Source organism: Harmonia axyridis, chromosome 7, assembly GCF_914767665.1.
Source record: "Harmonia axyridis chromosome 7, icHarAxyr1.1, whole genome shotgun sequence".
Classification (NCBI taxonomy): domain Eukaryota; kingdom Metazoa; phylum Arthropoda; class Insecta; order Coleoptera; family Coccinellidae; genus Harmonia; species Harmonia axyridis.
The window spans coordinates 34,325,291-34,429,254 of NC_059507.1; the positions used below are offsets into that span (position 1 = coordinate 34,325,291).

Below are 103,964 nucleotides of genomic sequence, written 5' to 3' on the forward strand. Positions count from 1 at the left end.
GATCAGGTATGCTAAGTCCATCTAAGGAATAAATCATTTCAATAATTTCTTATGGCTTACTTCTAGAAGTATTGGAATAATATTACGCAAAGTTTTAAAATTTTTAATGCCACCCGAAGAACGCAGGTGCTGCCAACTAACGAGAAAAGCTTAAACTTTTGGGCATGCACGTGCTGCCATCTGGTTACGGGGGAAGTCTGAAAAATTCATTATTTCTTCAGCAGATTCGTGAAAACAAAAACTTAAAAAAAAAGAGGACAGCACACCCGCATTCGAGCGTTCAGTAATTTGTCGCTAGTTGGCAGCACATGCAAGTTAGAGTTTCCGATTTGTACCGCTAGAGTGTGCATATTTGCTAAAACTTCGTTTTGATTGCTTCAACTTATATCGCTTCTACAATTTACACTGATAAGATTTTGAAACATGATCGATACTTTTTTGTTGTTGTTCTACTTTTAATAAGTCTATTAGACATATATCTATTAGCTACATAAATAAAAAACAAGATGGTAGATTATAATGAAATAGTTATTTATAATTCAAGTGCAGAAGGCATTGATATTCTTCCACGAGTTCAAAATTCAAAAACGAGCCACGAAGTGGCGAGTTTTGGAATGAACGAGTGGTAGAATGAGCCTTCTGTACGAGTATTATACATTATTTTCTCTAATTCATTGCATTTTTATTGAAATTGATGAAATATTTCCATAAATATCATTTTGTGATTTTTGCATTGAAAAATGTTGGTTGGCAGAACTGATTTTTTTAATGCAAATTGATGAATTGACAGATAGAGCCGTGGCGGAAAGTTCGGAGAACCAACATATAATAATGAAATATAACCATGAAAACTGTGCGTTTCTGATATATTCTCGCACGATTTTGTTCTACAAGATGTGAAAGAATGAACGGAATAACCACAGAATTAGAGAAACATACCAACCATCCTCAAGGAGTTGGAATAAAATACTTTTGAATATACTATTGAAGATTTTGAGCTTTTCAATAAGACGATATGATCAATTTCGTGAGAATTAGCAACAAATATATATTCAGCATATCTTCAAGGAAAATTCAACTTCCTAATAAAAATCATGAATAATGCTCAATGATCTATTTCACAAGTTACAAAATGCCCTCTTAAAAAAATAGATTTGAAACAATAAACCTTATACTTGACCACATATTTCTATTTCTGCTCTACTATAGAAATAATGAACAAATATCAAAGATGAACTTTGGTTTTCGAATGACTGTAATTGAAATATCAGTTTACCAGGAAAAGGCACGTTAACAAGTGTTCAACATCTTTTCATTACATATAAGTTTTGACACACATCTTTACAATATGATCACAGGATATAGAAAGTTCTACAAGTTTGGAAATGAATTATGTAATGTTAAGTACTATAAGAATGATTTGATGTGAGATCTAGTACTGTAGATAATAGTTCTTGATTGCGAAAAAATATATGAAGTCATTCTAATCTATGTAAAATTTAATGTGAATTTGATAGCTATCGATATTATTTGATTTTTGCAGATATATCCAAGCTATGTCATTATACCTCTTTGATTTCAAGAGGATATTCTGTATTGAATTGGATTTAAATCAAAGATTTAATATTGAATAATACTCTAGTCACTTTGAAAATACATTAAGAGTAATCTTTCAAGAACAATTTGTGTTATGTGGAATATTTATCACATCAAATTAAATGTATATTTATTAAAAACCCAAAAATTAACTCCCAATATTTCTTCTCTTTAGTAATAACATTCATTAGTATATAAATATATTGGCTGTTTTATGCATAAATGAATAAATTTATTCAATAGGAAAATTTTTCGCTCTAGCAGATATTCTTTCAGATAATAATCATCTGAAATGTAAATATATTTCAAAAATAAAAATAACTTCACATAATATGCATTGACTAACATTGATTAAAAAAGGATGCTCCTTTTTTGTTACATTCAATAAAAAATTGATCACTTAATTATTCAACAGTTTTGTCTTATATGATAAGCCAACATTAATTTAAAAAAAAACAAATCGATTAATTATACAAGTAGAAACAATAGTATTGATGAAATTAAAACTATTTTCAAAACCAAAATTTACCTCTCATGCCATCTTCAGGTTTCTTCTGGTTTCGGCGTTGTTGTGTTGTAAGCTCTGATAACTTCTGCTTGGGATACAGCACCACCTTCTTCTTGAGAGAATGCGAAACCATCTAATAACAGAAGTCACTATTATTATTACATCTATAAGCATCAAAGTAAGCATCAAGAAGTAGACGTGTTCACATCTGCTCTGATGAAATATTTAGTGGAAAAAGTGCAAATCATTAAATTCAATTTCAGTCTGAGTATTCGTAACAAAATCAAAATATAAGATCAGTTGATTTCAGAATTATGTCGGGTCCTCTAGAGTCTTGAGGAAGTCTGCGGATTTCATAATCAAATCAAATGACGACTGGACAACATATTTATCTTTGATAACAATTATAAACCAATGGACAACAGAGAAACAAGAAATGAACATTTTCAAAAAATTATTTTATTATCTAGTGATGAAGAGAGAGAACCAATAATAGAAAATCCTTGGCAAATTGTGAAACCTTGAAAAACATTGATTTTAGTCACAGAACCTAAAGGGTCTTGAAACAAACAATGTAGTTGAAATTTTACCACCAGAAAAAGAAAAGAGTATGGAATCATTCTGAAAAAGCTTTATCACATAATAGGTAAAAAAGATATCAAAAAACAACTTATGGATAAAAGTCAACAAGCTGGAATCATCATAAAAGTTAAAAGTAGGATAACTAAAGAACCTCTTAACATGTTTTGTTGATCTAGGGTCTGCACAAAACATAGACATAGACATAAACATAGACATTATTACTTCATGATTGTTGAAATTGAACCATCAAGAGGAAACAAAAAAATAGTACAATAACTTATATTTCACCAAGTTAATTATTGAAATTATAAGATTGAAGTGTCTGTCAGAATACCGAAGAACTTGGATAGGCTACAAATCATTTCATTTCTACACTCCAAACAGCTTCTCAACTAACTACCATGGAAGAAAGACCCCAAAATGATTGCTTCAATTTTTCGATCTCAATAGCTGTTAAAAGAAAAGAAAAAGATGAAAGATCTGGGAAAAAAAACCTTTATATACAGAACAGTTATCAAATCCATAGGGGATTATGGCTTTGAACAATGGAGATACGCCAGCAAATAAAAAAAAAAGTATCATTCAAAGAGCTCGTTCAAAAAATTTTTTCGTCTTGACACTGTATGATGATCTGAATATGCTTTATGCTGAAGACGAGAAAAAAAAACAATGTGAGGATATAACTGGCTGGAATCACAAACAAATCTCTCATCCAGCCACTTTTGGAGCAATATTATTAGGTTCTTAATTTAATTTATTCAATCAGATCTCAATACAATCTTTCCTATAAATTAACAATATTTGTGAATCTCGCATGACCAGGCAGATGATGATAAAGAGGTCTTCTCATTGAACCAGTCCTCAACACAATAAATGGGGTGTATTGAAGTCCTTTGCCAACTAATAGTTTATAGAATACAATGTACTTTGATTGCTAATAAGTTTATAAAAAAATCTATAATTATTTCTACCTGATCCTTTTTTGATTTTAGAAAGGTTAGAGATGATCTAAATTGAAAATAAACTAAATAGAGTTAAAAAATGCACTTATTAGTAAAAATTCTGTTATTCTAACCAGTGAATAATAAAAGATACCCTAATAATGTTAGTTACTACTACAAAATTATGATACATAAGAGAAACTACATCTTATTGACGAATTTTCAGAAAAAAAACTTTGAAAGTTATATTTGTATTTTTAAACTTCAATAACGTTATATAATAGTTTATTATTATATACCAACTACTTCAATAAATTTAATTAACACATGATTTTAAAGGAATTCGATGTATATACATTTCATTGAACGATTAACATTTCAACTGCGAAGAAGCCTCTTGCGTGTTTCTTATTAGCCTTTATTGCTTAAAGCGTGTTGTGTTCATTCTTCCAAACAAGTGCCCTTGTGTAAGTAAGCACTATGATTAGTGATAATGATTTTTTACCGTTTGATCGTAGATCTTAGTATGCCATGTTTCGAACTATGGTAAAATGCTTGAGAAAGTTAGTATTAAAGCTTCGGTAGAACAGACTACGGATGATCACAATTCACTTCTACAAAGTTAGACCCTAACCTCATGGAATCAAGCTTCTTCTAGTTAGTTTTGTATCAAAGAGAACAATCTGTATACGACACCAGAATGGGGACAACTATGAAGAATGTATTTGTATCATTCAGTAGGTTCGTTTGTCTTTTTTAAATGATCTTGTTGAGTTTAAATATGAGCGTATGAACAGCTCACCAAATGTCTGTAATTTTTGAATTTTGAGCTGATAAAGATCTTAAACGATTGGGTTCGACTCACAGATGATGAATCCAAAATAAACCCTTGAACGTGACGTCCTAGAGATTTTAAAATTTCAGAACAATTTGAGTATCGAAATATCCTGTTTAAATTCCTTATTGGGCAAAATCTGAGCCATGCCTCTTGTGAGACTATTTTTTCTCCACAAAAAAACTTGGCGTGATGTTAATTGCGACATGGCCTACTAAGGTCTTGTAACAACGTGGATATCCCATACTCACGGCTAAGTTCCAGGTCGATATTGTCGGATCTAACAGATTTCCTGGTCAGCACATTCCTCAACAGACGGGCAGTCTCCGTAAGTCTGTAAACATCACTATCTCTCTCTGTCTAGCCTATATACAGCTTGTTCATGTTATTCAGAAAAAAAATCAGTCGTTTTAATCCTGAACAAGGTGCTTGGGGATGAGACACTGCCATGCGTTTGGGTAACGTGAAAACGGACATAAGAAGCACTACTACATTTATTATAAACAGGAAACACGGCCAAGATGCACACGAAATGGATAATTCGTATACTTACATGTTGCAATTTGCTCCAACGCATGCATTGTTCTTGCAAAACAAACAACACATTAATACAACATAAAAACATTTAACGCTCTAAGTGGATCAATAACCATTGGGTCATAACAAAACATATTTTTTTCCACCGAATAACAATATTATCGAAAAAACTTGAAACCCACAATATAGTCCAACTAAAGAAAAAGCATGAGAAATGATAAACCACACACCTTCAGAACTAATTTGAATGAATCAAGTAATTAAAATCTAAGCCTCTAATTGAATAAATAGAAGTATTAGATACAGATCTGGTCAAAGAGATAATTTATTTGTGATAACTTTGTGCGAAAAGAGAAGTATAAAATTTATAACAGATACAGGAAAACAACAGTAGTTGCTACTAACAGGCTATTTGACATGTGTGTAATTTGCATTTTTGTTCCTTTGCGTTTAATGTTATAATGAAAATTTCGACTATTTCTATAATAAATCATGTTGATTATTTTCATTCGAACAGATTCATTTTTCATAAAGCCCTTGATTATTCTTACTTCCAACTAACGTGACTGATGCCATGTTGCTTAAATTACACTTTAGCGGTCTTTTCAAATTTTACTTTTTTCATTGTGAAATTTTATGTGAATGGAAAATATCAACTTTTTATGTGCTGAATAAACATCACGCAACAATTTGAGAGGATTTGAAGCATTATGTCAAATAGTCTATTATAAGAAGTTTGAAGATTACACTTCAAATATAAATACAAAAGAATTGAAAAAATAGAAATGTTCTACAATGACCTACACCTAAAGGAATGTAAATTCATTTTAAAAAGAAGGATAACTAAAAGAGAATAATTCATAACTTGAAGAGGAATTAATAACCGAAATGAAATGAAAATAAATAATGTTAAGTTTATAAATTTATCTGTCAATATCTATCCTCTTTGCGTAGGTCTCTTAAAATGCTGAATTAACAAGTAATAACTAGGTATATTCTTTACAAAAATATCACTTTGCGCTTTCATAACAGAGTTTTCTATCTACAAGAAACACAGACCAAGAAGAGAACCATGATTAAAGTTCCAACGGAATCTGCTAATGTTCCTGTTTCCATTTTACCATGTGCGTTGGATTAGCTTGGAGTTACAGTGCTTTGCCACCGGAGTCCAATTACAGTACTGTTAGGAAATATAATGCATTGCAAATCTAGTATGATTGTTAGAAAGAACACCACTCCCATCTAACTAGGACACACCATCAAACCAAAAACCGCCTAAGAACCAATGCAGCTCTAAAGTCAGCACAAACACTAGGTATAGCATGCTTTCAACAATGCTGTGTACCACACTAGGGATATAGTTATAAATTCTTCCTTGAGTCCACCGTGTTTTTATCAGATCGAATACAGTTAGATACAATTTTCACCAAATCATCACCAACATCAACTAATAAGTTTTTAGATCTGTGAAATAACAAAATCGACCTATTTAAAAAAATCTATAGATATGAGATTTCAACAGCTGAAAATTGTTTCAAAAATTGTTAATTGCATATTTATACGGCTTTCAAATATTGTATCTACTGAATCAATCCAAGGGTTAAAGATAAGATTAAACACGACACATACTGTATTCTATTATTTTTTTTTCAAATATTAGTTAGTTCATTACTTAATAACCATTTTATCACAAACACATTAAATTTATCACATGTTTTTTTCAGATAAGCAAAAAGCACATGCAACATAAAACAGATACTTGAGAACTAAAGTTAGAAGAGTTTTTAAGATGAATGTAGGAAGAAGAGATCACAAACTACGTTAATTTTGTTGTCAAAAATTGAAAGGGGCTACCTGAACAATTAAGGTGATATAATCTGAAGAACATTCAGTGAACATCATTTCAGTATCAACTAATAAAGTTTTCAGATCATTTCAAAACTAAACATGAAAGTGAAATTGTTCGTGTGTAAACTCTTTGTGACCTCTATTCAAGCATTACAAAATTCAACGTTCTCATTACAGCCTGATATTGTTTTTTGTTGGTAACAAGTAATATCACGAAGCTTCCGAATTTACTTTTGTTCATGTGGAAATTACTCAAAAGTCTTATCTACAGGAACAAATTAGGTATGATTCGATTTGTAGAAATAAATATATAAATTAATTTAAATAAAGAAATAGGCTATTTGACACTTTAAGAAATTTGAAGTAAATATGCTTTTTGTGTCTGATACATTTTTTACTATAGAACGGTTATTGAAAACTTAGAGCATTCAAAACAACATTGAATTATAATTTTTACAATGCAATATTATTAATGAACAACAATGAAAACGACTTCGAATTAGATATTCAATTGTTTATACTTCCAAGTGACGTCACTGAACCCACATCGCGTAAAATTGTCTTTTAACAGCCTCTTTGAATTCTAATAATAATAATAACTTTATTTTCTGACCTTAAATCAGATTGATTTTTTTTGCGAAATATGTATGTGAATCAAAAAAATCTACTTTTCAACTACACTGATCAACAATTGCTAGGGATCACTTATGAACTTCTCTTCATTTGTCGCGTCGCGGCTCAATAGATCACTGAGAGTTGCAACAGGAGTTCTAATTTCGAACCAGACTGTAAGACGACGACTACATGTTCGTGGTTTGAGAGCACGTAGGAGGGTACAACATTTTGAATAGGGAACACCGGGTTCATCGACGGCAATGGGCTGAGGAGCACCGCAATTGGATACTTGAAGATTGGAGCCGATATATTCAACTATGTAGTGGCAAAGAGGACAGGGGAAATAAAAATCCTTAATGGGATGCCGACGTTTCGACCTTTATTTCTGGTCTTTTTCAAGGCTGGAAACAGAACGACATTGAAAATATGGGGCGTAACATAGTTGAATATTTAAAGTCAGGACACGAATACCAGTGATGATTGGAGCCGATGTTTATTTACGGATGAGTCTAGATTTCGTTTGGTCAACTCCGATGGACGTATTCTTGCTTGGAGGGAAAGAGGTCGAAGGTATGCAGAACAGTTTATGGTACCCACAACAGCTTTTGGCGGAGGTTCTATATGTGTATGGAGAGGCATTTGTTTGAACCAACGCACAGAGTTGGTTGTTCTGCAGAACACCACCATGACCAGCTAGAGATATCACGATATGATTATTGAACCCATAATTGTTCCGTTTGCGGCTGCCGTGGGCGAGAATTTCATTTTAATTGACGATAATGCCCGTCCACACCGTAGTCGTCTGCTTAATGAAGCGCTAGAAACTCATGCTATTGATAGGATGGACTGACCAGCTCGCTCTCCAGACATGAATTGCATCGAACATGTCTGGTCTGAGATGTCTAGACAATTTGCAACCTTAGAACAACCGATCAATGACCTGGAGGACCCTTCTAACGCTTTACGGGATATTTGGACGAATTTGCCCCAAAATTTTATAAATCGTTTGATCGAAAGTATGCCTCGTAGGGTAGAATGCTTGGTAGAATGAGTCCGTGGGGGACCAACTAGGTACTAGCTTAACCGAAACTTCAGCCTTCTTGTGGTTTCATCATAAAATTTTTATGTTATTCAAACACAGAATTTTGAGTGTTCCTAATGAAGTCTTTTTTTCTCTCCAACTTTCCATTTTTTCATTCTTTTCTCAAGTGAACCATATTATCAACTGAAAATACTCTGATATCTGACTAAATTTATAATCTTGGAGCGAATATTTCAGAAATAAATTTAGAACAAGTAAGTGATCCCTATCAATTGTTGAGCAGTGTATATCTACTTTTTCACTCAACATATACCACTGAATAATTTAGAAGGATTTGCAACATCTGTCGAATAGCCTATTTGGTGTTACCAATAAATATTCAATAACATGGATCATCCGAAGGCTTTTTAATTAAAGGTATGGCATAACGTTGAACCTTGAGAAAGATAGGCTTTTGAGAGTATTTCAACTTTTCATTTATTCATAATGAAAATTCAATATTATTTTGATATGTTATCCTTGAAGGACAAAAATGTATCTTCATTCAACTTGCATTCATCCTTAAAAAAACAAATATGAATCTTGTGGATGATCTCAAAAATGAATGAGCAAATAATCTCAAAAACTCATCGCGAAGAAACTTCAAAGATTATGAATCTAAAATCTAAAATTACTTACGATCCTTTGGGATCTGTTCGACTGAATGCTGAATGCTCGGAATGTCGAATATCCGTCTCTCTGACCTTATCGGTAAAGGACTTAAATATGGTGTTATCGATACTAAAAAAAAAACAATTCATTAAAAACGTGAATTATTTTTCGTTATAAAAATCTATTTACACAGGATGAACGAGTGTGTTTCGCTTAAAACAGGAAGGAACAATCTGGGATATTTCTGGAAGGTACGGAAGGTTGCAACGTTCCTGGAAAGTCCAAAACGATAAATGGGTAAGCTTGAAAATCATACATTAGGAACGCCGGAAATACTTACATTTTGACCAAGAAGTCAGGCAACATGGTAGCCGTTGGAACCAAGAATAGGGACAACCAAAATGTGGCGCTAGAGAACATCATCAGATACATGCCGGTCATAACGCATCCTACCGGTAACAGTGGCCAAAAATGGCTAAAAAGAAAACGATCAGTCTCTAGTTCAAAAATATCACAGTTTGGAGATTCAGTAACAGGCCAATTGAAAAGTCCCCGGTCTACCATAGTAAAAAACAGGAAAAAGTCGCTGGGGATCAGATCTGGCGAATAAGGTGGATGCAGAAGCAATTCGAAGCCCAATTCATGCATTTTGCCATTGTTTACATTGATTTGTTACACGGCGCATTGTCTTGATGAAACATCACCTTTTTATCTTCAAATGGGGCCGTTTTTCAACGATTTAATCCTTTAAACGATCCAATAACGCTATTTAATAATCGTTGTTGATGGTCTGGCCCTTTTGGAGGTAATCAATGAATATTATACCTTGCGCATCTTAGAATACTGATGCCATAACCTTGCCAGCTGACTGTTGTGTTTTCCTCGCTTTGATTCGGTTCATCGTGTAGTCCACTCAGCTGACTGTCGATAGGATTCTGGAGTGAAATGATGGAGCCATGTTTCATCCATCGTCACATATCGACGCAAAAATTCAGGTTTATTGCACTCAAACAGCTTCAAACACTGCTCAGAATCATTAATACGTTGTTGCTTTTGATCGGTTGTGAGCTCGAGCAGTACCCATTTTGCACACAGCTTTGTCATGTACAAATATTCGTGAATATTGAACATTGTGAAATAACTCACTCTGCTATCTCGATCAACTTCACTTTACGATCATTCAAAATTATTTTGTGAACTTTATTTTCGGTGACAACCTCTTTTGGGCGTCCACTAGATTCGCCGTCTTCGGTGCTCATTTTACCACGTTCAAACTTAGCATACCAATCAATGATGGTTGATTTTCCTGGTGCAGACCCCGGAAACTCTTCATCAAGCCAAGATTTTGCTACAACTGTATTTTTTCCCTTCAAAAAGCAATATTTTATCAGCACAGGAAGTTCTTTTTTTTCCACATTTTTTCAAATGACAAATGTAGCTATAGTCCGGGAGCCAGGTGCAAATTTGGTTGATAATTTCCTCTCGAGAGATACTTGGTGAGATGCATCAGATAATAGTAATAAAAAGCCTCGTGAACGTCAGCTACGACTCGGTTGGGGGGGAGAGCGGCGGCAGCCCCCCAAACACGAAGAAAAAAAAACATTCAGACATTTCCTCCCAACTGAAAATTTGTCAAATTGTAGCTAACCCAATATCTAGACGAAAAAATACAATCAGCTGGCTATAGCATGGTGGATTATACGTCAGCTGGTGCCTCAAACATGAAAAAAAAATTATATTTTCAATGACAGCTCTGACAGCGACTCTGATACTGAATCAGAGAGTGGAAGTAACTAAATATTATTGTGCAACATGTGGAGAAAGTCCTTTTCTCGCGAGTGTGGCACTCTCTGATTCATTATCAGAGTCGCTGTCAGAGCTGTCATTGAAAATTTTTTTTTTCCATGTTTGAGGCACCAGCTGAAGTATAATCCACCATGCTATAGCCAGCTGATTGTATTTTTTCGTCTAGATATTGGGTTAGCTACAATTTGACAAATTTTCAGTTGGGAGGCAATGACTGAATTTATTTATTTTTTTTTCGTGTTTGGGGGGCTGCCGCCGCTCTCCCCCCCGGCAGAGTCGCAGCTGACGTTCACGAGGCTTTTTATTACTATTACCTGATGCATTCTACTAATTACCGTTTGAGAGGAAATTGGTCATGTAACTCATGTATATCTGTTACTGGCTCCCGGACTACTACTCTCACATCGCAATATCCCACAAACTAATGGTCGGACTTCTGTCAAATTTTGACACGTATCGTTTGAAGGTTGGCACTATCTAAAAATTATATGGATTTAATACTAGCACCGCCATCTGTGCATCAGACCGGGGACTTTTCAATTGGCCTAATAGCATGGAAGGTAGAGATAAGAATAATAATCTCTTATGGTAGAACCACAGTAAAAGGAATGTATTCTTTATTAATTAATTTGGGGGAATTTGGGACACCCGATATAAGCTTTATATACCTGTATATAATAATGAACGTGAACCATAGGACAATCGAGCCCCAGATGGCAGCATGGGTTAACCACGTCCAAGCGTTGATCACAAGACTGGCTTTCAAACACACAGTAATTATCACAAACTGAAACCAAAAACCAATCTTAAGAAAGAACCGAGAGTAACATGCCACAAAGAACTCACCGTATACACGAAATTTCCGAACACAAGATATCCACCATCCTTTCCGTTCATCCACAGGATGTCCTGGCTACATATGAACATCGTGATCCAGAACAGCAGGGCGGAGTGCGCCAGACCGTTGAAAACCCAAACCCAGAAGACTCTGACGTTGAACAATTGGCCAAGCTGCGAAGGCCTGTACAGTTTGGGGTACAGCAGCATCTTGTCGTCATTGCAGGGTTTGTCGAACAGACCCATGGCCAGGGGTGGCAGCGCGGTGAATAACACATTGTACATACCTGAAGGTAGAAATTCAAAAGAGTATTTGTTATTCATTGTTAGTATTAACAATGTTACAGAAAGTTAAAGCAATTTCATATTCAAAATAGTATATTCTAAAACAAGTTGCAGAATGGGCTCCCATTCCAACACGAATGCGAAAATGCGAAATTCGAAAACGAGCGACGAAGGAGCGAGTTTTGGAATGCATGAGTGTTGGAATTTTATTTTTCAATAGGTAGCAAATTTTATTATCCCAGTTCTTTTAGTATTCACCTTCAATTCATAAAAAAATCTAAATATCTCAAAAACGGTAAGTTTCAACCATATGAAACTTTGTACAAACTTGGGTTCATTCATCCATGCAATCTGAAAATTCAATAAAAAAAAAGGTGTTTCATAAGTAAAAACATATGCTAGACCATTCACACATTTTTGGCATACTCTGGGTATTTCGAAACAATTTGAGAATGTAGCTCTAATGGAGACGAATGATACTGTGTCGAAAAAAAATCGAAAATTTTTTAATGGTGGATTTATGCACCGTACCTAAGAACTGAGGACTTAAGAACTATGAACTAAGAACTAAACCTAAGAATTCAGTGGCGTTTATGCACTCTCTTGTTAGTTCTTAGTTAAGGCATGCGCACGTGCTCGAACTACTTTCTATACTTTGATGTTTGACATTGATATTGATTGTGAAAAATTTAATTTAATTTTTTCAGATACACCTAATACTTTTCATCGATAAACACGAATAAAGAACATAAAATGATAGAAACTGGTTCTCGTTAATATTGAAATTCTATGCGGCGCACGTGCACTTCTATATTTTACTTGAGCCCTTAGTTCTTAGTTAACAGTTGGCCTGCTAGTGTTAGTTCTTAGGAAACGTGCATAAACGCCCTCATTGATTTGTTAGCGTTCAATTCTCAGGTCTTAGTTCTTAGGACTGGTGCATAAATCCGCCATAAGAGGTTTGTTAGGGTTAGAGGTTAAAATAATTGATATCTTAGGTTACCTATGGACCACTGCTCGAACAGTATCTGACCCGACCAGCCGGAATAGATGGCGTACCACAGTTCGATCACGTACAAACAGATGTTCTTGTAGAAACTGTACAGGATCAGTTTGCACATCCTCGAGTAGTTCCAGGAACCGTGGACCAGCAGTAGTCTCAGCAGGAATCGGAACTGCGCTATGCTGTAGTCCGACGCGCAGGCAGCCTGCAATCCTTCCATGCCCGAGATACCGACGCCCACGTGCGCCTTCTGGATCATGGCGACGTCGTTGGCGCCATCCCCTATCGCCAAGGTCACCGTGTTGGTGTACTTGGTGACGTACTCCACCACCTCGGCCTTCTGCATGGGCGACACCCTGCAGCAGATCACCACTTTGCAGTTGATGCACAGTTTCAGGAAGTCGTTGCGCAGTTCACAGCTCAGGGCGTACTTCAAGGTCTTTCCGTCGACTATAAGGGCAGTCTCTTGGTGTTTGCCTATCGGGTCCCCCAGGTCCATCAAGTGCTTCAGGATGGCCTCTCTGGTTGTCTAAAAGCAATAGCCAATATCAATATAATGAAGTGTTAAAGTCTGTAGGTTCAATATGTAATAGGTGTTTTTTTTTCGAGGTATATAACTTTGAGTTGGCATTACTGTTCAAGATGGCGACCGATTTAACAGCTGTCGAGTAATTTATTCTCAGTTTGGTTTGGCAATTCATCATGAATAGACTCACGCCTGAACAACGCTTGCAAACAGTGCAATTTTATTTCGAAAATAATGGTTCTGTGCGAAATACGTATCGCGCACTACGTCCATTTTATCGCCGACAAAATCGATGCGATGAAGCGCACTTCTGGTTGAATGGCTACGTCAACAAACAAAACTGCCGCATTTGGAGTGAAGCTAATCCTCAAGTGTATGTCGAAACACCGTTAAATCCAGAAAAACTGACTGTTTGGTGCGCTTTATGGACTGGTGGAATCATTGGTCCGTACTTCTTCAAAAACGATGATGGCCAGAACGTTACAGTCAATGGTGATCGGTATAGAGCCATGATTACTAATTTCTTCATTCCTGAATTGAACAACCATGATGTCCAGGAGCTGTGGTTCCAACAAGACGGCGCAACATGTCACACAGCTCGTGCCACAATCGATTTATTGAAAGGCACGTTTGGTGACCGCCTAATTTCACGTTTTGGACCTGTGAATAGGCCTCCAAGATCTTGTGATTTAACACCGCTAGACTACTTTCTGTGGGACTATGTATAGTCATTGGTCTATGCGGATAAGCCACAAATCCTTGACCATTTGGAAGAGAACATTCGCCGTTTTATTGCCGATATACGGCCACAAATGTTGGAAAAAGTCATCGAAAATTGGACGTCCAGATTGGACTACATCCGAGCCAGACGTGGCGGTCATATGCTAGAAATCTTATTTAAAATGTAATGTCACAAGATTATCTTGCGGATAAATAAAATTCATGTCAATCGAATAATCCATCGTTGTTTTATTGCAATTTAAAGTTCTATAGCTCTAAAAAAAAACCCCTTTATTAGGTATACAACTTTGCTTCCGTCATTTTGCAATAGATAGGCTGTAGCGGTAAGTTGTAGACGAAATAAATAGATCGTAGATGTCATACAATAAGCTTAGGTATTTGTAAACATAACATCATCGAAATATTAGTTGATTTGAGTCTGCATCATAAAATTATTCCCGATTAAATCTTAGCTTACGAGCCGAATTCATTTGCGGGAGTTTTAATTTTCTGCTTTAATATGAAGAAATCTTCGGCTGACGCTCATCGAATGATCTAATATACCTATGGTGAGGCCGTTATTAGTGAAAGAACGTGCCAAGAGTGGTTTCAACGCATCAAGAACGGTGATTTCGACGTCGAAGACCAGCATGGCGGTGGAAGTAAGACGGTTTTCGAAGATGCAGAATTGAAGGCATTACTTGATCAAGACTCGTGTAAAAAGCAAAAAGAATTGTAAGGATCATTGGGAGTAACGCAACAAGCCACTCCAAAACGCCTGAAAGTCATGGAAATGATTCAGAAACAAGGATATTGGGTGCCGTACGAGTTGAAGCTGAGAGATGTTGAACGGCGTTTGCATCGCATTGTGAATGAAGACGAAAAATGGTTTCGATACAGAAAATCTTGCGGCCCGGCTATGCTTTCACATCGACGGAAAAACCGAATATTCACGGTTCCAAGGTCATGTTCAGTATTTGGTGGGATCAGCCCGGCGTAGTGTATTATGAGTTATTAAAACCGACTGAAACAATCACAGGCGATCGTTATTGAACGCAATTAATGCGTTTGAGCCGAGCATTGAAAACAAACGTCCGCAATACAACGAAAGACATGATTTTACAGCATGACAATGCTCGACCCCATGTTGCGAAAGTGGTCAAGACATACTTGGAAACGTTGAAATGTGAAGTCCTACACCACCTGCCGTGTTCTCCAGACGTTGCTCGGACTTGTTTCTATCAATGGCACACGGCCTGGCTGACCAGCACTTCCGGTCTTATAAAGAAGTAAAAAATTTGATCAATTCATAAGATGACCAATGCGGGATTCGTACACTGCCCGAAAGAAGTGGCCAGCGATAGACAATACTTTTAATCATGAATGTATAATCAGTTTTTCACTCGAATTTCGGAAAAAAAACGGCGGAACCAAAGTTGTACGTCTAAGTAACACCTCTTTAATCCAAAAGTAGCAATTTATTTCAACGTCTGAAAGAATACTCACGTCTAGACTATCCTCATTCAAGATGATGTGGTGCATCGACTGGGACAGGAGACGGCAGGAATATCCGATATTGATAGCAGTTTCCTGCTTATCGCCCGTCAGTACCCAGATGTTTATATCGGCTTGCAGCAATGCAGCTATCGTTTCGGGTACGCCATCTTGCAGTTTGTCTTCTATAGCCGTAGCACCGATCAGTTTCAGTTTTGTCTCTATCAAATTGGCAGCCTCCTCCAATTTTTCTAAGGAAAACATTTTTTAACGTCTGGAAATACTTTTACTACCATATTATACAAAATACACAAAACTTTCTGCAATTCTTGTGTATGTCCACCCTTCTTCTCGCAAAACTACCGCTTGGGCACATTCCTCTTGGGTCAAATTGCGTGTTTCACGTTGCATAGAGATCGAGTGTAGAAAATCAAACGAAAGAAAAACTATTGATCACTAGAATTGATCGAGAACAACTGATTTCAGAATGGAGCCAATACATTCAAAACCTGATAATCTCATCTTTTTTTATTCCTGCTGGGAAAAAACATATGTATTGAAATAAAACGTTGAAAGTGGATAACATATGCATGCATAATTCTGATAAAAATAATTATCATTGAGAACACCTTCAGTTGTAGAATAAATTTGAGATTTCCATAATGTGCGTTAATTCTTTTGCGCAGTGTAGATAACAAAACGAGCCAATTTTTTTGGTCCAGAGTCGCTTTCCGAAAACAATGAATGTTGCAGAACTGTACTACTCACCTTCCCTGTGCTGCAGCGATATGGAAGCCTTGTGATAAAGCTCCTGCCACTCCTCGTAGTCCTGCTTCTTGAGCTCCGAAACGCCGTAGCACAAGGTCCTCAGACCTTCGGTCGCGAAGTGCTCCAGGTGCTTCAGCAGTATGTCGGCGTGCTCCTTGCCGTTGCCGTCCAGCCTCTCGTAGATCACCGTGTCCGCCCCCTTGCAGAACAGCTTGATCCTTCCCGCCGGGTCCTTCACTATCACCGACATCCTCTTCCTGGCCGAGGTGAACTCGAGCACCGTCAGGATCTGGTATCGCTCCACCGTGCCCATGGCGTTGATCTCCACGAAATCGGGCGTTCTGTCCTTGAACTCGTAGCCGAACTTGGAGGCGCCGTAGACCAGGGCTCGTTCGTCGGGGGAGGCTGCGTGGTACACTAGGGTGCCGTCGTTCATGGTCTCCGGTATGACGGTGTGACAGACGGACAGGATCACCAGCAGTTCTTTGATCAGTTCCGATTGGGCGTTGCCCTTTTGCAGGTCCTAGATAGGGGATTGGGTGGCGATTAGTTTGTGGGAGGGGTCTCGAGTGCGGCTATGACCGCCTGTAGCCTGACTTACTACAGGGTGTTTCGTTGGGAAACGGAAATACTTCACAGGTGTCTAGGTGGCACCAAGGCGGTTCTGGAGATACCCCATTTATTGGGTATTACTGTCTTCGTAGCCGAGCTACAGGGTGTTTTATGAATTCTGCCCGTTGTTTTCTGAGGCCATATCAAACGAACCACCCGGTATATTTTCTTCATTTTTAGCAAATATGTTCTTAATTGATAGCCCAAACGTATCATGCAATAACCGCCTTGAAAATCCAGGTCCGGGTTAACAAAAAATTATGAATCGTTGAATCCTCGTAACAACACCCTGTACATCGGAATTTTAAGAATCTGTTTTGATATTCGGAAACACCACTAAAAACTAAACTGAGACGTGACTTCAAATTTTCGCGCAGACAGTTTAACTGTACAAATTTTCAACGTAAAAGTGAAGTTTTTAAGAACTTGGATACCTGAAAGTGGTTCGAATTGACTTTTAACAATGAATTATCAAAAATATTGAATACATAGTTATTTCAACAATACTTTGTAATTGGGCATTTTGAATTATCGCAGCATTCCACTTGAAAACTGATAACTTAGCTTGCCAGGAGGTTCTTAAAATTTGAAACTCTGTGGTACTCAGAATAAGAGAGCTAGGACACACATATGTTATATATTCGAAATCAGGGGAAAAAGAGCTAGTCAAATATAGAGAAATATACAGGGTATTCCATTTGAAAAAATGAAGTTGCTATCGATATGTTGCCCACCCTGTATAAATTCCGTTTTGTGAAATCATTTTAAAAAACACTAGTCGATTTCGTGAAACTTTTTTAGAAAACTTTTTTTTTTTTGGATCTCTTTCAGTAACAAAGTTAAAGGAGGGGGTCAAATTATGGTGAAAACCCCGGTAGAAAAACTTGAAATTAGGCGCAACTTCTCACCTTGTAGAGGGTGGAATCCTCCAGAGTATCGGCGATCAGGTAAATCTCGGTGCCGACCGCGCATTTCTTGAACTCCATGATGTTTCTCGTCAAGGTGCCGGTCTTGTCGGAGAAAATGTATTTAACCTGTCCGAGTTCTTCGTTCAAATTGGAGGTTCTGGCCAGAGCTGGAGTGTCCGATTCTGGATCGTACATCTCTAGGTCTTGGTTGATGAAAATCGCCTAGAGATGTGCACAACCAAACTGGTTTAACGATTGTATTTCTAGGTTAGGTATGAAAGTTAGGTTAGACTGTTCCGGACTGGCGTGGTTGAGGATTGCAGAAACCTTGACCATTATTATTCGAACTGGGGTAGTTGTGGCTCAGTAAGCCTTCCGAGAATTGTGACCATGTAGATATTTTGTTCTCTAGCCAACTCATTCATGGAAACCCAAGGAGGTCGTCAATGGCGTTGATAAAACTGACAACCTCCTTAGGAGCATTGGCCGTTACCTCACGGGTATCCAGGACCGGCTTCCCCATATGAATGATTCTTAGGCCTACCAGCTCTGGACACTTGCATACCATGTGTTCAGCTGTTTCTGCTTCTGATCCACAGAGCCTGCAAATCTCATCTGCTGACTTTCCTATAGGGCACAAATGTTTGTACCGACAGTGCTCCGTCCGCAGTCCCACCACCACCCGAATCTCGGCTCGTGACAGCTACAAGAGCTTTCTGGCGTAGATAGGTGAAATCAATACGAATTTCTTGGTCTGAGTAAATCCAGGCGTGTTTGTCCAGTGGGTTATCCTGTTATTCAACTCCCATTGCCTTATATTGGTCTTTTCCTAGCCCACAGAAAGGCTCAGGTCCAACAGGTGTTAACCTTGATGCACTGTTTGCATGTTAATCTGCTTTTTCGTTTCCTTCAACACCACAGTGCCCTGGTACCCATAGAAGAGCCACTTTATTGCCTCTGGCCAGTTGCCTTATGGTGTTACGGTACTCCCAGGTCAACAGAGATCCCTGGCAGTACGATTACAGGGATCTCAGCGTGGTCTAGCTGTCCGTGGTGATGTAGACATGCGCCCCCTTGAGGTTCATTTTAAGACAATCCTGAGCGCATATGTAAACAGCCAGTTTCTCGTTCATTGAAACCAGTCCGGACCGGAGGCGTAGAACAAAAAAAAAGGGTACTCACCTGAATGAAACGGACCACTTCCAAAGTGACCTGAAGGGATATCGGAATCAGATTATTGAACAGAATCACAAAGGTTAGAAGGTTGTAGAAGAAGAGCTGTGTAATACCACCTGCAACAGACCAGATGCACTTTCTGAACATCATCGACGGGCAACTTTTCATTATACCTTCGAGACCGAGATACCAATCGGTCGTCAGGTGCTTGTTGGTCCACAGCACGTTGCAGATGGCGCAAAGCAGGCACATCGAGAGCAGGATGCAGAACAGCAGCAAGATCTGCACGTTGGTCAGCTTGTCGATGCTGGAGCGCTTCAGCGGCACCATGGTCGAGTTGCGCATCAGCTTGGTCTCGTGACCGGTGTAGATGACGATGCCGAAGATCCAGGAGGTGTTCCGCAGCATGGCGCCGCGCAGCAGGATCTGGTCTGGACCCAGGGGTTCGGCCCTAGGCAGTTTGGAGGTTAGGGTTACGTAAGGTTACAAATAATGCTCTTTGGCGGAAACTGAAGTGATACAGTTATAAATTTACAAATTAAATTGGCGCATCCACATACAGGGTGGGCAAATAAGCGAGGAAAGTGGCTATATCTCAGGATCCACTCATCGTAGAGACTTGCGGTAAAAAATTTTATCACTAAAGTTTACAAGAGAACACACTGGAAATTATTTTGAAGTTCATACCTCTACCGCTAGGGGGAGTTATAGCTACCGTCGAGTAGAAAATTGAAGAAAAAATATCATCACTGTAATCCTTGGAAAATTCTCTATCTTTTTGAATTGCCACTTTAGATTTTACGACATCAAATAAGGGTAGGTGAAAGGGAGAAATCTGACTGATTGACACGCCTGTAACTTCAGTTTGGCTCAACATTTTTGAGCAAATTAGATCTCGTCTGAAAGATAATATCTTGTTGATTGAGGACAAAATATAGTTATGATAAATTTGTTTTTGCTGCTTTCGATAGGGGCGCTAAGTCAGAAGTTCATTGTTTTGTTCATTTTACTCCGAAATTTCAAATGTAATGATAGGATTTTCTTAACAGAAACAGAAGTTCCATCAAATTTGCATGAAAAAACCTGAAGGTCGCAAAGCGATAATTTCAGGCGTTCTGAAGTTATGGCCGAAAGAAGATATTCTTCAACTGATGCACTACAAAAAACCAAATTGTGTCTTTAAGTTCTAACAGAAACAGAAATCCCATCAAATTTGTATGAAAAAACCAAAAGGTCGCAAAGCGATAGCTTCAGGCGTTCTGGAGTTATGGCCGAAAGAAGACAGAATTTAGTTTTTCAGTGCATCAGTTGAAGAATATATTTTTTCGTCCATAACACCAGAACGCCTGAAGCTATCGCTTTGCGATCTTTTGGTTTTTTCATACACATTTGATGGGATATCTGTTTCTGTCAGAACTTAAAACACAATTCGATTTTTCACAGTGCATCAGTTGAAAAATATATTCTTTCGGCCATAACTTCAGAACGCATGAAATTATCGCTTTGCGACCTTCAGGTGTTTTCATGCAAATTTGATGGAACTTCTGTTTCTGTTAAGAAAATCCTATCATTACATTTGAAATTTCGCAGTAAAATGAACAAAACAATGACTTAGCGCCCCCTATAGAAAGCAGCAAAAACAAATTTATCGTGACTATAATTTGTCCTCAATCAACAAGATATTATCTTTCTGACGAGATCTAATTTGCTCAAAAATGTTGAGCCAAACTGAAGTTACAGGCGTTTCAATCAGTCAGATTTCTCCCTTTCACCTACCCTTATTTGATGTCGTAAAATCGAAAGTGACAATTCAAAAAGATAGAGAAGGATTACAGTGATAATATTTTTTCTTCAACTTCATATGAAACATTTTCGAGTAAAATTCATTTTTCTACTCGACGGTAGCTATTACGCCCCCTAACGGTAGAGGTATGAACTTCAAAATAATTTCCAGTGTGTTCTCTTGTACACTTTAGTGGTAAATTTTTTCACCGCAAGTCTCTACGATGAGTGGATCCTGAGTTATAGCCGCTTACCTCGCTTATTTGCCCACCCTGTACAAATAGGACCACTCACTTCTTGTTGGTCTGCCTCAGCACCCCAGTAAACTCGTACATGTGTTTGTTGGGCGGCTCGCACTCTATGGTACCCGAAAGACTCCTCAGATCGGCTATGGTCGTCAACTTGTGGGTGCTCGGCAGCGCCTGCCTTATTTTGAGGTTAGTTTCGCCGTCCAAGTTAGCTGTTTCGATGAAACTGATACCTTGAGGCTCGCTGGAAGAAGTTTACGACAAAGTTTATGGAAATTTAAAACGGCTGGGGAGGTTTCTCACCTCGACGACAACAGGACCATGTCGGCGGGGAAGAATTTGTTGTTGGTGACCTTGACCAAGTCCCCCACCACCACGTCCTTCCATCTTATAGAGACCCAGCTGTTGTCTCTCAGGACGTCCACCTTGCTGTGGTTTGTGTCGTCATCTGCGCGATGTCTTTTCTGAAAGTAGGTAAATAAATTTGAAGGATCAGAGGGTTGTTCGTGAAGTAGTTTTTATTCCGATTTTGAATAGGAGGTTAACAATGTTAAGATACTCAATTACTAACGAAGAAATTCAGATTTAGGCAAAGCAGGAAAGCAAAGAAGTCCTTGCTCCAGTCCATCTCCTTTTGAACAGATTAGCTGGAATCTGAGTAATAGCAATACCAATACACACACTGAAGTTAACAATATAAGTAGACAATAATAAACCAGACCAAATGATAGTTTTGAAACTCTAATAACTGCACCCCTCTACTTAATTTTTTCAAATGGGAATATATGGGTTGTGATACATCAAATAAAAGGTAATTCGATTACCTATTCAGTGATGTGGCTAAAAGTAAAATTGGTTGTGCCGTTTTTCATTGAAAAATTAGGAAATAAATTACAATTTGTGATTAAAGAGTAACTGCAATCAGACCATTATTCTTTTACTAATTATTATTAAGAGAAATCCACGAATCTATTAGTTTTTAATTTGGTTCAAACAAGATGGTGCGCCTCCGCATTATGGAATTGAAGTGAGGAGGTATCTTGATGGCACATTTCTTGAGAAATGGATTGGTAGGTGCAGATCAGTTGTATGGCCAGCCCGATCTCCAGATTTGAACCCTCTCGACTATTTTCTGTGGGGCCATTTGAAGAGTACTGTTTACCAGAATATGCCAGATAATTTGGAAGATCTGCAACTTACAATTCACAGAGAAGTCGGAAGGATAATTGTTGCTGCTTTGAATAATTAATTGAGGAGTTTCGAAGAACGGCTTCAACATTGTCAAGCAGTCAACGGTGCTCAATTCAAACATTTAAGACATTAAGATTGTTTTCCATCCTTGAATAGGAAACTCATCGATTTTAAAAAGAGAGTAGCCATACCCAATTGATTATTTTCTAATTATTTTTTAATAAAAAAGACGACACAATCAATTTTCTTTTCATTCGCACCGTTGAGTACTTAATCAAATTGCCTTTCATTTGATGTATCACAAATCACAATCCATATATGATTTCCATTTGAAAAAATTAAGTAGAGCGGTGAGAAATATCAAATTCAAAAAAGCACAGGATAAATTGCTTTTGAAATTGAAAATCTACGGGTGCGAGGATTTTACTTAATAATTATCCCTACAAGAATTATTGACAATTATTTCGAATAGTTGATTAATTTAAATTATTTTTTAGTGAAATCAGACACAAAATTATGTTGGTTCGTATTACACTGCGCAAAAAAATTAAAGCACATTCTGAAAATCTCAATTTTAATGAAAGTTAACTCTACATTGACTTTATAACTTACATATTTTTTATGTTCTCTCGGGAAACAAGACACATTAAATGGAAGAAAAATTCAGGATTTCACCGAATCGTATGTGAAAGAAGAGAAGTAAACAATTTTCAAAATACTGGAATGCTGATAAGTGATTTAATACTTGGTATTTCCACCCCTTGCGTTAATTACAGCTCGGCAACGACGGTTCATACTCAAAATGAGTGATCTTGAAATGTTCTGATCTAATCCTTCCCAGATTTCTCTGAGTTGGATTCCTAAGTCATTGAGAGTAGCTGGATGATTTTCTGAACTTCTCAGCCTTCTATTGAGGTTGTCCCAAACCTGCTCAATCGGATTGAGATCTGGACTTCTTGCTGGCCATTCCATTCGAGAGACTTCAACCTCTTCAAGGTACTCCAGAACGATGCGCGCACGATGGGGTCTGGCATTATCGTCCATAAAAATGAAATTTTCACCAATGTATGGGGCAAATGGCACTACATGCTCTTCAAGAATGTTCCTTATATACCTATCAGCATTCATAGCTCCATTATCAACGACCTCTAGGTCTGTGCGAGCAGTCAAAGATATTCCACCCCATACCATAATCGATCCTCCCCCGAAACCAGTAGTATTCGGGAAATTGCACTGAGCATATCTTTTATGTGGACGTCTGTATACAAGGGAACGTCGATCACAATGGTAGAGGCAGAATCTAGACTCATCTGTGAAGAGAACTCTTTCCCAATCAGCCTCTTCACAACGGATATGCTCTCTCGCAAAATCCAAACGCGCCCTTCGATGGGCTGGGGTAAGAGCTGGGCCTCTTGCCGCGACACGAGGCCTTAAATCTCTGAGGCGATTTCTTATTGTCTGAGTGCTAATTTGCACCCCATGAGTTTGCTCAAGCTGATTTTGAAGGAGTCGAGCGGTTGCAAACCGTTGTCTCAACGATCCGCTTGGGCACATTCCTCTTGGGTCAAATTGCGTGTTTCGCGTTGCATAGCGATCGAGTGTAGAAAATCAAACGAAAGAAAAACTATTGATCACTAGAATTGATCGAGAACAACTGATTTCAGAATGGAGCCAATACATCAATAAACTCTGATAATCTCATCTTTTTTTATATCTGCTGGGAAAAAAACATCTGTATTGAAGAAAAACGTTGAAAGTGGATAACATATGCATGCATAATTCTGATAAAAATAATTATCATTGAGAACACCTTCAGTTGTAGAATAAATTTGAGATTTCCATAATGTGCGTTAATTTTTTGCGCAGTGTATTTTAAAACTTCAAATTATGGTTCCTATTGCGACAAATCACAATTGGAAGTGAAGGAATAAGAAGAAGAGCAGGTTTTATGTTAGGCGAGGTTCTGTCAAATATAACTTACTATATCTTCTACGATCTCTTTGAGAGCCGACACGGACAATATGAAGAGGAGGGGCACCAATGTGGTGTATCTCCCTGTTGGTGAAACGTCCGGTATCTGTTGCAGGAGGGCTATCATCAAAAAGAAGCAATTGGCCCATCTTCGGAACTGTTCGAACAGGAAAAGTGGAATGAATCTGAATATACTGCAACAAAAAATCACGTAAGTCCACAACATTCGGAAAATATCTCAAAGTTCCAACCTATATTTGGCTGTCGATATCCTATTGTTACAAAATTTGGGTACAGGCGGTTGGACCCGGTTGATAAATATCACCCTGTCTTCGCCGGGCGGCCTGATGTCATCTGTTTCCGTTTCCCTGTCCAGCGTTGAAGATACAGCACCGTCTGGTTCATCTGGAAACATCGAATAAGACATTAGGTTTGATCTACTGCTACACCCGTCCATTTTAAATCGTTCGAAATCTGTGGCGTGACCGAATATTAACTTGAAGCACAGACATTAGTCGAGTATGACAATCGCGATCACAAAGTATTTTGAAACACGATAATTGCACTTGAATATGAAGTCATTTCTGTGTTCTTCTACACAGATTGAATACATCTCGAAATTATCAACAAAATAGCAGTATCAGCTGCATAGACTCGCGTTATTTGCATAATTCCAGTAAATATAGATAACGAAAAAAAAGTATCAATCACAGGAAAACACACTATACTATATTATTATTTATCAATCTTAGGCTATCGATTTCGGAACATTCCTATTCCATCATCAGGCCAGCTGAAAGTACACGATTTTATAAAATTTCAATTTGCTATGATTAATTTATGTATTCGAAATGGAATATTTAGGGTTAAGTTAAGAGTATGCAACTTACTGTCGTATAGAAGTCAAAATTGATAAAAATGAACAAGAACATACTATGGAAGAATTTATAACTAATATAGATAACGAAATTATATTATGCGAAAAAGCTCTTCTGAAACGGCCGAATAGGATATTCGACACTAAGAAAGATAGGTATTGTGCTATTTATTGAAATCCTTACACAGGGTGCTCCTGTATTGGAAATATAAAATATAAACACAAATGGGAGAATCTTTGGGCGGTTTGTTTTCAAGATACAGGGATTTTCTTGTAGTATAACTTTTTATATGACTATTATAGAAGTTTATCGAATCTTCATGAATCATTGCTACATATCAAGAAAATGAGCACCATTAATTAAATTAATTCTTTCATCATAGGATTTTCCGGAAAATTTCGGTAGAGATACGAAGAAAAACAAGAAACCAAAAAGGGTAGTACTAGATTGAAGTCCTTTTTATATTATTTTTAAACCATCCATGGCCAACTAAATAAAGTTCTGGAGGAAAAGGCGAGCAATGTTCCAGAAAAAATATCAAAATTGGCATATCACTTGCTCTAGACTACTATACTATATTATTATTTATCAATCTTAGGCTATCGATTTCGGAACATTCCTATTCCATCATCAGGCCAGCTGAAAGTACACGATTTTATAAAATTTCAATTTGCTATGATTAATTTATGTATTCGAAATGGAATATTTAGGGTTAAGTTAAGAGTATGCAACTTACTGTCGTATAGAAGTCAAAATTGATAAAAATGAACAAGAACATACTATGGAAGAATTTATAACTAATATAGATAACGAAATTATATTATGCGAAAAAGCTCTTCTGAAACGGCCGAATAGGATATTCGACACTAAGAAAGATATTGTGCTATTTATTGAAATCCTTACACAGGGTGCTCCTGTATTGGAAATATAAAATATAAACACAAATGGGAGAATCTTTGGGCGGTTTGTTTTCAAGATACAGGGATTTTCTTGTAGTATAACTTTTTATATGACTATTATAGAAGTTTATCGAATCTTCATGAATCATTGCTACATATCAAGAAAATGAGCACCATTAATTAAATTAATTCTTTCATCATAGGATTTTCCGGAAAATTTCGGTAGAGATACGAAGAAAAACAAGAAACCAAAAAGGGTAGTACTAGATTGAAGTCCTTTTTATATTATTTTTAAACCATCCATGGCCAACTAAATAAAGTTCTGGAGGAAAAGGCGAGCAATGTTCCAGAAAAAATATCAAAATTGGCATATCACTTGCTCTAGACTCTAGAGTCTAAAATGGAATATCTGTACAAAATCTTGAATATCTTGTGAAGTGTAGGTAGATTATATGAGGAGAAAACTTGAAAATAAAAACAAACTTCCACTACGAAATATTGCGTTTGCGGGCCCATATTTATGGGGGGTGAAACAACCGATGACACTAGAAGAGCAAAAGTTGCCAAACCTTGGATTTCAGCAGGTAGATACAAAAAACAATAAATATTCTGCTTATTATAAATGCGACAATTAGGAAAAATTATTATTATTATTAATTTACGAAAAAAAGTCAGATGAGCTTTGTTGTTGAGAATGTTATTGCGAATCGAAATGCATGAAAAGATATAGGGTGTCCCATTGAAAAAAAATATCATTTTATGAAATACTATGACAACGCGACTGTCAATTTTGTTTTGTTTTCGGCACCGAGAAGACCACTAAAAATGCTACTAGTTTGCCCATTCAACCGACATCGTAGCATCAATAATAACGGAGTTAGCAATGGTGCCGACTTAATTTGAAACACCCTGTATAGAGAATAGAGAGTCGATCAACTGAATAATATCGTCCATGAATTCTTCTTAAACTTCTGTCAGTATTCTCAAATGACCACTGATTTTGATAAAACATTTTATCATACAAATTTCTGAACGTTGTTTGAGCGTGTATCATTCCATGATTGAATGTCATATTCTAAACACAAATGACATAAGAAATACCAGAAAATAATACACAGCGTTGCCTAATGAAATGAATTATAATTAATCATTTCAAATTGTATCATTCCTATTGGAAAACCCTACTACAAAATCTATCAATACAGACAATCAGAATAGAGCGTAGGTGACAAAACGAAGTCAATTTCATTATGATGAGAAATCAATAAATAGAAATATGTTTGTAGTGTGTCTCCACTTAGTATGACAGTAGATATGACACACTCGTTCAATAAAACAAATACAATTGCAATGAGTACCAAGATGGTCTATTAGGCTCTCATAATTTGAACAGTATATCTTTTTTATTGTTTACGGTAAGTGATTGGAGTGCCCCAAATTGAACAAGAAGATTGGTTTTCGTTTCCATTTAGTATTTAGTATAAAATAACGTCAAGCCTGTAATTGAAATCGTTGGCTTCCTCCAAGTGACTTTGGATAAACTATACCAGCAAGTGATAACTATCGACTATTAATTATACTTCATGTCTGTCAAAATTAATAATAATAACTAGGCAAATTTCATATTGATCGCTCAATAATAACAATTTGTTAATATAAATCTTCTTTAAAGTTGTATCTCCAGATTTTTATGAATTTCAAAACGTTTGAAAAAAAAATAGTATATTTTGCAACCAGTAGGGAAAGTCCAACTTTTCTCACGGGTGTGGAAATTTGTGGCACGAGCCTGCAAGGCGAGTGCAGCAACCAAGCGAGTGAGGAAAGGACTTTCTTCATATGTTTCACACTATACTTTTCCTAAAACTGCTATGAACATTTGCGTATTCTTCATAGCTTACTTAATTTCAAAACCACATATGTATTTCTCATACTGTGAGAAATATTATTCCTCACGGCACCTTGCCCACACTTCGCTTGATAGACCAATGAAATTGGGCTTTTGAAAAGTCGTTTCTATGGAGATGCAAGAAATGCATAGATACTGTCAACGAAGGCCATTTTGAATTGAATTTGGTATATTGTAGGAAGTTGTAGGAAGAGAATGGTGAGCAACATATAGAGAATCCTTTTTCTCATTCGTGTGTTTGCGGCACTCGCTTCACAGGCTCGTGCCACAAGTTGGACTTTCTCCACTTGTTGCTCAATATACTATTTCCAACAACTTCACAAATTTAAATAATACAATTTATGTATTCAATGCAGAATGGCCTTCGTTGATAGTATCTATGCATTTTTTGCGTTTCCACAGAAAAGACTTTTCAAAAGCCCAATTTCATTGGTCTATCCAGCTGGTGTGGGCAAAGTGGTGTGAGAAATAATATGTCTTCCTCTATGACCAATAATTAGAGTTGGAATTCAGTAAGCCATGAAGAAGACGCAACTTTTCATAGCAGTTGTAGGAACTAGAATATTCTAAAACAAGTTGCAGAAAGGGCTCCTATTCCAACACGAATGCGAATAAGTGTTGGAATTGCCTTCTGCAACCAGTATTAGACGATATTTTCCCTATTTCAGTCAAATTTTGTGGAATATTATCGAAATTCGACGAGAAATTCACATTATACATCCTATAGTGACTCTTGTATTGTATCTTGACAGTTTGTGTGACTGTTACAGAATTCGAAACGTACGTTTCGAATTTTGAAATAATTCATAATTACGCATTAAATTCGTGAAATATGTCAGACGAAATCGATTTAACACTACCAGAATTAAGAGAAATTGCGAATAATGATGCAAATCATTTCACTATATCCAAATTATATTATATTGACAATTGACGTGTATTGAAATTTGATAGTGTGGACCACAACACGAAAAATATAACTGAAAACAATGCTGTAATGAGTTCATTACAGCACACATTTCATGACTGGCTTTCGTTCGGCGGGTAAACAAAAGCTCATCATTAAAAGTGACACTTATCCACCTTATGAAGTAATATACTCAATATAATAAACTGAAAGAAGGTCCTGAGAAAGAAGTCGATCCGGTTAAACATGATGACCTATCAAACGCACTAATGCAATAAGTTCTAATTCAATATTTCAACCGCATCATACAGTAAATTGTTATACACTCTAGGAAGGCCAAGCCTCTTCGTTTATCCCAGCCTGACAGGCTTCAAACCTAATCGAATCGTCTTTCGATCGCAACAGGTGTTACCATTTTTTCCCATGCATTTTCCTCGTTGGAACACCTAGATACAGCAGATGGTGAATATCCGTCCTTAAAACGAACATATTTCCGGCAAAACGAATGAATTTATGGTCGTATGTACGCCCATGCAATGAGAAATCAATTGAGCCCGACGTGTACACCCGGAAAATGTAACTCTAAACCAGACAAGGCCGAAGGCGCCGTCCTTGAATGTGATAAACTGCGTTTTAACGCATGCCACGCCACTCGATGTGCATTTATGCAGCATCGAACAAAACAAACATCAAGTCAAGACTATACGGTAGAAATGTTGCCATTTACGCAGCGTTTTCAAGGAAGATAACCTCATGTTTTCACGATCATCATCAACAATCTTCGGCAAAATGGAAGGGATTGAAGCGCATGTTGCACACTTACAGTTTTTGCAGCAGAACCTCAGCCTCAGCTTGTAGAGCGACGAGTAAAACGTCATTGCGAAAATCACATAGTCTCTCACCCTTATGGCGACTTCATTTTCGCATTTTCGCGGCGCTTGGAAAAGCGTCCGTAGCCGGGAAAATCTGGCACACGGAGTGCCGCGGGCGATATCCGGCGCGATATCGATTTTCCGACGTCACGCGTTACCCGCGACGACCGTCGGTCGGCGTCGGTTTCGAAAGTTTTGGCGCGCTTTCGAGATTCGGCGGTTTTTTTTCGGGGAACGGGCGTTTAGCGCGCTTTACGCGAAGATGCGTTTGTCGCATTAAGGCTGGTTTTAGAGTCACGCTGACCGTCGGCGCTGACAGGCCAATATGTATGATTACTTATGAAGCGTTTTAGAATAACGCCGACGGCTCAGCGCCAGCGTGACCAGATTGAAATATGGTGAATCTACTAAACTTGCCGCAGAAATCTACTAAAAATCTACCAACACCGTTCAGAAATCTACTAAAAATCTACTAACATATTTTTGACAAAATTTCACAGATTCCGCTGCATTAGATTTAAAAATATTCAGAATACACTTTATTCTAATGTCTCTTTTTGTTAAATTTATCTTCATGAATAGGATAAACAGTACAGATGCGTACAGATTCGAAAATAAAACAAGATTTTATTTCAAAATTTAAACGACAAAAAAAAAGGATAAAAACCGAACAAAAACAAATAGGATCAAAATAGCAAATATAAACGAACAAATTTATATATTTAAATAAACAGAAGGATATAAATAGAAATAAAAACTAAAATCTTTCGGATAAAAATAACATTAAATAAAGAAATGAAATACTACAGTTGAACATAAAAAAAATAATTGAAAAATCAGTATCAATCTGCAGTCAAATCATCGTCTTTAGCATCCATATATAAATTTTCACTATCCATCGAATCGAGCATATTTTTTGTAGGTTGAAAACAACAACAATCACCTATCTCTTTAAGTCCTTCTTTAGCATTTTATAATAATGCTGTTTCTATTTTTTGTTTTTAGCCGAAAATATTCTCTTGCATTTGGCATTCGAAATCTGAAATATGCAGACACCCAAATTTGTCGATGAAATTCCAGTTAGACATTTTTTTCCACTAAATAGAATACCAAAGGTGAGATAATGGTATATTTTCAACGGAAGTTTACACACCATCTGTTTTTAATGAGACACCCTTCGTATATTCTATCATTCTTCGTATTTATTCTCAGCCGACAGCCACCAAAGAAGTTTTATGATTTATTATTTTTAAGTAGGTACGTTCTTCTAGAAACGAGTAGAACGTAGAACCTCAATGAGAATGAACAATGAATTGATCCATAGGAACAGTCTAGACATCCGAATTTCCATATTCCCAACCGTCTCGGTTATATTTTTTAAAACTACCAAAATCTACTAAAATCTACCAAAGGATTTTTTCCTACTAAAAACTCCATGAAAATGCGAAAAATCTACTAAAAAAGTAGATTTCTACTAAATCTGGTCACACTGCTCAGCGCTGATCACCGTCAGCGCTGAGGCATCGAGCACGACGCGCAACGAGTCGGCGCCGCTGACCATGCCGCGCCGACGCGCTACCGAGCTCAGTTATCGTTACTGTGTTACGTAAAACGCACGCGCTGACGGGGACAGTCAACGCAACAATGAATCGCGATATTGATACTGGTCGTGTGATTGAAGTTGTGGTTGGGCATGACTGTACCTCACGACGTTCAGCGTGATTCTGAAACGAGTTGCTAGTTGCTACGCGCGTAGGCTTCAGCGCTGACGGTCAGCGTGACTCTAAAACCAGCCTAAGCGCTGTTTGGTTAATGTCGATAAATCAGAGCGTTATTATCTGATACTAGTGGGCAACGGAAGTTGTTCTGCGAGAGATGCTTTCATTTCGATTGCAGAATTCTGATTCAGAATTTTGATATTGAAAAAACTCGTGTATTTTAAGATAAATCAATAGATTTTTATTTCATTGTAAAGACTATGTGCGCCATTATCGATGGAAAACTATAGTAGCCTAATGAGCGCTACTGCTACGGTTGTAGCACCGTATCCAGAGCCGTATCTAGATATATAGGGTGTTTTTTTCGAGGTAAGTTGGCATTACTGTTCAAGATGGCGACCGATTTAACAGCTGTCAAGTGATTTATTCTCAGTTTGGTTTGGCAATTCATCATGAATAGACTCAAGCCTGAACAACGCTTGCAAATAGTGCAATTTTATTTCGAAAATAATGGTTCTGTGCGGAATACGTATCGCACACTTCGTCCATTTTATTTTGTTTATGCGATGGAGCGCACTTCTGGTTGAATGGCTACGTCAACAAACAAAACTGCCACATTTTGAGTGAAGCTAATCCTCAAGTGTATGACAAAACACCGTTTCATCCAGAAAAACTGACTGTTTGGCGCGCTTTATGGGCTGGTGGAATCATTGGTCCGTACTTCTTTAAAAACGATGATGGCCAGAACGTTACAGTCAATGGTGATCGGTATAGAGCCATGATTACTAACTTTTTCATTCCTGAATTGAACAACCATAATGTCCAGGAGCTGTGGTTCTAACGAGACGGCGCAACATGTCACACAGCTCGTGCCACAATCGACTTATTGAAAGACACATTTGGTGACCACCTAATTTCACGTTTTGGACCTGTGAATTTGGCCTTCAAGATCTTGTGATTTAACACCGCTAGACTACTTTCTGTGGGGCTATGTAGAGTCATTGGTCTATGCGGATAAGCCACAAACCCTTGACCATTTGGAAGACAACATTCGCCGTGTTATTGCCGATATACGGCCACAAATGTTGGAAAAAGTAATCGAAAATTGGACGTCCAGATTGGACTACATCCCAGCCAGCCGTGGCGGTCATAAGCCAGAAATCATATTTAAAATGTAATGCCACAAGATTATCTTGCGGATAAATAAAATTCATGTCAATCGAATAATCCATCGTTGTTCTATAGCTCTAAAAAAACACCCTTTATTTACAAATCGACTCTTTCGATATATTATAGAGATATTTGGAAATAATTTGACGAATAAATTAAGTTAATCAATTAATTTGGTATCAAATGAAAAAAACAATAACGGAAACGATAATGTTCCATTCACATTGTCGCCTTGTTTAATATTCGGTCTGAAAAAAAACAGCAAATCTTGATAACCCCTTTCAGGAATGTCGGTTATGTCGAAGACCTTAGATTTGTACGCATTTCACGTTTTTTTTTAGCAATAACTAAGAATGGAAGGATGAATCTAAACTTGTTTCTGTTATCTAGCAATCTTTAATCTTGGAATTTCACAGGTTTTTTAGTTCACAAAACGACGATTAAGATGCATGTACGATAAAAAATGTTTTTTACTTTTTCTATTATTGAAACTAACAAATGGACTCATTAGATCAATTTTTTCAGCCTGAAAAAAGAACAATCGAATGTACTCTAATAGTGCGTACTGTCGATTCAATCAGCCGATGAAAATCTGAAAGGCCCTACACACGATACAATCGAATCGAATACCTGATGGTCATTTCACTACACAATTCTAAAAATGTCGCTTAATTAAAAATATCACTGCCGCAATAATGGCATAATAATTAATGAAAGAAAGAAAAAAACCTTGGGTTAACACTGGTTGTTCAAACAAGACTTATATCTCTAGGGGTAAATCTATGTCGAAAATAAATGTTTTCTTTTATGTAAACAAAAAATCTTCCTTGAAAAATTACACGCTTCCAAAAATGAAAACAAAAATTAAAATTTTTCTTCTTGAAATTGCTGAAGGGTTAAAGGAATGATATTTTGTCGTATGTTTTACCAATGAGGAGGCTACTCATGAATGTTTTAAAATTTTTTTGTAGTTTTTCTGAAGGGGTGAAACATTTTTCACCAGAACTTTTTAATGAAACATAATTACTCAATTTAAAAAGATGTGATATGTCCGTAAGAGCAATATTTTCCTAGTAAAAAAGACAATTCAACATTGTTCATGAATAGATCTTCTTTAAATGTTATCGAAAAAATCTAGAAGGTGGCTGCCATGTTTTAGTTTTTTTTTCGTAAAACATAATCACCAAATAAAAGAAAAAAAAATTCCAAGGAAAGGCCTAAGATCTTTGTTTACATGAAAAACTCCCTTTAGTTTTCGAGATCGATTCATCTCCTAAAAACTTTCGCACTTATTTGGTAACACCTATATTTCAATGAATATGTTATGAATTAGATTTTTTGTAGCTAGATCGCTCATTAAAAAAAAATCTGAGCATCTTGAAAGTTAGGACTGTCAATTAGATCGGACGATCATCATCCTTGGCGAACGTCAGATCCAGACTGAAGATCTCGACCTGACGATCGCCGGAACGTAAGGAAACACTTTTTAAGATAAATATTAAATATCAAACTATACATTTCGACAGCGATAATAGTCCGGGAGCCAGTAACAGATATACATGACCAAGTTCCTCTCAAACGGTAATTAGTAGAATGCATCGGGGAATAGTAATGAAAAGCCTCGTGAACGTCAGCTGCGACTCTGCTGGGGGGGGAGAGCGGCGGCAGCCCCCCAAACACGAAGAAAAAAAATACATTCAGTCATTACCTCCCAACTGAAAATTTGTCAAATTGTAGCTAACCCAATATCTAGACGAAAAAATACAATCAGCTGGCTATACCATGATGGATTATACGTCAGCTGGTGCCTCAAAGATGAAAAAAAAATTTTTTTCAATGACAGCTCTGACAGCGACTCTGATAATGAATCAGAGAGTGCCACACTCGCGAAAAAAGGACTTTCTCCACATGTTGCACAATAATATTTAGTTACTTCCACTCTCTGATTCAGTATCAGAGTCGCTGTCAGAGCTGTCATTGAAAATATAATTTTTTTTCCATGTTTGAGGCACCAGCTGACGTATAATCCACCATGCTATAGCCAGCTGATTGTATTTTTTCGTCTAGATATTGGGTTAGCTACAATTTGACAAATTTTCAGTTGGGAGGAAATGACTGAATGTATTTTTTTTTCTTCGTGTTTGGGGGGCTGCCGCCGCTCCCCCCCCAACCGAGTCGTAGCTGGCGTTCACGAGGCTTTTTATTACTATTATCTGATGCATCTCACCAAGTATCTCTCGAGAGGAAATAATCAACCAAATTTGCACCTGGCTCCCGGACTATAAGTAAGGTTCGTTAGTTCATTGAAAAAAAAAAAAGACAGGAGAGTTAACAAGCGGACAGACGAAGAAAGAGCATAGATTAAGGGCAAACCTTGAGGTCTGTTCGGTCCGTTAGCTTCTGGCCTCGAGGTGGATTTGGATAGCCGACCAAGTTCTATGTTGTGATCTGGCATTCGTCCTGTGGGCTTTCCTCAGCGAACACCCTGTGTGTGATAACGGAGAACGATTAGGTGCTGGTTTGATTGTTAAGCGTGGTTTTTTTACTTTCTAGGGATCGCATGACATTCCACCATGAAAACGGGTTATTTACAAAGCGTTTTTAAAAGAGTGTTTGAATCGATGTCTGGAAGCTCTAGGACATGCAGTGTAGGGTCACTAATCTTTTGATTTATTCATTTAACGATTCATTTGAATCGTTTGAGGAGGGAGGTTTTTACATATTAAACTATGGGAAATTTTAAAAATCTATAATTTTTTAGTCGATAATTGATATTTCTTAATATTTACCAGAAAATTGCAATTCTTATGGAAAAGAATAAAACATCTAAATAAAATGTTCCAAATTCGTTACCCCAAAAAAAAACGCGCAACATTGCAATGGTTTTTAAGACACAAAGTGTAATATACTACTATACTATTATACAGGGTGTCCCCTAAAGACCACGTCAAACTGAGGGCGAATGTAGATCGAAGGATAACCCACCGGCTATGACAAAATTCCCATTATAAAAGTCTTACCGTTTTCGAGATATTCCTTTTTTTTGAAAATAATTAATTTTTGCCCCTCTCAATAGTTTTGTCCTTACGGTTGGTACAATTTTACATCTTTTTGGTTAATTTTTTCAGTAAAATATTGCTGAAGAATGATTTTAACGTTTACATTAAAAACATCCTCCGAACATTTTAAAGGGGGGCTATGAGAAATATTTTTATTGGAAATTTTGGTAGTGGATTATTTTGTTCATGAAGTTTAGCCCATCGTAGTGGAAAAAAAAATGTACCGAGATACTGCTGCACATTACACCAATAAATTGTCTATTTTATAGTGATTTCAAAGAGGTATCACACAAGTGATTTGTTATTCAAAGAAAAAAGATATGGCTGTTTTTATCCAAATGGGTACGTTTCTGACAAAATCAAGTTTGTCAATTCTGTTAAGAAATCTTCGATATTGCATTACTTAGTGAACAATGGCAATTGTTTACGTGCGAAAATATTACTCGCATAATTATTCAACGAAATTCAAATTTGCCGGCAAATTTTGCGAAAACATCATGCAGATCCAGATTTTTTTAATAAGATCATTAGGAGCGACGAGTCTTCCTGTACCAAGGATGGATACTGCCAATACTACGTATTGGCAGTATCGAAAATAAAAAAGGTTTTTTCGAAAAAACTTTCTCTGTAGAAAAATTTAAAAAAATGTGAATCCTTATCGTCACCATTTTTTCTAAAAAGATTCCGTTAACTCATTAACCGATGACTTATCATCCAAGTTATGGCATATTGCTGAAGTATCATGAAATGAGCTATCTAATGATGCAATCATATACTGGGTGTGTCATTTGAATTAAGAAATTAGTATTCTGTTTCTGGAATAACCGGAAGTTGTAGAGGTCTGAAAATATTTTAGGGAAAAAGATCATTGTCTCAAACCCCAACAAGCAAATGTTCAGCACCAAATTATGATCAGTTTTCCATAAACGTCTAACAGACCATCGCGGTGAATCATCTTGTATACATATAATACTACAAAATGTGAGAGAAACTACTGAACAAAGATGCTATCTTACTATATAACTTTTATCAGAAATGAACATCTAGTTAATTTATATTATTCATTCAAAAATTGGACAACTTTATGTTGTTTACCCATTTTTCAGACAAAATCGAACGCCAAACAAAATTTTTGCAGCATATTCATATATTGAATTGTAAAACCTCTAAAATTATGTCTCAATCTGCTTGAATAAACTTTGCATCGTATTTGCAATCAAAATATTCCTCATACTTCTAGGTAAACAGGGAGATTCACGGATAACTATAGAGGCTTTTGACGTAAATGGATGGTTTTCTGGAGAGCCTGAATCGGTGTTCGGAAATGTCCTAATAGTCTGGGAGCCAGGTGCAAATTTGGTTGATTATTTCCTCTCGAGAGATACTTGGTGAGATGCATCAGATAATAGTAATAAAAAGCCTCGTGAACGTCAGCTACGACTCGGTTGGGGGGGAGAGCGGCGGCAGCCCCCCAAACACGAAGAAAAAAAATATACATTCAGTCATTTCCTCCCAACTGAAAATTTGTCAAATTGTAGCTAACCCAACATCTAGACGAAAAAATACAATCAGCTGGCTATAGCATGGTGGATTATACGTCAGCTGGTGCCTCAAACATAAAAAAAAAATATATTTTCAATGACAGCTCCGACAGCGACTCTGATACTGATCAGAGAGTGGAAGTAACTAAATATTATTGTGCAACATGTGGAGAAAGTCCTCTTCTCGCGAGTGTGGCACTCTCTGATTCATTATCAGAGTCGCTGTCAGAGCTGTCATTGAAAATTTTTTTTTGTTTCATGTTTGAGGCACCAGCTGACGTATAATCCACCATGCTATAGCCAGCTGATTGTATTTTTTCGTCTAGATATTGGGTTAGCTACAATTTGACAAATTTTCAGTTGGGAGGAAATTACTGAATGTATTTTTTTTTCTTCGTGTTTGGGGGGCTGCCGCCGCTCTCCCCCCCAGCAGAGTCGCAGCTGACGTTCACGAGGCTTTTTATTACTATCAGCTGATGCATTCTACTAATTACCATTTGAGAGGAACTTGGTCATGTATATCTGTTACTGGCTCCCGGACTATAAGTATATTTGTTCGAGAGAAACAGGTGGTTTTATTTATTATATCGAAAACTTTCAATCGTCATAATTATTAGGTGTACAACTTCGTTTCCGCCGTTTTGCATTAGATGGCTGTAGCAGAAAGTGGTTGTTGAAATAAATAGATCGTAGATGTCATACAATCAGCTTAGGTATTTGTAAACATAACGCCATCGAAATATTAGTTGACTTTTGTCTACATTTTCATAAAAATTTCAGGAAATGAGTGTAACACCGTGTGAAACATTCGTGAAACACCGTGTATTTGGATTCACTGTTGTATATGGTCATCCTGGATAGCAACTATTTTCTATGTCAAATTTCCACCTGCATCAATTCAGGCACAGTTTCCTAATTCACCGAAAAATTAATAAAAAAAAGTTTGAATATTTACTTGTTGTTCCTCTTCGGGTATGAAACATTTAAGTCAAACCACTTCACCGTTCAACTTCACCCCTCAACACTGAATCGACTAAAGCTTTTTTTTCAAGAATCGATAACTTTGGAATCGCCAAATTCATAACGTTAACCGAAGCTTTCCAGAGTTCGAAAACATTTCTCCCTATATCGCTCGAAATTCAATACCGAACTGCGTCAATTTGTTACAATCACAACAACAATGACATCGATTAACGGCACTCACATATACGTTAACGATGGTTTTACGGAAAAAATAAAAGGGTATAACAACATGGACATGCGACATTAAAAGTGAGTACACAGAAACTGAGTACACGTCACTGTAGGTTTTATTAGGTGTCCTAGGTACATAATACGTGTTGTTATCGCAGATATAAAACGAGGATATCGATACGTTTTCCAGCCATTTCTGACAAATTGTCGATAACGAGGAACCAAATACGGTGTAGGATGATTTACTCCCAATTGAAATACAATTTTCTATAATGCTATTTGATTTGATTTGGGGGCCAAGTCGAACGCAATTTCTTCGGTGGCATGTGGAAAATTTGCCACGAATTTGTAAGTTGTTTGCAATTCAATTTTAGAAATTACACGCCCTGTAATATCAATTTAGATATAAAGGGTTTTCCAACTGAAATGATACAATCTAAACTGGTTATAACGGCAACACTGTCTATCATTTTTTGGCACTTCTCATGTCATTTGTGTTCACTAGATTATTTAATTTAATCATGGAAAGGTACACTCTTCAACAATGTTTACAAATTGTTTCATCAAAATCAGTACTGAAAATGGTGAAAGTGGTCTGTGATGAATTTGGTTTTTGATCAAATGATAAATGTAAACAAACAGGATTTGCAAAATTTGGAGTGATTAAAATTCACACAAAACTGTTAGATATCATTGCATCCAGATAAAGACACTGTGTGGTATGCAATTCATGCTGAAAATGGTCGAAGAGCAACAGCAACGTTTAATGATTTTTTTTTGCTGTTGTTGAAAATAATGAAGAGGAATGATGTTTCAACAAGATAGTATCACCTGCCACACAGCCACCTCACGGTTTATTTAAAACAAAATTTTGTGATAAAATCATCTCAAGAAATGGTTCAGTTTATTATCCTCCCAGGTTGTGTGAATCAATATCTTATGTATTTTTTCTTTGGGAGTATGTCTCAACTTTATTTATCAAACAACATTTGTGCAATTAAAAATCAACATTGAATGTACTGTTAATGTGTAATGTAACCTTATAAATAAAAAAACCCCTTATTATTTTGAAGGTTGGTACATCGCAACACAGAATACCGCACACTTTATTAAAGGAAGTGACTTCCTGTCAAATTGGCTGAATTTTTGATTTGTTGTAAAGGGTGTTATTTTTTAGAGCTATATAACTTTAAATTGCAGTAAAACAACGATGGATTATTCGATTGACATGAATTTTATTTATCCGCAAGATAATCTTGAGGCATTACATTTAAAATATGATTTCTGGCATATGACCGCCACGGCTGGCTCGGATGTAGTCCAATCTGGACGTCCAATTTTCGATTACTTTTTCCAACATTTGTGGCCGTATATCGGCAATAACACGGCGAATGTTGTCTTCCAAATGGTCAAGGGTTTGTGGCTTATCTGCATAGACCAATGACTCTACATAGCCCCACAGAAAGTAGTCTAGCGGTGTTAAATCACAAGATCTTGGAGGCCAATTCGCAGGTCCAAAACGTGTCTTTCAATAAATCGATTGTGGCACGAGCTGTGTGACATGTTGCGCCGTCTTGTTGGAACCACAGCTCCTGGACATCATGGTTGTTCAATTCAGGAATGAAGAAGATAGTAATCATGGCTCTATACCGATCACCATTGACTGTAACGTTCTGGCCATCATCGTTTTTGAAGAAGTACGGACCAATGATTCCACCAGCCCATAAAGCGCACCAAACAGTCAGTTTTTCTGGATGTAACGGTGTTTCGACATACACTCGAGGATTAGCTTCACTCCAAATGCGGCAGTTTTGTTTGTTGACGTAGCCATTCAACCAGAAGTGCGCTTCATCGCTAAACAAAATAAAATGGACGTAGTGCGCGATACGTATTCCGCACAGAACCATTATTTTCGAAATAAAATTGCACTATTTGCGAGCGTTGTTCAGGCGTGAGTCTATTCATGATGAATTGCCAAACCAAACTGAGAATATATCACTTAACAGCTCGAAAACCTCGAAAAAAAGCACCCGTTATTTTTCATTTTTTATTAATTTTTTTTCTTAAAATATGGTATTTCGGATAGAAGAAAAAGATACAGCGAATGATGTATTAATGTAGGATCATCTGCAGAATTTTTATGAATTTTAAATTCTACTTGAAATTAAATAACCTTTGTCAATTATATAACATGTTATTATGTTTTTTCGTATGTCATATATCAATCCAATTCAGTCTCAAACGAAAATATAACAGTTACAACACTCAAATAAGACCCACTGAAGGTATACACCGTTTCTAATTGCTTGATTAAATTGACCCATTCAATATTTAATGGTCGAATCGAAATGAACAATGGAGAAAATCGATAAGCCAGTGTTCATTTCTAATTTGGTAGAGCCTGCCAGGAAAAAACTGTGATTTTAAGCAATATCATTAATAGAAAAAAAAAACACTGTCGATATTGTCAATTTGGTTTCTTATTCTTCGAACGATTCGAAAATAATAATGAGACTAGAAGACTGGAAATTAAATTTACTTTTGGATTTATGGAAAAGAATTAGGTAATATCTTCGCCTAAATTTTTTTTCTATCTGGTATATCTTTTTGATAAGCAGATATTCCCAACGGAAATTTGATCCCAATCCCAGAACTCAGAACAAAGAATTTACGAAGATTTTAAATAAACAGGTCAATAACTGTTTTTGTGTTGAGGAATTTTCATAATGATTTTGTTCTCAAAAATCCACAGGTTACATAAACCTCCAACATTTTTTGAATAGAGAAGATGTCGAGTGTTAGTTAGATTGAAAGCTATTTATGTTCTGTACACAACCCAGTCAGACTTTTCAAAATCGTTTTACACTTCACGAAATATTCTAATATTTAACTTACCCTCAAAAGGTGATGTTGAACAAATCTAAAACTCAACAGCCCAAACTTAAGACCACCTAAGAGTTTTGAAGAATCCAAAACTTATTTTCAAGTTTTGTATTAGGGAGAAAGAATTCCTGTTACAACATTGTTCCACAAAACCACCTGAAAGTGGCAACAACCACCAACATTTTTTGAATAGGAAGGAGATGTTGGATGTGGTTTAGTTGAAAAGTTTCAACTAGGATGTTTAGAGAACAAAAAAGGTTTTCAACTGAAACACATCCACCATCTCTTTCTATTAAAAAAAATTGAGGGTTATTTTTCCAGGAACAATATCATAGGAATTCTTGCTACCTAATACAGAACTTGAAAAGTATTTTTGATTCTTCAAAACTCTTAGGTTTTTGAGTTTGGGAGGTTCAACTGTCTGGTCAACATCACCTTTTGACGACAAGTTCAATACTCAGAGTAATAAACATAGATAGAGGGAGCATGTCATTTTCAGTAGGCAAATTTTGTCCCCAACATGAACTATCAAATTTGACATGAAGCGCGCGGAAATGAAAACATATCAGTGATACGATATTTCACTCAATTCACGAGTTTCTCCACAAAGAACGAACTTCTTATGTCCCATAGTGAATCAACGTTTCATATTAACACAAATTCTATTGAAATAAATACCTTAATATATCAGAAATTCAGAAAACAAACTCTAAGCGCGCCAAACGACGTGAAACAACCGATGACAATAGGCGAGCAAAAGTTGCCAAACCTTTGATTTCAGCAGGCAGATACAGAAAATATTCTGCTTATTATAAATTAGACAATTAGGAAAATTTTCGGGTTCCAAATATTCAAATTTGCATATTTAATCGGGAATCACTCAAATAAATATATTTCATTCAATATTACACCTATACATTCATAACGATATAGTAAAATTGTGGATTTGAAAATATATCACAATCCGAAAACGTAATCTAACCATGTTGAGGTAAAAATTGCGTATACTTCCTCTATCTAGGTTTATTATCCTTATATGTTTCAATATTACATTATATCGTGAATAGTGAACCATCTTGAAAATTTTAACTGGGTTGTGTGCAGAACATATATAACTTTTAAACTAACCAACATCGACAGTAGTTGACCTGTTTTTTTAATTTTTCGTTTTTGAATTCTGGGGGGAGGGGCAAATTTCGAATGACTCCCTATATACATTTTTGTCTAGGAATACAATTCCAACTGCTAAGATATTAAAACAAACCAAAAATAAATTGTCCAAAATTATACAATTGACTAAAGGTTAATGAATTGAATAACTGTATTTTCCTGATTAGAATTATAAAACAATGATGAAGAAAAATTGTTGAGAAAAATACAAAAATTTCGAAAAAAATACATCTGTCTTTAGCTTTAATTTATTTATACAATTTTTTAGCTGTTAAAATATTGTATACAGTTTTGGATATTCAATTTTTATTTGGTTTTAATATTTTGTCAATTGGAATTGTATTTTTAGACAAAAAAGAATATATCAGATAGTGAAGGAATTGCACAATGTTGTCATAATTTCGTTATTTACATCAACTTGCCTTCATCAAGTAGACTCATTTCACCTTTATGTATCAAAGAAAAACTAATTTCTTTATAAAATTTCAAAGAATTGAAAATTAGAATCCAAAACTACGAGACCGTGGAAAAGAGAATTATTATGAGGATATAATACAATTTTAACTTTATGAATAACCATTGTACAGGGTGGGCAAATTTCGATGTTTTAGCACAACTTTTAAACCAGAGGTGATAGACATAATCTGATGCCCTATTCTCAATCTCTTTTTCTGAGAAACTAACAAGGGTAGTATTCATTTTTGGCCACCTTCTTTTGTTTCGAGTTTTTCCAATTTTCGCTTATAACTCGAAAACAAAAGAAGATGGCCAAAAATGAATACTATTCTTGTTACTTTATCAAAAAAAGAGACCGAGAATGGGGTATCAGATTTTGTCTATGTCCTCTGGTTTAAAAGTTGTAGTGCTAAAACATCGAAATTTGCCAACCCTGTACTCCAAATTTCAAACTATAGTTAATTATTTTTTCGTAAACATCCCAAATATTAAAAAAGCGGTCAACACAAAATGAAATAAAAAAAATCGAAACACGGTGGATTCGGAGGTTAGAGCACTGACCTTCTGATGTAAATACGTGATCATGATCATGTATTGTTGAGTTTCCGAGAAATAATCACAATTTTCAATCTTATTTTCTTGATTTTTTGCCATCAAAATTCAAGAATTGAACACATGATCTTTGAATTTTAAAGGCAAAATATAAATTTCATGAAGGATCTTATTCATTCTCTTCAACGATCTATTGCAAAGAACAGACCAATTCTTGGGACGCAAAAAGTGAAGACAAAAAAAGCAGACATTCGTAACATGCAGACCTACAGTCATACATAAAGACGTACCGTCAATTTCGGTCAAAAACTCACATTCCAAGAGTTCGAATCTGGAAACGAACCTGGGGGAGAGAAAACGAAAGTCCGAAAAGGGAAAACTTGGTAAGCAGGTGCTAATTGGCGAGTACGCCGCCAACAACTGACTGTCGGTCGACACAAGACTCGAACCAGAAGGGGTGGTAGGGGTGAGACGTCAACAATATAATCAGTGGCGGATTGAGCTTTTTCGGCCGTTATCTAACAGATTGATCTTTTGATGGACGATCAGCGAAGCATTTTAGTTTAATCGGGTGATTTTCGACTTTTGTTGAACGTTTCAAGATTCAAGATAATTTTGATTGATTGTAGAGAAAGTTTCCTTACACAGGGTGGGCAAATTTCGATGTTTCAGCACTACAGTTCATTACAGTTCTAGAAGTGCTGTAATGAACTCATAACAGCATTGTTTTCGTAAGTAATTGCACAAGTGCATCAAAATTACCGATTATTTTCCATGCAGTTTTTCAAAGAAAACACGCTAGAATGCGAAATTATCCGGTTATTTTGATGCACGAGTGTAATTCGGGGAATATTTCCCGAATAAACTGTTAACTTGTCAAAGTGACATAGATTCGAACTGTGTAAGATTCATAGAAACTACGCATCTATGAACAGAACAATTATCGCAGTGCTATTTCGCTTCCTACAATGCAATTATCGCTGTAATTTTCGATAATTGTTCTCCAGATACATAGAATTTTTGACAGGAGGGAAATATTCATAAGTAATTGCACAAGTGCATCAAAATTACCGATAATTTTGCATGATAGCGTGTTGTCATAAAAACTGCATGAGTTCATTGCATTGTAGGAAGCGAAACAGCACTGCGATAATTGTTCTGTTCATAGATGCATAGTTTCTATGCATCTTACACAGTTCGAATCTATGGCTATTCCATTCTACATCAGTTTGACAAGTGATGTAACAGTTTATTCGGAAATATTCCCCCGAATTACACTCGTGCATCAAAATGACCGGATAATTTCGCATTCCAGCGTGTTTTCTTTGAAAAACTGCATTCGGTCATTTTCATTTTTGGAGAAAGAGCCCTTCACCTTCGGTATCGGGCTCTTTCTCCAAAAATGAAAATGAACTCATGCAGTTTTTATGACAACACGCTGTCATGCAAAATCATCGGTAATTTTGATGCACTTGTGCAATTACTAACGATAATTGCATTGTAGGAAGGAATGGGGCATATCATATTTTGTCCATCTCTTCTGATTTAAAAGTTGTAGTGCTCAAACATCTAAATTTCCCCACCCTGTAAAGGGTCCTACAGCAATGACAGTGTTATCAATATCTCTAGTTGGAGAAGAGATAGAAATCTAATTTTTTTACCCACTTCGTACCCACAACTTAAATAAAATATTTTCTGTTGCAGTTTAGCTTCTCCTGGATGGGTCCCATTTTTTTTAATGGGAAACCTTAATTTATTTTTCACTTTTGCAGTTTCCAGATGAGAATTAAAAGATACATCGTACCTACCCTCATTTCAAAAATATTCATGCTTTTCAAGATAAAGGGTTTTCCAATAAGAGATTCCATTTTGATATAAGAAAAGAGTATATTTCAAGAGAAATCAATGAATGTTTATAATTCATTCATGCCATCAAAGATGAAAAACGATATCAGTCAAATGGCAGCCACTGCTGCGGTTGGAGCAACATATTCTTTTCATGAAATTTTTCATGACCAAGTCACAGCTGTATGTCCTCGATAACTTCACGGATTCTATCTTTAAGGTCTTGAATCGATTGTGGAACATTGGCATAGGAATTACGTGGCCCAAAAAAAAAGTCCTAAGGCTTTATATCATAAAAATCTTAATTTGATCCTTCACAACATACAAATATAACACTAAGTTGTGTTAACTGAACTTTAAAAGCCTTAAGACCTAAGTCTTCATGAGAAATACAGTGTAATGTCGCTTCAAAAGTGATAGCCGCCCAGATAGCAGGCAATTCAAAATAAAACTCCTTATCAGAAAACTTTTCAAAAGTTATACAGGGTGTTTCATTGGGAAACGGAAATACTTCACATGTGCATAGGTGGCACCAAGGCGGTTCTGGAGATACCCCATTTATTGGGTCTTACTTTTTTCGTAGCTGAGATACAGGGTGTTTTATGAATTTTTCCCGTTTCTTTCAGAGGCCATATCAAACGAACCACCCGGTATATTTCCTCCATATTTGACAAATATGTTCCTAATTGAGAGCCCAAACGTATCATGCAATAACCGCCTTGAAAATCCAGGTCCGGGTTAACAAAAAATTTTGAATCGTTTGAATCTTCGAAACAACAACCTGTACAACGGAATTTTGAAAATCTGTTTTAATATTCGGAAACACCACTAAAAACTAAACTGAGACGTGTACTTCAAATTTTCGCGCAGACTGTTTTACTGCACAAATTTTCAACGTAAAAGTGAAGTTTTTGAGAACTTGGATACCTGAAAGTGGTTTGAAAAGACTTTTAACAATGAATTATCAAAAATATTGAATCTATGATTATTTCAACATTACTTTGTAATTCATTTTTACATTGGTTTTCCTATTTATAGCTGTATACCATTTTTGTTTTTATTTTTGAGTTACTCTCTCGTTGTTTCTCATTACTGCACAAATTTTTTTGTCTGGGGTCACATGAAATCGTTAGTTTATTCCTCTGAAATCAATACTCGGGATCGGCTGATCAGAAAAATAGAAGAGGCTAGCCAGAAAATGAAAAACAATCCAAATGTGATTCGGAAAGCAGTTCGAGATATTCTGAAACGAGCAAGAATATGTTCAGATCAAAACGGATGACATTTCAAGTCGTTTTTGTAGTTATTTTTCTAATTATTTTGTTAGTTTTTTACGTCTTCAACAAGACGGCACTACGTGTCATGACGGACCCGCCAAAAACCATCCGGAAAATCGGAAAAGAACGACGTAATGGACTAGTTTAGTGATGTTGATAATACAATATTTGACACGATAGAATTAAAATATAGAGCAAAACTGATAAATCAGTGAAAAAATTTTGAAAATCCATCAATAAATGACTGAGAAATAGATTATTTAAATTTACGTATTTTAGCGCGGAACGTCTTTGGTCTCCGACTCGTCTGTGACGTCACGCCACTTGCCTGTGATCGCTACACCAAAAATTACGTTCAAATACTTAGCCGCGCTAAGGCTCTCGCGCCGTTTGTAGTTGTACAATGTAGTTTTAACTCGAGTTTTGTTTTTATGTCACCATAATGGAAGAAGGCTTCGTGAAAGGACAAAGTGACAATTTGCCTAAAATAGATATATTCGCAGTGATGGAGTTTTTTTCTTCAAATCCATCTTATATCAGTGCTGAAATAAAAGGAGTTAAACTTTTCAAGTAAGTATCTACTTTTGAGTTTGCTTCATCATGTTTCAATTTATAACGATGATTCATTTAAAAAACGTTTCATAAACAGTTTGTAGTTGAGTACTGGTTGTTGAAGTCTATCCATTATCAATGGCAAAACATATTTATGTGAGGAGTAAAAAGTAAAAAGAGAAAAAAGTAATTTATATGTATGTATATAGTAAGTTATTTCAGCCATCGTGTAACGAACAAAGCACGACACGAACGGCACAAGTGATTGTACACCAATGAATTCGTAAGCACTCTGCGAATACCAGTCGTCTAGTGTGTGACGTCACGCCACTTACACGTACTATGAAATTATTCTTCCAAGCGCAACTTCAAAGTCCCATAACTTTTTCATTTCTAGAGAGATTTCAATGGTTCTTCCACATTTTTGTTTCATTTTACTTAAATTTTTAGAATTAATTCTTAACAAAAAAATCAAAACTAGTCCATTACGAACTGATTGATGCTATAGCTTACCCCCTTCGAAGATCGATACCCCGCACACACTGTACAGGCACACTCTACCGGACGATCGAAACACTTTAGCCACAACGTGATTCCATTGTTTCAGGTACCGGAAACGGAAGGTGTATCGATTGATCGGTCACCTTTCCACGCTTTTTTTGCCGGTTTATGTATTCTTTTACCGGGAAATGTCATGAAAGATACGGATCGTTAAAATCAGAGCTTGGAAAAGGTCGGAATTGGAGCAGGGACGGACCGGGAGGGCGGCGAGGTGTTTTTTCGCTATTATTAACGCCCGACTTTCGATTTAATTGGTCCGTTTTCGCGCGACGTCCGTTCGCTAACCGCCTGGAAAATTAGTTAGATGGAAGGAAGTGGAAAACCGTGAAAGCTGATAAGGTAATCGGTCGGTGAGATAACGCAGAAAGGTGGATTTATTATACTAATTTTTGCTTGGTTGACAATTTGCATTAATTCCAAAAAGTTTAAAGAATGAAGAGTAACTATACCAAATATCAATTTGGCTAAACATTTTTGACAGGGTCATTCTTCAAAATTTCGAAAAATTCACAAGTGCAAACTACCCCTTAGACGGCCTGCAAATCAATGTGCTTCGGATATGTTATTCTCTACCTATTTAAGAGTAATAATACCAAATATCAACTTGGCTAAACATTTTTGACAGGGTCATTCTTAAAAATTTCGAAAAATTTAAAATTGCAAACTACCCGTTAGACGGCCTGCAAATAAATATCCTTGGGATATGTTATTCTCTACCTATTTAAGAGTAATAATACCGAATATCACCTTGGCTAAACAGTTTTGACAGGGTCATTCTTTAAAATTTCGAAAAATTCACAAGTGCAAACCACCCCTTTAGACGACCTGCAAATAAAAGTCCTTCGGATATGTTATTCTCTAGCTATTGAAGAGTAATAATACCAAATATCAGTTTGGCTAAACACTTCTGACAGGGACATTCTTGAAAATTTCGAAAAATTCACAAGTGTAAACTACCCCTTTGACGGCCTGGAAATAAATGTCCTTAAGATATGTTATTCTCTACCTTTTTAAGAGTAATAATACCAAATATCAATTTGGCTAAACATTTTTGACAGGGTCATTCTTTAAAATTTCGAAAAATTCACAAGTGCAAACTACCCCTTAGACGGCCTGCAAATCAATGTGCTTCGGATATGTTATTCTCTACCTATTTAAGAGTAATAATATCAAATATCAACTTAGCTAAACATTTTTGACAGGGTCATTCTTAAAAATTTCGAAAAATTTTAAAGTGCAAACTACCCGTTAGACGGCCTGCAAATAAATATCCTTGGGATATGTTATTCTCTACCTATTTAAGAGTAATAATACCGAATATCACCTTGGCTAAACAGTTTTGACAGGGTCATTCTTTAAAATTTCGAAAAATTCACAAGTGCAAACCACCCCTTTAGACGGCCTGCAAATAAAAGTCCTTCGGATATGTTATTCTCTAGCTATTGAAGAATAATAATACCAAATATCAATTTGGCTAAACATTTTTGACAGGGCCATTCTTTAAAATTTCGAAAAATTCACAAGTGCAAACTAACCCTTAGACGGCCTGCAAATCAATGTGCTTCGGATATGTTATTCGTTAGTTTTAAATTCTACCGACGCCACTGGCCGTTTGGCTGCTAGAATGAATTCGGCTGCTGAAAAGTGGCTGCCAAGTTCACGCCGGTTTTCAAATATCGGCAATGGACGATCAAGAACCAGGTAAACTCAGTGTTTCCATGCGAAATATTGAAATTGGATCGCCTATCATTACATATTACTTTCCAGCAATATCTAATAATAGAAGCATATCTTATAAATATGTATTAAACCCGAAGCGGTATATTCATTCAGTTTGATTTATCGATTAATATGTTATGTATCAAAACACGATAATTTTAAACGATAATAATCACAAACTTGATTCTAAACTTAATTGATGGTAGGTACTCCAACTTATTGTTATTGCCGATTCGAATCGTTAATGAAATGCAAAATCTATAAAGCATCAAATCAGAGCCAAAACTTCAAAAAATTTTATGTACTCACATCTTGTCCAATTTTTCTGTACTAAATCAGCCAAAGTAATGAGATTTTCTAATGATAATTGTAGAGAACTGGTTAGATTGAATTTCATGTCATTTCTGACAGGAAAAATCGATATTTTTTGGCATTTTTCGCATTCTATGGACTTTCAATCTGATCAAAGATTCTGAAGGAAAGATTATAATCAGTTATACAGGATGATTCTCGAAGACCTTGGTTATTTCAAAGAAAGTCTCAGTCTTTCTGCTTTTCGGACTTCTAATTTTACCGGAAATGATACCAACTTTCATTTTTTGAGTGTAACACCCAGTTTTTTTTTTTAAATTTAATCAGATAACTCATTGAATTCTACATCTATATATTTTTTCCATAAAAATTGACTGGAATCTGGAACGAATGTTCAAATTTTCTCAAATAGGGTCCATTCTAACCTAAATAATTTGGAGATTTTTGCCTGGAAATTTTCATAGAATAATAAACATATAGATATAGAGGAAGTATACGCAATTTTTACATGTCCCCCAACATGGTTAGATTACTTTGTCGGATTGTGATAGATTTTCAAATCCACAATTCTACTATATCATTATGAATGTATATTATATTGAATGAAATATATTTATTTGAGTGATTCCCGATTAAATATGCAAATTTGAATATTTGGAATCTGATATTTCTCCTAATTCTCGAATTTATAATGAGCTGAATATTTATTATTTTCTGTACCTACCTGCTGAAATCCAAGGTTTTGCAACATTTTCTCTCAATATATTTTGAGTTGATTATAAAGCGTTGATTCACTATGGGACATAAGAAGTGAGTTCTTTGTGGAGAAACTCGCGAATTGAGTGAAATATCGTATCACTAATATGTTTTCATGTCCGCGCGCTTCATGTTAAATTTGACAGTTTATGTTGGTAAAAACTTGCATACTAAAAATGACATACGCTCCCTCTATCTATGTTTATTACTCTGAGGAAATTTCTAATTTTCTAGCTTCTATCAGCTAATTAGAATTTACCGAATATCTCGGGAAATGAGCATTTTAGAGCAGTAGCGTCCATAACACTTATCCACTGTTTTTCGACGTACTTAGATTCTCCCTGACCAATGAAAAATGGATTGTCATTTGAGAAATGAGTTTTGACGTTTTTGTCTTGACTGACTTCGTCATTGAAATCAAAACATTTTGTTTGTTCAATTGAATATTCAATTCACGGAGGAAAAACATTGGTGGAATGTCTTTGATTTTCATACACAAAATCTCAGAGTTAATAACATTGGAATAAAACCCTATTTGAGAAATTTGAAGATTTTTTCAGATTTCAGCCAAATTTTATGGGAAAAATATGTAAATGTAGAATTCAATGAGTTATCTGATTAAAATGAAAAAAACTGAGAGTTACATTCAAAAAACGAAAGTTCGTTATTATTTTCAGTGAAAACTGGAAGAATTCATCTCTCCCAAACAAGCTCAACTATAAAATTTCAAGTGTTTATCTCGAGTGTATCTTTGAAATATTCTAACCAAAAGACTTCGTCAATCACCTTGTAGGTATAATTTTGTCCAATATTAATTAATGACAAATGAAAGTACTTCAATAAAATTTTGAGTTATAGCCAGTCTGTATAAAAACAAACTGGTCACCAATCCAGATGATGTTCCCGCCCAACGCTGCTTGGAATAACTACAAAATCTGAAATTTCGAAAAACCGAATTTATCAATGCATTTTATTCACAAACAAATGCATTTCTATCCGGACGCCCCTGTACAAAATTCCCGAAGCTATTTTCTCCCTCTGTCACCCCTTTTCCCGCAATCATAATAATTAACGTGAAATCTAAACTATCCCAAGGCACTCCCCAAATCCTGATTCAGTCAGAAAACAACCGATATTTTAGAGCGAGCGACACTCCTTTTGCCCAGTAATAACGGCTTTTTTATTGGTCGAGAATCGTGAGGCTTTTGCGTTTATCCATCAAGCATGTCCAATTTGACAGACGACTGTTATTCTTCAAATTGACCTTGCACGCTAAAGTTTTTCAGTTCTGCGTTTTCACGCCACTTTTTTTTTTCCCTGTTTCGTTAATGACCAACGAATTAACTTCATTCTTGAAGAAATTCAAGAAACCAACATGTGGATTCTGGTTATTATGTGTAATCGATGTTTTCCAAATGATAATAAATTTTGACCTTGATAGTGTATCGATTGATGTGGAATGGAAAAGTAGAAAAGTTCATGTGATAATAAAGTGTGTTTTTTTCGAGGTATATAACTTTAAGTTGGCATTACTGTTTAAGATGGCGACCGATTTAACAGCTGTCAAGTGATTTATTCTCAGTTTGGTTTGGCAATTCATCATGAATAGACTCACGCCTGAACAACGCTTGCAAATAGTGCAATTTTATTTCGAAAATAATGGTTCTGTGCGGAATACGTATCGCGCACTATACGTTAATTTTATTTTGTTTAGCGATGAAGCACACTTCTGGTTGAATGGCTACGTCAACAAACAAAACTGCTGCATTTGGAGTGAAGCTAATCCTCAAGTGTATGTTGAAACACCGTTACATCCAGAAAAACTGACTGTTTGGTGCGCTTTATGGGCTGGTGGAATCATTGGTCCGTACTTCTTCAAAAACGATGATAGCCAGAACGTTACAGTCAATGGTGATCGTATAGAGCCATGATTACTAACTTTTTCATTCCTGAATTGAACAACCATGATCTCCAGGAGCTTTGGTTCCAACAAGATGGCGCAACATGTCACACAGCTCGTGCCACAATCGATTTATTCAAAGACACGTTTGGTGACCGCCTAATTTCAGGTTTTGGACCTGTGAATTGGCCTCCAAGATCTTGTGATTTAACACCGCTAGCTACTTTGTGTGGGGCTATGTAAAGTCATTTGTCTATGCGGATAAGCCACAAACCCTTGACCATTTGGAAGACAACATTCGCCGTGTTATTGCCGATATACGGCCACAAATGTTGGAAAAAGTCATCGAAAACTGGACGTCCAGATTGGACTACATCCGAGCCAGTCGTGGCGGTCATATGCCAGAAATCAATGAAATTATATTTAAAATGTAATGCCACAAGATTATCTTGAGGATAAATGAAATTCATGTCAATCGAATAATCCATCGTGGTTTTATTGCAATTTAAAGTTCTATAGCTCTAAAAAAAGCACCCTTTATAAATGTGATGGAATTTGAAAATATCATTCAGCGCATCCACCATTCTTGTTGACATCCACGAAACAAAAACTGGTTATACATTAAATTCTTATCTTTGTTATCATTGTGCTTTGTTAAGTATGGATGAATATGATTTAGAACATGCATCTAGGTACCTACAATTCCTAAAAGTTACGCAGATTTTTCCTTGAACACTTCACAACAGGAGCAAAACAATTGAAAATTTCCGACACATTAGGGATAGCATTGACAATTAATTATGAATTAATTGGGAGTTGGAGTTCATTAGCATTCCATGTAATATGTAATGGACAGTTAGATTGAACAATGTTAGCATGCTTGATGAACCATAATGGAATGAAGAGTATAAATAGAAAAAAGCTAAATATTTAATTGAAAAAGTTTTCAGTTTCTCAGAATTCTATAGGTATCAAGGTCAATTCGTTGATACAAAGTAACTAAATCATGGCAGTCTCTGTGTAATTGTCATATTATTCATGAAAAACTCACCTAATGAATCATTCAGATAAATATATCCATGTCTACTTTTTCGGAAAAAATTCAACATAGCATTGGAACAGAGGAATATTTATGTTGCATTGGCAAAAATAAACAAACACAAGGCACTGTATTAATACGATGAACCGAAATAAAAAAACTCAAACAGACATACTCTATATGAACGTTTAGAGAATGAAACGTTGCCAAATCCTTGAAAAGCAAAATAACCCAAAATTCGAACAAAAAAACAATATCTAACGAAAAGTGAACAAGTGTTGCGGAAATAACCTAAAAATGTATATTGTCTGTCAACTTGACATTTCTTATCACAGAATATATGCTTCATTTTTATAATATAGGGATATGTGAAACGGACGTGAAGTAAGGAGCTTCAAATGCCTTCAAATCACTCATCATTCATTCATGCGCGTTTTTTATATAATAGAAAAGGGGTCCTGTACTTTTGTATTTATTTCATCACCCAACTACTGTCGGTTTTGTTGGTTACGGAAACATCGTTACGAACAAGTGAGTGATCTATTCAGGGAAAAGTGCTAAAAAACGTCGCTAAAGTAAATGATCACTTATGGCAGTTTTTCCAGTATTTAGAGTATTATGATTTCAAGGCACTATTTATCATTTTGTATTTGTAACGCTGGTTACTGCCCGCAAAGGAACTGAAATAATCCAAATTTTGGATATGCTTCCAAGTTTTCATTCTTTCTAGATAAAATTTTCAACTTACAACAAGAAATTATTATTGTAATAAATGATTAAGTACCTGAATATAAATCTGAAGAACACGTTTCTTGAAATGATAAAGATTCACGTAAATCGAAGCAGAAGCTCTACGTAAATCAGAAGCATTCAAATCAAATTTTTAGTAAATGAATAACTAATTTTCAGAAAATGGTAAATTATTAACGCCATCTATTAACATCTTCTTGAACTGTTCTTCTCCATTGCTAACATTATATAGAACGCTGTATTTTGTTTGTGCCGCCATCTATTTTGGGTTATTATATAAAGAATATATTCCTGAGTCTATAATGAACAATAATCTACTGTCTGATTCGTGATGAAATTCAATTCAATGGGAATAAAAAAATCCAGGAATATAATGACGCCAGGTCGAGAACTTTAGCGCTTTCGTTCAGTGCTCTAGGTGAATAATCTCAAAATGCATTTTTAATAATTAGTTGAATTGAAATCGAAAAACATTCTCCTCAAGAACAGATTCCAAAGCTTAGCCAGCTTAGGAACAAAAATAATTTCGAGTTTCTTTGAGTCATCTTTTTGAATGATCGAAGATCGAATTCATTTTTCATACCTACCCGGGAAACTTACCTAAGGATCCTAAGGAATATAAAAAATGGGGAAATTGTGAGTAATTAAACTGAAGGGTTTTTATTTTTCAAACATACTTTCATTAGTAAAGTATATGTGAACTAATATATTGTAATGAAAAAATGAAATATAAATTTCTTTTGGTATTTTTCAAGTAATTAATAAATTCTATTCTATATTTCGAAAATGATGGGTTTCAATTTTCAATTCTGGAAAAAGTACACCTCCTCGAGCGGGACTCGAACCCGCAACCTCCGTTCGGATCCAGATCCGGATTTTTCTAGAATTGAAAATTTGTATGCTCGCCAACAAGCTATTCATCTTATTCTTTCATATGTTGATAATCCACGAACGAAGTATCATCTGAAATGAGATACCGGATGAAGAAATTATTTAAGAATTTTCGAATCAGTGAGTTCATTTTGATATTGAAAAAAACCAGTGTACCTATCACAAGAGAAATCAATAGATGATTATTTCATTGTACAGGGTGGGCAAATTCCGATGTTTTAGCACTACAACTTTTAAACCACAGTAGATAGACAAAATCAGATATCCCATTCTCGGTGTCTTTTTCTGAGAAACTAACAAGGGTAGTATTCATTTTTGGCCACCTTCTCTTGTTTTCGAGTTATAAGCGAAAATTGGAAAAATGGCGATATCGAAAAACATTTATATCTCCGCTAATACTGATGATAGAGCTCTGAAATCAAAACATTATCCACGCACTTTTTTACGTAGAATCCAGTGGCGTGCTCGTCTTTTCAAAAGGGTCTTCAATTACGGAGCCATGACCCAAAGTTATGTTTTTTCAAATGGAAACACTAGGTTTCTGTGCCATTTTTTGAAAGCTTAATTTTTCCTGATTTCGAAAATATACAACATCGTATAGTTTGTATTAATATAAATAATAGAAAATGGTCAAAAACCATTTTTCATCCAAGAGTCACAATATTTCAATGGTTTCAACTGTTGATGAGCACAGAAAAATAGAGCTTCCTATATAAAAAGTGCCTGTGTAATGTTTTAATTCCATAGCTCTATCATTTTAGCGGAGATTAAAATTTTTTTCGATATCGTCATTTTTCAAATTTTCGCTTATAACTCGAAAGCAAAAGAAGGTGGCAAAAGATGAATACTACTCTAGTTAGTTTTTCAGCAAAAGAGAACGAGAATAGGGTATCAGATTTTATCTCCTCTGGCTTAAAACTTGTAGTGGTAAAACATGAAATTTGCCCACCCTGTACAAAATATAATAGAAAATAGCCAATATAATGATAACTTGTGGTAGGTTGAATATTACACTGATGAAAGTGTTGGAACGAAATGTAATATATCAATTACCAGTATTACATGTCAACGGAATGTGGTGAATATAATGTTCACTAAAAAATGAAAAAGTTCACACTTGCTTGACAAATTGGAGCATCGTAGTCAAATTTCAATTGAGCAGGGGTAACATTTGCGAATATAAATAGTCCCAAGCAATTGTAGAAGTCATTAAGTGCAATCCTTCAATTGTAAACACTCAGTTCGTTTAAAAAAACTCGAAAAATGAATGCAATGGTAAGAATCATATCAATATTATTAAACGTTAATTCATATTAATTTATAATTCATGACGTTTTGTTGGTATCAAAGTATGTATGTGCTGTATTTTTGAGAATTTCATTCGTTTCAATCCAAAAAGCACTGGAAATAAATAAATTATCATATCATATAACATCAAGGAAGAACCAAAATTGGACAAAAATTCATTTAGCAGTTGATGGTAACATTCAAATTCCGAATTAAAGATTGAAAATTTCTTCTTCTAAGTGGATTAATCGTTTTCGTATCAATTTTCTTATAATGCACATCCTGAATGGCTACAATTTTGATCCACTCAAAATGACAAACAACAATTCTAATAATTGTCATTGCACTTTACTTTCTCTCCTGTTACAGATTCTTGTAGGACTTCTTGCAGCCTTGACTACCTCCGCAAGTGCTGGTATACTTTCTGGTGGGTACTCTGGGTCCGGCATAGGTGGAGTATACAGCACAGGTGTCATTTCCAGCGGACCTGTCATTTCCTCAGCACCTGTAGCTACCAGCAGCATTACACAACAAAGAATAGGTACCTACATTTCGATATTTTGATTAATTTAATTCTGCAACACCTCCAAATATTATTATCAGAATAGACATTCAGCGGTTTTTCAAAATGCGAACAAAAACTTTAAATTGGAATTTACCAAAAAAATAATGAAAGGGGTGCAGAACCTTTTGCGGGATTGTTAAAAGTTGTTTACAATTATTTCACAAATTTTCACATGAATCATACCCTTAATACAATTACTCAATGAATTAACATGCACAGTGATATTCCCAATACAACAGAATCTTCTACTTTTTTGAAACAATTTTTTAAGGAAACGTAAGGGAAGATTTTTAACAGGAATTTCTTGGAATCAAACGTTCGCTTTATCGATATAAACTCGAAAACCCAATAAAATTCGGTTTTTCTTGAGTTTCTGGTATCTTGGGGTTTTTTAACAATCTATCTACATTGCGCAAAAAAATTAACGAACATTCTGAAAATCTCAATTTTAATGAAAGTTAACTCTACATTGACTTTATAACTTATTTTTTATGTTCTCTCCGAAAGGTTTTGAACGAAACAAGACACATTAAATGGAAGAAAAATTCAGGATTTCACCGATTCTTATGTGAAAGAAGAGAAATAAACAATTTTCAAAATACTGGAATGCTGATAAGTGATTTAATACTTGGTATTTCCACCCCTTGCGTTAATTACAGCTCGGCAACGACGGTTCATACTCAAAATGAGTGATCTTAAAATGTTCTGATCTAATCCTTCCCAGATTTCTCTGAGTTGGATTCCTAAGTCATTAAGAGTAGCTGGATGATTTTCTGAACTTCTCAGCCTTCTATTGAGGTTGTCCCAAACCTGCTCAATCGGATTGAGATCTGGACTTCTTGCTGGCCATTCCATTCGAGAGACTTCAACCTCTTCAAGGTACTCCTGAACGATGCGCGCACGATGGTTTCTGGCATTATCGTCCATAAAAATGAAATTTTCACCAATGTATGGGGCAAATGGCACTACAAGCTCTTCAAGAATGTTCCGTATATACCTATCAGCATTCATAGCTCCATTATCAACGACCACTAGGTCTGTGCGAGCAGTCAAAGATATTCCACCCCATACCATAATCGATCCTCTCCCGAAACCAGTAGTAATCAGGAAATTGCACTGAGCATATCTTTCATGTGGACGTCAGTATACAAGGGAACGTCGATCACAATGGTAGAGGCAGAATCTAGACTCAACTGTGAAGAGAACTCTTTCCCAATCAGCCTCTTCCCAATGGATATGCTCTCTCGCAAAATCCAAACGCGCCCTTCGATGGGCTGGGGTAAGAGCTGGGCCTCTTGCCGCGACACGAGGCCTTAAATCATATTCTCTGAGGCGATTTCCTATTGTCTGAGTGCTAATTTGCACCCCATGAGTTTGCTCAAGCTGATTTTGAAGAAGGCGAGCGGTTGCAAACCTACTTGATAATTTGCTTCGTATAACTGGATTATTAGATAAATTTATATTCTCAGAAAATTTCAGCGAAATCTAATGGATAGATTCTGAGGCATCGAAATTTTACAAAAGAAAAAATCTTTCAGTGTTACGTGAATTTTTGCATGAGCATTCGTTACACAGAGTTTTCCAACTGATTTCTAAATCTAAGATTGATCGGATGGGCTTTTTTTCCATTATTGAAAAAATGAAATTTCATATGAATATAACTTTCAAATCATTGAATAGATTTTGCTTCTTAATGAACTGAACCGAGATATTTGTAGCCTGAACCTATTCTAAATATTTCCGTATTTTGGTATTTCAGTCAACAGCGTGCCAATTGCCACAAGAATCATTGCTTCTCCAGGTCTGCAATCTTCATCCTCATACATCAGTAGTGGTCAAGGCGGCTATGGAAACATCGGTTACAGTTCTTCTAACGTTGGTTCTCTCAACGGTTATGGAGGATATGGCAGAAATGGATATTGAAGCCTTTTAAATATTTAGGGATTAATCGAAGCGCACCCAAACTTATATTCACACTTTTCTCCAAAAATTGTATATACAGGTGGAAAAATAAATGTAGATAATTTCTTGTTCAATACGAGTTTCACTTTCTATTACAGAAAAATTAATTTTTGAAAAATCTTAAATTTTCAACACCCAAAATATAGGGTTTTTCAATTAGAGGATACATTTTGAATAGCCCGCAATGTGGGCAGCTGTCATTTTTTTGACATTTGACAAAGATCTCATCAAAATGTTTGTAGATGATATAAGCTATCTATGAAGTCAAACAAATCGAGAAAACCTAATACAAAATGCACAAATAATTGAAAAAATTCGTCGACTGGTTTAATAAAAACCGTCTCTACCTAAACTTAGATAAAACAGTCTTCATATTATACTTCACACCTTTTTTTTTTTATTTTTATTTTTTTTTTTTATTAGTAGTAGTCGTTTGGGAAGCTGTTCCTTGTTTTTGAAATATTTTCTGAAATATAACACAAACAAAAATGATTAAGTCTACCATTTACTTAATTTTTGTATTACTTGCTGCCGTATGTGGTGAGCGTGAGGAGGAAAGTGGTCCAAAACTCTTAGTTTCCAAGCAAATTCTCAACAAGTACCTAGTAGAAACAAAGGATATAGAACTAAAATACTCAATATACAACATAGGAAATGCTGCTGCTGTAGCAGTTACACTAACTGATAATGCTTTCCATCCAGATGTATTTGATGTAGCTGGCGGTCATCTATTTGCAGAATTCTCTAGAATACCTCCGCAATCTAATGTATCCCATGTAGTTGTAGTAAGGCCTAAGAGCTATGGTTATTTCAATTTTACCAGTGCTGAAGTCAGATATAAGTCTTCAGAAGATGCTTCCACTGTTCAAATTTCCCACAGCAGTGAACCTGGAGAAGGTGGCATCATTGCTTTCAGGGATTATGACAATAATTTCTCTTCTCACTGCTGGGACTGGTTAGCTTTTGCTTTAATGACAACACCATCTTTGGTTATACCACTTGCATTATGGTACAGCAGCAAGAGTAAATACGAAAAATTGGCCAAAACGAACAAGAAGCAGCACTGACCTACTAGTTGTCAGATAGACAATATTTGCAATTCAATTATTTTGAATTTGTACATTTTTCCCGTTTTTCATTCAGTTTAAGTTATTTCTAATTGTAATTGTAATTTATAATTTATACCTAGAACTAAGAAAAGCACAGAGTCACTTTTGATAAGAAATGAAAGTAAAAATATAAAACAGATTCCCAAAGCGAAATTTTTAGGCTTATGGATCGGAAATAATTTAGGTTGGGAGAGTCAAATTGATTCGGTTTGCAAGAGTTTGTCATCCTCATGTTACGCCCTATACAGATTAAAAAGATTGACAAATTTGGGAATAGTGATGATAAACTATAATTCCCACATCTACTCAAAAATAAAATATGGCGTGATATTTTGGGGTTGCTCTTCGTTGTCTTTGAGAATTTTTCGATTGCAGAAAAGAGCTGTTAGGTTGATTGCCGGAGTACGAAGGTACACTTCTTGTAGGCAATTATTCATTGATCGAGCTTTTCTCACAGTACCGGCATACCGGGACGTATGGCAGCCCTAATCTAGTTTTTCCGAAAAAAATCGAAGAGACACGTTGCTAAGTACTTGATATTTAAAAAAAAATCATGAGTGCTGGTGGCAACAAAAATCCGAGTTGAAGACGAGGATTTTTGCACCTGCACAAATGCTTTTTGTTAAAAAAATATTACATTATTGTGTTTTTTTTAATTTTTTCACAGGAAAAATTAAATGCCTGAATGGTTTTTGAAAAGACTATTTCATGGGATTATAATAATTAGGTACTTGTTTTGAAAGATATTGTAATCATTCATGATAATAGCTGTCAAGTTTTGCCGCGGGTAAACTCGAAAAAACTGCTGACAGGTGCTGTCATATAGTCTCCCCATCTAGAAACCATTTTTAATTCCGTGATTGGTGAAAATTGAGAAGATGGAAATAATCGTCACATAATCGTCTCCATAATTGGTATGAAAAATCAAAGAAAAAAACATATTTTCTAAATAATTTTTGCACATATCATGCAATTAGAAATCTCAGTTCAAAAAATTACTTTATAAAAAATTATCGGCGAAATTATCAGGAACAAAACAAGATATTGTCTCAAAACTCGAAGATAAAGCGATAACAGCGGAACCCTCAAGCATGCGTCGGTCGACACGCACGAAGTAAACAAACCGACATAGGTAGGTACTTCCTTCTTCATAAACACTGAATTAATTACAAGGACTTAGTTACATTTTTAGGAATCCCTCAGGGTTGTTGCCAAAATAAGTTGATACCATTTATTTCCTGTTCTTTGGCGCCACTCCCAGAGTCTTCCTCAAACTATATGCAAATTTCATCATCCAAAATTCACGTTCATTTGTTTATTGGAAAGAATAAGATCAATTGTGAAGGAATCGATTAATATCATAATGATTTTATTTCGGGTTTTTGAAGTTGTTTTCATTGAAGAATAAATGTTCTAGATGTATATAAATAGTGTAGATTGAGTATTGGAGTCAATATCGAACTGTTCTTCGAATTAAACAAACCACAATGAAATTCCTCGTAAGTACATTTAATTCTCCATATTTTATAATTTCTCCGATATTTACTTGGGAATATATTTTTCAGGTCGCTCTTGCTGCCATTTCCATGGCTTCCCTCGCCAACGCTGGGGCAATCTTGGGTGGTGCTATTGCATCCGCACCCTTAGCAACATCTTCAGTTCTCTCCACCAGGCTGATAGCCAACAACGCTGGATTAATTGCTTCACCTCTTAGCGGCAACATCATCGGCAGTCCAGTTCTTTCCTCAGGTTTGATCCAAAGCCCAGTACTCTCCAGATCCATCGTTGGACAACAAATCATCGGTTCTCCATTGGTATCTTCTTCAGTATTGGGAAGTCCAATCCTCTCCAGAACTATCGCTGCTCCAGGGCTTGTAGGTTCTCCATTGCTTGGCTCAACTCTTGTTGGAAGCCCAGTTCTCTCCAGATCTATCTCTACTCACGCATTGGTCGGTTCTCCTTTGATTCGTTCTTCTGGAATCATTGGAGCTCCAGGACTCATTGGAGCTCAAGGACTCATCGGAGCTCCAGGACTTATTCAAGCTCCAGGTATCCTTGGAAACCAAGTTGTAAGCAGCTGGTAAATCCATTGACTGTGTTGTATATTATTTATTTATACTTTTTGATATTGTTTTGAAGAAACTTCTCTACCAGTGTATTGATGTCTGTTGATACAGAACAATATTTAATATTTGTAAATAACTCGAAATAAAAAGTAAAACCTATATAACTTGTTTCACGTTCCTATAAAAGTTTCCCCCTCTTGAAAAATAATTCAATTATAAAATCTCGATTTTTATTTGTGATTCTTCAAATGAAATATGAAACTGGTAAAATCATCGTTCTATTCATACTTTATCAGATTGATGTTAATGATCAAGATAAAAAGTATGGCTTCAGCAGTTTTGAACGAGATTTTAAAAATATAAAAACTAATTATTTTATTTTATTATAAAGTCTTAGGTAGATTATAACCATTGATTGTATTTCAACAGACTAATTATTTATTCATGAAGCGGTTACATATTCATTAATGCACTTATATTTTCTCTAATAACCACTATTTCAAGAGCACTTAGACATGTATCGATCATATAATTTTATAGCTATGTATTCATTAGAAGAACCAAATATTGTAATTTCCTTTGAATAAGGGAAATTTTTAAATTTAAAGTTCTCACTCATTCAATTTATGTATTACACCTAAATCTGGAAGTGAAAGTCTGATTGTTGAGTAAAAGTTCATGTTTGTTTTCTTGGATTTTTCCGATTAATAATATGAGAATAATAATCTCACGTATTCGTATATCTTTAAACAATTTGTGGGTTCACGGGCACAAATGACGCATGAATGAATGTGACTTCAAAATCTCCTGACTTCACATCAGTACTAACTGCTTAAGTACACGATTTTTTCGATGTTATGGTTATGATTACGCTATAGGCTATTGAAACGAAATTCAACAAGTAGCTTGAAATGATTATTCTAGACTGCATAAACATGCAGAGTCTCATCCCAATCGTATCTGTAACCACGAAATATTCTTATATTCTTCTTGGATTTTCTATGGTTCTGTTTATGCGATCAGCTTGAAATTTCGATTTAGATTTTGATGCGTATTTTCATTTGGTATTATTCTTGGCATTTCTATGATCCTGGTGACGAAATATTGAACGAAGCTTGAAATTGTTATTATACATGCAAAATTTCATTTTGATCGAATCCGTAGTATTAAAATTATCAGGAACACAAAATTTCAGGAACTCGATCAATACTTACGGAAACACTATACTCAATTTATGCACATCAATAAACGTATCCGTGGCATTCGAGATCGTACCTAACCTATCTTGAAAGTTTCAAAATCCTAGCTCCTAAGGTTCAGGAGTTATCATGATAACGACCGGACAGATGAACATGTTTTAATCTGACCACGAACTCGTCATCAGTGAGTCGAATCGTATATCGTTTGAGATCATTTCTTGCTAAAAAATCGTAAAATATAGATATTGTGACAAAACCATACTGAGATCGGTTCGGTGAACGAAAATTGAAGAGAGTACTGACATGTAGTCAAGAGCTTTTTAGCGCTCTTTGATTGATACGCCAATTGTTCATATTTTTATAATGTTCTGTGGTCTCCAATTTTAGTAATATTTGACTTAGGAACATATGTGTAAGATGTCCTAAAATATTATATTTTATTATTATATTATATTTTACCGAGGATTTTGAATTGCCTACACTGCTTATTCCGTAGGCTTAGTCTAGACTCTAGCCAGTTACTCTATCTTGAAGCTCTTTTTTCTAGTCCGATGCCTTTTCTAAGAACCTTTGTTGGAAGTGTATGTGGTTCTATGCATAAGATACTGTACCAAATTTTATATTTTTGTAACTATTAATAACAAGTACTGCCCAGCACTTTCAACTGGTAGGAACTCTTGTATCATGTACAGAAAATTCACTTTCATTATTCGTTAACAAACGACGTATAGTCAGTTATTTAACTGAATACTGCTGTCCATGATTTATTGTCAAATTTCTTTCAGTATTCACAATTGAGCACTGATTCGAATGGAACAATTTATCAATTTCTAAACGATGTTGAAGCATGTTTTTTCACTTTTCTAGATTAAATGACATAACTAACTGAACACAAATAACATAAAAAATTTCAAAACATATAATGAAAGGAATAATGTTCATAATAAACAGTGTTGCTATTATTACCATTATAAATTTGTATCATTAACATCTTCACTTTTCGAGAAATAGCAGTTCTATTTAAATTTGAAGAATCTAAAATTGCTTTCTACTAGTATAATTTTTTCTTCACATTTTCTGCTTAGTTCGATTCGACTTTTTACTTACACTTGATAACAATGTTCTTTATTGTGATTTATCACCATTCCAATATTTATGTTGTAGATGAAACTTGTTTGGTTCCTTCAAGAAACGAAGAAATAATCACCCAAAAATAAGTTCTATTTCATCAGCTAGAAATATCATCTCTCGTTTTTTTGAGGAACCACCTCTGCAATCAGTGGTTGAGTTTCATAATACCTTGAAATGTATTTCGAGGATTTGAACCAGTTTTTGTTGCAGGGGTTCGTTCAAAAAATTCAGAGGAGAAGTATAAATAGCGAAAATTACAGGAACTATAACAGTATCGATCTGTTCGTCAACCAATACACCAAAATGAAATTCTTCGTAAGTTTTATATTTATCTCGTTAATATTTTTCTTCAGCTTTTATTTGTTCTTCAATATTCTAGGAAATATGTTTTTCAGGTTGTTCTTGCTGCCATTTCCATGGCTTCCCTCGCCAACGCTGGGGCAATCTTGGGTGGTGCTATTGCATCCGCACCCTTGGCAACATCATCAGTTCTCTCCACCAGGCTGATAGCCAACAACGCTGGATTAATTGCTTCACCTCTTAGCGGCAACATCATCGGCAGTCCAGTTCTTTCCTCAGGTTTGATCCAAAACCCAGTACTCTCCAGATCCATCGTTGGTCCACAAATCATCGGTTCTCCATTGGTATCTTCTTCAGTATTGGGAAGTCCAATCCTCTCCAGAACTATTGCTGCTCCAGGACTTGTAGGTTCCCCATTGCTTGGCTCAACTCTTGTTGGAAGCCCAGTTCTCTCCAGATCTATCTCTACTCACGGATTGGTCGGTTCTCCTTTGATTCGTTCTGCAGGAATCATTGGAGCTCCAGGACTCATTGGAGCTCAAGGACTCATCGGAGCTCCAGGACTTATTCAAGCTCCAGGTATCCTTGGAAACCAAGTTGTAAGCAGCTGGTAAATCTATTGAATGTGTTGTATATTATTCATTTATACTTTTTGATATTGTTTTGGAGAAACTTCTGTACCAGTGTATTGATGGCTGTTTATACAGAACAATATTTAATGTTTGTAAATAACTCAAAATAAAAAGTAAAACCTATATAACTCGTTTCACATTCCTAAAAAAGTTTCCCGCTCTTGAAAAATAATTCAATTATATCTCGATTTTTATTTGTGATTCCTCAAATGAAATATAAAACTGGTAAAATCATCATTCTATTCATACTTTATCAGATTGATGTTAATGATCAAGATAAAGAGATTTTAAAAATATAAAAGATAGATCATAACCATTGATTATATTTCAACAGACTAATTATTTATTCATGAAGCGGTTACATATTCATAAATGTACCTAATATTTTCTCTAATAACCACTATTTCAAGAGCACTTAGACATGTATCGATCATATTATTTTATAGCTATGTATTTATTAGAAGAACTAAATATTGTAATTTCCTTTGAATAAGGGGAATTTTTTAAATTTAAAGTTCTCATTCACTCAATTTATGTATTACACCTAAATCTAGAAGTGAAAGTCTGATTATTGAGTAAAAGTTCATGTTTGTTTTCTTGGATTTTTCCGATTAATAATATGAGAATGATATTATCACGTATACCTTTAAACAATTCGTGGGTTCACGGGCACAAATGACGCATGAATGAATGTGACTTAAAAATCTCCTGACTTCACATCAACGCTAACTGCTCAAAGTGTTACTTTATCTTGCGGTTAAAGTGATAATTCATCCACTCAAAAGAGCTATAACAACATTTCAACATTTAAATTCATTGAATGACAAGAGACTGAATAGTCTCTTCAATGAATTCAATTGAGAATTGAGAAATTTTTTAAATAAAAAAAAATCTCAATTTCAAAGAAAATCACAATATTTGGAACTGCTAATAGATAGCTATAACATAATATGATCGATACGTCATGTCTAGTGCTCTTGAAGTAGTTATTAGAAGAAATATTAGGTACATCAATGAATATGTAAGAGCTCCATGATTTTATGATAGGTCTGTTAAAATATAATAGAATATAATTGATATTAAGTATCTACCTAAGCTTTGATCATGATATTGAAATTATTGATTTTTATGATTTCAAAACTGCAAAGCCATATTTACTTATTTTTCTCGATCATTAACCTTAACTTGAAAATAGATGAAGTGAAAACTGATATGACCTTTTAAGACTTTATTCAGTGGCGACGCTAGGGAGGGGCCAGAGGGGACCTGGCCCCCCCTAAAATTCTGCTGCCCCTCCTAAAATTTGACGTACTGAGGCGAAAAGATTGGCAGAACATTATTTTGCTTTACTTTGGCCCCCAAAAAAAAAACCGGTCTCCTCTTGGTCATCCCTGTTTTTCAAAGCTGACTTTTTTTTTACAAGACAACAAATTAAAATCGTATTATAATGGGCATATTCAAGGGGGAAATCTTATAAGACCGTGAAACAAGTTGAATAGGTTTTTCTTTTTATTTCGAGATATATACAAACATTAAATATTGTTCTGTATCAACAAACATCTACAAACTGATAGAGAACTTTCTCCAAAACAATATCAAAAAGTATAAATAAACAATATATATCACAGTCAATGGATTTACCAGCTGCTTACAACTTGGCTTCCAAGAATACCTGGTGCTTGGATAAGTCCGGGAGCTCCAATGAGTCCTGGAGCTCCAATGAGTCCTGAAGAACGAATCAAAGGAGAACCGACCAATCCGTGAGTAGAGATAGATCTGGAGAGAACTGGGCTTCCAACAAGAGTTGAGCCAAGCAATGGGGAACCTACGAGTCCTGGAGCACCAATAGTTCTGGAGAGGATTGGACTTCCCAATACTGAAGAAGATACCAATGGAGAACCGATGATTTGTTGTCCAACGATGGATCTGGAGAGTACTGGGCTTTGGATCAAACCTGAGGAAAGAACTGGACTACCGATGATGTTGCCGCTAAGAGGTGAAGCAATTAAACCAGCGTTGTTGGCTATCAGCCTGGTGGAGAGAACAGATGATGTTGCTAAGGGTGCGGATGCAATAGCACCACCCAAGATTGCCCCAGCGTTAGCAAAGGAAGCCATGGAAATGGCAGCAAGAACAACCTGAAAAACATAATTCGTAGAATATCGAAGTTGCAAATAAAAGTTGAAGAATATGAACAAGTGAATGAAAAACTTACGAAGAATTTCATATTGGTGTATTGGTTGACGAACGGATCGATACTGTTAAGTTTCCTGTAATTTTTGCTATTTATACTAATGCTCTGAATTTTTTTTTAATGAGTCCCTTCAATGAAAACTGGTCCAAATCCTCGAAATACATTTTAAGGTATTACGAAATTCAACAACCGATTGCAGAGGTGGTTCTTTCAGAAAAACGAAAGATGTTATTGCTAGCTGATGAAATAAAAGAGATATTTGGGTGATTATTTCTTTGTTTCTTGAAGGAACCAAACAAGTTTCACTTAAAACATTAACTTTGGGATGGTGTCAAATCACAATAACGAACATCATCGTGAAAAAATACGATCGAATTATACTTAGTAGAAAATGATCGCTAAGAAAAAATTATAGAAATAGAGAGCAAATTTATATTTCTTTAAATAGAACTGCCAACACTCTAAAATTGAATTTCAAGGTTTTTCAAATAGCAATTGGAAATGTTTATAATAGCAACTCTGCGACTTATGACTTTAGCATGGTCAATGCCTAAATTTATCTCAAAAAATACTGTGTATTATTTTTTGATATTTCTTATGTCATTTATATTCAATTAGTTATTCCATTTAATCATGGAAAGATACACGCCTCAACAACAAACAAAAAATTTTTTGATTGTTTTGCCAAAATCAGTTCTCATTTGTGAATACTGATAGCAATTCAAAAAAATAATGAACAATATTCATGAAACGACTTACTATTCGTCGTATGGTACACAAATTTGAGAGTGAATTTCTTTACCTTTATACAATAGAAGAATACCAAGTTCTGAGCTGTATACTTGGTACCAAATTCAAATTTGTCCAGATATTTTTGTACTCAAGTTGATACAACTGTCATTTACATTCACGAATCTAAAATATGACTTTAATCTGGTGAGTCAATTGAATAAATAAGCAAAATTTCGTTATAGTAGAAGAGACTCAATTCCACTTATGGAAAATAAAATTCCGAAAACTATAGTTGGGTAACTATCTATTTCTGAATAAACTATGGTTGTTCCAATCAAACAAAAGTATAAAATTTGTTACCTACATAACCACACAGTATACCTATGCTATCCATAGAACCCACAACCACTACCAAAAGAGGCCCCTTAGAAAAGAACAAATAAAAGCTTCAAGATAGTAAAACCGACTAAACTAGAGTCTAGATATCTAGAAGTACACACGTATTTTTAGACATCTTACACATAAGTCAAAAATTACTTTAACTGGAGACCTCAGAACTGTATAACATATGTGATTCCTGCAGGGCCGGCGTTAGGTGTGAAACAGTGAAGCGACCATTTCAGGCCCCTTTATTTGAGGGGCGGAAATTCGGCACAGTTTACTGGCCACCTTTTCATATTTCAATCTTAATTCTCAAAAACCGCATAAGGTTGTTCTGCTCCTCTGCGTTTGTCAACATTCTCTGCATTAAACATCTCTAAACCGCCTTTACTAAGCCGCCTGTACACACATGGCTTGCCAACCAATATGAACAGAATTCCCTATTAACCTCATTGATAGAGGGATAAATCATTATGTATTTCATAAAGACGACAAACAACACTATATTCGCTTTCGAATTATTTGGAAGTCGATGTTTACACATTCATCATATGGGAAGTTCCTACAATTTTGCATTCGAAAAGAGTTTCTGTTGAATGCAAAATGTTTTCAGCAGAACACATATTGTAATCTCGGTTAATTTTCGAAGCACTACTGGAACTTTACATGCCCTACCGGCTACCGTCCTTTGTTTCTTGAATAATCATTCATCGATCGTACGCAGTGTCATGTCGATGTGAAAATCAAATAAAGTACTTGCGCATTATTCATCGGCGTTCAATATTCTTCATTCACTAGAATTCAATTTTTTTACGCACGATTGCAAGATTATTCATCGGAAGAAGAAGGTTCTGTATTATCATGGGAGCAGATGCAGTTTTTTTTGTGGGGTGGGGGTGGTTATGAGGAAGGTTATTAATGCTTTTTGAGGATGGGCGCCGAAAAATTCTTTACTTCAGGTGCAATTGGCGTACTTTTCTTATTTTTTCAGTGGTCGTTCACCGAACCGATCTCAGTATAATTTCGATTTGTTAGCCAGAAACGGTCTCAAACGATAAGATTTGCTTCACTGATGACGAGTTCGTGGTCCGCATCAAAAATGTCCATCTGTCCGCCTGTAAACATGATCACCCCCGAAACCTAGGAGCTAAAATCTTGAAATTTTCAGAATAGTTTACGATCGCAAATTCTACATATACAGGGTAGGGGGGTTGGAGGAACTTTCCCCTGGGCCCCTGAAATATTTGCTGACCCCCTCTCAAAATTTGACATACTGAAGCCAAAATAATCACAAGATCAGCAAAAATTTGATTTGAGTCAATTTCTGAAACAAATATGTCCGAGTGTTCGGTCTGGATGAAGTTAACTGAACTTTCGATTTGAAAAATTCCTCAAAAAAAAAAATTACAATATTTGTATCTTCTGATAGATAGCTATAAAATAATGTGATCAATACATGTCTTAGTTCTTTTGAGGTAGTGGTTGATAAAGAAAATATTAGGTGCATTAATGAATAGGTAGCAGCTCTATGAATAAATAATAAATCTGTTGAAATATCATATAATCAACGGTTCTGATCTTATTGAGCCTTTATCGTAATATTAAAATCATTAGTTTTAATATTTTTGGAGTTATGGTCAAAACTGCATAAGCTATAATTATTTCTTTTGATCATTAATGATCATCAACATCACCTTAACACAGGATGAAGTGAATAATGTGACCTTTTAGATTTCAATCAACAAGTCACAAATGAAAATCGAAATATAATTGAAATACTACTCAATGAGGGGGAATTTTTGTAGGAACATCAAACAAGTTGAATAGGTTTTTCTTTTTATTTTAAGTTATATACAAACATTAAATATTGTTTTGTATCAACAGACACCTATATACTGATAGAGAACTTTCTTCAAAACAATATCAAAAAGTATAAATAAACAATATACATCAGTCAATGAATTTACCAGCTGCTTACAACTTGGTTTCCAAGAATACCTGGAGCTTGAATAAGTCCTGGAGCACCAATGAGTCCTGGAGCTCCAATGATTCCTGAAGAACGAATCAAAGGAGAACCGACCAATCCGTGAGTAGAGATAGATCTGGAGAGAACTGGGCTTCCAACAAGAGTTGAGCCAAGCAATGGGGATCCTACAAGTCCTGGAGCAGCAATAGTTCTGGAGAGAATTGGACTTCCCAATACTGAAGAAGTTACCAATGGAGAACCGATGATTTGTTGTCCAACGATGGATCTGGAGAGTACTGGGCTTTGGATCAAACCTGAGGAAAGAACTGGACTGCCGATGATGTTGCCGCTAAGTGGTGAAGCAATCAATCCAGCGTTGTTGGCAATCAGCCTGGTGGAGAGAACTGATGATGTTGCTAAGGGTGCAGATGCAATAGCACCACCCAAGATTGCCCCAGCGTTGGCGAGGGAAGCCATGGAAATGGCAGCAAGAACGACCTGAAAAACATAATTCGTAGAATATCAAAGTTGCAAATAAAAGTTGAAGAATATGAACAAGTGAATAAAAAACTTACGAAGAATTTCATATTGGTATATTGGATGACGAACGGATCGATACTGTTAAGTTTCCTGTAATTTTCGCTATTTATAATAATGCTCTGATTTTTTCTTTGAATGAGTCCCTTCAATGAAAACTGGTCCAAATCCTCGAAATACATTTTAAGGTATTACGAAATTCAACAACCGATTGCAGAGGTGGTTCTTTCAGACAAACGAAAGATGTTATTGCTAGGTGATGAAATAAAAGAGATATTTGGGTGATTATTTCTTTGTTTCTTGGAGGAACCAAACAAGTTTCACTTAAAAAATGAACTTTGGGATGGTGTCGAATCACAATAACCAACATTGGCGTGAAAAAATAAGATCGAATTATACTTAGTAGAAAAGTGGAAGTAAAAGTGAATATTAAGGTTTTTGAAATAGCAATTGGAAATGTTTATAATAACAACTCTGCTACTTATGACTTAAGCATAGTCAATGCCGAAATATATCTGAAAAAATATGTTGTGTATTATTTTTTGATATTTGTTATGTCATTTATATTCAAAAAGTTATGCCATTTAATGATGGAAAGATACACGCCTCAACAACAAACAAACTAATTTTTCAATTGTTTTGCCAAAATCTGTTCTTATTTGAGAATTCTTAAGAAATTTGAAAAAATAGTGAACAATATTTTTCAGTGAAACGACTTACTATTCGTCGTATGGTACACAAATTTGAAAGTGAATGTCTTTACACGATAGAAGAATACCAAGTTCTGAGCTGAATCGGTGATCAGTATAGACCGATCACGTTCTGGCCATCATCGTTTTTGAAGAAGTACGGACCAATGATTCCGCCAGCCCATAAAGAACACCAAACAGTCAGTTTTTCTGTTTCGACATACACTTGAGGATTATCTTCACTCCAAATGCGGCAGTTCTGTTTGTTGAAGTAGCCATTCAACCAGAAGTGCGCTTCATCGCTAAAAAAAATAAAATGGACGTAGTGCGCGATACGTATTCCGCACAGAACCATTATTTTCTAAATGAAATTGCACTGTTTGCAAACGTTGTTCAGGCGTGAGTCTATTCATGATGAATTGCCAAACCAAACTGAGAATAAATCACTTGACAGCTGTTAAATCGGTCGCCATATTGAACAGTAATGCCAACTTAAAGTTATATACCCCGAAAAAAAACACCCTATACTTTCCCACAAGCGTACACCCCCCACGTCCGAACAAAAAAGCTAGAACCAACGGTGTCCGCTCTTGGAAGATTTCTCGGTATATAATTGATCATCTAATTGTAAAATTATCTATTAGCGATCATTCTCTGCTTAGTTAAATTCGATTTTATTTTTCAAGAAAATTTTGTATCATGATTTTCACCATTTTAAAGTTCATGTTGAAAATTAAACTTGTTTGGTTCCCTCAAGAAACAAAAAAATCACCCAAAAATATGTTCGATTTCATCAGCTTGCAATCACATCTCTCGTTTTTCTGACGAACCATGTTTGCAATCCGTTGTTGAATTGCGTAATACCTTGAAATGTATTTCGAGGATTTGGACCAGTTTTCATTGAAGGTACTCGATCAAAAAAATTCAGAGGATAAGTATAAATAGCGAAAATTAAAGGAACAATAACAGTATCGATCTGTTCGTCAACCCATTTACCAATATGAAATTCTTCGTAAGTTTGTTATTCTCTCGTTCATATTCTTCAACTTTTATTCGCAACTTCGATATTCTAGGAAATATGTTTTTCAGGTCGTTCTTGCTGCCATTTCCATGGCTTCCCTCGCCAACGCTGGGGCAATCTTGGGTGGTGCACCCTTAGCAACATCTTCAGTTCTCTCCACCAGGCTGGTAGCCAACAACGCTGGATTAATTGCTTCACCTCTTAGCGGCAACATCATCGGCAGTCCAGTTCTTTCCTCAGGTTTGATCCAAAGCCCAGTACTCTCCAGATCCATCGTTGGTCCACAAATCATCGGTTCTCCATTGGTATCTTCTTCAGTATTGGGAAGTCCAATCCTCTCCAGAACTATTGCTGCTCCAGGACTCGTAGGTTCCCCATTGCTTGGATCAACTCTTGTTGGAAGCCCAGTTCTCTCCAGATCTATCTCTACTCACGGATTGGTCGGTTCTCCTTTGATTCGTTCTTCAGGAATCATTGGATCTTCAGGACTCATTGGTGCTCCAGGACTTATCCAAGCTCCAGGTATTCTTGGAAGCCCAGTTGTAAGCAGCTGGTGAAAAGACTGATTTTATTACATGTTTCTTAGATCGCATCGAAATTGTAAACATTACTGTAAATAAATAATTTATAAAATTAGTTACCCAAATCTTTTACTTCCCCAAATGCATATGTAGCAATAATGTATAAAAATTTACAGATATTAAATTTTGAGGAAGACTTCAACATGATCGATAAAAATATCGAAATGGCTTTCGAAACACTGAGCAAGCTCAGGACTTTTTAAAAAATTGAGATTTCATGCGGAGAAAGAACAGAATCATTGAATAATTAAGCTGATCGATTTTGAAAATAATTGAAAAATAATTACATAAGCTTCTTTTCATAATTCTGTCAACCAATCTATTAATTCTATGCTGCTTGGTGTCTCATTGAAAGTTAAGATTCAAGAAGAATTATACATATTGCACGATTCAGAACTTTAGCTATTTGATAAGCTCTTCTACATTCGATGCACTAGAGGCTGAATTTTTCAGATAATTTCATCATTTTTCTAATGGAAGTCAAACATAATGGAAATAATGAACACTGACTTAGCTTAAAGAGAATCGCTCATTCATGCGTCTACTGAGTGCTTGACCACTTGTACTCTACAGAATTTTATGTTGGATTTTAATGAGAAGAATATTCAATATATTCGATACTTACTTGATCAAAACTCATCATAGATAAAATGAAACAAAGTGATTTCTACTAATCTAGAGAATGTTTTAGTTTGTTATTAGTTGGATTCAAATATACTTCCCAAATCATTCATGTTTTTTATATAGGGTGTTCTTTTCGAGGTATATAACTTTAAGTTGGGATTACTGTTCAAGATGGCGACCGATTTAACAGCTGTCGAGTGATTTATTCTCAGTTTGGTTTGGCAATTCATCATGAATAGACTCACGCCTGAACAACACTTGCAAAAAGTGCAATTTTATTTCGAAAATAATGGTTCTGTGCGGAATACGTATCGCGCACTACGTCCATTTTATTTTGTTAAGCGATGGTTGAATGGCTACGTCAACAAACAAAACTGCCGCATTTGGAGTAAAGCTAATCCTCAAGTGTATGTCGAAACACCGTTACATCCAGAAAAACTGGCTGTTTGGTGCGCTTTATGGGCTGGTGGAATCATTGGTCCGTACTTCTTCAAAAACGATGATGGCCAGAACGTTACAGTCAATGGTGATCGGTATAGAGCCATGATTACTAATTTTTTTATTCCTGAATTGAACAACCATGATGTCCAGGAGCTGTGGTTCCAACAAGAATGCGCAACATGTCACACAGCTCGTGCGACAATCGATTTATTGAAAGACACGTTTGGTGACCGCCTAATTTCACGTTTTGGACCTGTGAATTGGATCTTTTGATCTTGTGATTTAACACCGCTAGCTACTTTCTGTGGGGCTATGTAAAGTCATTGGTCTATGCGGATAAGCCACAAACGAATAATCCATCGTTGTTTTATTGCAATTCAAGGTTTTATAGCTCTAAAAAAACACCCTTTATTATGCGGCACCTTTGATGATTATTGAAGATAAATTTGTCTGTATTCTGTCCTATTTTAATTATGGCACCCTAGGGGACCGCCTACCCTTACAGTGACTTTATACACTACATTGACGACACTGCTCGTCAGTATTTTGATTTGTTGGAGCCCTGTCCGCCATTAAAATTCGAACTTACACCAGATATCTCAGATTTTCTCTATTTACATTCGAGTGCTGGGCTATTTCACATGCTTTGAAGCATTCTTGTTTGACTTGTTAGTAATTGTGACTGGTTTAGGGGGTTCAAACCCCTCCAAAATGTGAAAATATTATCAAAAGGAACGAGCGGTCGATCAACCATCGCGCAGGCGCAGTCGATAATCTGAAACTTGAAACACCGCTTAATATTCGATTTGAATCTGATATTTTCCATTGGTCTTTAATGGCGGATGGTCGGAGTTGTCACTGTGGGGTATACAGTCACTGTACTTACCCCTGCCTAGTTTCTGCCCCCTAGCGACAGTCCTGTTTTATTTGAGTATTTTTTCCATGTGGAAATTACTTAAAACAATCCGAGACCGTGATAATTCCATTTCTCACAATTTCGTTTCAAATGATTGAAATTAATGAACCAAGGACAGAGATCAAACATCGACCAAAAATAAAAATTCAATATCAATATGAAACAAGAATAAACGACATCCTTCTTGTCAAGGTGCTCTTCATACATACGGTATAACTATATCTATCTTTTGAAGGAAGTTCTCGTAAACGCATTAATAAATTAACAGATAATTTCATGCAATAGGTCGAATTCTTTCATAATAGATGGACTAGAATAATTATATTGTTTTATTCAAATTGATAAACTAGTTTTACTAAAATTTGGCAAATCAATTGGGAGAAATTTGTATATAAGGAAAAATTGTCTTGTTTGAAATCAGTGTTCAATCATCATCGAACAAATCAATCACAAAATGAATTCCCTTGTAAGTATAAATCGTAATACCAAATTCGTGAAATAAATTCCAACATTTAGACAATTATCGTCAATTTTATTATTTCGTCAAAAGAATTGTAATTTTCGAGATTTTTGAGATTTACATCTGAATTTTCATATCACTCATTTTTTCATTGTTCTTCATTTCATGTCATTAGAATATCTCACGAAATTCGGCATAAACTTAGTATTGTAATCTTGAAAGATACTACCTTCTGAGTTTAAATTCAATTGAATCGGATTTTTCGACTTATCAGAAAATTCTATAACTCAGAAACCGTTGAGTGGATTTATATTGTTAAAATTAATCATATTTACAGATTGTTCTTGCTGTTATCTCCATGGCTGCTCTGGCCAGTGCTGGTACACTTCTTGGAGGAGCAGCTCTTACTACTGGCCCTCTCGCCACATCCTCTCTAGTCTCACCCCTAGGTGTTCACCAAGCTAACGTTCTTTCTGCACCATGGAACAGTGGCGTACTGGCTTCCCCATCATGGGTAGGTAGTCCACTTTTGCAGAGGACTGTCTCCACCCATGGAGTTTTGGGATCACCCTGGCTCAGTTCTTCAGCTATAGTAGCTCAGCCAACTTTAGTCCATGGTGGTTTGGTTGGAGCCCGTACCATCTGGTAGATAATAAGTGTTTGTTAATATTCTGTAAATTTTGAAGAAATATACTGTAAATATGTACATTGTGTTTGATATTAAGTATTTTAATCATTCCACCTCAAAACATTTCTCTGTTGTATTGGTGTACAACTTTGCTTCCGCTGTTTGCACTAGATGCCTGTAGAGTAAGTGGTAGTCGAAATAAATAGATCATAGATTACATACATTAAACTTGATATTTGTTAACATAACACCATCGAAATATTGGACTGGAGACGAATAATGGGTTCATTAGGATAAAATCATGGGGATATCCCGACCATGCATCCACGTCGACAGCCAAACCGAACATTCATGGTTCCAAGGTCATGCTCATGGTTTGGTGCGACCAGCTCGGCATAGTGCATCATGAAATGTTAAAACCGACTGAAACAATCATTGGAGTCAAGCTTTGAAAGACAAACAACCGCAATACAACGAGATATTTGATACAGTAATTTTACAGCATGACAATACTTGACCCCATGTTTCGAAAGTGGTCAAGACATACTTAGAGACATTTAAATTGGAAATCCCATCTCACCCGCCGTATTCTCCAGGTGTTGCTCCTACGGACTATCACTTGTTTCGATCAATGGGTATGCCTGGTTGACCAGCACTTCCGATCTCATGAAGAAGTAAAAATTGGATCGATTCGGGAATCGCTTCGAAAGAAGACCAGTATTTTCAACGCGGGATTCGTACGCTGCCCGAAAGATGGGAGAAAGTCGCTGCCAGTGATGGACAATACTTTGAATCATAAATGTATAACCAGTTTTTTGCAATAAAGCCTCGAATTTCGGAAAAAAACGACAGAAGGAAAGTTATATGTCTCTGTAATACTAAGTGATCCGATTACCTGAAACGATTGTCGGATCAAGGTATATGACGCTCAAATACCTATAGGTTTATACTTGCATATCGCACACCTACAATCAGATATCGGATCGGACACCTGACTCGGATGCAAGAGCAGTGCGTCCTGCAATCGGACCAATTAAAAGTCTGATTCAACTACTGGAAGGCAAGCCTTGGATTGTTTTTGAATAGTCTTCTGAAAACATATGTTTTAACTAGTTAATACAGAGAAAAGACGTGTGGAACTATGTGCGATACCGAGAGGCTGTTGCATATGAGATTCTCCATTTTAATAATAATAATAATTAAATATTAGGTATGTACTGAACTATTAGTATTATGCCAAGTTTTTCGAAAATATTCGAACTGATAATGTGCTCCAGAATCACAGAATTCCAGAAAAGTTGTGATTTTTTCAGTAACAATAGTAATTTACGTAACAAGTCCGAAAATAGGGTTTTTTTGGACGAATAGACAAAATTCCAGGACGAGCGTAAGCGAGTCCTGGAAGTCTGTGAGTCCAAAAAAAAACATTTTCGGGCGTGTTGCGTACAATATTTTTTCGGCAACCGTGTAGAATAACAAATCAATGAGACGACAAATTTCTTTTATATACATTTTAATTCTTATTTAAATTAAACAGAACAGAAAATACCACATATGAACTGTCAGCCGTTTTCTCGGTTGCTATGGTAATGATCAACTGCATTTATTAAAAATATACCTACCAATATTTTCATATTCACAATGACACAAACGAGGTGATTCTTTTCGGCCTAGTCCGGGAAGTACGTACTTTCCGGACTAGGCCGGGAAATACTACTTTCTCAGAGAAAAAGCGTCCAGGAAGTGAGCACTTCCCGGACGGTTGCCAAAAATAGTAATTTACGTAACAAGTCCGGAAAATAGGGTTTCTTTGGACGAATAGACAAAATTCCAGGACGAGTGTAAGCGAATCCTGGAAGTCTGTGAGTCCAAAAAAACCATTTTAGGGCGTGTTGCGTACAATATTTTTTCGGCAACCATGTAAAATAACACTATCGCTGCTGCTTTCCATATTTTATTGCGATTGCGATCAAAAAACATGCAAATTTTTTACAACTAATTTCATATGAACTGACAGCCGTTATCTCAGTTGCTATGGATTCTATGATTCTTTTCCGGCCTAGTCCGGGAAGTACGTACTTTCCGGACTAGGCCGGGAAATGCTACTTTCTCAGAGAAAAAGCGCCAGGGAAGTGAGCACTTCCAGAACGGTTGCCGAAAAAATATATTTCTCAAAGGAAAATCTGCCCAAACAGCCATATCTGAACTAACAAAGAACATATTGGAACTGTTGGAAGAAGGCAACTTAGCACTACTAACCATTTTTTTGGATACGACGAAAGCTTACGACTCGATGAACCATAGATCATATATATACAAACTAAAACAAGGAGTGAAAATCATAAAGGGAAAAATGTTGAAACCACTGAGCTGATAGAGGAATAGTACAAAGAGTTGTATTGGGGCCACTTCTATTTCTAATATTCCTGAATGATTAGGAAGATAGTGCCGGAAAGATAAGAAATTAATCAATTTTGTGGACGATACCAATCTGCTGGTAGGAGCAAAATTACATTGATTCGTGCAGGAAAGAACTTCTTCAATAAGACACACCAATGGCTACAGAAGAACCTTATAGTTTGTCAGTACTAACAGAAGTAATAAAAGCAAACCAACCACCATTTCTTTAGAAATAAGTTTATAAATATTGTAATTGTAGACAGTACTGAATTTCTGGGTGTATTCATAGACTCATTCATTAATTCGGTGGTCGCAAACTAATATTCAGAAAGTAGATATATAAATGAATAAGGGTATCGAAAAAAAAAACGAAAATGATCCAACAGAAATATATCGGTTCTCGACCACTTTGATCGAGAAATAAATGATAAAAATTTTCCAATACCAGTTCGCGACCGCCGAATATTGAACAGAAAATATACATTTATTTGTTTCTTGATTGAAATACACTCAAAAATATGGAACAAAATGTACGCACATAATTCTTTTAAAATAAGAAATAATTACTATTTTCAAGTCATATATCACAAAGCACTTTTCTAAGAGAGGACGAGAAAGAACCCTTTTCTATGATAGACGATTATAAATAAATTTATATTTTTATTATTATTTCATCTCAAATCACGGAATGGTCGAGAGCCAGTGCCGGTTGGCTAACCAGTGCATTTACCCTATTTTTCACATCCTTCTTGTCAAGGTACTCTTCATAATATCTATACCTATATGTATCTTTTGAAGGAAGTTCTCGTAAACGCATTCATAAATTAACAGATGATTTCATGCAATAGGTCGAATTCTTTCATAATAGATGGACTAGAATAATTATATTGTTTTATTCAAATTTATAAACTAGTTTTACTAAAATTTGGCAAATCAATTGGGAGAAATTTGTATATAAGGAAATATTGTCTTGTTTGAAATCAGTGTTCAATCATCAACGAACAAATCAATCTCAAAATGAATTCCCTCGTAAGTACAAACCGTAATATCAAATTCGTGAAATCAATTCCAACATTTAAACAATTCGATTATCGTCAATTTTATCATTTCGTCAAAATTATTGTAATTTTCGATATTTTTGAGATTTACATCTGAATTTTTATATCACTCATTTTTTCATTGTCCTTCATTTCATGTCATTAGAATACGTCACGAAATTCGGCATAAACCTTCGTATTGTAATCTTGAAAGATACTATCTTCTGAGTTTAAATTCAAATGAATCGGATTTTTCGACTCATTCGAAGTATTTCAAAAAGTCTATAACTCGGAAACGGTTGAACGGATTCATATAATTCAAATTAATCATATTCACAGATTGTTCTTGCTGTTATCTCCATGGCTGCTTTGGCCAGTGCTGGTACACTTCTTGGAGGAGCAGCTCTTACTACTGGCCCTCTCGCCACAACCTCTCTAGTCTCACCCCTAGGTGTTCACCAAGCTAACGTTCTTTCTGCACCATGGAACAGTGGCGTACTGGCTTCCCCATCATGGGTAGGTAGTCCACTTTTGCAGAGGACTGTCTCCACCCATGGAGTTTTGGGATCACCCTGGCTCAGTTCTTCAGCTATAGTAGCTCAGCCAACTTTAGTCCATGGAGGTTTGGTTGGAGCCCGTACCATCTGGTAGATAATAAATGTTTGTTAATATTCTGTAAATTTTAAAGAAATATACTGTAAATATGTACATTGTGTTTGATGTTAAATATTTTTATCCTTCCACCTCAAAATATTTCTCTGCATTAATACTTCGTTATCCATATCGAAGAGAGTGGATCTGTTACTCAAGGCCCATACATCATCGAAATACACGCTTGATCGAAAATATTGCTGCTGTAAGTTCAAGTTAAGCGCGCTATGCCGTATTTCGCATCTGGATTTGCATCTCCATCCTTATGAGGTGCAGTTTACACAATAACTGAAGTCAGCTTAATATGGAATGCATAGAACATATGGATATATATGGATGCTTGAATACCTTTTGATGACGATTTTGCGCATCGAAATTCTTCAGCGAAAAAGCGTATTTTTCACTCAGTGGCTATGTAAACAATCGAAATTTTCTCTTATTGGTGCAGTGTAAATCCTCATCCAACTGATGAGAGACTATTACTATTACATTCACAAAAAGTAACGGGTGTTTTTTTTCGAGGTATATAACTTTAAGTTGGCATTACTGTTCGTGATGGTGACCGATTAAACAGCTGTCAAGTGATTTATTCTCAGTTTGGTTTGGCAATTCATCATGAATAGACTCACGACTGAACGATACTTGCAAATAGTGCAATTTTATTTCGAAAATAATGGTTCTGTGCGGAATACGTATCGCACACTAGGTCCATTAGCGATGAAGTGCACTTCTGGTTGAATGACTACGTCAACAAACAGAACTGCCGCATTTGGAGTGAAGCTAATCCTCAAGTGTATGTCGAAACACCGTTACATCCAGAAAATCTGACTGTTTGGTGCGCTTTATGGGCTGGTGGAATCATTGGTCCGTACTTCTTCAAAAACGATGATGGCCAGAACGTTACAGTCAGTGGTGATCGGTATAGAGCCATGATTACTAACTTTTTCATTCCTGAATTGAACAACCATGATGTCCAGGAGCTGTGGTTCCAACAAGACGGCGCAACATGTCACACAGCTCGTGCCACAATCGATTTATTGAAAGACACGTTTGGTGACCGCCTAATTTCACGTTTTGGACCTGTGAATTGGCCCCCAAGATCTTGTGATTTAACACCGCTAGACTACTTTCTGTGGGGCTATGTAAAGTCATTGGTCTATACGGATAAGCCACAAACCCTTGTCCATTTGGAAGACAACATTCGCCGTGTTATTGCCGATATATGGCCACAAATGTTGGAAAAGTCATCGAAAATTGGACGTCCAGATTGGACTACATCCGAGCCAGCCGTGGCGGTCATATGCCAGAAATCATATTTAAAATGTAATTCCACAAGATTATCTTGCGGATAAATAAAATTCATGTCAATCGAATGATCCATCGTTGTTTTATTGCAATTTAAAGTTCTATAGCTCTAAAAAAAACACCCTTTATATTGTCCGAAATGTGTCGACGAGTCATCGAAAATTACTCACAAGAAATGATTATTGTTCAGAATATTCAACCTCGCTCATCAAAATGAAAATATTCTCTATGATCTAATATCATGTTTGATATTCCATTCAAATGGAGATATATATCAACAAGCGTTGAAATAGTTGTATATCCACAAGATGATTTTTGAGCCTTATTAATACGGAACATCTAAATCAAATGTTCACTTGAGCGGAACAAAAGAGAATAACCAGTTAAACTTTAAATACAGTCACGCCTATTTCACGCTTGTTATTCTTTCAGAATTGCATTAACTATTTGAATTAATCAGATAATACTAAATTTCAGGATTAAAAGATTTGATTGACCAACCAATTAATTACTCTAGAAATCATTCAAAGATCAATCGTAATTATATTTATCGAGCCTGTGTTTCCATCATAAATATTTGAATTGGAATTTGATTCACCTAGATATTGTTTCTTCTTAATAACGGTAGGTTTTTTTCGAGGTATATAACTTCAAGTTGGCATTACTGTTCAAGATGGCGACCGATTCAACAGCTTTCAAGTGATTTATTCTCAGTTTGGTTTGGCAATTCATCATGAATAGACTCACGCCTGAACAACGCTTGCAAATAGTGTAATTTCATTTCGAAAATAATGGTTCTGTGCGGAATACGTATCGCGCACTACGTCCATTTTATCGTCGACAAAATCATCCATCAGAGCAGTTAATTCGATTAACCATGAAACGTTTTCGCACCACGTTTACTCTTATTGATAACTAGCATCCCCAGAGACGCCGTACGGTGTGTACAGAAGAAGCTATTGCTGCTGTAGAGCGTAGCATTGAGGAAGACCCGAATGAGTCTATCCGCCATCGAGCACAGGAAGTGGATCTGTGTCCATCCACTTTATGGAAGATTCTGCGGAAGGATCTTGGTTTACGTGCTTACAAAATCCAACTCGTGCAAGAATTGAAGCCAAACGATCATCAAGTAAGGCGTAGATTCGTCGAATTGGCTCAAAATGAGATTGCCGTTATTCCCGATTTTCATAAGCGAATTTTGTTTAGCGCTTAAGCGCACATCTGGTTGAATGGCTACGTCAACAAACAAAACTGCCGCATTTGGAGTGAAGCTAATCCTCAAGTGTATGTCGAAACACCGTTACATCCAGAAAAACTGACTGTTTGGTGCGCTTTATGGCCTATGGGTTGGTGGAATCATTGGTCCCTACTTCTTCAAAAACGACGATGGCCAGAACGTTACAGTCAATGGTGATCGGTATAGAGCCATGATCACTAACTTTTTCATTCCTGAATTGAACAACCATGATGTTCAGGAGCTGTGGTTCCAACAAGACGGCGCAACATGTCACACAGCTCGTGCCACAATCGATTTATTGAAAGACACGTTTGGTGACCACCTAATTTCACGTTTTGGACCTGTGAATTGGCCTCCAAGATCTTGTGATTTAACACCGCTAGACTACTTTCTGTGGAGCTATGTAAATTCATTGGTCTATGCGGATAAGCCACAAACCCTTGACCATTTGGAAGACAACATTCGCCGTGTTATTGCCGATATAAGGCCACAAATGTTGGAAAAAGTCATCGAAAATTGGACGTCCAGATTGGACTACATCCGAGCCAGTCGTGGCGGTCATATGCCAGAAGTCATATTTAAAATGTAATCCCACAAGATTATCCTGCGGATAAATGAAATTCATGTCAATCGAATAATCCATCGTTGTTTTATTGCAATTTAAATTTCTATAGCTCTAAAAAAAAACATGAATTGAATAATTTCTTCTGACAGCAGAGGAATCTGAAACATGGAGCTCTCCTTGGTAGTCTAATACTAATCACATTATAAATCAATTGAGCAAGACAATATAACATCATCTCCATTCATTCATGCCAACTACATGAATACGACTTATGAATAAACAACTACTATCATCGATTCATCTTTCTTGTGCAACGCTTCATTCACTACTGCTACCGCTCAATGAATATTCAAAATAGCCACTATAAGGTATCGATATAACGGTGAAGACAGTAGAATTGCTCAACGTCTTCAAACTAAGAAGAAATTCATAATGTGGCCAAATTAAATAAACAACTCCTTGTTGTTGGACGTATTCCTCAAAACCGCAACAAGTTACATCAGCTGATTGCGAATTGTACCATGACTGAAAATATTAAATGATTTACATCTAATGCGTTAGCCTTGTTTCATTTACATTTTTATCTCCATAGAAAACCGAAGTAGGCTAATGAAATTCGAGAAAAATCATAGAAGAATGTTCTGGAATCTGTAATATTTACAGATAGATATCTTCGTAACCGCATTTTGAATAGACTATGTTAAATAAAAATATGTTATATTATATGAATCATTCATTCAAATTTATTGTATTGTCTTGCAAGTAGGTTCCTGTCGGAATAATACACGTACGCCAATGAGAAACCCAACTATCAAAATATTTTCTGTCATGGAATATTAAAATCAGGCCAATTTTGAACATTATAAAGGGTGTTTTTTTTAGAGCTATAGAACTCCCAATCAGCCTCTTCCCAATGGATATGCTCTCTCGCAAAATCTAAACGCGCCCTTCGATGGGCTGGGGTAAGAGCTGGGCCTCTTGCCGCGACACGAGGCCTTAAATCATATTCTCTGAGGTGAATTCTTATTGTCTGAGTGCTAATTTGCACCCCATGAGTTTGCTCAAGCTGATTTTGAAGGAGGCGAGCGGTTGCAAACCGTTGTCTCAACCAAGAAACTCTCAAGTAACGTTCTTGAATGGCAGTTGTTACCAGTGGTCTACCCTGTCCTGGTCTTTGGACATTCATACCTGTCTCCCTGAATCGCTACAACATTCTGGAGACACTTGTATGGGAAACTCTAAACCTTTCTGCAATTCTTGTGTATGTCCACCCTTCTTCTCTCAAAACTACCGCTTGGGCACATTCCTCCTGGGTCAAATTGCGTGTTTCACGTTGCATAGCGATCGAGTGTAGGAAATCAAACGAAAGAAAAACTATTGATCACTAGAATTGATCGAGAACAACTGATTTCAGAATGGAGCCAATACATTCAAAATCTGATAATCTCATCTTTTTTATTCCTGCTGGGAAAAAACATCTGTATTGAAGAAAAACGTTGAAAGTGGATAACATATGCGTGCATAATTCTGATAAAAATAATTATCATTGAGAACACCTTCAGTTGTAGAATAAATTTGAGATTTCCGTGATATTGATTTTTTGCGCAGTGTCTTTTAGAATTTTGATCTTTTGCTAATAAATGGCATTTTTGTTAATTTTCGGCAATATGAGTACTTTAAATAAAAGCTGTATTCAAGATGAAGGCAAGACATCTGCGTCAATTTTTTCCACTTGAAAACAATGCAACAACGCCATTGAACGACAAATACAGAAGAACCAGAATCTCAAAGACGTCTACCAATTTCCTTCTTCTTCTAGCCGTGACTCAACCAGAAAATCACAAAACACCAAATAAGTCCGCATAAACAATACTCATCCATAATCTGATGCAAAAAACGATCTAGTTGCATTGCCAGATCCGAATTTTCTATCAGAAAAATCCTTGCATCCGTTCCTGCCATTGACACGCTTGGGCAAGCCCCTAACCCAATCCTGATAGACGATATCTCGGTTGTTCTGCCATAAATCTAGCAATTTTTTCCACGTTTTGAAATTGAGAATAGGTAACCTTGCATTGTACGGCCGACTTAGAGCACCATATACCACGCGTTCTTTATGCAGCTGATGAAAACCAGTTTATTTTTTCATCTTCTTGTGCAATTGAAGGATGACTCGGGGGAGGAAGCTGTATATAAGATCGGGGTGTTGAAGTTGAGAGTCATTCAGTACGATCTGAAGATATTTGAAACTACAAACATGTACCGCATTGTGAGTATTTTCATTTCTTCTTCTATGTATTTTATTATTCTTTTTTCTTTTTTTATTATTTTCATTTCTTTCATTTTTATTTTTCCTTTTTTATTATTTTATCTTTTCTTTCTTTACTCGTTATTTTTATTTTGTCTTCTTTTTCACTATTTTCTACGTTTTTGTAAAGGGTGTTTTTTTTTAGAGCTATAGAACTTTAAATTGCAATAAAACAACGATGGATTATTCGATTGGAATGAATTTTATTTATCAGCAGGATAATCTTGTGGCATTACATTTTAAATGTGATTTCTGGCATATGACCGTCACGGCTGGCTCGGATGTAGTCCAATCTGGACGTCCAATTTTCGATTACTTTTTCCAACATTTGTGGCCGTATATCGGCAATAACACGGCGAATGTTGTCTTCCAAATCGTCAAGGGTTTGTGGCTTAACCGCATAGACCAATGACTTTATAGCACCACAGAAAGTAGTCTAGCGGCTTTAAATCACAAGATCTTGGAGGCCAATTCTCAGGTCCAAAACGTGAAATTAGGCGGTCACCAAATGTGTCTTTCAATAAATCGATTGTGGCACGAGCTGTGTGACATGTTGCGTCGTCTTGTTGGAACCACAGCTCCTGGACATCATGGTTGTTCAATTCAGGAATGAAAAAGATAGTAATCATGGCTCTATACCGATCACCATTGACTATAACGTTCTGGCCATCATCGTTTTTGAAGAAGTATGGACCAATGATTCCACCAGCCCATAAAGCGCACCAAACAGTCAGTTTTTCTGGATGTAACGGTGTTTCGACATACACTTGAGGATAAGCTTCACTCCAAATTCGGCAGTTTTGTTCGTTGACGTAGCCATTCAACCAGAAGGGCGCTTCATCGCTAATGGACGTAGTGCGCGATACGTATTCCGCACAGAACCTTTATTTTCGAAATAAAATTGCACTATTTGTAAGCATTGTTCAGGCGTGAATCTATTCATGATGAATTGCCAAACCAAACTGAGAATAAATCACTTGACAGCTGTTAAATCGGTAAACAGTAATGCCAACTTAAAGTTATATATCTCGAAAAAAACACCCTATATATATCTCTCCAAATATCTATATATGGAAGAAAGAGGGCTGAAGAAGAAGAAGATATCTCAAGTAGATAAAATCATCACTCATACTAACAACGTGTACGTTTTTGGAAGAATATCATTTCGAACCATAGTTTGAGCTATCAATGAAAATCATCAACTCAAGCCCTTCAAAAATATCACCTTATTCAAATAAGAAGAAAAAGTATTTCCACGGAAAATACATGGTTATAGAAAAGGTAGAAGTATCACTTCTGCACTCATAGAGGCGCTAACTGAAATTATAGAGGCTAGAACTGTGGCGAATATGTGGATATGCTCAACTTTGACCTGAGCAAAGCATTCGATACTGTTACACATGAACTTCTACTGAAAAAAATTACACGCTTTGCTCACATTGCTATATTCGCATTTGAGCAGAAGAAAAGAGATGGTCGAGTGAAATGATATTTTTTCAGCAGAGCAGGGTGTGAAATATAGGGTTACTCAAGGATCCGCACTGGGGCCCATTCTTTTCTTTATTGACATCAATGACCTGATCACCTCAGGCTGTGACTTCTTATTCTTGTTCTGTGATGACACGTTGTGCATTCAAGTTGCAAAAAAATTCATTGGTGGGTCAAACTAGCTCTTAAGAGTTGAGAGATGGTTTTTTTGGTCGAATTCAGATGAAACAGCAAAATTGGAGATTGGGGGCTGGAAAAATCGAGCTTTTATGAAGTTCAAAGGGGTTGTGTATACAATAAATCGAATAAGGCTGTGCATGTTGATAATGTTTGTGGTGAAAAAATGAAGAAATGTGGTTCTGAAGATATGGCCAGGACAACATTTTTTGTAAATTTGCAGAGCATACTTTTATATGGTTTTTCTACTTCCGTGAGGAAATGCTTCAGATGCATCTAGAATTTTCATCCTACAAAAAAGCAATGCGTATTATGTATGGAAGTGGCAACTAGAATTTCATGTAGAGCATATTTCATAGATCATAAAATATTAAATTCTCCATGTTTTCTCATCCGAAAAATATGTATATCCCAAAGGAAATAGTATGCCAAGAAATGGAACTTACCACAGGTTCAACAGTCGATACAGGAACGATCTTCGCACTCCACTCCACAGGAAAAAAACACTCAAAATATTTATTGAATTACTGAGGCTTATATAAATAAAGGTTTTCAACAGGCTAATTAACCTACCGGGAAGGAACTTCAGGAGCAAAATAAATGAAATATTGGTGAAGGGTGCATTTTATTATTGAGAAGAATTTTTATGTTTAAACTTTTGGTATGATTATTATTCTGACGAACCATTTAATATTTTATGGTGAATAAATATTAGAATTATTGTTACTAAAAAAAAATACAGCCAAAAATTAAAAAAAAAAGATGTTATAATATAATGTTATCTAACATTTTTTTAGGTGATCTTCGCCTGCGCTCTTGCAGCTGCCACCGCTGCTCCAGGTCTCATCGGTGCCCCTCTAGCCTTGGGACCCGCTCCTCTAGCACTTTCTTCACCTCTGCTGACCAAAACTATCATTTCTGCACCTTCACCAATTGCCATTCAAGCTCCTCTATTGACCAGGACCGTGATTTCTTCTCCTCCAGCACTTGCCATCGCTCCCCAGCCAATTTTGACCAAATCCATTCTTGCAGGTCCAGCTGTGGCTTCTCTACCTCTTGGTCTCGGTTTGTCCAAGACCATCATTGGAGCTCCAGCTATTTCCGCAGGACACCTGTGGTAATTTTAGGTCTACTTATTTATTAAACTGATTGCTAGTCTGATTATACACGAAATGACAAAAATAAAGGAGATATTTTACTATTTTATGTTTCATTTTTCATGACGAATCTGACACTGTAGGAGGGAAAATAATTTCTGAAGTTGAACAAATGAAATATCAAATATCTATCTGGGTAAAGATTCTTTATGTAAAATAAGCGGAAAAGTTTAGAAAATAACGTTTTATATTCATACTTGAAGTTTTTTAGGATTCTTGATCAGAAACCGACGACTAATAAAATCAGTTTTGCCTTTTACCTCAATACTGACTTTATATCTTTTGTTGACTTATGAAAATAAGCAAAAATGAAAATCGAATATTTTACCTGCTATTGATTTAACTCCCACTCTTCAGTGGACAAAATGGACAAGTTTTCATTTTTTTTGTTAAGGATTAATTCTAAAAATTCAAGTAAAATGAAACAAGAATGTGGAAGAATCATTGAAATATCTCTAGAAATGAAAAAGTTATGGGACTTTGAAGTTGCGCTTGGAAGAATAATTTCATAGTACGTGTAAGTGGCGTGACGTCACACACTAAACGACTGGTATTCTCAGAGTGCTTACGAATTCATTGGTGTACAATCAATTGTGCCGTTCGTGTCGTGTTTTATTCGTTACACGATGGCTGAAATAACTTACTATATACATACATATAAATTACTTTTTTCTGTTTTTACTTTTTACTCCTCACATAAATATGTTTTGCCATTGATAGATTTCAACAACCAGTACTCAACTACAAACTGTTTATGAAACGTTTTTTAAATAAATCATCATTATAAGTTGAACCATGATGAAGCAAACTCAAAAGTAGACACCTATTTGAAAAGTTTAACTCCTTTTATTTCTGCACTGACATAAGATGGATTTGAAGAAAAAAACTCCATCACTGCGAATATATCTATTTTAGACAAATTGTCACTTTGTCCTTTCACGAAGCCTTCTTCCATTATGGTGACATAAAAACAAAACTCGAGTTAAAACTACACTGTACAACTACAAACGGCGCGAGAGCCTTGGCGCGGCTAAGTATTTAAACGTAATTTATGGTGTAGCGATCACAGGCAAGAGCCGTGACGTCACAGACCAAAGACGTTCCGCGCTAAAATACGTAAATTCAAATAATCTATTTCTCAGTCATTTATTGATGGATTTTCAAAATTTTTTCACTGATTTATCAGTTTTGCTCTATATTTTAATTCTATCGTGTCAAATATAGTATTATCAACATCACTAAACTAGTCCATTCGATCTGAACATTCAACACTTTTGAAGCTTTTGAATTTTCTATTTCAAAATTAACACCAAGGCGCACATAATGAATAATGAAAGGATTTCTATTATAATATCTTTATCATCGTAACGAGAAGAACATAATAGTATGATCAAGCAGAAATACGGATTAAAATATAGGGAAGCTTTCATTAAATCTTTAATACCGAGAATAACTTCAGATACACTTGAAGTTAATTGCATACTAGGCCAATAAACTCGTGATTGATTTGAACAGGTATGAAATAAATACAGTTGCACGTCCTTCATTTGTAAGTCAATCGAAGCAGATCAAGAAGAATTATAGACTTTCAGCAAATAAAAAGTGAAAATGAATAACAGATGCTCACAAGAAAAATTATTTCCGGTTCAATGAATTCCAGGAATGATGATTTTTGCAAACGATGGAATAACATATTGCATGTGATAATGATCTTGGTGAAAAAATCTATGACGATATTACCCTTCGAAAGAAGGATTTCAATAAAATAGGGCCCTAGAGTGAATTAAATCTTCCTTAAACGTGGTAATTATGTGTTAAATGTCAAATTTATATCTTATTCATTCACCAGAAAAAGGCGATATCCTTCTTGATAACAACTAATGACATAGCGCCATTCGAGACACTTCATCGTTATCAAGTTGGCATCGATATACAGGGTGATTCACCGGGATGGCCTATTATACGTTTATGGAAAACTTATTATAATTTTGAGCTGAAAATTGTCATATTGGGGTTTGAGACAATGCCTTTCTCACTAAAATATTTTTAGATCTCTACAACTTCCGGTTATACCGGAAACAGACTACTACTTCCTTATTTCAAAAGGCATACCCAGTATATTATTGCATCATTAGATACTTTTTTTATGGCAATTTTGGCAATATGCCATACCTTGGGTAAAAATTCAGCGGTTCATGAGTTATTGCGATTCTTATGAAAAAAAAGGTGGCGATGAGGACTCACATTTTTTCGAAAATTTCAGCAGAAAAAGCTTTTTTCGAAAAAAATTTTTTCTTTTTCGATTCCGCAAATACGTAGTATTATAACTCTGTTTTCGGCTTGGACCAAAAATGTAGAGGGTGTTTATAAGAGGATCATGAACTTGGACAATTCAAATTTATCAAAACTCAAGATTTTCAAACTAGAACCTACTTTTTTATTATTTCAGTCGATTCTACGTACAAAAATAGTGGGGGTTACTCAAGCAAACCCTATACCTAAAATGAATACTTCAAGAGTTATCGGGGAAGAACTTCAAATGAGGAAAAACCGCTATTTATAACTGTGTTAATAACTGTCTGTTACTTCCGGAAAACACAGAAAGAAACTGAAATTCGATGTTTGGATAACTAAATTTTACATTTCATGAATTTTAATTAATTTTTCATTGGGATTGTTGAGAAATCCATAAACCAATACAATTTTCAATAACGAATACTTCATTACAATTCTTGATATGTCAAATTTAGTTATGAAAACATCGAATTTTAGTTTCTTTCTGTGTTTTTCGGAAATCACAAACTACTCCACACAGTTAAAATAGCGGTTTTTCCTCATTTAAAGTTCTTCCTCGATAACTCTTAAAGTATTCATTTTAGGTACAGGGTTTGCTTAAGTTACCCCAACTATTTTTGGACGTAGCATAGACTGAAATAATAAATAATATAGGTTCTAATTTGAAAATCTTGAGCTTTGATGAATTTGAGTTGTCGAAGTTCATGATCCTCTTATAAACACCCTGTACTTTTTGGGCCTAAACCGCAAACAGTCTTATAATACTACGTATATGCGAAATCGAAAAAAAAAATTTTTTTTGGAAAAAGCTCTTTCTGCGGTAATATTCAAAAAAATGTGAGTCCTCATCGCAACCTTTTTTTTCATAAGAATCCCAATAACTCATGAACCGTTGAGTTTTTCCTAAGATTGCCGAAATTGCCATCAAAAAAGCTATCTAATGATGCAATAATATACTGGGTGTGCCATTTGAAATAAGGAAGTAGAAGTCTGTTTACGGTATAACCGGAAGTTGTAGAGATCTGAAAATATTTTAGGGAGAAAGATCGTTGTCTCAAACCCCGATATGCAAAATTTTAGCTCAAAATTATGATTAGTTTTCCATAAACGTCTAATAGGCCATCCCGGTGAATCACCCTGTATTAGTTCCATTGAAAACTAATTATCAACAATGCCTAAAATCGCTTGAGCAAGTTAAAATATTTGATTAATACGTAACAAGTACCAACTAACATGGAAAACATACCTATTTTCTATTTATCCTTTTTTTTTAATTCAAATTGAGGATCTTCATAAATGTTAAGGTTTCACAACCTGGGATTTTAGTGCACAACAACGAAATTTTCGTGAATATCCTATTTCCCTTCCTGATTCCATGATTAAGAAATTATGAATCTGAATTTTCATACTAAAAATTTTTTTGGAAGCCCTATATGAAATATATAAAATTTCAGCCTAATAATTTCTGATATGCCAAACATCTGATCGTACTTTTTTTAAAATTTCTTTTAATCTCGCATTCCTCTTCTTCCAACTAATATCCAAATCACTTAAACCTAGTTGAAATAAAGGAGACACCCACCACCAGATTAATATTCCATAATTGGGAGACTCATAATAACAACTGGTACATATTCATCAAGTCACATTTGCAAGGCAAAACGCACTTGAATTGATATAATTTACAATGCGAACGTTACTGTAAGAACTAGGATTTAGTCATTAACAGTCTACCATACTCCATATTAATCTGTAATAGCGGTTTCGATTTTATTGTTGGCGGTAAAATTAAAATCGCCTAGTCATACAGGATATGCACTGAAAGATAGTGTTTCTACGCTGATGAAAAAAATGCAGAATATTGATGTAGTTTTGCAATTATGAGATAATTTCATGAGAGAAAAATGGATATCAAGGTCGATTGTTCTGAATGACTAATCAAATTGTATCAAATTGCAATGGGGTGTGTTCGATAAAGCCAGAGAAGAATAGTATGCTGAGCGATTTCTTGAATATTCATATGAGTACATCTCAAAATTCAAGACTGTTATTAATTTTCAGAGCTGAATGCAAGATTTGAGTTGAAAGTCATTTATGCTGTCATGAAGGTATTGTTTACATTTAAAAGACAAAACTGCCAAATTTGTAGCTCAGAAAATCTATAAATATTCATGAAAAAAAAATTCATCCAAAACGAGTTACTGTTTTGTGTGCTGAATTTTTCTGAATTCTATATTATTATTAGGCTTCATTAGAACAACATTCTGAAATTATTTGGATATACACAGGTGGTACCAAAAAAATTTGAATGACCAAACATATGTTTTTCCTATGGAACACCATGTTTTTATTGAATTTTCACATTGTTCAGAATGAATAAAACCAAGGTTATTCGAAGTTAAATATCTACGGAACCTACCGTTTTTGAGATATTTCGATTTTTCATAAATTGGAGGGTTTTTTGGAAAAACCAAATAACTTTGAAATGAATAAATTTATTCGAGTGAGATTGTAAAAGTGAATACTAGAAAAAGGGATGACTTTTTGGTAATTATTGAGAACTCAGTAGGGTGTTCAAAAGGAAACGATGCATTGATGACTTATTCAAACGTTAATATTGGGCTCATTTCAAATGGCATACCTTGTATTTTATTTTTTATTAGGTAGCAAATTATATTAACTTCGAAAAATTTTCAATCGAATGAGAAAATTCCATGCCATTTGGTATAGGTAAGCCCATTATTAACCTTTATTATTTTGAGAACTCTACTGGATGTTCAAATTATCAAAAATCAGTACTTACCTTCGTTCTTCTAGGCTTCATTTCTAAAATCTCATTCAAATAAATTCATTCAGAAGTTATAAGGTTTTTCTATATTGCCAATTCATAAAACAATATCTCAAAAACGGTAGGTTTTGATTTGGTATCAATTTGGGTTCATTCATTCCATGCAATCTGAAAATTCAATGAAAAACGGGGTGTTCCATAAGAAAAAACATGTTTGGTCATTCACACTATTTTGGTACCATCCTGTGTATACCTAAACAATTTCAAAATGTTGCTCTATGAACCCTAATGATACTGTATCGAAAAAATTCCGAAAATTTCAGAGTTTAACCGTAGGAGCTTTCACAGATTCTCATAACCGACATTAAAGCTCAAGATGAAAAAAAACATTAATCAATCTAAACATCATCGAAGGATCAGAAAAGTTCAAAGAGTAAAAGGGAGGTATAAAATGAGTAATTTTTCAAAAGTTGTGTTAGAATCGAAGTCAAGTTACAGCAAATAGATCAATATAAATCAGTATGACAAACATTATCGTGGGTATTATTAAAATTGGTTCAAAAGGGTTGTTCAAAAGAAGAAGAAAATCATTTATTATATTATTGTTATATTTATTTTGATAGGAATTTTGAAATTTAGACATTGAAGTGTATGAATACTAAATGAAGGGAATATTTGTACCTAACTATGAGAATCAATTGGAATCAAATTTGTATTGATTACAGATTTTTATATTTCCCAAATCAATTATGCCAGCTGAATTTTTTGCAGTATAAACATAAATCATGAAATTGAATTAATAAGACGGGAATATATGAACAAGTGGATTCACCATTATTCCAGATTCGTTCTTACATATATTTTATCTTGAAGTTCCAAAAATAAATTATATGGTGACTTTATAACCAGTAGTCTTTTCCATAAAATATATCCGATTAAAAAACTTACATCTCCAATCCTTTCAATCTTTCAAAATCCTTTTTCAGCTGAAAAAAAACGAAAAAACAACACGAAGAAAAAAAAGGAAAACTTCAAACCCAAAAATCTAAAGCGATCATCTTCGAACTTCCAAACATAAAGCTCTACACCGCCTCAAGTACCACTGACCGACAGCATTGCACCTTGTTATTGTAGGCGTAATAATTAATAAATCTGAATGCATGAATAATAACTTGCGATCTGATTCCTAGATATGTGGAAACAATTTCGTTCTGATAGATAGATACAGAGTAATTTTAATAAATGCTATAAAAATCATGAAAATGGACAAGGCGAGGCGTACACGTTCGTGAATGGAGGTTGGGGTACCCCGACCTTAAGGTCGCTGCATTTTTGTTTAGACAGTAATGCAATGTTAATTGAAGGACAAACGCAAATCTGCTAATGTATATAAATCGAAGGGTTAGAGGAAGTCTGTACTCATTGTGTCTACAAGTCTCAGTACTAGTACAACATGAACGCTTTGGTAAGTCAAAAAGTCTTATAAGTTAGGTTAGGTGAGGTTAGGTTCAACGCCGGGGCTGATAACAAAAAGTGATACGAATTTTGATTTGTTTTTCGTTAATTTTGCTCTGTGATTCCGGTAATGGAATATTGTACCTATATTCTTGAATGAAGGTACCAGAATTCACACAGCCATTAGATAAATAGGTGAAATATTGAGTTTTATATCAATAAAGAAGCTTTGAAATTTTTAAAGAGGGCTAAAAATGTTTTCTCTAGGTTTAATATTCTAGTCATCTATAAAAACAGATATATTCCATTCTTCAAATCTGCTTAGCATATCTCGAATAAAAGATTGTCACAATCTGATAAAAATGAATACCTAATCATTCGTTCAGCATGTAGAAATAATGTCATTCAATTGGTTGTATAATGAAGGCACATTTGCAAGAATTACATTATTGATAATAAGACGTTTATCATAATTGAGTTTCGAATACAATTGAATCTATCGTTATTAGAGTAGGTGATTTGTATCCGATGTGCCAATAGGTCTTTCGAAAATTCCATTTACATTGCAAAATTCATCGAACCACATTTGTATGCATTATTAATCACACAATAAACTAGAAATAAAAATATTAATATCTGGAAAAAAAGCGTTTGTTGCGCTTTATGAGCTGGGGGAATCATTGGTCCTTACTTCTTCAAAAACGATGATGGCCAGAACGTTACAGTCAATGGTGATCGTATAGAGCCATGATTACTAATTTTTTCATTCCTGAATTGAACAACAATGATGTCCAGGAGCTGTGGTTCCAACAAGACGGCGCAACATGTCACACAGCTCGTGCCACATTCGATTTATTGAAAGACACGTTTAGTGACCGCCTAATTTCACGTTTTGGACCTGTGAATTGGCCTCCAAGATCTTGTGATTTAACACCGCTAGACTACTTTCTGTGAGGCTATGTAAAGTCGTTGGTCTATGCGGATAAGCCACAAAGCCTTAACCATTTGGAAGACAACATTCGCCGTGTTATTGCCGATATACGGCCACAAATGTTGGAAAACGTCATCGAAAATTGGACGTCCAGATTGGACTACATCCGAGCCAGCCGTGGCGGTCATATGCCAGAAATCATATTTAAAATGTAACGCCACAAGATGATCTTGCGGATAAATAAAATTCATGTCAATCGAATAATCCATCGTTGTTTTATTGCAATTTAAAGTTCTATAGCTCTAAAAAAAACACCCTTTACAATGCTTAAAGTGCAAACATATTTCTGACTTCAACATGAAAATATATTTTTTCTAATTCTGGTAACTTTCCCCGAGAGTCCAAGGTGGCGTAAGAACACAGTAACAAAGCCTACACATAACAGCCTATTCTATATAATTAAAATAATGTTATCCCCTCAACTTCTCAACCTACCTCAGCCTATTTTAGACCAACTCAACCTATTTTAGACCATTCAATCACTTCTATGAATTCAACCCCTTTTTTCTCAATTTTCAGATCGTAGCAGCCCTCGCCATCTTGGCTACCGCCTCAGCCGCACCTTCTGGTCACGGAATAGGCGCAGTAGTGGCTGGACCTTCAGGAATCGTCACCGGACTTGGACCAATCGGACCTGCTGGTCACGGTCTTGGCCTTGGCTATGGATTGGGTCTTGGACACGGCGTAGCCGTAGGCGCCCCAGCTGCCGTCATCGCCGGTCCAGTCGCTCACGGAGCCGTCGTTGCCGGACCTGGACTAGGTCTAGGACTTGGAGGACTAGGACTTGGAGGACTTGGACTTGCTCATGGAGGACTTGGACTCGCTCATGGAGGACTCGGACTCGTATCTCACGGTGTTGGAGCCATCACCGCTGGAGGTGGCGCCATCTCCGCCACTGGACACGGAGCTGCCGTCAGAGGACCACCAACTGCCCCAGTTGTAGTTGAAGGACCATCCGGTAGGGTCGCTGCTGATGGTCTTTGGGGACCTACCGCTAACATTGGAGGTCATGGTGCTCTTGGAGCTGTTGGTCATATTGGCTACGGTCATGGCCATGGATGGTAAACGTACACCGCTAACGGGAATTGGTGTGCCATAGCTCAGGGTTTCTCGGGAAATAGTTTTATATTTTCGCTTTTGTCTTGAGTGTGGTCGCCAAGAGATTCTTCTCTCTTTTTTTCATACCCACTGCCCCACCAATGACTACGACTATGTACATTTTTCATGCTCATATTTATGTATAATTTATGAAAAACAATGTTTAATAAATGATGATGAATTGAAAGTTTTTTTTTTTAATATTGCTTCAACTTTTATTATTCTTCATAAATATGACAACAAAAAATAAAATCATGAGACAATAGGAACATATTATATTGTCCAGACAACATGGTCCAGAGACAAAATTTTGTTTTAAATCCGAACAACAGAATATGAAGATTAAATCCAGTTTCTCAAAATAAGCTGCTGAAACAGCACCAGACGATGCTGAATGCTGTTTGATTTTCTTCACATATCATTCAACCAAATCTCGTTGTTCCAGAAAATCTATAAAAAATGTTTTCGCTTCATTATTTCCAAGGACAAAATTTTGATATCGATTGACCAAAAGAAATTTCAAACGTCATGTGTCTTTTCCAATATCGATTCTACAATCTGAAAAGGTAGATTGTTCTGAATGACTGATCAATTGGTATCGAATTGTAGAGGGGCTTGTTGAAAAAAGCAAGAGTAGAATAACATGATGAACGAATAAAAATTCTTGAATATGATTCACATGAGTTAATCTCAAAATTCAAGAAAATTATCGATTTTCAGTGGTGATTATAGTTAAACGTCATAAAGGCAATGCTTTCATTTGAAAAGCTCATTTGGAGTATAGAAAATCTATAAATATTTACGAGAAAGAAATTAATCCAAAATTAATTGTTGTATTTCAAATCTGAAAAGATCGAGGAGGAATTGGAATAGCAGACAAAATTTTATACATCTATAGCTCCCATAGATTCTAAATATCGAATAAATATATCGATATAAAGAAATATATCGATATGTAGAAAAAACCATTTATCTATACAGCTAATTCCAACAGGATCGCAAAAATTCAGGAAAAAAATTTAAAATCCAAAAATAAGGAGAGCATAGGGTAGGTACCTATAATATAAGTAATTTTTCAAAGGTAATGAGAAAATCGATGTCAAGTTACAGAAATTTCCAACGTCATGTGACTTTTCCAATATTGGAAAATCGAATGGAAATTTCTTCCTTAAATTTTTCTAGAGAACTATATTAGATCTATCTATAGCTGAATAGTACGAATACATAATGAGGAATTTCAAAGTCTGAGTAATGAGGATCGAATTAAAATAAGTGATATACTTCAGAACATATATAATCGTGACATTCAAGGGCAGTATCTGAAATTCACTATATGAAACTTCCCTGAATTGGCTAAGATTTTGAGTGAATAAAATGCCGTTTAAGACCTTTTAAGGACCAAATCTACTCAATATTTAAGGAATTATTTGATGGATTTGGTCCTAACTTGATGAAAATACATTATCAATTGAGCCTAAACAATTCCCACATTAATATGGGTAAATGAATTTTGTTCAATTTAATTTAAGGAATTAAAGTTATCTGAAATTTTACTTTTCAATAACAACATACCGATTCAATCTAATTGAAACTTATACTTACATAAAAAAAATTGAAAAATAGGAAAATAAAAAAATTTTAAAATATCATTAAAGTTCTACGCCCATGTAATGAGTCAATATCTAACTTTATGAATAATCATTGACCGACATTTTGTGAATCCGTTAATTCCAAAGTTGCAGATTTGCACAAAATAAAATTTGCATTTGGGTGTAGAATAGGTATTTCAAAGCAAAAGCAGAATTTCATGTTGATCGCGTGGTCTGAACCATATTAATTTCAAGAAAAATATCAAAAAAAAAATTACCAATATTTCCGTTATCACAAAACCGACATAATCGAAATCTTAGCTGTTGATTTGAAATAACAATTTACAGCTACGTGCAAGATTTCATGCTAATCATATCATCAAAACCATAGAATATTAAAAAAGAGTAATAGAAAATAATATTCTGCGTTAATATTATTATTAACAATTTAAAGCTTCGTGTTGAATTTCTTGTTTATAGCATCTTCAGAACCATAGAAAATTCAAGCAGAATATGAAAAAAACCATTAGGTTTTTTTCTGAAATATTAATTTCAGTGAAAACAGATCCAACACAGTTAAAATTTCACTTGTATATATAGAAACAATTATAAGCTTCATACAAAATGTTGTGTTCATAGTGGCGTTACAACCATAGAAAGTTTTAGCTCAATATCGAATCAAATAACGAAGAAAGCATTGATGTGAGATCATGAGCTTTTAAGCGTTCGTTCATGCATACTCCAAAGTAACCTTTGGAGACAACATATTGTGTATATCACTATATACAGTTCTTTGATTCTGTAATCTCCAAGGGTGCAATTGGCACATAAATAATAGAGCGCTCAAAGCTCATGACTTCACGTCTCTGCTTTTCTCATTATTCGATTAATCAATAAAGCGTCACTTTAATACCTCAACGTTAAAATGATTAATTAATCATGAAAATTCGTAGGAATATATTCAAATCAAATGTCAGTTAAACATTTAACAGGTGAATGGAGTAAAAAGACATCACATTTCAAATTGAGTATCTACAATTCAACAATTTCGAATCTATAGATGAACTTATCCAACAAAATGCTGTAAGGAATATCAGAAAATATTGAGATATATGTAAGGTATATTGATTTATTTTTTCAATGACCCACAACTTGTACTTACCCACAATGACTACACTCGGGAACTTAGCACAAGGAGACAATTCCATTTTTATCAATTCACCATCTGGTTAATAAAAAGAATATATCCTTATATTATGCATACCTATAATTAATCGTCACTTATTGGTATGATAATATCTATAACATAACTCCATTTTTCTAGGCCCAACCTTTTTCACTTGTAATCTGAAACACTTTCATACAAGGACAATGTATGTACTGATTTTCCTATATAAAGAAAGAAAAACGTTGGAAAGTATCATTCTTGTAATTATCTTTCAACCCATCATGAAACTACTGGTAAGACTTTTTGAATCTCTGTAAGATATCAGATTATTGTCATTTGTGAAGAATATTATGTTGAGTGATTGCCAATTAGTCAATCTATATTCTCATCATCATGCTTTACCACGTATTTTTCATTATTTTTGTGTTTTTAATTGGTATCTGAATTCATCTATTATTCTGGTATTTATTAAATATACACACAGGCAAAATAAGAGAAACACACAAAATCTCAACAAAGTTTGTAGTTCATTTCCTCTTGAATCCTTTGGCCGATTTCAGATTTTTTTTTTTGAATTCTAGCTTGAATAATGGGGTACATTCCTATTCAGATTCCACCATCAGTTACATTGTTTTTTTATATTCTTATATAGAAAAACGAAGTAACTGAGAACGGAATCTCAACAGTTATGTTCCCCAGAGATCAAGCTACATTATAAATAACAATCAAAAATCGGCATAAGGGTTCAAGAAAAAATGAACTACATACTGAGATTTTGCCTCTTTTGCTTATTTTTCTGGTGTGGATATCAGCCGTCACGAATTGTAAGGGGTGTTTTTTTTTGAGCTATAGAACTTTAAATTGCAATAACACAACGATGGGTTATTCGATTGACATGAATTGTATTTATCCCCAAGATAATCTTGGGGCATTACATTTTAAATATGATTTCTGGCATATGACCGCCACGGCTGGCTCGGATGTAGTCCAATCTGGACGTCCAATTTTCGATGACTTTTTCCAACATTTGTGGCCGTATATCGGCAATAACACGGCGAATGTTGTCTTCCAAATGGTCAAGGGTTTGTGGCTTATCCGCATAGACCAATGACTTTACATAGCCCCACAGAAAGTAGTCTAGCGGTGTTAAATCACAAGATTTTGGAGGCCAATTCACAGGTCCAAAACGTGTAATTAGGCGGTCACCGAACATGTCTTTCAATAAATCGATTGTGGCAGTAGCTGTGTGACATGTTGCGCCGTCTTGTTGGAACCACAGCTCCCGGACATCATGGTTGTTCAATTCAGGAATGAAAAAGTAAGTAATCATGGCTCTATACCGATCACCATTGACTGTAACGTTCTGGCCATCATCGTTTTTGAAGAAGTACGGACCAATGATTCCACCAGCCCATAAAGCGCACCAAACAGTCAGTTTTTCTGGATGTAACGGTGTTTCGACATACACTTAAGGATTAGCTTCACTCCAAATGCGACAGTTTTGTTTGTTGACGTAGCCATTCAACCAGAAGTGCGCTTCATCGCTAAACAAAATAAAATGGACGTAGTGCACGGTGCGTATTCCGCACAGAACCATTATTTTCGAAATGAAATTGCACTATTTGCAAGCGTTGTTCAGGCGTGAGTCTACTCATGATGAATTGCCAAACCAAACTGAAAACAAATCACTTGACAACTGTTAAATCGGTCGCCATCTTGAACAGTAATGCCCACTTAAAGTTATATACCTCGAAAAAAAACAGCCGTTACATTTGTGTAAATACTGATATAAGTTATGTTGCCACTTCAGGTTGTAAATAATACCCTTAATTTAAAAGAAGAAAAAAGGAGTTAAATAGAAAAAAGAAAGAAAAAGTAAACATATGAAGATTATCATATCAATAAGATGAAAATGAAAAACTCATTTACAATTTCTCTTTGCAGTTCGTTGCTCTTTTCGCCAGCTTGGCCACCCTCAGCTACGGCTCCATCCACGGAGCCTTGGTAGGACCTTCAGGAATTGTTACAGCAGCTGGAGCCATCGGGCCTGTAGGCAACAGTCTTGCTTGGGGTCATGGAGCTTGGGGCTTGGGAGGTCTTGGATGGGCTGGTCATGGAGGTGCTGCAGTCATTGGACCTGCCGCAGCTCCTGCTGTAGTTGCAGGACCTGCAGGAACTATTGCCACCTCTGGAGTTTGGGGTCATGGACTTGGTCATGGACTTTGGGGTCATGGAGTTTGGGGACGTAAATGAAGGAAGTGAGGATTATGATACCACCGATTGATGTTCGATTGAATGTCAAATACAGTTTTCGAACTAGTATTTTTTGTTGTATTATAGGAGGAATTATTTGTCAATAAAACTTGATGAGCATCCATGAAAATTTTTTCTCTTTTTCTTTCCAATTCGAATTTTGTTTGTATGTTCCGGTAGAGGTAGAGATGTCAACTTTAAAAGAAATATTGTCTTGAAATAGATGAAAAAAAAATTGTGTTTCAAATATTCTCAAACGGTCTGAAAGTTTTTGTACAACAAAAACTGATTTTACATAAAGTTCTTAAGATGTCTAAAAATACTGGTGTATCCACTAATTTAATTGAAGACATTCCAAGCGACGCAAACCCGATTCCCTAACTTCCTTTTTCTGCTATAGGTGGCACTATAGTATAAAGAACCGACCATATATCTATATGGAAGTGACAGCGAACTTTGATGTGAGCGCCTCAAGAAATGCGGCGGAAATCGCCTGAAGCTTATCCAATCTCATTCAGATCCAAAACGATAAGATTTTAAACTTTTTCAAAAATTGGTGGGTATCATTATTTAAAGAGGTCTTATTCTAAATTTAAACTATTCGTAGTTAGCTGAAGTCTTACAGTTTTCAATTCAAGAATATATTGCGAATGAAGAGGCAAAATAAAGCAAATTAGTTAATATTTTTACATAGAATAAGAGTTTTTTTTCTTCATATGATGTAATTGAATGTACAGGGCTGAAGGACTTAGGTCGATGGCCTCTGACTGTGGTCAATAAAGTGCAGTTATTTTTAATAGTTAATATTCCAATCTCGAATGAACTGTCGAATAAAATCGTCAGATCTGCCGTTCTGAACTATTCATTTTGTTGCCAGAATCTCAAAAGTCGACTCAAATATCACAACAAAGTTGAGATAATATGTCGAGTCAGGGGGGCCCGAGTAATTTTAGCTCCTGAAGCAAAAGAACCCTGCTGAAAAAGCATCAATAACATCATGACAACAAATAGGTTCGAAGCTCCTACCATTTTTGTTTCATCTAACCTCTTTACTAATCTCTTCTTTCCAAATTCGTTTCTACTGGGTTTCTTTCTTTTTTTGACATTTTTACTTATTATTTAGATATTATTAGATATTTATAATACAAGTGCAGAAGTTATTGATATTCTTCCAAGAGTTCAAAATGAACGATTGGTAGAATGAGCCTTCTGTGCGTGTTTTAAACATTATTTTTTTCCGAATTGACTGCCTTTTTATTGAAATTAACGGAAATTTCCATGAATATCTATTA

The 103,964-nt window shown here is 35.7% G+C and overlaps 10 protein-coding genes across 33 annotated transcripts; 8 read left to right on the forward strand and 2 right to left on the reverse strand.

Moving 5' to 3' along the window:
• Positions 1–1,099: 1,099 nt before the first annotated feature.
• On the reverse strand, positions 1,100–53,954 carry LOC123684671 (probable phospholipid-transporting ATPase IA). 21 transcript variants are annotated; one of them, XM_045624013.1, is made up of 19 exons: positions 53,661–53,954; positions 35,206–35,317; positions 24,734–24,887; positions 24,493–24,676; positions 21,624–21,784; positions 21,367–21,564; positions 19,464–19,741; positions 19,297–19,406; positions 18,115–18,336; positions 16,595–17,117; positions 15,839–16,077; positions 13,087–13,615; positions 11,808–12,085; positions 11,630–11,748; positions 9,496–9,630; positions 9,345–9,427; positions 9,183–9,284; positions 5,016–5,047; positions 1,100–2,237 (listed from the first exon to the last, which is right to left on the reverse strand). In XM_045624013.1, exons 2-19 carry the CDS (start codon positions 35,285–35,287, stop codon positions 2,109–2,111), a joined length of 3,558 nt encoding a protein of 1,185 aa, XP_045479969.1. In that variant the 5' UTR covers positions 35,288–35,317; positions 53,661–53,954; the 3' UTR covers positions 1,100–2,108. The 21 variants fall into 21 exon arrangements, 19 of the variants coding, with proteins under 19 accessions (XP_045479969.1, XP_045479972.1, XP_045479970.1 ...); XM_045624016.1 differs by lacking the exon at positions 53,661–53,954 and adding an exon at positions 53,310–53,328; XM_045624014.1 differs by lacking the exon at positions 53,661–53,954 and adding an exon at positions 47,875–48,184.
• Positions 53,955–56,406: 2,452 nt separating this feature from the next.
• Positions 56,407–59,177, forward strand: LOC123684257 (shematrin-like protein 3). The gene is made up of 3 exons (XM_045623441.1): positions 56,407–56,564; positions 56,946–57,117; positions 58,901–59,177. Exons 1-3 carry the CDS (start codon positions 56,553–56,555, stop codon positions 59,062–59,064), a joined length of 348 nt encoding a protein of 115 aa, XP_045479397.1. The 5' UTR covers positions 56,407–56,552; the 3' UTR covers positions 59,065–59,177.
• A 336-nt stretch (positions 59,178–59,513) lies between these two features.
• On the forward strand, positions 59,514–60,232 carry LOC123684126 (translocon-associated protein subunit beta-like). The gene has a single exon (XM_045623265.1). It carries the CDS (start codon positions 59,592–59,594, stop codon positions 60,168–60,170), a length of 579 nt encoding a protein of 192 aa, XP_045479221.1. The 5' UTR covers positions 59,514–59,591; the 3' UTR covers positions 60,171–60,232.
• Positions 60,233–61,571: 1,339 nt separating this feature from the next.
• LOC123684220 lies at positions 61,572–62,437 on the forward strand. The gene is made up of 2 exons (XM_045623395.1): positions 61,572–61,711; positions 61,778–62,437. Exons 1-2 carry the CDS (start codon positions 61,700–61,702, stop codon positions 62,294–62,296), a joined length of 531 nt encoding a protein of 176 aa, XP_045479351.1. The 5' UTR covers positions 61,572–61,699; the 3' UTR covers positions 62,297–62,437.
• Positions 62,438–64,765: 2,328 nt separating this feature from the next.
• On the forward strand, positions 64,766–73,696 carry LOC123684218. 3 transcript variants are annotated; one of them, XM_045623391.1, is made up of 3 exons: positions 64,768–64,923; positions 65,004–65,089; positions 73,203–73,696. In XM_045623391.1, the coding sequence occupies exons 1-3, from the start codon at positions 64,783–64,785 to the stop codon at positions 73,615–73,617; spliced, it is 642 nt and encodes a 213-aa protein (XP_045479347.1). In that variant the 5' UTR covers positions 64,768–64,782; the 3' UTR covers positions 73,618–73,696. The 3 variants fall into 3 exon arrangements, with proteins under 3 accessions (XP_045479345.1, XP_045479347.1, XP_045479348.1); XM_045623389.1 differs by lacking the exon at positions 73,203–73,696 and having other exon boundaries at positions 64,766–64,923; positions 65,004–65,663; XM_045623392.1 differs by lacking the exons at positions 64,768–64,923; positions 65,004–65,089 and adding an exon at positions 72,961–73,051 and having other exon boundaries at positions 73,129–73,696.
• LOC123684219 lies at positions 67,037–71,508 on the reverse strand. Of its 2 annotated transcripts, none has more exons than XM_045623394.1 (2): positions 71,389–71,499; positions 67,037–67,678 (listed from the first exon to the last, which is right to left on the reverse strand). In XM_045623394.1, exons 1-2 carry the CDS (start codon positions 71,398–71,400, stop codon positions 67,178–67,180), a joined length of 513 nt encoding a protein of 170 aa, XP_045479350.1. In that variant the 5' UTR covers positions 71,401–71,499; the 3' UTR covers positions 67,037–67,177. The 2 variants fall into 2 exon arrangements, with proteins under 2 accessions (XP_045479350.1, XP_045479349.1); XM_045623393.1 differs by lacking the exon at positions 67,037–67,678 and adding an exon at positions 70,672–71,311 and having other exon boundaries at positions 71,389–71,508.
• Positions 73,697–75,934: 2,238 nt separating the features above from the next.
• Positions 75,935–76,788, forward strand: LOC123684222. The gene is made up of 2 exons (XM_045623397.1): positions 75,935–76,088; positions 76,420–76,788. The coding sequence occupies exons 1-2, from the start codon at positions 76,077–76,079 to the stop codon at positions 76,729–76,731; spliced, it is 324 nt and encodes a 107-aa protein (XP_045479353.1). The 5' UTR covers positions 75,935–76,076; the 3' UTR covers positions 76,732–76,788.
• A 3,199-nt stretch (positions 76,789–79,987) lies between these two features.
• LOC123684221 lies at positions 79,988–80,798 on the forward strand. Its single transcript, XM_045623396.1, has 2 exons — positions 79,988–80,139; positions 80,487–80,798. Exons 1-2 carry the CDS (start codon positions 80,128–80,130, stop codon positions 80,796–80,798), a joined length of 324 nt encoding a protein of 107 aa, XP_045479352.1. The 5' UTR covers positions 79,988–80,127.
• A 5,223-nt stretch (positions 80,799–86,021) lies between these two features.
• LOC123684223 lies at positions 86,022–89,079 on the forward strand. Its single transcript, XM_045623398.1, has 2 exons — positions 86,022–86,174; positions 88,676–89,079. Exons 1-2 carry the CDS (start codon positions 86,022–86,024, stop codon positions 88,997–88,999), a joined length of 477 nt encoding a protein of 158 aa, XP_045479354.1. The 3' UTR covers positions 89,000–89,079.
• Positions 89,080–95,429: 6,350 nt separating this feature from the next.
• On the forward strand, positions 95,430–102,802 carry LOC123685388 (WAG22 antigen-like). Its single transcript, XM_045625043.1, has 4 exons — positions 95,430–95,583; positions 97,084–97,626; positions 100,557–100,712; positions 102,364–102,802. Exons 1-4 carry the CDS (start codon positions 95,572–95,574, stop codon positions 102,670–102,672), a joined length of 1,020 nt encoding a protein of 339 aa, XP_045480999.1. The 5' UTR covers positions 95,430–95,571; the 3' UTR covers positions 102,673–102,802.
• Positions 102,803–103,964: the final 1,162 nt, after the last annotated feature.

What these genes read in the sequence shown, in the direction of transcription:
- LOC123684126 (XM_045623265.1), top strand. Translation starts at nt 59,592, where the DNA reads ATGATTAAGTCTACCATTTACTTAATTTTTGTATTACTTGCTGCCGTA.
- LOC123684218 (XM_045623389.1), top strand. Translation starts at nt 64,783, where the DNA reads ATGTATTTCGAGGATTTGAACCAGTTTTTGTTGCAGGGGTTCGTTCAA. An exon ending in ACACCAAAATGAAATTCTTC is followed by an intron (nt 64,924 to 65,003) that starts GTAAGTTTTATA and finishes TATGTTTTTCAG; the next exon opens with GTTGTTCTTGCTGCCATTTC.
- LOC123684223 (XM_045623398.1), top strand. Translation starts at nt 86,022, where the DNA reads ATGCAGCTGATGAAAACCAGTTTATTTTTTCATCTTCTTGTGCAATTG. An exon ending in CTACAAACATGTACCGCATT is followed by an intron (nt 86,175 to 88,675) that starts GTGAGTATTTTC and finishes ACATTTTTTTAG; the next exon opens with GTGATCTTCGCCTGCGCTCT.
- LOC123684257 (XM_045623441.1), top strand. An exon ending in CATTACACAACAAAGAATAG is followed by an intron (nt 57,118 to 58,900) that starts GTACCTACATTT and finishes TTGGTATTTCAG; the next exon opens with TCAACAGCGTGCCAATTGCC.
- LOC123685388 (XM_045625043.1), top strand. An exon ending in ACGGTCATGGCCATGGATGG is followed by an intron (nt 97,627 to 100,556) that starts TAAACGTACACC and finishes TAATATCTATAA; the next exon opens with CATAACTCCATTTTTCTAGG. An exon ending in AACCCATCATGAAACTACTG is followed by an intron (nt 100,713 to 102,363) that starts GTAAGACTTTTT and finishes TTCTCTTTGCAG; the next exon opens with TTCGTTGCTCTTTTCGCCAG.
- LOC123684671 (XM_045624012.1), bottom strand. Translation starts at nt 50,038, where the DNA reads ATGAAATTCAATCTAACCAGTTCTCTACAATTATCATTAGAAAATCTC. An exon ending in ACGTTCATTATTATATACAG is followed by an intron (nt 9,631 to 11,629) that starts GTATATAAAGCT and finishes TTTTCTTTTTAG; the next exon opens with CCATTTTTGGCCACTGTTAC. An exon ending in CGAACAGATCCCAAAGGATC is followed by an intron (nt 5,048 to 9,182) that starts GTAAGTAATTTT and finishes TTGTTTTGCAAG; the next exon opens with AACAATGCATGCGTTGGAGC.